Below are 144,179 nucleotides of genomic sequence, written 5' to 3'. Positions count from 1 at the left end.
TAATTAAAAGCAGACAGTGAAACATATACCATTTTTGTGATTGTAGATATTTTATTCTATTGTCTGCACATTACTTTGGGGGCTACTATCTTGCCTAACCTTGCAGTTAACAGTATTTAGAAATATGCTTTGCAGCAGATTTTATGGTCCATTCACACAATGGACAGGAGGGGACCCATTGACTTCTATGGGAAGTGTTCTAGGCATGTTCTGTGACCTGCGTAGAGGTCATTGTGCAGGGAAAGGGAGGAGGTGAGCTGTGACCATCACCTATTGTGAATAGTGGATGTCGTATTATTTGTAAATAAGTGTCACCTTTCATTATAAATAATCTTATTGTTATATTTGTGCAGGGAACAAGTAGGATGCCCCTCACAGATGTCCCCAACGCATTAGACCAGATGTAATTTATGCCCACGGTGGACCAATATATTCATGTGTTATATTACAGAAATACAGGAAACACAAAACAGGACAAAGACTGTAGCAAAAATACAGGTGTAGGATCGCTATCTCTAACCAACTTTGGAATGACGGACCCTGCCTGCAAGTGGGGTGATCATCCCGATAGGGATGGCCCCACGTCTCGAACCTAGGGGACCTAGTTTATGCCTTGATGGAGGATTGGGAAGACATTTAAAGATAAAGAGCAGTACACAGAATCTACACCCACAGGAAATTAGCTGACAAGAGTATGCTCCTCACTCAAATAACACAGACAGGACATAACACGAACAAGAGTCAAGATTCAAGCGTCCAACAACCCATCAGACGGATAGAACAGACAGAAGAGGACTGCCACCTGACAACCCATCGGACTGAGGGAAAAGACAGGACAGCACTCAGACATTCGAGAGCCCTTCAGATGAAGGTAGTAGACCCAAACACGGATAAAACCGGATCCACAGAGGAGACCAACAGACAGAGATACAAACAGCATGAAGTCAGGAGAATAACCAGCATTGGCGTAAGGGTGGGACCAGCACAAATACACATCCATAATGGCTGGTTGGTTGGCTAGGGGAAACAACACCCTGTCCACCAATCAGTCTATACACTACAGGAGATGTTGAGGCAGGGTAGAGAAGAAGGGAACATTAAACACTGAGGGATTTCTGATAAACAACACTCGAGGGCCTTCTGCAATGACCACTAAACCCTGAGATATTTGTGACAAATGACACCAGAGGGACTTCTACGGTAACAGGAAAGAGACACTTACCATCGCCAAATAACAGTGCGCATGTCCCGAAGACAAGATCACATGGACGGGGGTTAAAATCAAGACGCCACCTCAACTCCACTTCCTAATTGTGGCCCTCACGCCAAAACACTTATCTGTTAATAATGAAATGACTGGTGAAAAGTTTTCTGTAGAAAAACAGACTATTATAAGGCTTTGTAGTCAGTGTGAAAACTGCAGGATTTTAGGATCTTTTTAAAATAAAATTTTTCATGACTTTGAAAATGTAAATAAAAACACCAAAAATCCTTAAAAATAAGTTTAACGTAAAAACCTGATTTATAGAACAGGTCATTTTCTGATGACACATTCGGTTTATGTCTTCCACCATAATCTCACTGGTATGATTAAGACCCAAGCACAACAAAGTAAATCAGTGGCTTTTTACAGCAACAATAACTATTAGTGCCAGGAACTATGAAAAACATTCCCTCCCATGCCGGACCCATTCTCATGGAGCACAATCGGGTCTCACAGTAAGCTCCTACATTTGGAGGTGTCAGACGAGATAGCAGAGATATGCTGGTGTTATGGAGAGAAAGTGACCCTGGGCATACAAAGAAGCTGACACAGTAAAGCTTATGAAAACTATTCCTCATTTTCACACGGTCCGGCTTTGTTTCCCCTAAACCTTGTGGACTTTTCGCTCTACAATAAAAGCAAAAAATTTCTGGTTATCAACCCACGTTATCCATTTCACTCTCTCGTTATATTAATTCCGAGTCTCTGGCACTAAGAAGCTCATGTTTAGTCATCGGTCCTTCTCAAACACTTTTGAGAAAGCCATAAATAAACATAAAAGATGACTTTAACATATGTATACCAGGTTAGACTCCTTAAAGGGAATCTGATACCAACTTTTTGCAGTCCTCTCTGACGGCATCGAAGCAGGGTGATGGTGTGCGATGGCGCGGCGGTGACAGACAAGGACGCAAACGGCACAATTTTTTCAAAACTGATTGAACGACTTATTTTAACCCTTTCCAATCCAATTTGTTTCCTGGTTTTCCTAGGGGGCTTACCCTTCTTCTGCCGTTATACAACGGCACTATATGCTAGCTAAAGCCAATACTGCATGAGGTGACATGTTGGATAGGCTTCGACAGCAGAGAGGCTGGCAATATACAGTAAGAGAACCCTGACGGACGTCTTCCAACATCAAGGCTGTACAGCCTTAAATCATAATGTCTTCAGAGGTCAGACAGTGGATTGGAAAGGGTTAAAGGATTTTGTTCCATAGGAGGGCTCCATATAGTTAAACATTACCTTATAACATTAGACAGCTTTATAATACATTATGCATAATGTATGTACATCACCTTTACAATCCCTCTTGAATTTGGCAGCAGCTAGACATCTGACAGTAAATCAGACCTTCCATAAGTGCGCCCGATACCTGACTCACTACCTGTGACTCAACCTCTTAATGCCCCATAGGAGCAATATCCTTACGCACAGGACGACATGATGTAGTAGACGGTAATACTACTAAGGCCTAATATGCTGTCTCTCTCTGCTTCAGGGGTCTTGCTACCCCGTTGCTTCAGACATATATCATTAACAGCAATTTCTATACTCCCTCTATACATATACTACGGACTACTATGGGTTAAATATTGTAAATTGAGAATAACAGTGGGCTCGTAACCTAGGGATTCATCAGCCTTTTCCTAATCGAGCCATCACTAAGTCCAAAATGGCAGGAGAGCTCCTTAAATAGCACAGTCCCATGCCTCCTACTATAAACCTACAGGAGACCTGCGGGAGACTAAAAACAGTCTGTAATGGTGTGTACACCTTACATTGGGGGACTCTCCTACATGTCTATTGGCGGGTGGTACAACCTCAACTGACTATAGCTTTCCCAAGTCAAGGAACGCGATCCTCAACCACTGATCCATCCTGATCCACTGCCCTGGGGCCATAATGTAGCTGCATGGATCCTCATGGCTCCGGACATCGGTGACCGCTGATATCTCAGTCTTTCTCTAGTCATGAATGTAGCTCTCAATGAGTTCCTGACCACAAGACCAGACTCTGGTCCTGCCCTCTCTCTGTCCCTGACACAGCAGTCGGGCTGCAGTCTCTTAATGCAGTGCCCACCATCCTACAGGCACTCTGCTCAACATAACATACGGGCACAGCTGGACAATAACCTCCGCCATTTTCAGATGGCTCCTCTCTTGCTGACGCCCTGCGTCACACCTTTGGCACAGCTATCTCCTCTAATATTGGGTGCCCAGGCAGCACCAAGAAACGTATGGGCCCGTTCCAGGAGATGGAGCTCCTCATCAGCACTTGCCAGTGCTGCAACTTTTTGGCACTTTGTGCGCCTAAATCTGGTGCACACTACTGCTTACGTGTGCTTAATTGTAACTTGCATTTTATTAGTAGCAGTCAGACCTAGAGGACTACAGGAAGTAGTCCTTGATATTCAGGAGCTGCAGTTAGCCTTGCCCTCTCCACTCTCCAGCCACTGATTGACAGCTGTCCCTTTATGCACAGTAATAGGTGGACTGCTGTCAATCAGTGGCTGGGGAGCGGGGTAGGTGAAGGTAGCTGCAGCTCATGAATGTCAAGGACTACTTTCTATCGTGCCCCATGTGTGGCTGCTACTAATAAAATGAAAGTTTTCCCCAAAATACTGAACAGATACATACAGCAGACATATCACGGTCATTAGCTGGTCTGTCATTACCTCATGCTGCTTTCAGATAGAGCTACAAAAAGATGGTGACAAATGCCCTTTAAAGAGGTTATATAGGGCTATAAAAACATGTCTGCCCTATTACAAAAACAGCACCATAATGTTCATAAGCCGAGTTTGAAAGCCATTGAATTGGATAGAGACAAGCTACAATGTCGCTCACAACCCAATAAACTAGGTTGGCATGGTTTTTGAAAGAAAGCAGCCATTTTTTCTAATCCTTTACAACCTGCTAATGGCTGGCCAAAGCGACAACCAAGAAGAAATTCAATAGAACAAGTTATTTTTCCATAAGTGCCAGAATACACGGATTTACCCTTTGGACCTCTGATAGTGTTGTGGGACAATTCTTTGTACATAAAACTTTCTGTCTACCAACTTTTTTAAAACTTTTTATCTTCTTCTTGGATCAGTCCATTAGGACTTTCTTATTGGACACATAAACCTGGTTTCCTGCTAACACAATGAACTCTTCAGAGCTCCTATGGTATAATTTTCCATAGGTATATGATGGTAGTCTATAGCTGGGTTTTTCTTTTGCAGCGACTGAGACACGAGGCACACCATTGAGGATATGGCAGGGGTAGTTGTTAGGGATGTCACGGTGGCTCTACCAACTGCTCCCCTGAGGGACGCGTGCGACCCCAGCCAAGTCACCGCTAGGCCTCTTCCAGGCAATACTGTGACAGTGGTTACCTGAATAAATGGTGTCATGGATTTGAAGAGATGTCACGGGTGACGCCACCATTTTTTTACTCCGTCGGATATCCGATGGGAAAATAAGAAAGTCCATACACAGCTGACTTGATAACTTCAGTCACTGGGAACAGTCAGTGACTGGAACTTTACTTTCATAGTAGACAAATTAACACCTCAGTGCAGGAAGACCAAATTACGGAGGTCAGGGAGGAGAACACAGGATGACACCGGGGCTACAGTCTAGTTATCTGTATGACTCTGCCCCTAGACACATACACTCCAGGACACAGGCTGACACCGGGCCTACAGCCCTAGTTATCTGTATGACTCCGCTCCTGGACACACACACTCTGGGACACAGAATGACATCGGGCCTACAGTCCTAGTTATCTGTATGACTCTGCTCCTGGACACACACGCCAGAGGAGGACAGAACACTCCACAGATACTCACTTTCAGACGACTTCAGGACACTGCACGGTGGACTCCTTCTCTTTCTCTCCTAGGTTAGGGGTCCTGGAATTAGGGCATCAGGAAACCTTTCTTCCTCTTCCATTCTTCACCACATGAGGGTTGAAGGTACCCCCAAGTGGCCGCACTCATTCTCCACACCCAACTGTGGAAGCAATGGAACTCTCTCTTTCTCACCTTACACCAATATTTATGTCTTACACACCCACGTGACATGACAATTGGTTACAATTTCCAGACATTCACAGACATTAACTTCTTGCATGCTGCAGCTGTGCAATACACATAACTAATGACAAGATATTTTGCACAGAGTATCCACATTGAAGACATGACATATATGACAGTTATGGAGGGGCCAGATATATGTACTTCGGGCCACTATTGTTTAATGTACTCTGGCTTTGAAATATATACACCTGGACAGAAGGTGGGGTGATGGGAGTGGTGGAGCACATACATTTTTACTTTCTTTTGTGTATTACATGCCCTTTTGTGTGCTTACAGGATGTTATCTATACAACTAGTAATTTGTAACCTCTAATAAGCCTTAGACAAAATAATGTATTGCTAAGGTCCCCATCACATCTGCACTGGAGGTATGATTTATGAGCTGGTGAGAAAAACAGGTCCCGTTTTTCTTGATAGGCAGGGATTCCAGTGTAACGTGGGATGCGTAAAGCTGTCTATCAAAAGATAGGAAATGTAATTAGCTTGGCAGCTCATGAAGAAGAGTGACTCTTCTCAGCCTGATTTCTTATTTTCTCATTTGCATGGGATAACTTTGGAAAGTAATTACAAAGGGACATGGGCTCATTAGGAAAAGAGGGGACATCAATTTTTGATTAATGCTTTATCCCCTGCTGACCAGTGAAGCTAGTTTTGTGAAATTGTTGACAGGTTCCCTTTAAGCAACAAATGTTACCTTGTAGACCTATCAATAGGCCAAGGTTATATTGGGAAAGGCCAATGTGCCGCTTCCACAGTAAGTAGCGCCGCCATGTACAAGGACAGCCTTCACTATGGATTCATGATACTCCAAAGCCTTACAGGGCAAACCTCACGTATACAAGATAAGGAACATTCTGCAAGATAACATTAGTTGGCACAGTGTACAATGTATAATATCGATCTTGTGCTAATTATTTCCCAATATGAGAAATCATCACAATACACCACCATTGTAAATGGATCCCAATAGATACACATTGTTACATAAGCTCAGCTAATGGATATCATCAGCACAGTAAGGCTGTCTTCACACACAGAGTTAATGCTGCAGAATTTACACAGCGGGTTTTGCTGAAGAGGAAATTTTATGGGGCGGAAAATTTCATCAGAGGTGATTAGTGCGGCCCCCTTTGTCACTCGACACACATTGTGCCTTTAGTCAAGTTCCTGCCATACACATTATATGGTATCACGACTGACTGATGCAATGACTTCCGTGATCTGTACTTGCAGATCATCCATGGTGGGCGGTAAGGGGGCATATAGACTATCTGTAACACTTTCCAGAGAAAATAAATCACAAGACGTAAGGTGCATGGTACATGGCGGCCAGGGGCGTAACTATAGAGGGTGCAGGGGATGCGGTTGCACCCGGGCCCAGGAGCCTTAGGGGGCCCATAAGGCCTGTCTTCTCCATATAGGGAGCCCAAAACTATGAGTAAAGCATTATAGTTGGGGGCCCTGTTACAAGTTTTGCATTGGGGCCCGGGAGCTTCAAGTTACGCCTCTGATGAAGGCTGAGGAAGTTCACTATCGTCATGACTTGCAAGGCCAGTCCATCTGTTTCATAGTCATTATTGAGCTCGCTTCTGATTTCAAAAACACATTCATCTTGGTGGAGTCACACATACGCTCCATGTAGACATTTGGGTTTTCCTCCCCCAGATTTTGACATTATGTTTGTTAACCTCCCAAATGGTGGAAGGTGACTTCATCACGGGGATGTGGAGGAGACCGCTGCTTGCCAGCGCTGATCTAAGGAGCACTAACAGGCTCTGTTTGTTCCCCTCCGCCAGCCAGAGACACAGCCGGGAAGGGGAAATAGTGGAAGAACGCCCTTCTTAGGAATAGAGAATAGGGCTAAGCCCTGCTCACCGATGATGTGTCCCGTAGTGGCCATCTTGCCCATTTAAAGGGATTATCAGCTGCACCACAACAGTGCATTAGGCGCAGCTAGGTGAAGGTGCCAGCAGCAGTGTGTGACTTCTGGCTTATCTAACATTTAAAGTACCCGTACCCTCCTATAGAGAGAAAGCACCTAATTACCAGTTCATTTGGTAAAGTTCATTTTTTATTTAAAAAAACCCAAACAAATACATGCCACCTCCGTCTGTCATCGTCACTTCATCCTGAACCTTGGCACGTACCACCTTACAGCTCCACTGTTTCCACGCTTACTGGTGGACAGCCGGATGATCTTCATTTACAGATACAACCTTTGTCTTTATAATTGGAGCACCACTCACGAATTGTGCGCCCGCTGGGTGGATTGTCACCAAACTTTGTTCGAGAATGACATTCACACTAAAAACAGACATGAAAATCAAGGGCAGAAAACGTACTTTGCAGCATTTTTTGCACACCTGCCTAAAACCTTTTGCACAGTATTGTATATATGTATACTGTATATACCATATATTCTGGTCCTGACTACATAAACAGGACGAGCCTTATTCTTGAAAACTTAAATCTATTTATTTACATGGTTATTACCACTTTCAACAAGGTTAATATAATTGCTTGTCCTTATTTGTCCTCAAAGTTGTATAACTAACAAAAAGTCTCTTGAGGGGAAACTGTGAAGTACGGTTATGTGTTCAGCTTCTTAAAATGCTCCCAAGGAATCTTGAAACAAGATCAAAGTGATACAAAAAATCCAATGGCATCGAGATATAAATGATCATATACCAGAACTGTGCACGTTTTTACAATTTATAGCAGTTTGTTACCGATATAAACCATCTCTATGCCCGGGTTCACCCATAAGTAATAATGGTAGCTTGAGCCATGGGGAAAATCTACACCTGGATATACCACGATTCATACAGTGGTTCGATCTGGGTGTATATAGCAAGGTACAATGGGCCACATTTATCAAAACTGTCAAACAGTAAGACTGCCCTTGATGCCCATAATGACCAATCAGAGATCAGCTTTTATTTCTCCTGAGCAGGATGAGAAATGAAAGCTGAGCTCTGATTGGTTACAATGGACAACAAGGACAGTCTTACTGTTAGACAGCTTTGATAAATGCGGCCCATTACTTAATACCACCCCCTCCCAGACTGGCACTTCGGAAGACATAATGGGGGAGATTTAGGAAACTCTTTAAAAGAAAAAAACTATCTTCATTGCCCATAGCAAGCAATCACAGCACAGCTTTCATTTTGTATTCTGCTCTTGGAAAAATTGTTTTACTTTCAAGGTGTATTCATCATTACACTCCGAGCATCCTCAGAGTGCAGGACACATGCTCTGACTGCTCACCATTGCCAGAAATATTTCTGGAGCACATGCTCTGGTTGTTTATCACTACTGCAGCACACTCCACAGAGCATACTCAGAGGAGGCACCATTTCTATGCTACACAACCGTACATCCAGGATAACTTGGATAAGAGCTTTTCCATTTTGATGCTCTGCTTTTTACCCTGCTTTTGGATGGAGCACAGTCAGCCCACTCTGAGTATGGTCTGTGGAGTATACTCTAGCAATGGTGAACAGACACAGCATGTGCTCCAGAAATGTTCCTGCCAATGATGGATGTACTAGTCAAGTAAGTATAAAGCCAGTTCCACGATTATTTAGAATTATTTCTTCAAAATTCTTAGGAATTAGAGATGAGCGACCACGCTCGTTTAAACCTACTGCTCGATCGAGTTGTAGTCTTATCGAGTAACTGTGTACTCGCCCGAGCAGCATGCATGGGGGCGGCGGGGGGGAGCGGCGGGAGAGTGAGAGAGATTTCTCTCTCTCCCCACCCCGCTGGCCCCCGCCGCCCTCCCGCATGCTGCTCGGGCGAGTACACAGTTACTCGATAAGACTGCTACTCGATCGAGTAGCAGCCTTAAAAGAGCGAGCGTGCTCGCTTATCTCTATTAGGAATGCATACACACTTTTTTTTTTAGTCCAAAAATAATTCAGTGCCAATCAGGTCATCATCAGCACTCTTGTCACTGCTCATTAGCTCATCCAGATTGTTACCATTAATGGATAAAATGATTGCAATAAGTACTTTTTGTCTAAGATCCATTTTCTTCACACTTCTGGTCACATGATGTGTGATCTGGATGCTGCTCAGGCAGTTCATCATTGCATTTGCTCAATCATGAGCGCTCTGTACCCCAGCAGTTTACCTGTTTCACTCTGTGATGTCATGGGTTACACTGTGAGTAATCCAAGAGTGTAATGATGAATATGTCTTTAGAAGATTTTAAAAAATCTACCCCTTTCTGCTCTTAATTTTGCTATTTTGTTCAGTGACATGAGGTATTCTGTAGTATAAAGTATTTGTCATTGGAAGTGGTTCTACAAAATCGTCCTTCAACAACATTTCCCGTATTTACAGACATAATTATATAATCTGTACAGATTCAGACAAAACAATTATATTAGATTTTACAGGAAAGAAAACAGTAAAAGAAAACAGCTGTAGATTATATGTTCCTGAGAGTTGTAAAACAGCAACGGGAAGTGCATGATCCGTATAGAGGTGTGAATGCATTGAATATTGTTTAAAGAGGGCCTATCATGTCTTTGGGCCAGCAGGGTCGGTGTGCAAAGCATTGCAGCCACGCCCTCGCTTTCTCAATCGCAGTTTGGTTTTCTTTCTAGTCTCCACCGTTTCCCAGTACTGAATCCTGTTAGATCAGAATTCCAATGCTTTGAATCTGTCAAGTGGGCAGTCTTCAACACTGACTGTCAATCAAACCCATAGAGAGGGAGAGAAGGGGTGGAGCAAAGCCAGTGAAGCTAAGAGTCTAGGATCCAGACAGATGTCCAGGGTTAAGAAACCTCAAAAGGAGTTGAAGAAAAATTGAATATGTGTGAACCAAATTACACTAAGGAGGAGCTGCCAACCAGTTGGATCCACCAATGGTGGTCAAGTGGAAGGAGTGAAGGAAAAAACCTGTTGCTGCTCTCCAATAAATGTCAAAAGACAGTGCGATAAATTATCCAACTTATTTTTCTTTTAAATCAATTTAAAACCAGCAGATACGTGTTTCAGGATTAGCCCCTTCATCAGTCAAGCTGGGTAGAACATCCCTCTTGGGGCTGGAGAATATGAACCCAAAAGCACTGGTGGTACCAGAAGGCGTGAGATGCCAGGACTAGGAGCACCGGGACTACCACTTTTCCTGGTGCTCCTAGTCCTGGCACAGGACTATAGGGCCATACTAGGATCCAGAGGCATAGCTAAAGGCTCAGGGGCTCATGTGTAAAAGTTCAGCTCGCCCCTGCCCTCATCCATTACCTGTACACCTGTACGTGTACCCATACCTAAACCGTGCTGCATACAGCTGCAAAACAAATTTACATACATGATGTAGCCCTTTGGAATGAGCTTTCCAAACATGATTCATTTTCTGGACTACGTGAAAATTGGTTTAAAATAAATTTACACCAGATATACATATATGATTATATTTAGTACATACTGTCAGCATGGTCTACTGAGTCTGCTCTCCTCAACGATTCCCCGACACTTTTAGTACACCATCGACTGGACCGATCTCACAGTCGGCAGTGCACTAACAGACTGCAGTTGTGACCAATCACAACTACAGTTTCTCAGTGGAAGGGAGGACTGTGTGCCGGGAGGAGTCTGTAATTGGCTGCCGACTCCTTGGGTAACGGTCCCTCCCCTCCCTGAGTGCCACCCACAGCCGGCCCACAGGCTGCGATGGTGATACAGTTTGCTAAGGGTCCGGGTCGCTATTGTGACCCCTGTGACCACTAGCGATATACCGGTGCTAGGATCCTCTGTAGAGCTGAACCTCTAAAACAATAATGGGTCCAGAAGACAATATCATTTGTAATCGACTTTTAGGACAATCACCTGGGTAGTTCAAAAACAACCTATTTGATCTTATTGATAATATGTCCACTATGTGCAATGATAACAACAAAAACTTGGGTGCAATTAAAACCGTATGTGCCCAGGTTCTGTATAGATAGAGGAGTGCCACTCTGACCCTTGGAATCACTTTTTTATATTTGAAAGAAGGTACTCAACATTGTCTTCCAATCCATCATTAGTCTGCAGCACAGTATAGAGTGTGATTGGGCATGGGCTATTGGTAGTTAAAGGGGTTTTCTAGGACTGAACTATTAATGACATATCTTCAGAATAAAAAGTTGACTGGTGGGGATCTGCTGCTTGGGATCCCCGCCAACTAGCTGACTGAAGTGACAGCAGCATTCAGAGAAGCACCGCAGCCCATTCAATCTATACCAGGCACAGCGCCGTACATTGTATTGCAGCTGTGCCTGGTATAGCAGCTCAGTCCCATTCTTTTGAATGGGACTGAGTTGCTCTGGGGCCATGCGTCCTGTGAATGTGACTGAGAAGGGACCTCAGTTCTCACCCATGTGCCATCAGCTGATTGATGTGGGTCCCAAGAGGCACACCCCCTCCCATCAACTATTGATGACCCATCCTAAGGATAGGTTATCAATACTTTAGCCCCCGAAAATCCCTTTAATTTAGAGCTTATGTCTGGTAGTGAGCTGATGGAACCACCCTAGCAAATGCTATGCTATTATGTTGCTTTGCTGCTGTATTATCCAAATGAGTCCATTCTTAAATTTCCCAAATATGTTTTTGTAGATTCCCCAAAAATTGTAATATCGCATGCAAGATAACATTTTTCTAAGTAGAGCGACAGTTCAGTTAAGCCACATTTAACTTTCCTGCTGCTTCAAGTTCAGCTGGGTGATCTCAGATAAGATAGAGTTACACTTTGGGAAAATATCAACATAACAATCAGAGAAGCCAATGGCTGACACGTAGACAGGCTAAAATAACACTGACATTGCCGGAGGAGTAGAAAGATAGAAAGAGATATGTGCTTGCTAAGAAAATTGAGATTTGAGCTGTTTATGAAAAAGATTATTATTGAACCATGAAAAAGAAGAAGAAGAGTCTCTTTGATATCTAAGAACACATTTCTGGAGGGGGCTCCAATCAAACAAAATGGAGCAGCACTGTTAAAACAAACTTCTGATTAGGGTACAAGACATCAGTAGGTCAAACTCCAAATCTCCGAAGAAACCAAAAATTTAACTAAAGTTCAAAATTATTCACGCAATGCTATAAAGGCAACATTTCAGTTGCATCTGCAAGCCATTTTTGGTCTTTCTCAGGATGCCGATGTGGTTAATGAGATAAAACAAAAATGAACTTTTACAAGCTAGACACCATAAAGTAATTTTTTCATGTTCTGAAGGTCTAATTTGAGAAAAACTATTGAGCTACATCATAAGGAGGTCAGGAGGCATGAAATTACCTGACACTTATCATAGGAAAAGACTTGACCAGCCTATTGTGCATAACCTGCACCAGATTATGGCCGATTGTCTGCTATTACAGTATAGATGTTAACTTTAAAAGGACATTCCATATTAAAATTCCCCTGGCATGTCCTACCTTCATACCTTGGTTGGTTTATGTAATTCAGAATCTTGCCATAGAGCTGGATAAGAAAAAAAGTTGAAATTCGTGAGTGATATGGTGAGCACAGCAGTGCCATTTTTCTTTAAGTTGTCCTATAACATGGTTTCACCTTTGGAGCTAATTTGAAGATATTACAGAATTACAAACATTAATTAGCCAATGTATAGTTATAGGAAAAACGCTCAGTAACCATGGGGCCCATACATTATGACAAATCGAACAGCGCCAAATGAACCCCATTCACTATAGTGCATGTTGCACTACCTCATCCTATTTTTTTTTTTTTGCATAAATCAGCCATGGAGCTTCTGGATGGAACCTCCAACAGTAATGTGAACGAGATCCGGGAAAACAATTTATACTCTATTAGATATGTCTGAGTTATTAAAGGAGGTCATCTTTATTCGGGACTCTCCTCTATCGCTCATAGCAAAGAGTGGCTATGAAGAGTGTCACTTGCTCTGGAGGTCCCAGCATATCCGTGCATTACCCAGCAGCCTATTCATTTCAATGAGAAATGTGTAATGCTTCATTTCACCTTTGGGGGCGCTGCAGGAAAACTGATGAATTGTTTCCCACAGGTTTCAGCTGAAGTGGAACACCCTGTGTTTAACTACTTATTAGGAACTCTGTTGACAAAAATGGATGGTCCAAAGTGGACTTGAATTTGACTTTCTGCCATCTTTATTAGTTATAGTAGAAGCTTAGGTACAAGATTGTTGAAGACTCTGTTCAAATCTGTGTCATGGTTTATCCATTGAATAATGGACTCCAACGGCAACTGGTGACATCATAGTGTCCGTTGATCGAACTGGAACAATAGCACTGCATCTTGATGTATTCTGTGAGGAAGACTCCTATCAGAGCCGCCAACACAGATGTGAAAAGAGCTTCAGAAAAAGGACGAAAATGAATCATTATGAAAAAGTTTGATATTTGATATAGTAAATAATAGTGACATTTACAATCACGTCACAGTTATTAATTAAACACATCCTGCTCTTTGATTTGGTTTTGGCCTGTTTGCTTTGTGAAGTCAGACATGGATGTTTAGAGGATTATTCATTGTGGAGAGAGACACAATTCTCAGTTATGTCTCCCATTACCGCTTCTCAAGGTGTTGATATTTAGTCCATTCCCCGCGGTAGTTGGATAGGATGTGCTATAACAGACAGTGTTCATAGATGCTATTGTAAGAATGCATTGGTCTGCTGAACTTCTTCTGTTTATTGAGCATTATGAAAAAATGTCATAACTTCACCCAAGTCACCCAATCCTAAGGATTTACAAACAATACTACCGGTCATATTTCATTCAACAGTGATTATATCAATTTTTCCTTCAGGCTCTGATGTCAATTGTATTATTTTCACCTTTTACTATTAACTTTCAGAATTTGTTGGATCACATCTTATTTGTTAGTCCTGTTCATATTAGTATTATAGGATCCACTCATAATGGCCTTGATAACCATGCTGGATCCATGTTCAAATGGATCTTAATAAATTTTGGACAGTCCTCAGACTCACGTATTTTGGCTATGTAATGTGAGCAGAGTCGCTAGAAAAATCTACAATGCTTGGACAGATCAGTGGCAAAAGACGACCTGGCCGCCACAGGACACAATGGCTGATAGTGTCAGAGCTGATAGTGGCATGGATATCAGACAACTGAAAGAAACAGTGCAAAACTGAAAAACATGGAGGGAGCCTTTATGGTTGCCGAGGGTTGTGAACGACTTAACGGCTAACAACAATAACCCATTGACTATACAACGATGTCAGCTGTAGCCCTATCAGTAGTATCACAGTTGTACTGGTGAGTAATTAGCCCTCTAGCCACACTGGAACCAACTCCCAAGCATGATGTACTACTGTGTTAACATGTAGAACCAAGAAGTCAATAGAACCTTTGGTATTCAGTCCCTGGGGGTCTTTACATCCACCAACTGCTGGTCAATTAAACTTTGTATTGGTTCCTGTTGGACACTGATACATTCATCCCACATTATTTAGTGGTCAGTGGTACAGTAATTATCATTTGGTACCGTATGGTAAATGGAACATCTAGGGGCCTGATCTATAATTCAACTACCTATGTAATATTTGATGCCTATTAGATAATGTGCCAGTGCCTTAAAGGGTTGCATTTTGTACCCACCCTGCCCCTAACTATGCTTGATGAATATACTTGCCTTGGCCTGGTGACATCCTGTAACATGTCATGTGGGTTTCTAATGTAGAAGCCCTGACCTGTTTATGAGATATCACTGATGACGTCCGGTGTCGGATCTACTATTGGCTGCAGTGGTCACGTGGGTCGACAACCATGTGACAGCTGCAAACAAAATGTAAACAAACTGCTAGAGGCTCTAAAGCATCAGTGGGGGAGCAGTGTGGCAGCAGAGAGGTTTGGGGGATTTTTAAAAAATATTTCATACCCGCATTGCCACCAATGTATGCAATACCAAAAAAAACCCTTTAAGGTGGCCATACACCTTAGATGACTTTGGCAGCAGCTAATTGCCCACGGAAACACAGGATTAGGCATGTTTAAATGCAACTCTCTTCCTGACATCTGTCATCAAGGGAGAGTTGGAAGACTCCCATACACATTAGATGGCCACTTGGCCAGTGCCACTGAAATAAGGCAGCCTGGGCACCTATAAGCTCTTTTGAGCTCAGGTTTTCTAATACATCAATAAAACATATATACATAAATATTAGAGAATTTTTAGCTGCACGAAGAAAGAGTGATATCAGTTGCCCTGATGTCTTTACTATGAAGTGCAAAGCAAGACAATAAGAATAAATAGACAAATACAATATACTTCGAAAAAAAATTCTATCACTTGATTACAAAAATAAATGCCTTGCACCGGTCTTTTAAAAACTATGTTCAGAAATTGTTTGCTGTCTGTTACCACATCCATACTAATAATAGAAGTGTGAAAGAAACTCTGTCTGTCTGTTACCTTTTCACGGCTAAACCGCTGAAGCGATATTGGTGACATTTGGAAGGGAAATGGCTTGAAGAAGGACATAGGCTACTCTAGGGAGCGTGACAAGACAGATTTATTTGGTGATGCGCAGGTGAGGCGGAGGGGAAGGAGGTGCACATCATAAGCTGAGCCTCCCCAAATGGGCGGATACGTGAGAACAGACATTGTTGAGGCACATATGCAATTATTAAGCTAGCAGGGATACCTGGTGTTGCCTGGGATTAAAACTTGAACGAAAGACACATTGACATGGATTGAGATTTTAAAGCAACCAATCACAGCACAGCTTTTATTTTACCCCAGCAGTATAACAAATAGCAACCAATCACAGCACAGCTACCGACGGATTTGCCTTTTCAATTCAAAAGGCCACAATTCCCTCTAAAAATGGCATTTGCGATGATGATCAATAAGGCTCAAGGGCAAACACTTAAGGCAGCAGGTGTACACTTTTTTCTCATGGATAACTGTATGTGACGGCTCACATGTATACAGCCCACAAAACCTTCATATCCTAGCAAAAGAGGACAAGACCAAAAACTGTAGAGTACAGAACTGTGGTGACATAACATATCGCAGTTACACTCCTTTCACCATTTCAACTTTTTACATTTCAATATACAGCAAAACACATTAGATAAAAAACTACAAATTCCATGTGGACGAAGTCTCGGGAAACAAGCTAGTAGATATACAGGGTAATTTATAAAAGTAAAATTGGGGGAAACAATGCAAATTTTGGTGCATTTGCTAAAAAATTAGCACCTTTTTCACTTTTACAACACACACAGCACTTTTTAAGAAAGTGTTTATGGCTAAACAGGAGGGGCATGGCTGCTCAACAGAATCACTATAATTTATGCCAGAAATTAACATACATTATACTTCAAATCCACTCTAGCTTATAGTTTGTGTAGACTTCAGATTCTGCTGCACGGACAATCCAAGACGCGGCAAATGTATTAAGAGGCTTGTGCCTCTTTAAGGGGTTTTCCAGGATTGAACTATTGATGACCTATCCTCAGAACAGATTGTAAATAGTTGTTTGGTGGAGATTTGGCACTCTGGACCCCTGCTGATCAGATGCCTGTTGAAGTCGTGGCGCTCTTCATAATAATGTGATAAAATCACAGAGGTGAGGAAAAAACAAAGACATTATTCACAGAAAAAGCCAAAAATACAATACCTGAAGGTCTGCAAAGCAGACACGGTCGCCATAGGCACGATCGCCATAAGGCAGGCACAATCGCCATAGGGCAGGCGCAATGGCCGTAGGCCCTGGAGATATGCAGTCAGCCAGACAATCATAATAATGTGACGTCCCGTTCATCAGTTACCTAGTCTAAGGGCAGCTCAGTCCCATTCAAGTGAATGGCACTGAGCTGCAATACCAGACACAGCCACTATACAATGTACAGTGCTGTGTTCGGCATGGACTGTAGTGACAGCATCTCTCACCCAAGTGCTACTGTCACTTCAATCAACTGATTAGAAAGCATTTTGAGTGGCGGACCCCAGCTAATCAACTATTGATGACTAAGGATGAGCGAGTATACTCGCTAAGGCACTACTCGCTCGAGTAATGTGCCTTAGCCAAGTATCTCCCTGCTCGTCCATAAAGATTCGGGGACCGCCGCGGCTGACAGGTGAGTCGCGGCGGGGAGCAGGGGAGAGCGGGCGGGAGAGAGGGAGAGAGAGATCTCCCCTCTCCCCTCCGTTCCTCCCCGCTCTCCCCCGCAGCTCCCCGCCCTGCGGCGGCCCCCGAATCTTTAAGGACGAGCAGGGAGATACTCGTTTAAGGCACATTACTCGAGCGAGTAGTGCCTTAGCGAGTATACTCGCTCATCCTTATTGATGACCCATCCTGAGATAGGTCATCAATAGTTTAGGGGCGGAAGCCCCTTTAATACATTTATCTGCATAGGAGCTGTAAACACAAAATTATAGGAAAATTTTAATTAAAACTTATTGCAAAGTTTCTTCATTTTTCATTTTAGATGTATTAGGGCAATAAAAAAAATTGTATTAAGGCACACACAGGGAATTTGACTGATTTTTATGAATGTACAAACTAAAACAAGTCTAAATCCAGTCCGCCTGTCTCAGTAGCACATTTTGGCATATGAAGTTTGCCTAATTGTGTGTATTGTATGTAACACAAGTGTTGTTAAACTACCTATGCTTTATATAGCCCATGCCATAGAAGAGCATCCACCAAGAATCACAAGACAGCTGACAGACGCAAAATGTGGTCTATGATATGTTCCCCGCAGACCATCTGCTTAATAGGACTGACCTATATATTCTTCATAAATACAGATATAATAAATATTAATGTCTCTCCAGTACACCATAGCATTGATATAAAAAGAACCAGACTAGTGTATATAACGACTATTCAGCGGTCACATTGCTGCCTAATTACAGGTCTGTCACATGGGCTTTAATGGGACAATTAGCAGAACATTTGTTGCACCAGATGAGCAGATTGCTTAGTGGTCTACAAACTTGCAATGGATCTGATGTGAAATTCATGTTGAATCCAGGCTGACTCCGCATCAAATAGGCGTCCAATTAGTTTGAATGGGAATCTATGCTATAAATTTCCCAACGTTAAGGTTTTAACCCCTTAGTTGACCTCCTTACGCCTTTTTATGGCAGATGCTAATGGCCTTATTCTGATGCATGCACCTTTCTATGGCATAGCATCGGAATAGCGACACAGACCTCACATGCACGTAAGGAGTAGGAGCTTGGCTGTCTGATGGCAACCAGGCTCTAGCTCTAAAAGCAAGGACCCAAAGAAACATCCAATCCCAGCTGTTTAATCCTTTACATGCCACAATCAATGTTACCGCAGCATGTGGAAGGTTGACATATGTGACCATGGGGTCCTGATAGGTTGCTATGGCATCTGGAGGCTTGAAGATGGACTCCAGGTTTGCCACCTATGGTGGCCTATGATGCTCAGCCTCTGACTGAGCGTGATAGACCAATATATACTGAGGTATTGCAGTATATTATAAAACAATCAAAAGTGATGACTGTCAAGAAAGAATTTTGCTCGCGTGAGGTTTGAGGGCGATGGTGCGGTAATTAGAACATTCTTGGGCATCACCTGTTTTTGAAAGTGTGATGAAGACTGATTTTGCCCAGTCTTTGGACCACGATTTGGAGCTCCAGATCTTTTGACATAGGTCGGTTGGACCTTGACTGACACTGGTTTGAGTAGTTTGGCTGGTATGTGATCAATGCCAGGAGCTTTCCTGTTTGGTAGTTGTTTCAGGGCCCATGTGACTTCTTTCCAGTTCTTGTTCTACTTGACGTACGTAATGCAATGGGTTGTCTGTCTGATTGCCTGCATACATCTCTGCTGTATATTCTTATAATTTGCCATCCCAGTCTTTGATAGTTGTTGCCTTGCGTGGTATGAACGGTGCCGGAGTCTGCTTCACAGGGGCGAAGAGAGCTCAGGTGTGGCCTTGCTGATTTGCTTCTTCCAGTTTCGAGCATTGGTCGTTCCAGTGGTGCTCCTTGTCTCGCCTGACTTTTCTTTGAAATTCCGCATTTAGCTCTCTGAATTCAACGATGGTGCCCGCTGCCTTAGCCGCTCAGTGCTTGTTGGTGATTCTGATGGATTCATCCGATAGCCATTGGGGTCGTTTTGCAGATTTTTTGAAGGGGTTTATTTATTCAGCTGTATTCAGTGTGATGGATTTCTCCCATAATTCGTCAGGGTGTTTTCCGATGGTGCTGAGTACTTTAAATCGATTATTCACTTTGACTGTGTATCGTGAAGGGATGTTGTCTACATTAAAGCAGCGTATTGCTGGTGGCGTTTTGATGTTGTTGAATCTGAGCTTGATTTCTGCGAGTAGTATCTGATGATCGGAGCCGCAGTCTGCACCCGGAAGTGTTCTCACAGCCAGCATTGAGCTTTTCCAACGCAGTTGACATAGGAAGTAGTTGATTTGGTTTCCGTGAACGCCATTTGGGGCCGTCTTTGTGTACAAAAGCCGTTTCGCCTGCTTAAACCATGTGTTAATGATCAATAGGCAGTTCTCTGTGCAACATTGGACTGCACACCTGCATTATTCTGCTCACCGAATCCGAATTTGCCAATGACTGGTAGGTGTTCTCCAAAGCCGATTTTTGCATTGATATCTTTGGCAGGAGTCTGATTGATTGCTTGCTGGGGATCGGCATAGAATTTTTCAATGTCCTTATCTGTTGCATCAGTTGTGAGCGCATAAACTTGCAGAATTGTGATCGAGAGAGGATTTCCATTGATGTGTATGGATATGGGGAAGACCCGGTGTAGTAGACATGATGATTAGTTAGTGTAAAATGTCTATTGATTTGTATAAACTAGATGTATTACACAGCTGTAGTGATTGAACTCTGTAGAGGCTAATGGCTGCATAATCCCATTATGGTAATTGCTGGACAATGGCATGGTGAAAGATGTGTTCTATGATATTACCCTAATGTAAAGCTCTGCTGCAAGCCTCTTAAAGGGTTAAAGTCACATTCTTATACTGAAGAAGTGTATCCATTTTGGGCGTCTTCCCAGCCCTTCCCCCACTCTCAACTTCTGAAACAAAGGAACTACTTTTGCTTGACCACATGCTGGGAGGACAAAGATTGGCACATACACTGGACTTGAGAGAGAGGACTTGGGGAGGGGGCGGGGAATTCCATATAACCCAACGTATGAGAATCCTATATGTTACTGATGTAATCTGTTAAACGCCCATAAAGGGCAGGTATTATGTGTTTCAATAAATTGAGGATCTCAAGCATTGTGTAGCTCAGACCCAGCTTAGACCTGACACTTACCTCTTGTGTCTGGCCTGGTTGATGGTGTGCACACTACACAATTAGGAAGCTACAGAATACTATGAAACCTGCTGGAGAAAAACATAATCCAGTTCACCGGAAGTATCAGAAGGATGTGTACATGTGTTTGATTGACTACAGCAAAGCTTTTGATTGTGTCGAACATGACAAGCTTTGAAAATGTCTGAAGCAAATGGGCGTCCCAGAACATATGGAACAACTTATAAGGTCGTTTTCCAACAACCAAGAAGCAACAGTCAGGTCAGTTTATGGCAACATGGATTGGCTCAGAATCGAAAAAGTCGTACAGCAAGGCAGCATTCAATCACCAGTCCTGTTCAATCTGTACACAAAAACGGTCATAAGGTGATGCAATCTGGACGAATCGGAGAAATCGGAGTCAAAATCGGTGGCAGAAATGTCAACAGCCGATATTCAGATATGCAGATGACACCACCCTGCTTGCAGAAAGTGAAAGGGACCTGGAATACCTTATCCAATGTGTGCAAAAGGAAAGCCAATGCATGGGTCTGTATCTCAACAGCAAGAAAACAAAAGTCATGACCGTGGTAGGCAATGGTACAGTGAACATAAAAATGAACAACAAAGAAGTCAAGATGGTCCAAGATTTCATCTTCCTTGGATCCAAAATCGATTGCAAAGAGCAATCTGGACCTAAGATCAAGAGACGGATTACACTTGGTAGGAATGCAATGCAAGGAGTGGAAAAGATCCGGAAATGCAAGGATATTAGCATTGCAAAAAAAAACCAATGCAATCGTCTTTCCCATAACGACGTATGGTTGCGTAAATTGGACGCTCTGAAGGAAAATTGATGCGTTTAAACTATGGTAGTGGAAGAGAATGCTACGGATACCTTGGACTGCCAAGTGTTAGATTGCATCAAACCGGAAATATCACTAGAGGGCAAAACCATCAAACAGCGGCTCTCTTGTTTTGGACACGTGATGCGCGATAACTCACTGGAAACAGTACTGATGCTTGGCAAGGTCAGTAGAAAGAGAAGATGAGGACGACAGACAACAAGATGGCTAGATACAATCAAGGCCACCACTAACATGTCAATCGTGGAACTGAAAGAAGCCGTGAAAGACAGGAATGAGTGGAGAACATTGATGCATAAAGTGACTGAAGGTCGGATGTGACTGAACGGATCATCATCATCAGGTGGAGCAAAATAAAAAGTTAAAGAAAGTGTAAAAAAACATAACAATAAAAATGACAAAACCCCACATTTCCATCCAAATTTGGTATTACTGCATTCATAATGATCCATGTAAAAAAGTTTGTACATTTTTAACCTACACTGTGCATACTGTGAAAAAAAATATGGTGAAAATAGTTAATTCTGCATCTTGCCTCTCAAAAATCAGAATAGAAAGCAATCAATCACTAAATGATACCAAAAAAATACATAGAACCTTACATAGCACCATTAATGGAAAACGCATCTTAGGGATCTTTGAATGCAAAGATACAGAAAATATATATTTTTGAAAGTGTTTTAAAAAAACAGCAAAATACTAAAAAAAATATATACATATAAATGTGGTATAGACATAATCATACTGACTCACAGACTTAGGGCTTATTCACATGTCCATATATCGGCCGGATTTTCACACTCGGCTGATATACAGTGTCCCTCTCTGTAGGGGGAGGAGGCGGGCAGCAGTGCACTGAGCAAATGATGCATTCAAAAATACTACTTGTCCCACAAAAAACAAGCCCTCATTTTAAAGTTATGGCTCTAGAAATGTGACAATGAAAAAACTGAAAAGTTGGTTATCATTAAGGACGAAAATGAAGCCATCATTAAAGGGGTTGTCTCGTGGCAGCAAGTGGGGTTATGCACTTCTGTATGGCCATATTAATGCACTTTGTAATGTACATCGTGCATTAAATATGAGCCATACAGAAGTTATTCACTTACCTGCTCCGTTGCTAGCGTCCCCGTCGCCATGGATCCGTCTAATTTCGCTGGCTTCTTGCTTTTTTAGACGCGCTTGCGCTGTGCGGTCTTCTGCCTGGGGCCGCTCGTGCCGGAGAGCTGGTCACCGCGTCGTCATCGTAGCTCCACCCCGTCACGTGTGCCGATTCCAGCCAATCAGGAAGCTGGAATCGGCAATGGAACGCACAGAGCCCATGGTGCACCATGGGAGAAGACCCGCGGTGCACCATGGGAGAAAACCGCAGTGCATCCCTGGGAAAGGAGCGGCGGCCATCTTAGTGAGAAGATTTTTTAAACTCCTTATTTCGTCGGATCGGTGAGTAGCAAGCGGTTTAAAAACCGCTTTCATTTGCTATTTTATGCCAGGGGGGTGACATGGGGAATGGGGTAATGTTAAATTTTGATGCTTGCCGCGAGACAACCCCTTTAAGAGGTTAAATCTGCGTTGCAGAAAAAAAGTCACGTGTAACACCGTGATGCAGATTCAGTACCAGGTTTACTCTATGCAGATTAGCCTCATTGTTTGAGGCTAAAATCTGCGTGCAAATCCTTGGCAGAAACCCGCATTGAAAGCAGGCAGAATTCTGCCACAGTGGCTTTCATTGAATTTTGCAACAGAAGTATCTGTGGATGCCAGTATGATGCTTGTAGTTCATGTCTGGATACCTGAAGTCAGGCCAGGACACTCCCCTGAATTACGTATGCACAAATGCGTCCATAATACGCTCATGTCCTAGTGGCCATAGGAGCATCATACAAGGCATTGGCCCAAACACATATAATTTGGAGAAAAAAAAATCAGACCCCAGACCAGCCTACTATAAACTGCTCGAGTCTTCCTGGCACTGGCACATACCTGCTGGATGCTGTTGCTGTTGGTAATGCCTCTAGCTGACAATGGCATCTGCCATCACTGCTGGTTCATCATAGCATGGATGGCAGCTCCAGCTGACATGGCCACAGTTGGGAGTGCTTGCTTGCTTTCAACTGCACACTGCCCAATTGTTTGGGACAGTTAGCCCACAACGAAGAGGCAGCAGAAGTAGCTGCACCGGCACAGTGCAGATGGGGGCCCTGGCCAATAGCCCAATTTGCCCCCACTAACGGCAGCCCTGGGTCTAAGAGCAGCTCAGACCCATTCAAGTGAATGGAATTGAGCTGCTATACCAGGCACAGTGCTATACAATGCACGGGGCTGAGTCTGGTATGCAGTGAATCGTCCGCAGCCCTCATCCAAAAGCTGCAGCCACTTCAGACAGATGGTGGGCAGATGTCCAGAGCAGTGGTCCTCCACCAATCTGATACTGATCACCTATCCTGATGATAGATCATCAGGCTCTCAGTAATGAAAGGTTACTTAATGCTCCAGGCTGTCTGGCATATGGGCTCATGCCCATGAGCATTGCAGATTTCCGCTGCGGGAGTACCGCGTTAAGATTGCAAGTGATCGCGGATTTCCACGGTCTCCATTAATACTATATTAATGGAGACCTCCCGTTGCAGAAATCCGTGGTGAAATAGAACATGCCTCGTTTTTTTTCCAGCGGCAGAATTCCGCATATGAGCATTGGCAGCAGGAAAGCTATTAGGCTCAAAAGAACCTAATAGCTGCGGAAAACGCAGCCGAAATCCGTCCGTGGGCATTAGCCCTATCCCAGATGAACACATAAACCTCACACACTGAGGTGTAACTTGAAGATGGAACTTTGCTGGGCAAAATCTGTAAAAGTGTCCCCCCAGTTATAATGCCATAGGTATACAACCCCAATTCCAAAACGTTGGGACACTGTGTAAAATGTAAAGAAAAAGAGAATGCAATTATTTGGAAATCTCATATAAGCATATTTTATTCACAGCAGAACATACAACACAGATCAGAAAGTGACAGGGAGACATTTTTCCATTTCATTTAAAAAAGTGAACTCATTTAGAAATTGATGGCAGCAACACATCTCACAAAAGTTGGCCAAGGCCAGGTCTACCATTGTGTAGCATCTCAACTTCTTTTTACAACAGTCTGTAAACATCAGGGAAGTGAGAAGACCAGTTGCTGGAGTTTTGGGAGAATTTGTCCAGATTCTCTAAATAATTTGATCATATTATATACTGTAGATAGTTCCATATTCAAAGTCTTTACAATTGGACATTGAGGGACATTTTTCTGAAATTGTTACACAATTACACAAATATTTAGACACAGTTTTCACAGATTGGTGAACCTCTCACCTTCTTAGCTTCTGAGAGACTCTCCTTCTTTAACATGTTTTAGCCATGTGACTTAGAAAATTGACCCTCCAGCTGTTTTTCAGTAGTACAGCTTACTTTTCCAGCCTTTTGTTAATCCTGTCCAAAGTTTTGTGGGATGTGTTGCTGCCATCAATTTCTAAAGGAGTTAAAGGAGATGTCTCGAGGAAGCAGTGAATTTTTTTTTTGCCCAGTCCCCCTAATTAAACATACATTACTAATTACCCCTGTAAATTACTTTCCTAGCTGGTTTCTACTTACCGTTCCAGCGTTTCAGCAACTTATAAAACTTTTTCCCAAGATGGCCGCCAGCTCTTTTCGCATCGCTTGCTGTAGCCCGACGTGCGCGCTCCCGAGACGCTACCAGCTGTGTCTCCATGGCAACCAGACGCCCCGCAGCCGCCGACCGGACTCCTGGAGTGAACACGGCCGACCTGTCACCCACCGCCAGGCAGAAGGTAAGCGGCGCAGCCCCCCCCCCATCACAGCGGCAGCCCCCCCGGCCCAGCGACAGCCCCCCCCCCGGCCCAGCGCTAGTTCCCCCATCACAGCGGCAGCCCCCCCGGCCCAGCGACAGCCCCCCCCGGCCCAGCGCTAGTTCCCCCGGCGCAGCGACAGCCCCCCCCCATCACAGCGGCAGCCCCCCCGGCCTAGCGCTAGTTTCCCCATCACAGCGGCAGCCCCCCCGGCGCAGCGACAGCCCCCCCCATCACAGCGGCAGCCCCCCGGCCCAGCGCTCGTTCCCCCGGCGCAGGGGCAGCCCCCCCGGCCCAGCGCTAGTTCCCCAGGCGCAGCGACAGCCCCCCCCCCGGCGCAGCGGCAGCCCCCCCGGCCCATCACTTACCAGGACAGCTGGACGGCGGGACAGCTGGGCGGCTTCTCCGGACAGCTCGGCAGCTCTGCACCTTCCTCTAACAGAGGAAGGCACAGAATGGCGGCTCCAGCGCGCTCCCGAGCAGTGACAGCTCGTCTGCGCATGCGCAGAAGAGCTGTAGCGGGGAGCACACTGAAGCGGCTCGTGCTGAATGGAGAAGACCGGACTGCGCAAGCGCGTCTAAAAAAGCAAGCTGCCGGCGAATTTAGACGGAACCATGGAGACGAGGACGCCAGCAACGGAGCAGGTAAGTGAATAACTTCTGTATGGCTCATATTTAATGCACGATGTATATTACAAAGTGCTTTAATATGGCCATACGGAAGTGTATAACCCCACTTTGTTTCGCGAGACCACCCCTTTAATTTTTTTAAAATTAAATTTAAAAATGTCTCCCTTTCACCTCCTGATATGTGTTCTATTGTCAATAAAACATGGTTAGATGAGATTTCAAAATCATTGCATTCTTTTTTTATCTACATTTCCTTACATTTTACACAACATCCCCAACTTTTTTGGAATTGGGGTTGTACTACTGATGGCCCTAAAAGGGAGAAAAACCTCATGGGCCTCCTAAGGCTAAAGGGCTGAGGTGCAACTGCATACTTTGCACCCACTATAGCTATGCCCCTGAATACAAAAAGCAAGTACTGTATCTGCACAGTATGAAGGATAGGTAGGGGGATCACATCACATTTTTGCATCCTATTGAAAGGTACTGTTTTACCCTTTGGTTAGATTTCTCATTGAACGAGATGCAACAGGACACGAAACTGACGCAGCATCCTTTTTTCTGTCCTGTTAAAGGATCCTGCAGATCCGGTTTTTTGAACAACAGAAGTCAAAAGTAACGGCATGGAACAGGAAACACATCCTGTTTTAAATGTAGCATTTTTCTAAATCTTGAAAAACAGCATCTTTCAACTGGATGCCAAAAAGTGTTATGAGTAGGCGCTAAGTGCTAGTAGGCTGAATTCACACATAGCGGTTGGCTGAGATAAAAAAACAAATTAAAAAATATAATTGCCGTGTGGAATTGTGATAAGGTACAGGAGTTCTGGGCTCCAAATAGATCTGTTTGTATATTAAAAAGTTCTGCAGCATAACTAGACTGCTGTCATGTGGTCACGGCCTATACACCCCATTACTTCACCGCTCCACGTACCTTATGTCGAAAGGACTTGAGAGTGGATGTTTTCCAGGGAGTGTCCTATGGGTTGACACGCATTCTATCAAGCCCACTTGGCTGACCCATTCCCCTCTTATATTTGATTGGTGCTTTGGTTGACCTACCTTAACTCAAGGGGGCAGAGCCTGATCAAAGGGACTGCGACTATAATTAAAATCGGCTTGGGAGAGGAGATGTTCTTTACAACCCTGTTTTGGTGGTGCAAGGCGGTCACACCTCTTCAGTGCCTCCTCACTGAAATTGCTATATAGTTGTATTTATGTTTACTAATGTTTAAAAATATGTACCTAATGGTCTGGTCAACCATACTAAAGATGGGGGTGTGTAACGGGGTGCTCTAGCTCCTCACTACATGGTGGTATTGAGTGCCATAACTGTATTTTATTTTTGCTCTATTTCTTTGAGAAATTGAGGTGGGGTCAGAGCTGGGGAGCATCCCCCTCGCAGGATTGTAGAGAGGAGGGAATTCTGGTGAGGGCCTATGGCCAGAAGAAGAGATGTTAATAGAGAAAGAACTAGTCTGTCTGTAGAAAAGTGATATATGTAGAGATTTGTTTGGAGAAGGCCCTTTCCTGGCTGTACCCATGTGCCAAAAGCAAGGTTCATAAAAACAAGGTTAGTGTGGACAAACTCAAGTGGCCCACACAAAGCACTGACCTAAACGCTATCAAACACTTTTGAGGTCACATAAAATACCAATTGTGAGCCAGACCTTCTCATCCAACATCCTGACCTCACAAATTCTCTTTTGACTGAATGGGAACAAATTCCCACAGACAGACTCCAACATTTTCTAGAAGAGCCATAAAAGGCACCCAACTCCATAACAACACCCATGGTTTTGAAAATGGGATTTCCAACAAACTCATATATTTCTGATCAGATGTCCACATACATTTGGCCATAGGATGTATAATAGTGGGGTCTGACTTCAGATCACTAAACGGAGGGTGATCCTACAGCCATGCTTTTGAGTTTTAATCGACCTTAGGCCAGTTTCACATCTGGAATGGAACCTTCGGACCAGAAGTTCTGTCGCCGATCCGGCTGAAAATACCGGAAGAAAAAGTGTTGCATGCAGCGTTTTTTCTTCCTCCCAAAAGCCAAGCAGCTGGGCGTAAAAAAGGCGGACCCCATTATAGTCAATGGGGTCCACCCGATATTGTTCGGCTCCACAGGAAAGCGGAATCCCTACCGCAGATGTGAAACCAACTTTACACAGTTTTTTTCAGGAGATGCATAATCAGCTAAGAAAACCCCTACAGAAGCTCCAATGAATATGTATGTATGCTGCATAGATAAACTGCAAGTAAATATTAGTGACTGGTGAGACAATAACAGTGAACATCCCGCACTACGCCCTTTCTGTGGACTGAAGAATACATTTGAAACAGTGAAAAATAATAAGCAGTCTCCAATCAACCCATCCACTTCCTCATTGTTTATGTGCCTGAGAGGTATGGGCGGTGATCACTACACAACATGTCTATTGTCTACCGACATATCACACATTCTCCATAGAAGCAAACTGGCTGGCTCGCTCGCTCTCTCTCTGTGAAACCAGCGTGCCCGGAGGCAAACGTTGTGCTTTTCTTTGCTCCAAGCAAGTTGTGGCCTAAACATGTCTTAACTTGTTTCTTTCAGTGCCCAGTAAAAGCAGCATTGTATTCAACCTCCAATGTCTTTTCCTATGAAATATTGACATTGGCCACAGCCATAACAATTCAAAGTGAAGCTCAACTAAAGGGTAGTTTCACCTAAGAGAACAGAAACATTCAAGAGAAAACTTTAAATGTCTTCCAAAATGTTTGATATTAGGGATTTATTCTAGGGGGAGCTAGAAGCTGCCGATCTGAGGCAGACCCCAGGCACACCAGCGTATTTGGGTCCGTGTGTGCTAATTTACAGACAGCACACGGACCCGTTATACCTATGGGGCGATGAACATTTATTGCATGTTCTATTCTTACTGCATCACGGACAAGAATTAGGATATTCAAATGCACGTTAATGTGCTTGATGTGGTGTCCGATTTTTCATTGTGCCCGAGCCTCTCACCCGGATGGTGGCCGTGTTTACACAAAACAAATGTCACTTACATACTATTCAGTATGTAGCTGTCCCGCATAATTCCACCCTAAGGGCTCTTTCCCACGATCACATAAACGGCGCGTTTTTATGGCCAACCAGTATGTGACCATCTGAGGCATTGGTTTTCAATGCATGTGTTCACATGGGCGAATATACGGCGCGTATATATGTCAGACCATGAAAAATGGAACATATGCGACGACACATAAACGGCAGGCAAAAAGATAGTGGCGGCTCCCATTGACTCCTATGAAAGCTGGAAAAACATGGGAGGGAGAGGCATTTTAGTAGCATTGAATGCTGCAAAAAGCTTACAGGTGCCTCTATATAGGCATCCTGAGGATTTTGGCAGAACGAGGGTTTTCTGGGGTGCGACCTATTTTTTCATTAAAAAACATTGCTCCTGATCATGTGAATGGGCGAAAAAATGCTGTCCGTGAGTGTGGAAAAACAGCCGTTCATGCAATTTTACGGCTCGGCCGAGAAAACGTGTAAACGAATGCAGCCGTGTAAAAGAGCCCTTAAAGTAGTTCTCCGAGATTATGACACCAATGAACAATCTTAAAGATAGGCTATCAATCTTATCATTGTGGACAATCCCCTTTAAGGCAACCCTCTGGTTTGGGGGCAAAATTTTGTCCTTGAACCAGAGATGGGCAGTTAGATTACTTGCTGTTGATCTTTTGTGCCGATACCCCTCTGATCCGCTGGTCCAAGTCCCATTTTCAGTTGACCAAGATAACTTGCAAATCAATGGGGGAAGGGGGAGGGGGGTCTCACTACTGAGATCCCTTCCAATGTCAAGGACAGGGGACCCATGTATCCTGTCCTCCTCAATCCAGGGTTACTGCCCCTCCTACACTGAGTAGGAGACTGAAGTTAGTGCTGTGGAGATACCTGAGCAACAAGCGCAGTTTGCGTATGCTTGGCCAATGCTACATTCCTTCTGATGTAACTGCAGAAGGGGGGGGGGGGGGAGACTCCCACAATAACGACATGCAAAGAGGGACACATGACCTCAATTCTTAATATCAGCAGGGGTCTCAGTGGTAAGACCCCTACCAATCAGCAAATTATCCGCTATTCACAGGACAAGGGATAACTTGTAATCTTGGTACTATCCCTTTAAGAGTGCAATGTTACTCTATACATAATTTGTAAGTATTTTCCTGTCTCTACATCTGATGTGTGCTGCTATTAGTGGGTAATGTGTTATTACTGGAAGCACTTTCAGCAAGCGTTTACATTCAGCTGACCAACAGTCATTAAAATAGATATTGCTCCCCTAATACCCTTTAATTTCGACAGAAAGGGAACATCAAGTGCTTCATTTTGAGAACTAATAAAGTATTATGTTCTAACACACACTGGGCTTTTTTTGTTTTTATATTGCTTTAAGTTAAATATAGTGTACAATATGTATTCTTCACTACAGAGGCGTAACTAAAAGCACTTGGGCCCGTTGCAAAATCTGTAACAGAGCCCCAGAACTACCATGTGCTGTTTATAATACTGCTGTCCTCTGCTACTCCTGCACCCCCTATAGGTACACCCCTGCTTCTCTATAAATGAGATAGTTAAGCAATCAGTTCTAGAAATGAAAATGGATGTTTACAGCTATTCCATAGCAGCACAGGGACTTATGTATGAAACCAAAGGCAGACAAAACATACATTAGATATGCATCAGTGTCTAGCCTCTGTTAGAAGAATGACAGCTGATTGTTTGTGTTGGAAATATCTCTACTCGATATCTGCACATGCTATGGTATGCACAACAGATTTATTCATGTCGGAATGTGTATACTGCAAGCGATAACCATTAATTGGTTCATATTAACAATTATGGAATTAAAGTGGTTTTCTATGTTTAATATATTCAACTTATAAAATATACAGTTAACCACCTCATAGTTATGCCCAAACAGCGCTTAGAGAAAAGGAGCTTACAGTTTAGTCCAAACACTATGGGTGCTATTCTAATGGGCTTATCTTGTGGCCTTGAATCAAGACCAAAACCGCAGCTTTAGCCCCGTTGTAGCTAGAGATAATGCAGATGGAAGTGGGAGCTGTATGTACTAAACATGCAGATCTCATTTTAGCCCATGCAGAGGACAGGCGTGCCAGTGGAGGGACAAGCAGTGAGAAGAGAATGAGTTGTCAGTATCCGGTCTCCTCTGTAAGAATACATGCATGCAGCCTTTTTTCCCCGTCTGAAAATCAGATGACTTTTAAATGGGTGTATTCACATCAACTTTTTTTTTACTCTAATGAATAGTTAGTGTGAGAAAGATTGCAGTATGCTCGATTCTTGTCCAAATTTCAGCTGAAAATAGTACATGTCAATGTGCAGCGCCCCACACATTGGACTGCACATGGACGGGATGTCTGTGTGCTGTGCACTTAGAGCTGTACCTGAGAATCTTGGGTGCAACTTTTCCAATGCCTGTGTGCATGTAGCCTATGGCTGTGGATCAGTCCAAGGGAGGTTGTATCATGGACTTTTCGCAATGTGTTCATCCCCATAGGTACACAGTTCACACAGGTAGATGTATCAGCAGTGTGCATTTCACTAAACCTGAACGGTCAGTCGACAAACGGGCATTCGCTCCTTCATTGGCTGAGCACTGGTCCCCTTACACAGCCTCATTGTCAGGTGAATAAGCATTTGAGGCTGATAATTGGCTTAAAAGGATTTTTAGGTTTGAAAAAAATCTATATAAAACTTATTTTATTAGTAGCATTAAAGGGGTATTCTCATCTCAACATTTGTGGCATGTTCACATGATACTAGCTGGTACAAAACTCAACTAAGGACCACGCAACGTCCCTAAAATTCAAATCCAAGTATCCACTAATCAGCATGACCAATTAATGCACTCACTTTTTATTTACCCGACTTGTAATCTCTTGGATAGGTTTACACTGCTTGACCAAGGATAGCCTTGATGATGGACTACTATGCATATGTGGTTTGTAGCTAAGATGCATATACAGTATAAACTACTTCAGAAACTGTGGCTGCTGATATGCAGGGTGATTCAAAAAGCACAGTGCAAAAGTAAAGCTGGTTTTATTCAGATATGAATTGACAAACAGTCAGAGCGAGATGAAAAGATAGAAGAACCTCAAGTTTTTATTGCACCTTACAGATGATCAATATGGGTGTTGTTGGTGACACTAGACGACCTAAAAGAACACATCGTAGCTGCAGTGGAAGCAATAAAGATCTGCTGGGACATGTCTAGGCAGAATTGGACTACTAACTTGACATCTGCCATGTCACAAACAGCATCCACATTGAACATCTGTAAGGTGCAATACAAACTTGAAGAGTTCTTCTATCTTTTCATGTCATTCTGTATATAGAAATCCACTTTACTTTTGCACCGTTCCTTTTAGAATCACACTGTATATCGGATATAGTGTGAGCAAGCATGTTTCCTACAGTTTAAATTGAAGATTGGCACAGTTTGTCTCTTTTCTTTTCTCTGTAAACAGATGGTAATGGGCTACTGGAAAATGACAAGGGAACAAAGTCATTAGAACACTAATGTGACTATGACACAGACATCCTGTCTGGTCTAGGCTAGTAGCATAGGCTCATGATAGATCTGAACATGGTTTATAATTCTCAAGTGTTCTTGATAAAGAAATATCCCGAGACAGAAAGACGCAAGCGCCAATTACCGTATATAAAATCATTATATTAAGCAAAGGTTTCCAATGATTGCCCAATGCAAACACGTACAGCGGCTGCACGTCCAGTGAGAATTTGCTTGTTTGTTGCTGTTCGAATCTTTTATGATGATCCAACATTCTCATTTGTTAGTGTTAAATCCCCTCGTGTAAACAGGCATCTGTCATTAGCAGAGGAGACAGGAGGAAAGACAAGTGATTTCAAAAGTAATCAAAATTACAAATAAACATACAATTATTGATACATATCAATGCATATTAATGTTACAACTTGCTACATTGTTGATTAGTGCTCATATGTCACATATACCCATTTTTTTTATTGTTTTCATATTTGCATAAAGTCATTATACTGTACTCCTCGGTTAATACTTCAAATAAAATTGGCCCTGAGGAATGTTAGATTGTGCACCTCAGTAGGGATAAAGATCCATGCTCAGCAGAATATGTTGGTCCTTTGCAAATGCCAAATATTTGAATGCCTGGTCCTTTAAGTAACTCATTGCAATTGCTTTGGCCTTCCAGACAGTAGCAGTTCATTGTGGCTTAGATTCCACTAGGTGTTGAGATCGTTCTGCAGGAATATTGGCTCATGCAAAGGGGAACCTTCTTGTAGTTGCTGAAAATTAGATGGAGGTGCAGACATGCTCTGAACAGCTGACAGGATGGTTCATCAATTCATGCTGCTTGCACTAAATTCTGACCCTCTCATCAGCATGCTGCAGCAGAAAGTTGGATTCTTCTGACCAGGCAATGTTTTTACACTGCTGAGTGATACAATTCTTTTGCTGTTTTGTCCACTGGACTCCTGCCTTTTTGTTTCTCTTAAAGAGCAATGGCTTCTGAAATTGGTCATCTGCTGTTATGGGCCCTCCATGCTAAGGAACAACGTATTGCACATTTGGACACAGTAATTGGAACACCAACATTGTATTTGGCTGAAATTTGCTTGACTGTGCACCGCCTGTTCATTTGTTGAGGAGTTGTTTCCATCCATGGGATCATCCCCCTACCACTGGATGTTTTTCCTGGAACACATCATTCTTGGTCCACTCTCCACACCACTGTATGAGAAAACACCACAAGGTTGGCAATGTGTCCCATCCAGTTGTGTTAACTAGTCAGACCAGGTACAATGTCGGAGTAAAACCTGTGACTGGTAATAAGGGTCTTTTTAGACTCAATAGAAATAACAGGAATAAATATAGCGAGGTACAGAATATTACATTGATAAAGATAATCAGAACTGCCTGAACTGGACCGGTTCCTCAGGCAGAGCACCTGCCCTGAAAAGGGCAACTATACTACAGAAGAGAGAACAGAAACCAGTCCGACACCAACATTTAGATAATAAGTAGAGATGAGCGAACGTACTCGTCCGAGCTTGATGCTCGGGCGAATATTAGGGTGTTCGGGATGTTCGTTATTCGTAACGAACACCACACGATGTTCGGATGTTCGGGTTACTTTAACTTTCTTCCCGAAGAAATCATTTCTATATGCGCTCAATGGGGCCGGCGGCAGCAGCGCCAACCCTATTGAGAACATATAGAAGACAAATCCTTCTTCTCTGCCACAGCTGTAACAGCTGTGACAGAGAAGAACGATGTTTGCCCATTGAATTCAATGGAACCGGCAATACAGCCGACTCCACTGAATGCAATGGGCTGCCGGCTATCGCGGGATGAATTGTCGGAAAGGGGTTAAATATATAAGCCCTTTCCTGCAATTCATCCAGAAATGTGTAAAAATAAAAAATATATATATACTCACCTGGTGCCGACAGACGGAGTTCAGCGCGGCAGGCTGCAGTTCTCCTGAACTGCTCTGAACAGCTGTGAGTACTATTCAGCAGCCGGGGATTTAAAATCCCCGCCTGCTGAATAAGATGCCTCTGAATGGCCACAGCCTGACCAATCAGAGGCCAGCCCTCACTCACACCCATTCATGAATTCATGAATGGGTGAGTGAGGGCTGCCTCTGATTGGCTCAGGGGCAGCTCTCCTGCCCCTGAGCCAATCAGAGGCAGCCCTCACTCACCCATTCATGAATTCATGAATGGGTGTGAGTGAGGGCTGGCCTCTGATTGGTCAGGCTGTGACCATTCAGAGGCATCTTATTCAGCAGGCGGGGATTTTAAATCCCCGGCTGCTGAATAGTACTCACAGCTGTTCAGAGCAGTTCAGGAGAACTGCAGCCTGCCGCGCTGAACTCCGTCTGTCGGCACCAGGTGAGTATATATATATTTTTTATTTTTACACATTTCTGGATGAATTGCAGGAAAGGGCTTATATATTTAACCCCTTTCCGACAATTCATCCCGCGATCGCCGGCAGCCCATTGCATTCAGTGGAGTCGGCTGTATTGACGGCTCCATTGAATTCAATGGGCAAACATCGTTCTTCTCTGCCACAGCTGTTACAGCTGTGGCAGAGGAGAACTTGCTGTGTCGTTCCCATCATTTTCTTGAATTGCCAAGATTTTCACACATGAAAACCTTAGCGAGCATCGGCGAAATACAAAAATGTTCCGGTCGCCCATTGACTTCAATGGGGTTCGTTATTCGAAACGAACACCCGAACATCGCGGGAAGTTCGTTTCGAATAACGCGAACCCGAACATTTTGGTGTTCGCTCATCTTTAATAATAAGTAAACCTACAATACTGAGCTAACTAAATCACTAATTCATTAAATATACTCCATTGTAAAGACATGTTCAACCTAAATGTTGTGGCAAGATTAGCTGGGGATCACCTTTGCTGGGGTCCCAGTCCAAACTAAATATCACTATATAGCCTGAAGTGCATTGTCGGTGTGGTCATAAAATTTACCAAAACCTTTAGCACATCTTCAATTATAAATGCTTTAATTTGTTGCCCACATTCTGCACCATATGTGGCAGGATTAGCTGGAGATTGCCTTTGCTAGGGTCAAAGGACTCATTTTTTTCTCCAGTTTGCAGCCAAGAGTAAAGGCCCATTTACATGCAAAGATAATCTTTCTAACGATTGAAAGTTTTAGTGATCATTGTGCATAAAGTGTTAATGGACACTAATGTCCATTAACACTTTATAATCTTCATTTGCATGCAAATGGGCCCCCCACATGCTGGGCTCTGCAAACAGCTGCATTGTTCTCATCAGGGCTGCTGGCAGAATACAAATGTAATCTTCTGGCTCCAAAAGAGAACACAGCATGCAGTCTGTTGAGATACACTTTATCTCTCTGTGACTGAATGAAAGATTTTAAGTTCTTTTGTGGTCGTTTGAATGAATTTTGATCGATAATCGTTGCATGTAAATGGGCCTAAATTTTAAGCTGATAAATGGTCAGTTTTATTGTGCATGGTTGAAAATAAAATAAAAAAAAAAAAAAAAAAACAGCCTTGCCTCTCCAGCACTAACTAATACATAAAGACACTTGTCAGCTTATGCAACAAACGGGTTGGAGCAACTGAACTTACAGTCCACAAATTAAGCTCACACAGTCCAGCTTTTCTATGTTCCCCAGCTAAAGCCAATCCTTGTTCTCTGAGCTGCTCTTAAATATCCACCCATTGGATTAATTACCCAGCAGGTCATCTTTCCCTATTAACTCACATAAGTGAGAAATCCAGGGGAAATATACCATTGAACACTACAATAGTTTTATCACAATTTTCATAGTGAAATTTCAAATGTAGTCAAGTATGTACCCCCAACAAAAGATAGAGGGTTAACCCTCTGTTAGTGTTGATCCCACCCTTTCCCAGAAGGGATATCCATCAACTGAACCTTGTACTCTTCTGCCAAAACTCAATGACCTACTTCTATTATTTGCTTCTTTCATCTTGGGATTATCAAACAATGCAATTTTCTAATGCTGCGGTTGTGATGACTTTCTATAAAATAAAAGCCCTTTCAATATTGCTCCTCTCCGTAGATCCTCTGGGCTGCATCTTGGAATGCTGGCACTGTGAGTTACCTCTCCCTCCATCCTCTGCTGTCTGAAATGGGAGCTAGGATCAGGCCTGATCCAGAGAGATGTCATGTGCACTTATACTGATGTAACGAGCGAGGAGGCAGCTTACATAACCTTGGACATGTAAAAGAAGCAAAAACTGCAGAGACTATATACTGTTGAATAGTATGCATTAGCAGCGAAAGGCCAATCACCATAGACATCCATCCTCATGCCAGCAAGCAGAACAGTTTTTGGTGACATGCCAGGGACACTGGCAGTCGGAGGGACACAAGAATAGTGTTTTAAAGCCATACTATGACAGTAGACTAAAAGCACGCTGGGGCTATTATCACCTCTTCCAGAATCTTACCTTCTTAGATCCATGGTGTAATGTTCTATTGTATCGATGAATGTGAAATCTCAGAAAATACAAGAGGGTTTAGTACAGGACCAGATTCAGCCTATTATTCCACTATATAAGGCACTTGTCAGGCCTCACATGGAATACTGTGTACAGTTCTGGACAGCGGTGCTCAGGAAAGATGTTGCTTGAGGGGGTTCAAAGAAAGGCAACTAAACATACATGGAATGAGAGGACTGGAATGCCCAGTAACAAGAGGGCATCCTCTACGTAGAGGAAAGAAGGTTCCATCACCAACACAGAAGGGGGTTCTTTACTGTAAGAGCAGTGAGACTGTGGAACTCTCTGTCTGAGGACGTGGTGATGGTAAAATATATAGAGGAGTTTGAGAGGGGACTAGATACCTTTCTAGAGCGCTATCATATTACAGGATATAGACATTAGGTGACCAGCAGGGTTGGAGTCAGGTAGGAACTATCAAACGTTGATCCAGGGATTATTCTGACTGCCATTATGGAGTCGGGAAGGAATTATTTCCCCCCAAATGGGCTAAATTGGCTTCTGCCTCATTGGGGTTTCTTTTGCCTTTCTCTGGATCAACAAGGGAGGTAGAAACAGGCTGAACTAGATGAACATTGTCTTTTAGACCAAGCATGAACAGTGTCTTGTATAGTGAAGGTATGGTGCATAAAAAATGTGCCATAATGCAATGGGAAAAGAAGCACTCACCTGGTGCCAGGCGGGGGACCCCCAACAGGGTAGAACCCGCCAGCACCTGTGTGTCCCAGTTCGCTAGTCACAAATTTCCGTCCTAATCCAGGACAACTGGAGAGATGTCTAGGAGAGGAATGCCTCTCGTCCTTGAATCAAGTAAAGGATAAAAAGGACTCTGCGCTCCAAGGATCGGGGTTGATTGGAATAAAAAATCCCAGTAGCTGAACAAACCATATTTATTTGATAAAAAGTAACTGAATTACGAAATTACGGCGCTGGCATGCGTGTTTTTCAAGCTCACGTCAGTTTCAAAAGCACATAATTGCGACAGCTCCGGAGTACGAGTAACACCGCTGGAACATATTTATTCAAAATCCTCTAATAATCTGAGAAAAAAAAAAAAAAAATGTTTTAGATTTGTAGATCAGACACACTTGTTCCGAATGGCCTAAATGAGATATTAGAAAAAATATAAAGTGAAGTTGTCTCTATAATCTATATTTTCATTATCTTTTAAAAATTCAGCATTTATGGTTTAAGTTTTCAAAATCCCGACAATAATATTGATATTAATATTTTATTACGGCAATTGGTGCATTTTTTACAAAAACCCATCTTTTTATACATCCACACCCATTATCTATGAATTTATTGAGGATTACTATTAGAGATGAGCGAACGTGCTCGTTTAGGGCAATTACTAGAATGAGTATCGCTTTTTTCGAGTAACTGCCTACTCGGGCGAAAAGATTCGGGGGCGCTGGGGGGCGGGAGGGGTGAGAGAGAGAGCTCCCACCTGCTATCGCCCCGCTCCACCCCGCCGCCCCCCGAATCTTTTCGCCCGAGAAGGCCGTTACTCGAAAAAGGCGATACTTGTTTGAGTAATTGCCCTAAACGAGCACGTTCGCTCATCTCTAATTACTATCTATCATTAATTGATTTTATCGGAAATAAATATTTTTTAAAATAATATGATTACAATAGAATAATGATGACTTCTATACATTTAGCAGTTTTATTTATATATATAAAATTGATGCTTGATAGAGATGAGCGAGTAGTGCCTTAGCCGAGTATCCTCCCACTTGTCTGTAAAGATTCGGGGGCCGGCGCGGGTGACAGGTGAGTTGCGGCGGTGAGCAGGGGGAGCGAGGGGGGGGGGGAGAGAGAGATCTCCCCTCCGTTCCTCCCCGCTCTCCCCCGCCGCTCCCCGAATCTTTAGAGACGAGCGGGAGGATACTCGGCTAAGGCACTACTCGCTCGAGTGATGTGCCTTAGCGAGTATACTCGCTCATCTCTAATGCTTGATAATTTTAATCTCATTTTATAATCTCATCTAGTTTTAAACTGTTGTTCTGTTAATATCCAATATGATATTGGATGCCTCTTACAAATAGTCCCGAAGAAAGATATTTTCACGTATAGAATATGTAATTCTAATTTATTGAAAGATGAAATATAGTAGAATAGAGTTTTCTCTAGATCTATAAGTAATGTCAATTTTTAATTATATGTTGTAATTTCAAAATAATGAATTCTCTGCAGTCACTCCGGCTCAAACTTTGCATTGACGTCACCTCGCACCATTGTAACGCACATTGACCTCCACTGAGATCTGAAGCTTTATTGATTTGGAACGCACGATACGTTCCAACTGGATTATCACATGACCTACGTCTAAACCCGCCAATAGCACCTCCCCAGAAATGACGTCACGGCAACTGACCCGGTGTCTGACGCGCAACAATTTGAGTGAGTCCATATGTATTTATATGTGTATAGTATGTATGTTTTTTAACTGCCATGCTTGAAAAAGGTTCTTGCTAAAGCCGAAACACGTTGCAATATATATTTCCTATTCCAGTAACTTTTTAGCGATTAAATATGGTTTATTAACCATTCAGCTACTGCGATTTTTTTTTTTAATTCCATTTCACCCCGATCCTTGGATTGCGGAGTCCTTTTTATCCTTTACTTGGTTCTATTGTCTTCTTTTAGCCTACCATACTATGTTACTATGTTGCAACTACTGAAAAGTTCAGTCTAGAAGTATTCTACATAAGAAGTTGAGTAAATGTGTGAATAACCTGGATTATTCATCATGCTCTGATCCGGACAGTCTGTATTATAGTACTGCAGCTCCAATTTTCATAATTGGAAACAGTTAACAAGAGTTTTGTCTCTCCCCCGAACATTTAGCTTAGCTCCTATAATGCAGTGTGACAGTTCTTCCTACATCAGATGACTGTACAGTATTTGTAACACTTCTCAGAAAGCAAATCACTAGAGAAAGTTCTATCTAGGTCTTGATTAAGCAAAGAATGCAGTGAGATTTCAGCACCATTCTGAATGCAGCTCTGGACTATAATGCAGGTTATAACTGCGGATACAAGATAAGTAATGTCATATATGAGCAAGATATGTTTTAATGTAGATTTATTTTATATGTGGACTCTAAAGTGTTGTCTTAGGGTGCTATTAAACGTGCACTAGTGGCTGCCGCTAGCGCATCTGTTTGACTGGTAATTGCCGGGCTGCACTTGTTAGTGTAATAGCTGCAGTGCAAAAATTAGCACTATTGTATGAGCATTAATGGGAAAGTTGAACATATACTTAAAACCTAATACCTTAAATTGGTAATTTAAAAGCATCATTCTGACAATGTCCAATAATAATATAATAAACTATTCTGTACTCACTAGTTCCGAGTCTCTGCAGCTCCAGTGCCAAATCTCCATTCTCCATGGCAGCACTGTTTATAAACTGCAGTCAGCTTGTTTACAGAACATCACAGGCTGCAGCAGCCAATCACAAGAGCTTGGTGGTGGACCGTTGAGCTGAACATGCCAATCACAGACTGACTGGGCAGCTTGTAAAAAGATAAGCGGGTGAATTGAGATCCTGGTGCTGTGAGAACTCAGGATGGTTGAGAAGAAGCTAGTTTATTATTTTTGGGCATGGCCACATGATTAAAGAAGTTTGAGAAGAAAACTTGTTTTGGGAATTGCATACAGTATAACCTTTGACCCTGCTCTGGTGGGCTTTTGCTGCTATAATCACAATGTGCTTCAGGCAATATAACCCAGATTATGGTATCCCTTTACTAAAAAGGTATAATCTTTATGGGTATGCATTAAAATGGTTATTTAAAAACCCAGCATCCTTCACATGCTGCTCTAACATATATTAGCTATATTCCATATTTCCTAGACAGCTAGATATATAAAGGAGAAATCCAATCTATCTATTGCCATTCAGCCTCAAACTCCTGATGATGTGACTCTGGTGGTGAAATATGATAGGGCAGGGCTGTTTGTTGCTTCTTAAATTTCTGTAAGCCCAACAAGGCCTGCTAGTACACAATAATAGATATACAAATTAGGGAGCGCGCAATAACCATGGAGAGGGATAGTAGAAACTGTCAATAATTCTACTTACCGGGTGCCAGGTGGAGCAACAAAAGCTTTTGTGTCCCGCCTGCACCTGGAATCCAAGTTCGCCTTTCAGAGGTTTCTTTAATAGAGGGCCTTCCGTATTATCCAGAAAAACATATAATATATGCATCTGATATTACTTTTCCATGTTATCCTGGAGAGCAGCAGCACAAAAAGTGCCCCAAAGTTCTTACGAACAAATGGGGAAAATAGAATAAGCTAGAAATCACCGATGACTGTTATCAGTGCCGCACGCCGATTTTTGTAGCAGGAGGCGCTGATAGCATTCTTTCAGCTGGTATCCCGCTGGGTCTTCTCAGCGGGATACCAGGTAAAAGCTCCGAGAACAAAGCAGCTGTCAGCGCTCCTGCTGTTTCTCGGAGCTATCAGCTCAGTGGGACACTGCTGATAATTCCGAGAACAAAGTAGCTGCTTGCATATACAAAACAGCTACTTTTCTCAGCGTTAGCAGCAGTGTCCAGCTCTGCCTACATTTAACTCTTTAAGTAGCTAATTAGCTACTTAAGAGTTATGCAAAGATGATCCCTCAAAACTGTCACTCAAACTGTCGTTTGAGCGATTTGTGAGCGATCATCTTTCAGTGTAAATGCACAATGTTGTCCAAAAGATTTTTTAGATTATATAATTTTAAAGTGTTTTGTGAGAATCCAATATTGATCAATTCTGAATATCCAATCCTCAGGAGTGAGCACTGCGGACTTTTCACTGTATACCAGGCACAGCACCATACATTTCGTAGCGGTGGTACTTGGTATAGCAGATCAATCTCATTCACTTGAAATGGGACCAGGCGGCTCACCCGAGCATCACAACCTCTAAATAGCTCATCAGTGAGCTTTCCAAGCATCAGACCCCCACCGACTGAATATGGATTCCCTATCCTACGAATAAGGCCGGGCTCACACCGGTGGCTTTGGATTGCAGATTCTGCAATCGCCATTTGCGGTAAAACGTGGACATTAAAAGACATGCATTTTCACTGTGTTGTTCACACTCGCAGATACGAATTGCGCATTCCGCGAGTGAAAGAAAAATAGCTGCATACTCTACTTTGCCACGGAATCCACACAGATAGCCTCCATTAATGTCAGTAGAGGCCGTCCAACCCGCATCCACTACACAATTAGCATTGTGTAAGGGGTGCGAGTACACGTGTTATCACTAAGCGATGGCGCGGGAAATACAAATAAACAAAAGAAAAAAAACTGTACTGTGCATGACCGCAGGCGAGCTGCCGCAGTCATTCGCAATACACTAATAGCAGGTATGCAGGGTCACCAACCAGGCTCACAGCCGGAATCCGCTGTGGGCCTCCCACGTGTGGAATCTGGTCCACCTGCGTGAGCCTGGCTTACGTCACCAATATTGGATTCCCAGAAAACCCCTTTAAGCATGAGGTTTCAAGTTTTGCTTTAATTTGTCTTGAAACACATTATTTCGTCACCTTCTCACTACGGTCTAGGTTTTACACCTGGGATCTTCCTGATACTTCTGTCCGCCTAGCTGGTATTACCTGTCCTGCTTTTCTGTATCCTCACAATATTCCTGAGTGATATCTTCAGCAAAGCAGCTAACACCAAACTATGACTAGTCCCGGGGCTGCAAACTGTGGATCAGATTGAGAAAATCCAAACTTCTGTGAGCGAGGTGAAGAATAGGTCGCCACATTGTGCCAATGCACAATACTCAAATACCGTGGTTGCAGCTTCTAATAATATGCACTGTGATCAGACACAAAGCTTTGTATGTATTATATAATAGTAACCTATAAAAAAGGTCACATATTTCACGATCTCAGCTGTGATGTGAACAAATCTTACACCCATCATTACAAATGCACACTCATTTTATTCCACTTTGCTGCTCTTCCATTGCCTGGGCGGACACCTGGTCCTCGCTGCATTGGAAGTGGAATGCTGTTTTTCTATGAAATGCTGTATAAAAGCAAAAAGAGCCGCCAGGACTCCAAAGCCAAATCCCAGAAGGCTAAAAAAGAGAAAGGTCAACTAAGTCTGCATAAAATCAATAACCAACTATGATCACAGAATAAACATTTATTTGCTTCATACAATAAATACAAGTATTTACAATAACATAATAGTGCTGATACCAGGACAAAGAAGGGGAATGTACTGTGGAAATTGCATAGCACTTAAGGCCTCATGTCCACGGGCGGGATGGATTCTGCTTGCGAGAGCCCGCAGCGCAATCCGACTCTGCCCGCGGCCAGAAACCCTGCGTACCTGTGCCTGTCTTCTTTTTTCCTGTACTGTGGATGTGTGCGGAAGTGCCAGCCGGCGCACATGCACAGTACAGTTTTTTTTAAACTCCTGCTTCCCGTGGAATCCGTGGCCCATCCGCAATGTCAATTGAAGATGGGCCGTGAATCGGATGGCTTCCATTGACTTCAAGGGAAGCCGTCGGCGCAGAATCTGCACTAAAACGAAGCATGCTGTGATTTGTTTTCCGCATGCGGAATCCAGAAAACATATCTGCATGTGTAAATTGAAGTGCAGATGCCAATGCTTCCCTATGGGCGGCATAAACTGCGGATCTTCCGCAAATTTAATCCGCCTGCGGATATTGGGCCTAAGGGTACAATCTCATGGGGCGGAAATGCTGCGGAATTTCCGCAACAGAAAATTCCGTAGTATATTCACAACTAAAACCATCTTTGCCAATTTTGACTCATGATCAGCTGCACATCCGCAGCCGATTTCGGCAGATATAGCGGTCCCCTCACCACCTAATTCTTTGTGCCATCAGAGCAGCCTTTCACCCATGTACCCCGCGGCCTCTAGTGAGCGCAGTGCCGCTGGTCAGGTGACGTGGAAATATCTTGAGATGATAGATATAGAGAGACAGACAAAGAAGTCCCCTTAGCAAACAAGCTCATAACTGATTACTATTTTATGGACTTCTACAGAAATGTCTTTACCTTACTGAGGCTTACTGTTGGTGCCATAGGGTTTGGCTGAATCTCTTGTAACAAACTGCTCACCACATAAACCGTCAAGATATTTGGCAAGCCGAGAATATAAAGTACTACAAGCGTGTAAGCGGGATGTTTTTGGCAGTGGGCCGTCAGGACTTATGGCTCATGGACAAGTGAACTGATCTCTTTTGACGTTCTTCTCTCACACAGAGACATCTTCAATGCCGGCTGTAAGTGTAATAGAAACAAGTGGTTAGTTCACGAGTACACATGGAGGAGATATATCCCTCTGCGACCTAAGTAATGGTACACTGGCGTCGCTAACAAGTAGACTGAAAGGTTGATGATTCCCCGTATCGACCCTGTGTCTCTGCAAGTGATAAACCGGCGCTGATTCTTTCCGAGATGGATTATTTAAAGACTTGACTTCTAAGCAGAGTAGAATGAAGAAATTATCCTCGTATACAAGTTTATTATTATACAACTACCCTAGAACAATATAATGAAAGCAGAAACTTGTGCATTTACTTCATATGTTATACTTGTATTACCTCACTTAAAAAGGTTGTTTTTAGAAACTAGGTCAAACGTGGAAATATAAATCTCCTGCTATGGGGGTTAGTCTATTAGGACAGATCCTGTCTATATACCCTATATAGGTATATGGATATGAAGAGAGGGGTTCTTGCTCAGCATCATCTACTAATTAGTAGAGATGAGAGAGCCTACTCGGTAAGGCAGTTACTCGAGCGAGCATCGCTCTTCTCGAGTAACTGCTTAGTGATCCGAGCAGGCTCGGGTGGGCTGCAGGGGGGAGCGGAGCGGAGCAGGGGGAAGAGAGGGAGAGAACTCTCTCACTCTTCCTCCCGCTCTGTTTCCCCCCGCCCCCCAGAGCCCACCTGAGCCTGCTCGGATCACTAAGCAGTTACTCGAGAAGAGCGATGCTCGCTCGAGTAACTGCCTTACCGAGTAGGCTCGCTCATCTCTACTAATTACCTATAGATTATCAGAATGCAACTATATAGTCTACATAACGTCCACTTAATACTACAGCACGAAAGCAATATTGCTGTTGTAAGACATAAGGGTTTATTAACATGGAAACTTTTCTGTCCTTGATACTTTTGTAAAAAAAAAGGGGGGGGGGGGGGGTTTGGTGGCGGGCATGGCCTGTAGGGGCAGATTTATGTAATTTACTGTATGCCAAAAACTGGTATAATACTAAAAATGTATGCCAGGCTGCACCTGGCGTAGATGCCTGTGCAGGTGCATGGAGGAGCAAATATGCACTTAATACATGAAGAGTCGTGCGCCTCTTCATGCATTAGGAGCACCGTGAGCTGGAGAAAATCATACTAAGACTGGCATTTAAAATACCGGTCTTCATAAATTTCCAATGAGGGTATTCATATGTGCGATTCTTTTCCACAGACCGATGATTCGTGTAAAAAAGAAGAATCGTGGCATGTCCTATTCTGGTGTGATTCTCGGATCACAATCACCCACTCAATGGGTGCAATAAAATATAAAAGAATGCACTCTCATGGCACACACGTGAGGTGCATAAAAAAAAAAAAAAAGACCAATTTTCAATGGGAGTTTTAAATGACATCCATTGGTCCATCGTCTGTTTTTTTTCCACACGTGTCAAATAGACTGTACCCGGATGATACTCGCACATAAAAAGAAAATGATTTCAAATTGCACATATAATGGCAGTAAAAATCGTTCCATTTTTCCCTGACCAAAATCGCACTTCTCTGTGAGAATAAGGGATCTCTCATATAGGCATATACGAGTTATGTCCGAGATGCTCAAGGTGCAACCCGCATGAGACAGCACACCAACACCCTGTCTGTGTGCTATCCACTATCCGCTGGTAGTGGACGTTGCATGCCCGATTCTGTACCGGGATATGAACCAGAATAGGACATGCTGTGAATTTTTTCACAGGGATTATCGGTCCGTGCGGAAAAAAACCCAAAAAACCGCTTGCTATAATGCAGTTGCTCTTCTCGAGTAACTGCATTCTCATCCGAGCAGGCTTGTGGGGGTGGCGGGGGGAGCGGGAGAGATCTCTCTCTCTCTACCCCTGCCACCCCTCCGAGCCTGCTCGGACGAGAATGCAGTTACTCGAGAAGAGCGATGCTCGCTCGAGTAACTGCCTTATCCAAGCGTGCTCGCTCATCTCTAGCTATAATGTTTCTGTGTGCTACCTGTGAAATACATGGATACGATATGGATGGGAAACAGGTCTTAATGAATGGGCACTAAGGCCTAACAGTCAAAGGGGATGCACCCATTTCATAATATTGGTAATTAATAGTAATTACTGACAAGACTGAGGCAAGATGGTCTCTGTGCCTCATACCTCGGTCTGTATAAACCGAATACGGCTTCTATCTTTAAATTCCTTTCTGTACTGAAATACGACCAAGTGAGAAAAAAATGATTTAGCGGTTGATAATTAACCGTGGAAATATGCCAATAAAATCGGATGAAATACAGAAGATTTGGCAGGGCCAGCTAAGGGAACACAACCCTGTTTACACGTTACCTTTGGACATATGTTAAATCAGCATGGCTTGTGAGAATCAATGCACCTTTCAACACTCAAGCAGGGAATATAAATCACAGCGAGAGAGGTCCTTGTTTAAAGAGCCGGGTACAGATCTCTCAGACTCGAATACCCAAAGGTATACGCTTCTACCAGAGGCGAGAGCTCAAATATCTGAAATGTCAGTGTAAAAGCCCTCCATTCTTCACATAGTTTTTGACATCCTCACTTGGACTGTTGCCAGCCATTCTATTCGCGGCCGTCGTCTTACTTACTCAGAGAATGGCAGCGGATTATGATTACAGTTTTTCAGGAAGAAGCCATATATAATGGTTTTCAGGGCTTATTGCAATCATCGTCACTGACAGGAAGCTTGGCATAGCTCGGATGTCCCTGCAGGACCCAGCTCATGCATACTGATACCAGCTTAAACACTTGTGGCATACTTACGTTTTACAGCTAAAAGAGTGTTGCCATGGCAACAGGCCACCGATGTCACCGTGTAAGGGTGACTCTCGTCAAGTTGGACCATTTTGGGGATCCCGATTCCCTCATCTCTGCGTCCTAATCGTCCTCTAGCGCCCTTTCCCCAAGTGAAGACTTGGCCATCTGCAAAGAAAACATCTGCTCTTGTTATTCAGGGATTATGGTGCAGTCATACAATGTATATTGATTCTGCAACTCCTAGTTTGCCCCCATGAAGAAGGCTGGGAATGTACAGGACAGTGTGATGCAACAACTATTAACCCCTTAAAGGGGTTGTCCCGAGGCAGCAAGTGGGTCTATACACTTCTGCATGGCCATAATAATGCACTTTGTAATGTACATTGTGCATTAATTATGAGCCATACAGAAGTTATAAAAAGTTTTATACTTACCTGCTCCGTTGCTGGCGTCCTCGTCTCCATGGTGCCGACTAATTTTCGCCCTCCGATGGCCAAATTAGCCGCGCTTGCGCAGTCCGGGTCTTCTTCTTTTCTGAATGGGGCTCCGTGTAGCTCCGCCCCGTCACGTGCCGATTCCAGCCAATCAGGAGGCTGGAATCGGCAATGGACCGCACAGAAGCCCTGCGGTCCATGAAGACAGAGGATCCCGGCGGCCATCTTCAGCAGGTGAGTATGAAGACGCCGGACCGCCGGGATTCAGGTAAGCGCTGTGCGGGTGGTTTTTTTAACCCCTGCATCGGGGTTGTCTCGCGCCGAACGGGGGGGGGGTTTAAAAAAAAAAAAACCATTTTCGGCGCGGGACATCTCCTTTAAGGACTTATTTTTTCCATTTTTTATATTTTTTCCTCCCCATTTCAAAAAAAAACAAAAAACAAAATCATAACTTTTCTTTATCCATCAACGTAGATGTCTGATGGCTTTTTTTTTTTTTTTTTAGGGACGAGTCGTATTTCTCAATGGTACTATTTAATGTAACATAAAATGTACTGATAAACTTTTAAAAAATGTCTAAAAAAAAACAAAAAAAAAAAAAGATACTCTGCCATCTTTCGTTGGGTCTGTTTTTTACGGTGTACATACGGCGTCAAAAATAATGTGAACATTTAATCTGTGGGTCAGTATGATTACTAGGATAGCAAATTTATAAACATTTTCTTTTTGCTGTAATACTATTAAAAACAAGAATAAAAACAGAACATTTTCAGGGTGAAAAAAAATTATTATTGGCCGCCATCCTCTGCCCACTATAATTGTTATTACTTTTCTGTTGACCTAGTTGTGTGTGGGCTTGTTTTCTGTCGGAGCTTCTATTGGTACTGCTTTGGAATACATGCAACTTTTTGATTGCTTCCTATAAAAAAAAATTTTGGAGAAAAATACCAAAATAAGAGCGACTCTGGCATTGTATAATCTTTTTGTTTTGACGATGATCACTGTGTGGGGCAAACACTTTTGTTACTTTAATAGATCGAACTTTTACAAATGCAGCGACACCAAATATGTTTTTGTTTTGATTTTTTTTATTATAAATATGGGAGAAGGAGGGGGGGGGGTAAAAATACTTCCTTTTATTTTTTTTTTTAATGATTCATAAAGTTTAGGTTTTTTTTTAACTTGCGATGGTTTGATCGCACGTACAGTATAATGTAGTAACCTAGTATTACATTATAATGCGGTCTGACAGGCATTCTACCAAGCCACAGGCGCAAGCATTCTACCAAGCTACAGGTTGGCATGGCAACCTAACGGCACGTCGCAATCACATTGCGGGGGGACCTCAAAACTACAATCAGGGAATATAACTTTTAAAGGGTCAACAGCCTCTACCAGTGCTCACGTTGACTGCAGCTGTCCCCAGTGTGCGCACACAGTGTGACTGTTTTCAGAAGGCTCTGTCCTTGCTCTCCCATAGAGATGAATGGAAGAGCACACACACAGAGCTAGCTGGAAAAAGTTACATGCTGTGTGCGCATCACAGGGACACAGCAGGAACAGGGCACCCAGTAAATACGAAACACATAGTTTATGGGGCTCAAAGGAGATGACAGGTTCTCTTTAAAGGTCAATCAATGACAGTGAGAAACACAATGAACAACTATTTTGGATACTCTATGTGGTTTCATAATTATTCATACCATCATAAAAACACAGAACAGAGAACACAACAGCAGAAAGGGTGTTCTTTAAATGGTCACTATCTTTTCAATTAGGATGTGCTTTATGTGATAGCCAATGTAATGACTACCGTAGCAAAGGTGCAAATCGCTTTATGTAAAATGACAGTTTTGTGCTGAAAAATCACTCTAAATTGCTTGCTGGCCACTGGGGGGTCTCGTTTGCTTCAGTCATACTACTTACTGTATTAGTGAGTGATTTACTGTTGGACAACTACTAAAATCACACCTGTACTTTTTGTACACTGCCCTCTATATTGATGTTATTTCTCTGTGGGTGCCACACAGTTAGGCAACAGAATCTCCTGTCTTCAACACGCACAGTGTATAGAAGATATCACAGCAGCAGTCTCCTCCCACCAGTTCAGAGAAGACTGAAAATAAGAGATGCAGCCTACATAAGGAAAAACTAGTGAAACATGCAGGATACAAGTCCTACAATGGCTAGAACTCATGAAAACGCACATGGTAGTTTATTCTGATAAGTAACCTGAAAAGTTAGGTATGCTTTAAATTAGGGCATGTGTACAATTAATTACCTATTAATCCTAAACTTGCAATTACAATGTTGTAATGGAACAGGCTCCTAAAAAGCTAATTAGTAGTCTGCAAAATAGCTTGCGACATTCACATTCAGTAGTTAGTTTTTATGCTGGCTTCTCGTTCCATGCAAACGCTCGCTGCTCAGCGCTTCACATAAAAGATGAAGCATTGAGTAAGAAGCCAAAGAGAAGCCCATGATCCAGCAGCCTATGTAAACGCTCTGCACAAGCGCAAACAACCTTGGCAGTGACGTCAGCCCCCATGCAGTCGTTTACCCAACTGTCGTCCCATGGAAAAGGGCCATAAGGAATTGCATTTCACGCTTCAAGGAGAAGACACATTTGTGTTTTCTTTGTGCATCTGCATTGTCCTCATGGCACCAGCAATCTCTGCATATTCCAGGCCCCATCCTAAGTGGCCCCAGTCGCTTCATCTGATTTCAGTGAAAACAAGAGAACATGTAGTACAAAGCTGCTTGTACTCAGATATGATATATTAGATAAAGGGGTTGTGTGTGCAATTAAATATAATTCACTCTATTAAAAAACACAAAACATACGTTTAATTGAAAACAAAAATGTTTAAATGCTCCTGGGAGTAGATATTACTGTTATATAAAACGGTTATGGCACCCCCTGGTGTTCTTTTGATTACCTCTAAGGATATCCACCTAATATGTCCAGTGCTGGAGGTCACACATGCTCAGTAGGTTGGTCCCGCCACATGGATCATCTTGTACATAGGTGGCAGAGTGATTGCTGCTATTGTACAGGCCAGACAAAGTGCGCTAAAAGCAGCTTCTTTTCACCAGCACTAGACACAAGGACGATGTTTTTAGAGAATATTAAAGTAACACAAGGGGGCGCTAAAACAAGTATGTAACAGAAACACACCTACACGAGGAGCGGTTTTTATACGATTCCATTTAAAACAATAATTATATTTTGTGTGAACTAACTGAGAAGTGTAATATTTAATTACAGGACAACCCCTTTAATAACCTAAATAATTAAAGGAGCTTTCCAGGGAAATATTATTTGTGACCTAGCCTCAGGATAGGCCACCAATAGTTAATTGACTAAGGTTTGCCGATCAGGACCCCAGCTGATCAGGTGTTGCTTTCAGTGCCACAATACACAGGGGTCGGAGTCGAAGTGGTTAGCTCTGACCCCTGTGTTGTGGCTGGCGCTTGTAATTGCAGGCGCAACTCTCATTTAAAACAATGAGAGTTGCACCAGCAGTAACAAGCAATGGCCACTACACAGGGGTCAGAGCTAACAGCTTCCACTCCAACCCCTGTGTATTGTGGCGCTAACAGCAGGCACCTGATCAGCTGATCGGCCAGGGTACCGAGCAGCAGACCCCAGCCGATCAACTATTGATGGCTATCCTGAGGATAGGTTATCAGTAGTATTTTCCTGGAAACCCTTTTAATTAAGGCTGCAATCAGACGAACGTATAGTGGCTCGGTTTTCACGCTGAGCCGATATACGTTGACCTCGTGTGCAGGGGGGGGGGTGGAGGATGGAAGAGCCAGGAGCAGGAACTGAGCTCCCGTCCCCTCTCTGCTTCCTCTCCGCCCCTCTGCACTATTTGCAATGGGGACAGGTGGGCCAGGGGCGGGGCTAAGTTCCGAGAATTAGCCCCGCCCCGGCCCGCCTCTCCCCATTGCAAATAGTGCACAGGGGCGGAGAGGAGGCAGAGAGGGGGCGGGAGCTCAGTTTCTGCTCCTGGCTCTTCCATCCCCCCCCCCCTGCACACGAGGACAACGTATATCGGCTTGGCGTGAAAACCGAGCCGATATACGTTCGTCTGAATGCAGCCTAAAAGAGAGAATGGACACAAAGAAATCTTATACAAAGATGGTTAGAGCCTGCAAGAGAGGAAGCTGCTCTTACAGGACAGCTCTATATACTAGCTTAATGAGGGGAGGTCCCAGGGGAAGGACACCCCTTTGTAATGTCCATATGCACCAACAGGACATAAGAAGACAATCCCTTTAAACCCTTATAATCAGTATGTATCTTGAATTACCAGCAAGTACAAATCAGTGCATTGCTGTATAGTAATGAACATTACCAGAGGGAGGCGATAAGAACTTACAGAAGCAATCTACTCTACATATTAAATGACTACAGTAGCTATGGCATTGTTGACCTTGAAGAGTCTGACAGATCCAAGAATATTCCAATGACATAATAAGATTATGTAACTGCTTGTGATGATAATGTGTTTGGTCTAATGTTTTCAGGTATGCATTATAATAAATACAAGATGCAGCTTGTAAAAGTACATTCATGGTCTCCCCTTCCAGCTTGATTAAATCTCATTATAGCAACGATCTAGTCAGGAATTTCAGCAGATTGTCATTCACAGCGTCAAGGAGGAACCTTTAATTCTGCTATGAGGATAAATTAGCATTAACGATTCCTGGTTTCTTTTTAGGCTCTTTTCCTCTGGATAAACACAATTAGATTGGTAACAGTGTGGACTTTCTGGAAAGAATATATAAAGTAGGGCCGTCCATGCACATTAGATGTATATCGGTCGAACCCTCCAATTTCAGCGGGGCCAGGGAATCATCTAATGTGTATGGGACCTCCTGACTCTCCCTTCATAGGAGATGTTAGAGGTAAAAAAAAAAAAAGGCAGTGGATTTTAACTGCCTGATCCTATTGTTATTGACAATGTAATGCCGGTTTCACATCTGTGCTGGAACCTCCGGTCGAAGGTTCAGTCGCCGATCCAGCTCAAAATACGGTCCAAAAGCTGGGCATCGAATAGATCCCATTATAGATAATAGGGTTTCTTCTGTGGTGTTCAGTTCTGTCCTGACACACAGCCATTCGACCACGGGAATTCCCCTTTCCAGCTCCCCGAACGCAGCAGGAAATTGGAACCCCAAGTGCAGATGTGAAACCACCCTTAGGCTGGGTTCTCACAGGGCGGATTCTCGGCAGAAATCCCGCGGTTTGGCCGCAGCGAAAAACCGCGAGATTTCCGCCGGGAAAACCCCCGCTGCAAAACCTGCAGAGGCTTTGAAGTGGCCCGGCCGCTAGCTCTTCCGCTGCGGCCGGCGCTACCATAGAGGAGTGCACGGCCGCAGCGGAAAAAAAATGAACATGCTGCGGCTGGCAAATCTCGTCCACATGGCTGGCTCATACCGGGATTAGCGACCGCATGCGGATTTGCCGCGGCGAAATTCCGCACGGAATGTCTGCGGCAAATCCGCCCCATGTCAACCCAGCCTAACCGTTGCCAGAGGGGTCTTGACAGTGGCTTTTTTTTACCTCTTTACGTTCAGAACACATGCTCACTCCATGTACAGAACTGTGCAAAGGTTTTAGGCAGGTGGGGAAAAAATGCTGCGAAGTAAGAACACTTTAAAAAATAGAAATGTTTGATTATTTTTGCCAATTAACAAAATGTAAATTGAATGAACAAAAGAGAAATCTAAATCAAATTAATATTTGGGGTGAGCACCCTTTGTCTTCAGAGCAGCATCAATTCTATATCAATATCAATCAAAATCTATAGGATAGGTGATAAAAGTCTGATCGTTGGGGGTCACCGCTGAGTCCCCCACTGAACTCAAGAACGTGGGTCCCGTTTCCCCACTCTTCTCACTGATAGCCTGCTGTACCCCCGCAGTGATGTGGAGATTCAATGTAAAGGTGGTCGAGCATGTAGTGTGCCGCTCCATTCACCTTCAATAGGACTGCTGAAGGTAGCATAGTGGTTGTACTCGGCTATATCCATCAGCCCCATTGAAATGAATGGAGCGGCACTAAGCATGTTCGACCACCGCCCCATTCATGAGCCTGCAGTGAGAAGAGTGTGAAAACAGGACCCACTTCTTGGGTTCAGTGGGGGTCTCAGTGGTGGGATCCTCACAGATCAGACTTTTATCACCTATCCATTGGATAAGTGATATATGGATTTTCTCAAGATTGACTTTTAAGTGGTTAAAAGCATACTAAATAAACAGCCATATAGAGAACCCTATAAAGGCTGTAATGTAACACGGAGATCTCTTCGCTTGCATACTGTGACTTTGTTCTCTCCTCTACTACAATGGTTGACATGGGAGATTTATTATATAAATTAAGCTCTGCCTTTGGGAAGAATGAAACAGTACCTGCCGGTCCTAAAAATGGTCCCTCTGTGAGAGGACTATATATAACAAGCTAAACCATGTCATGTACTCTGCTCCGGGGTGCAGCTTGACCGAGTATACCAGGAGAAGAGCTGTAGGAATAATTGTCACGGACCCGATAGACAGAGATCTCTAAGACCCTGTTAGCATCTCCTACCAATGACAAATGAAGATAACTGGAATAATGAGAAGAGGTTAGGTATGGGCAGGCATTGTATAATTGGGCTTCCTGATAATTAACATTTATGGCATATATTACTGGCCATAAAGTTGTGACTAATGGAGGGCTGACCACTGGGACTACTGTGTATGCTTGGGTACTCTCCAGTGAACTCATTGCGGAAATAACCCAGTATCCTTGTTTTTATATCTCCCATAATGTGTTCACAGCCGAACTGTTCCTGATCAGACATTTATGGGGTATTAAATTGATATGCAATAAATCTTAATTGTTGGAATACCCGATTAAGAAAGACAAAGTTCAGAAAGTACATCACAAGCACGTGCTGACTCATTAACAAGAAATGTCTGATAATAGAATTTTACAATTTTGCTTTTCACGCATCTGGTTTCCCAATAAAAGACAATATATTCTTGAGGAGGACTGCAGTAAATGTAATGGACATGGCATAGAAACTAATGGGCTCACCTGTACAAACCGCCACAGTGAAGGCATCACCACATGCCACCAGTGTGACCTTTAATCCCTGTGGCGTGCTCACAAGATAGGGCACTCTGCTATGTTGGTAGGTGTTTGTGCCCAACTGGCCATGCTGATTGCTACCAAAGGTGTAACACTGACCCAATGCTGAAAGGCAAAAAAAAAAAGAGATATTCATGAAATTCCTCCATACATCTCACATGTCTCAGTGTAATTGCACATAAGTCAATCAACACACATTAGCATTAGGAAGTCACACTGAAGAAACTTTCCTTCGAGTTTACAAAAGAAGACCAATGTTGGGCATTCAAGTCAATACAAACACTAAATTCCACTGTAAACATGGGTCACTCATTTTTTCTTGACACTCCTTATCCCATATTCAGACAGTCCTACGCAAGTTGCGTCTGTGAAATTCCGGCACAACTCGCATCTGACAACACATAGACACTAGAGATGAGCGAGTATACTCGCTAAGGCGCATTACTCGAGCGAGTAGTGCCTTAGCAGAGTATCTCCCCACTTGTCTCTAAAGATTCGGGGGCCGGCGTGGGTGACAGGTGAGTTGCGGCGGGGAGCGGGCGGGAGAGAGGGAGAGAGAGATCTTCCCTCCGTTCCTCCCCGCTCTCCCCTGCCACTCCCCGCCCCCCGCCGGCTCCCGAATCTTTAGAGACGAGCGGGAAGATACTCCGCTAAGGCACTACTCGCTCGAGTAATGTGTCTTAGCGAGTATATTTGCTCATCTCTAATAGACACACATCCATTTGCTATATTGAATGTCCTATTCTCGTCTATGGAAACAAGCCACACTAGAACATACATTTTTTTCACAGGAACCATATGCATAGCCTCATAGGCTATTATCCAAGCGTCTGCTACCCGTTGAACGCACAGACAGTACATGACCTGACTATTCAGCCGTGTGAATGGGCCCTTAGCGTCTTACTCACCCGTCACAACGGCAGAGTGGGAAGTGCCCACATCAGCATACAGGATGGCTTCTTGGTTCAGAGGTGCCGACTGTACAGGAATGAAGGTGTAAGCCTCTTCCGCTTGATCCTCTTGAGGAGGCTCAGTAACAGATGAGATCTGATCTAAGCCCAGCTTGTTAAATCTGCCAAAACCAAGTATTTCATGTCAATGTCTTGTAACAACCCACAAGTTGCAGAGTCCAATTTGTAAGCAGCCTTTCTGTATCTGCTCTGTGTCCTTCTCTATGTGCCGATCTCCATCCGGCAACAGGTCTCCACTAGAGCATGTTCACATGTCGTGGAAATGCTGTAGACTTTCCACAGTTGCAAACTCCACATTATTTCCGCATCCAATACAGAGTCAAAATGTGAACCACCATTAGTGCAGACTTTGATTTGAAACTTGCTGCGCGTGCACAGAGGATTTCAGGAGATACGGCGCTCCCCCTCACCTCTGAAGTCTCACGCTGTAAGCGCTCCCCAGCACCAGGTGGCCTGTACAAGCGCAGTACCACTGGTCACATGATGCAGAAGTGGCATCACCTGACTAGTGGCGCTGTGCTCACTAAAGGCTGCCGGGTACCAGGTGCCGGGGAGCACTGACAGCGCAAAGACTTTGGACATGAGGGGAGTGCCGTAGTTTCTGAAGTGAGATAATGAGCAGATTTTGACTGTTTTGGATGGGGTAATGTTTTCCACTATGGGGTAAACATGCCCTTGCTCGGCACAGACAAGCATGTCCAGCAGATCTAAACGGCCAACAAACAAGAAATCATGATGCAACTGTTTCTGTGCCTCACCCTTTGTGCACGTCACAACTTTGATCCTTGAGTAATAGGTTTGCTGATTCATATATCATTTGTGAAGGAGTGTATAACCTAACCTTGCTATCCTCTCCCCAATGCCCATCACTAAACAAACATCATCTGTCCAGCATTTGTGAGCAATCGCTGTCCACCTCAATATTCTGCTTCATCCACTTACCTAATCTAGATATACGTCTGATATTCTAACTTGTCCTCCAGTCAGCTGTTGCTATTTAGGACTATTTAGCAAAGAGAAACTTGTTGATCGCCTCCAGCGCACTCCATACCTTCTAGTCACAGCTAGATGTGAACATTAATGGTGGGAATGGCCAGTTGGCGGCACAACAGTTCTTATCGGTCTACGGCAACTTAAAGGGGTTGTCCCGAGGCAGCAAGTGGGTCTATACACTTCTGCATGGCCATAATAATGCACTTTGTAATGTACATTGTGCATTAATTATGAGCCATACAGAAGTTATAAAAAGTTTTATACTTACCTGCTCCGTTGCTGGCGTCCTCGTCTCCATGGTGCCGACTAATTTTCGCCCTCCGATGGCCAAATTAGCCGCGCTTGCGCAGTCCGGGTCTTCTCCTCTTCTCTATGGGGCTCCGTGTAGCTCCGCCCCGTCACGTGCCGATTCCAGCCAATCAGGAGGCTGGAATCGGCAATGGACCGCACAGAAGCCCTGCGGTCCATGAAGACAGAGGATCCCGGCGGCCATCTTCAGCAGGTGAGTATGAAGACGCCGGACCGCCGGGATTCAGGTAAGCGCTGTGCGGGTGGGTTTTTTAACCCCTGCATCGGGGTTGTCTCGCGCCGAACGGGGGGGGGGTGTTTAAAAAAAAAAAAAACCCGTTTCGGCGCGGGACATCTCCTTTAAGTTTGTGTGAACCCAATGATAAGACTAATATTCTTAAATTATGAGAGGGTACTGAAAACAGCAAGCTAAAAAGACCAACTAGCGCTCCAGTGGTATTGATATAAGGGGAGAGGAACTTACTTCGTAGGGGTGTCTAGTCCACGGCACCCCCAAATCCCAATCCCAAAGGCGCGTCAGGAATCCGCGCGGAGACACAACCTGGGAGGCTGGACATGAATGGGGAGGTAGCTAATTAAGCATGGGCGCACACACATATATATATATATATATATATATATATATATATATATATATATAAAAATAATGTGTGTATTTGGATACGTTTTTTATGCTTCACAAAGGCTTAATCTAAAGCCGAAATGCGTTCCAATTGAATAAATACCTGTTTTTGGAAAATTGGAACATCTCCAACCTTGGGTATCATTATACGCCTTCTGGGATTGGGGGGTGCTGTGGACCAGGCACCCCTACGAAGTTCCTCTCCACTTAGATCAATACCACTGGAGCGCTAGGGGGTCTTTTTAGCTGGCTGTTTTCAGTACCCTCTCTCCTTGTACTCTGGTATGCACATACCTAGAGCCACCCCATGACGCTCTCCTGAGGGGATGTCGATTTGACCAGTGCTATTGAAATGTGGACACCTCGCTGGATATCACTATAGGAATACCTAATTGAGCTGACCTGCCAACTGGGACCATTCTTGGCGTACCAGGACCCAGTTGCCTCCGGGTGAGTCTATACCTTATACATTTTTAACACATTCATGAATTTATTTTCTACCATTGGAGCGCTATTGTTCTGAACTTCGTTATTCTTAAATTATGTGACTTTTGGCCTAGGGTTTACTGACCTGTTACTGCCACAGGCCAGGATCTGATTGCCCACTGTGAGAACCATGGAACTGTCAATGCCACATACGACTTTTTGTGGTTCATATTCTTGGGGGATGACTACCTGCTGAGGAGAGTTGTGAGATTCTTGGTTCCCAAGGCCCAGTCGTCCTGTGGTGAGAAGAGGAAGAGCTCTACTGCATCAAATGGTTCTTTTAATTAGGAATCTTTTACATGCATCAAAATCAATCTTCCCTCTGAAACCCAATAGCCTTCCTATATTCATATGTCTAAGGATGCAAATACAAGCTGAGTCTGATGTGCAGCAACTTCATATGCATTAGCAATGCGGCTGCTACTCGCGCACAGATGGCCCCGGCCATGCGGCTGTTAATGCTGCACTGGACCAAGGCGCAGCACCTGAAGGTCTGAACAGAAGCGTTGTAGAAAACAGGCTGTAGTCAGGGTTGAATGCACAGTAACAGCTGCAGTAATGAAGACCAAGCTGAAGGTTATGGCAGGCGGCTGGCAATAATGAAGTCCAGAAGACAGAGGTCAGGGAGCACAGAAGTCAGAATAGTCAAAGTCAGGCAAGGGTCCAAATCAGAACAAACGCAACCAATGACTTTGACAGAAATGGCTGTTGAAGACCAGATACTTAGGCCTCCTCCTTAGGGTGCGGATGCCAAAGATAGCAAGTGCAGAAACAGGATTGGAGGGGAATGAGTAATGGAAGCATACAGTGGCCCCTTAAGAGACTGGGCAGGAGCGCGCACAAGCCCTACAGGCAGAGTTCAAGGAGCAAACAGAGGAGAAGGAAGGAGTAGAAGCATGGCTGCAACCTCCCATGGCTGCAGGAGCAGGTGAGCTGGGATGGATCTGCGCCGTGACACTTTCTATGTTTTGAAGCAATCAATAACTTGTAGGTAAATCAGATGATTGAAATATTAAAAGCTACTTGAAGGATTTGAGGGGTTGATCTTGTGGGATGCAGTTATGAGTTATGATCTTCAATGGCCATGTAAGTGAAGGGTTGAATGCAGCAAGGAAATGTTCAACATTGGGGAGGCCAATGTAGGAAAGCAAGAAGCCACAGGCTCTGAATTAATGTCATATGCAAATTATCCAGTACCAATCAGTAGTAAAATATCATTAAATAAACTATATTTAATAAATTAATGAACTCAAATAGTGAGCAAATGCATAATTAAATACCGTGGGCCGCCACAGGCTACTGCGAAATGTTAATCATGTTTATTTGATGCATGGTAGTATGCGATCCTTAATGTACAATATATTTACCATGACGTCATGCCACTTGAGGGGGCAAGGTTTTGAGACAAAATCAGGTTGCCTTTTTAGGCTCTGTTCAGACCTTGCTATGGCCTCCGTCCAGGGGTCCCATCAGGGTTTCCGTTTAAAATCATGAAGATGGCATTGCTGGATGGAACTTATTGGCCATTATTGAAAACTGCTGAAATGGAGGCCAATAGGTCTCCATTTCAGCAGGTTTCCATCCATTGTTGGCATTTTGTGCTAGAAAGAATAGCATGGTGGTCTGCGCTACTCTTTGTGGTACAAAATGCTGGAAATGAGCTGAAACCTGCTGAAACGGAGACCTATTGGTCAAGAAGTCGGCCCACAAATCAAGTGATAGTCGTAGGTCTGACTTCTTTCACAAAGAAGGGGCTTCCAAATGAGAGACCACCGTCTATGATGTCCATATGTCCAAAGATGATGTATGGACAGTGGTTGTATTTAGAAGAATACCCTTTAATCCAGATAGATACTTGTGCAAACGAAATTTTGAAAACGGAGTCAATTGTGGAAAAACATACTAAAGTACATACTAGTGGTACACTGGGGCACATAGCAATAAAACACCACCCTACAGTGATTTTTGCATGTATTTTTGCAGCTCCGAATAATTTTTCCAGTCGAATCTTCAAGTCTAAGTGTGGGAAAAAGCCCTACTTGTAATGTATATGACAGCAGTAAGAATCGATTCGCATCATTAGACCCCATTACAAAAACTTTTGGTTTCCTGCATGAACCAAACCAAGAGGTTCTTGTTCTATCTGTATAACGGTTACAGTTTTAGCACCGAGTATGGTGGTGGACTGTAGAGCCAAGTACAAGACCCGGATGTAATAACAGTGTCAGATAGTCAATAAGCTATTTACACAGATTTATGTAGACAGAGGTCAGAACAAGCATTACCATTATCCCCGCGGCCCCAGGAAAAAACTTCCTTCTCATTTGAAACAGCAAGAACATGTGAAGCCCCGCAGGAGACGTGAACTATCTCATAACCCAGGAGAGCTTCTACTATCTTGGGCTGTAGAAGAAAGCAGAGGAAGTTGAACATAAGGATCTTATTAAAAAGCCAAAAAAGGCCATTTTACATGGAATGATTAGCGGTCAAAAACATTGTTGTGAATTTGAACAATAGTCCAGTGTAAACACGGCCAGCGATTGAACGATGAGCGAGAATTCATTTGCTTCTCATTCGGCATTCATTTTATGCAAATATAAAAATAACGGTTCGCTCGTCATTGTATGTGAACATCGATTGTTTAGTCGTTCACATTCATTAATACACTGAGTGTGAACGACTAAATGATAACAGAATGATAAGCCATGGAAACCTCGTGATCAGATCGTAGTAGCTTTTGACTGCGGCATCTAAGGCGTTAAGTGGCCAGAACTCCGATCCCAGCCATTATAGTTGGAGTCTAGTTATCAGTCAGAGTTGGCTCCGTAGTTATCGTGTGGGCACAACAGTGGTGTCCTTACAATAATTAGAACATACTAGTACGTCCTACTGTGGTTAGAGCAGGGTTCCCCGACTCCAGTCCTCAGGGACCACCAACAGGTCATGTTTTCAGGATTTCCTCAGTGTTGCACTGGTGATGTAATTATAGTCAGTGCCTCAGACATTGCCACAGGTGTTCTTACCATAGGATATCCTGAAAACATGACCTGTTGGTGGTCCCTGAGGACTGGAGTTGGGGACCCCTGGCTTAGAGGACACCTGTCCTTTCCTAGGAGTCCCATAAACTAAAGTTATGGACTCACAGGGGTCGCGGAGTCCAGAGGTGTGATTTTATACTCCTGTTCCTTCGCTATCCGACTGTGAAGCAAGTGCTCGGTGCATTGAGCAGACTCATTTCTTCACCCCATGTGCACACATCCACTGTTGTTAACGAGAGGACAGTGTGTGCATGTGCACAGAATCAAGAGAGGAGTCCACTCAATGCACCGAGCACTGGCTTTACAAGTGGACAGCGAGGGTATGGGGAAGCAGGGAGGTAAAAAAAAAAAAAAAAGAATCACACCACCGCTATCAGCGGCCCCAGTCCTATGAGCCCATAGCTTTACTTTTAGGGCTCATATGACAAGTCCCCTTTAAAAAACTGCAATTAGGGTATAATATATTCAAATGTGGGATAAGGTTAGGGATCATTATATTGGATGATTAATGATTTCCTTTAGATCTGGGGCCGCCTTCAGACATGTTTCGATCCGTGATACCAAATCCTTCGATTTTTTATACTCTGGCCACTGTTCCCTGTAACGCCTACCGAGGGTTGAGTGAGATAAAAAAGAATAAATAAAAGTAGCACACAGTTAGACAAAGTTTGCATAGTAGTACAAAAACTGCACCTTAAGGTACCTTTACACGGAGCAACTATCATTCAGTCACGCAGAAAGCCCTTGACACGTATGTACGACAGCCATGTCTGTTTTTACACAGAGTGATGATTCTTCATTACTTGTTTGCCGAGAGATCGCTAAAGGGATCTCCATGCAAATTCATTTTTTGCTGAAACCAAACAACTAGCGGCTTACTGCTCCTCACCCTGTTGGTGGCCGTGTTTACACTGATCGACTATCGTCCAAATTTACTCTTTCAATGGATTATTTGATTGATAGTTGTCCTGTATAAAGACACTTTTATGGGTAACAGAAAATGACAACTGTAACATAAGTGGTTGCAGCAAACACTTCAACGCTTCCTTTGCAATATTGTTCACATGCAGAAAACAGTAATACAACGGTCCACATATTGTCAACATACAAGGACAAGAAACAGGCTTACCAGGAGACACCCAGAAGGTTACATTGTGAAGCTTTGGGGGGGGAAACAAGAGAGAGAAGACAAGTGAAGTATTTAGGCCCATGAAGAATGCCAACTAGATCAGAGAGAGCAGTAGGAAGGTTCAGGTGTGCCGATAAGAATAAATGCAACAGGTAATATTTTCTATTTCTTTTGCTTATATGGCAACAACATACTCTGCAGTGCTGTTCAGAGATTGGGGAGAGGGGCTGATGACAATCGGGTTCACAGTCACAAGTAATCACGAAACATACATTGTCCTAAACTTCCTGATAGTAGTTAGGGTGGTTTCCCATCTACGTTGGACCCTCCGGCCGAAGGTTCCGCTGCAAATCCGTCTGGAAATACCGGAAGAAAAAAAGCTGCATGCAGCGCTTTATCTTCCTTCCAAAAGCCAGGCAGCTGGGTGGAAAGCGGGCGGACCCCATTATAGCCAATGGGGTCTGCCTGGCGCGGTTTGGTTCTGTCCAGAGACTGAACCATTTGGCCGTGGGGATTCCCCTTTCCTGCTTCCCTAACGGAGCAGGAGAGCAGAATCCCCAGTGCAGATGTGAAATCAGCCTTGTAGTCACAACCTTTGCCCAGCCGAAAATGGGTAACCTGGAAGAAGAGATTCATCTGTACAGCAAAAGCATGCAAGGTTAACAACATATTTAGTCTGGTGTCACACAGGCCTAAGCGCACTTATGCGTGTATCTGTGCCACATATTTGTGCAATGAGAGTTGTCTATGGGAGCAAAAAAAAAAAAAAGAAAAAAAAGCAACCATGCTCCCATTCATTAGAATGGGCAATCACAATCGCCTGTGTGAATACACCCTTATAGGGAATGTATCACCCATATTTTTCTTAGCAATTAAAACCAGATACAGAAATATATATATTTTTTCTAATCTGTTTTTACTTTCTCCTTGTATATTGATGTATTATATCGTCTGTTCATGACTAAAGTGGCGGCCATTTTGCCTGAGCTGCTAATAGCATTCTGAGAAATGCTTAATAGAAGCCACGTTAATGACAGTAAGTAATAAACAGGACGAAGGGCTTATTGACTTCTATTAGCAACTATAATCTGTGCAGAGGAATTCTGCAGGGAGGGGGAGGAGGTGAGCTGTGACCATCAGCTATTGTGAAGGGTGGATTCTCTTTTATCTATATATAGGTGTCATCTTTCATTGTCATCTTGCCTGTAATAATAAGACGACTGCTGAGAACAGATCTCTGCAGAACAGAAAGTGTCAGTCTATTATGAGGCTCAGTGGTCAGAGTGGAATATAAAGATCATTGAATAGGCTGTGGTTGCTAGGCCTTGTATCCTTAGCAACCATACTGTCAGACAGGTATCAGTTGTCGAGATCAAAAATGAGCCCGTATTGTGCTGCTCCTAAAGATTAACATAGGCGGAAAACCACAAGAGTCCAACCCTTCACCAATAACAATACCCCACCAGGTAGCTGGCCCGGGTACAGGGCACACTACAGGCCAGTTTACAAGTCGTGCTGACTTGTCAGTGAGCCACCGGAGGACTCGGGAGATACACCTCTGTATTGCTGAGTACATGATGCAGGATGCATTGAACTGTAAAGTAAATACCTGCTGATAAATGAAGTGGTGACAGCTCTATTTGCTGTAGATTACCGTGCATTTTAATGGTCTTCTGTTGACTACAAAATGATATGTTGGCATAAAAACTCCATTTCCGTGATGCAACTGTTCACATTTCACTTGCTGATTAACACTCATTCTGTGGCTTTCTGCTCCTCTCCATTCCAGACGTTAAAGGGAACCTGTCATCAGCTCTGCCATCTAAGCTATGCAAGTAATAGTGCTGATATGACCATCTCACTATATACTATTGTTACACGCGTCCCGGTACCTTTACATTTTTTTTTTTAAAGGGGTTGTCCCGCGAAACAAAGTGGGGGTATACACTTCTGTATGGCCATATTAATGCACTTTGTAATATACATCGTGCATTAAATATGAGCCATACAGAAGTTATTCACTTACCTGCTCCGTTGCTAGCGTCCCCGTCTCCATGGTGCCGTCTAATCTTCAGCGTCTAATCGCCCGATTAGACGCGCTTGCGCAGTCCGGTCTTCTCCCTTCTGAATGGGGCCGCTCGTGCCAGAGAGCGGCTCCTCGTAGCTCCGCCCCGTCACGTGTGCCGATTCCAGCCAATCAGGAGGCTGGAATCGGCAATGGACCGCACAGAAGACCTGCGGTCCACCGAGGGTGAAGATCCCGGTGGCCATCTTCACAAGGTAAGTAAGAAGTCACCGGAGTGCGGGGATTCGGGTAAGTACTACCCGGCTATTGAAAAAAAAAAAAAACCCGTTTCGGCGCGGGACAACCCCTTTAAGTTTCCCATGCTCTATTAAAATTAGGCGAAAAGAGGTAAAAGTCAGATTTCCTTGGCACAGCCTCGCACCCCAGTCTTCATGGACAGGCAAATTAATTTTCTCTCCTCAGATGAAATCCTGCGCAGGCGCTACGTCAAAGGATGATTGTGCTTGCGTACTGGCACTCCGTGAATGTGCTGAATGCGCATACGCTTTCTCGGCTATTACTCGCAGGGTCACCTTACATCAGATGCTGTCCGGCCGCTTAAGCATGCGTATTTGGCACATAAAGTGAGCGCAAGTAAATGTAGATGATTGTATGCAAACGCAAGCATGCTTTGATGTAGCCTTGCGCAGGAATAATCAGAGTGATTTGGCAAGCTTATTACAGCGTTTCCCCGAAAATAAGACCCTGTCATATACGTTTTTGCCCCAAAACAGGCACAGAGTCTTATTTTTGGGAAAGGTCTTAATATACTTGCCTAGCAGGCTCAGTCCAGGTCCCTCCTGTTGCTCTACTTAGCTCCCACGCGCTTCCCACAGTCCTCAGCCACTCATACAACATCACTTCCTGGTTACGGCAGTCATAAATCCTGCCTCCAGGAAGCGATGGCTGTGATTGGTTCTTCGACCGGTGCTAAGTGAATCAATGCAGCGTGGGATAAACCAAAACACAGACACTGCATTGGTTCATCCAGCGCTACATTGATTGGCTGAGCAGCAGTGGAAGAACTAATCACAGCCATTGCTTCCTAGAAGTGGGATTTATGAATCCCGTAACCAGGAAGTGATGTTGTACGAGCGGCTGAGGACTGCGGGAACCGTATTGAACCTCTAAAGAGCAGTGAAAGGGACCTTAAATGTAGGCTTATTTTTGGGGTAGGGCTTATATTTCAAGCCTCCCAAAAAATTAGTCTAGGGCTTATTTTCAGGGTAGGTCTTATTCTTGGGGAACCAGGGTATCAACACTATTACATGCATAGTTTAGATTGCAGAGGAAAAACCTGATGGCAAGTTCCCTTTAACTGCCTCAAATCAATTAAAGCAAATATGTTTTCAGAATTAGTCCAAAATTCTGATTTGCCTCATCCTATCCCTACTCACGTCAAGGATAACGACATATTCGCAAGACAGGTTTTAGAGGAAATATGAAGTGAGAATGTGCAACCCAGGAATCCTTCACATCTCAGAATGCCCTACCAGGGATTTCTGAGAATCGCCACTAGCTGGTTAGTCCAGGTAATATTCCTGTCTGGTAATTACAGGAAGTTAATGTAATGCTAATTACTTCTGCTTACTGGCAGCCTGCTTGGGTCTCTTTCACTCGACTCTTCTGCTTGGCCCCTATCCCTAATAAATCCCAGGTTATGGCTTGTAGAGGAGAAAAAGACACGTTACAACTCTACATATCCTCACACTATGTTGGTTCCTCCTGATGAAGCCTCCATTGCAGATTCCATTAACAGAAATAGCTTTATGCTATCGGAACATCAGACACCGCGGTGGAACCTGACGGACAGCAATAGAGGTCAAAGGCGTCTGTAAATGCTTCCATTGTGCAATGGTTTTGGCGCCGTACTGCAGTTTCTGTTCATATGTATGTAAAACAATGTGGTCACGAGTCAAGGTCATCCATGAGATATATTACAACTAGTGGTCCACCGGCATAAGAGGGGTCTAGATCTCATGACTGCAGAGAATGCCGTCAGATGGCTCAGTCATATCCTTTGGCTAATATTTTTTACATATTGGCCACAGAATGAATAACCACTATTCATAAGCAGCTTCCTTTAGCTTTTTTTTGCTTATTACTGATTTTTTGAAGGACCACTTTAACCCCTTAAAGGCCATTATACACGGAACGATTCAAAAAACTGTAGGATGGTTCAAAGCTCGACGGTAATCGCTCAGTGTAAACACGGACAGCGATTGAACGCCGAATGATAATTCGTTTGTTGATCATGTTATGCAGATTTTTATAAAAATCACCGTTCAGTCCTTCGTAAGTCGTTACGTGTAAAGAGTAATCGTTCATTCGTTCACATTCGCCGGTACAGTGCCCTGAATGACCAATGACTGAGTGAACGGGCGAATGGTGAAAAGTGTAAACCGTTATCTGCATCTGTAAACGGACGGCATTTTAAAGGGGTTGTCCCGCGCCGAAACGGGTTGTTTTTTTTTCAAACCCCCCCCCCCGTTCGGCACGAGACAACCCCGATGCAGGGACTTAAAAAAAAAACCGCACAGCGCTTACCTGAATCCCCGCTCTCCGGTGACTTCTTACTTACCAATTGAAGATGGCCGCCGGGATCTTCTCCCTCGGTGGACTGCAGGGCTTCTGTGCGGTCCATTGCCGATTCCAGCCTCCTGATTGGCTGGAATCGGCACGTGACCGGGCGGAGCTACACGGAGCTGACATCCTGCACGAGCGGCCCCATTGAGAAAAGAAGAAGACCCGGACTGCGCAAGCGCGGCTAATTTGGCCATTAGACGCCGAAAATTAGTCGGCTCCATGGAAACGAGGACGCTAGCAACGGAGCAGGTAAGTAAAAAACTTCTGTATGGCTCATAATTAATGCACAATGTACATTACAAAGTGCATTAATATGGCCATACAGAAGTGTATAGACCCACTTGCTGCCGCGGGACAACCCCTTTAAGGCAAACAACTCAGTCGTCGTTCACTCGTTCCAACGATTTCTCGCTTCATGTAAATGTCCTCTAAGTCCATTTTTAACTCCTTAGTGACGTAACTAATTTTAGCCTTAAGAACCAGTAAATCATTTCCTCTCGTGTTCCCAAGGTTGTCATTTTTCTTCCCGTCGACGTAGCTGTGGGAGACCTTGTATTTTCCCGGATGAGTTCTAATTTTTATAGGAACAGATAGGGTACATGTAATGTACTGAGTCACTTATTAGTTTATTTCCAGGGAGGGGAAAAAAAAGGAAAAAAACAAGCAATTTCACTAATGTTCTTTGGAATTTATTTTTACGGTGTTGACCATCTGGTATAAATATTATGGTAACTTTATTCTTTGGGTCATATTTTTTTTATACATTTTTTTTTCTGTAAAACCATTTAGGATGCTGTGGTCAGCAATGACCGTGACATGTAAGGGGTTAAACAGCATAGGGGAACAATTAGATGAGCAAGTGCTCATATGTAATAATCACACATCAAATATGTTCTCTGATTAATAATGGGGGATGATAAATGTGAACAAAAGTCCATTTCATTCTCCTGCCTGTCCCAGGGGAAGGGTACGACGGTTTGCTGCTGCCTGCTCCCTCCCCTGCTCTGCACACAGACTGAAGTGACAGCTGTCAGTATTCCCTACCCTACTTCAAATGGCTATAAGTCTGTTTCGTAGATCAAAAGTACGTCTAAAGAAATGATAGAAAGGGAACTATAGACGTTTGAGGTAGAACGAGTTCTGTTCATTAAAAATTGTAATGTCCTTTTCTTGTTGATATCGAGCTTGCCTGTATGAAGTTAGCCTTACTAGATTGAGCAAACTCATGACGAACGTACAACTCAGTACAACTCACTGGTATCCTCTCCAATACTGGACCAACCCTTTTCAGAATCTTGAACTGGATATTATCCCATTCCCACCCACATTTGTCTAGATTTACTAGACTCCATAAGCTAATGCAACATCCCCCACCACCCCCTTCTACCTTCCCTCTCTGAATACCCTTCTTTTATTCCTTGTCTTCTTCCTTTCGTTTTCTCTTCTTTCTCTCCATTCTCTATATTTATATGCCGCTCTTTTCAGCATACAATTGTAGGAAAGTTTAACTTGACACTGTAAAGAGTTATGATAACTTTCTGGGGACCATTAGTTTACCCTTTCTGTTGCTTCATAATGGGTTTCACTGGGATAAGAGAACAATAGCTTTTGAATGGCTTAAGATAAACTTGTCACAGAAAGTTATCTTATCACAGCCGGGGCTCATTTTACATAAACGTATTTTGCTGCGTACTGTATGCGTATATTTTGTGAGCCTAATACACAATGCTAAAAGCCCATTCATTTACATTTGTCCAGTCAGACCTGCATTTTTCATGCCCCCCCCCCCCCCCAAAAAAACACAGCATGTCCTATTTCGGCGCGTATTAAGCACAATTATAGTCTGTAGGCAATAAATACGCATGTTACTGCGTACTGTGTATTACACATGTAAATAATACATGCATACTACACATACAACATACACCTGTATGAGCAAGCTGTCAAGTTAAACTTTGCTACAACTGTATACAATGTTAGTTGTACTTCTGTGATACTTGTAGTAGAATGCACTGCACTTTTGCCCTATAGGTTTATATTCTACATTTGTGATACTGTTAATAGAACCCACTGTACTTTTATACCATTCGGATATTGACATTTACTCAAGGTTGTTTACTTTGCAATTAGTATGACGGAGCGATTGTTCTGGCTTCCTATATCCCCAATTTGCTGAAAGCATTCAATGAAATGATGTGAAAATTTAAAAAAAGGCCAACAATATAATCTTTGTATTTTTTAACTGATGTATGATTTTTGGCTTCAGCTGATCTCCACCCTATCCTCATGCTCAGTGAACAAAGTCAGAAAAGTTCTCGGACTTTCCCCCAGTTTCATAGCTACTGAGCCTATGTGATTTAGGACTTCTGATGAACATCACAGGCATGTGCTGTAGGTAGGATTCTCTACCAAAGTAATGAAAAATAGAAATCTCCTTCAAGCATGCTGGAAGAAGAACCGGAGCTTCAGTAATGAATGCTAAAAGATTTCACTTCACAGTCATCCAAAGCGTTCCAAAAAGAAAATCCATTGGCAAGCTTTGTGAAGTAGTACATGTAAATGCAGCAATATGTGACTGTGCCATTATCTATCACTTGCCTCAACAAGCTGGCATGGAGAATCCGCTCCAAGAGAAGCATTTTTTATTAATTAGACGTTACTGCTTTGCAAACATTCTCCTACTTGTTTAGTAATCTGTGGCATATGCTGTTCTTTTAGCAATATGGTGCCTGGTATGCACATAGACAGAAACACGGTTTTCAGTCCTTGACTAAATATATAAGGAATGCGTACTGTTATACGGTTAGGCCTCCTGCGCACAATTGTATTTCTGATCAGTACAACCGATCTGTACAGAGTGCATACATTACTATACGGCCATACTGTACTTCCGTATGTCTCTGATATCATATGTAAGGCCGGTTTCACATGGCCGACAAAACTGCGCAATTTTCCCGCGATGCGACAGTGCTACAAATCACATGTATGTGAAGTCTATGCTTTCCTATTGGTTCCTTCACATTAGCGATGTTTTGTAGGCTGCAACATTGCGAGGAAAAAAAATCGTGGATTGCTAAATATTACCGTGATTTGCAATGTTTTGTAGCCCATGTTTCCCTATGGAGCCTTCCTAGATCCCTTCTTATACTGCGTTATCATGCGGTGCAATGCAACTTTTACAGACGGGACTCCTACTGTAAAAGCCCTAAACTAAGCCTTAGCGGCATTAAAAAAAAAAAAAAAAGAGAATACATCACCTCTCAGTTCCCCGTTCATCTTCCCTAAAGCTCCGGTAGACTTGCTTGAAGTCTTCTGTCATCACTTCCTGGTCAGGGGTTCAAATTCCCCGCCTCCAGGAAGCGCTGGCTGTGATTGGTTCTCGAGTTCCGCGGCTCAGCCAGTCAGAGCCAGCGCTCAATGAACCAATCATAGGCATCCACTGATTGGCTGTGATTGGTTCATAGAGCACTGGCTCTGAGCCGCCGCGCTCGAGAACCAATCAAAGCCAGTGCTTCCTGGAGGTGGGGAATATGAACCCCTGACAAGGAAGTGCTGAGAAGTTCCGGGAAACTGCAGAGAAGACACGGCGGAGTGAACAGCGGCTGTTAGGTGATGTTTTGGGGTTTTTCATGCAGCTAGAGCCCGTAATTCAAGTCAACACCAACCCCCCCGCCCCCACGAATATCCCGGCAAGAACTTTTTATTCCCTATTGGATTTCCTACAAATCTACCCAAATAAAAATTGCGGCATGCTTTATCAGATGCAACATATCCAGCAGCACTTCAGAGGGTACATGTATGAACAAAACTAACCATTACATTGTAAACTAATTAACCCCTTATGTTGCTGTCTCCGAGCAGCGGTAGGCATGTCGATTTCAGAGGTCTGTCACTTTTGTGTTTTTGTGCTGTAGTTTGGGAGAACGTATATCTTATCTTCTTATATATTAGTTCCTGCAGAGAGATGCAAATGCTGCCAGCAAGAAGACCAAAGTATTCAGGCTCCGCCCACCTTACCGCTGCTGAGTGACAGAGTTCTCGCTATAAACTGTAATAAAGCTGCAAATCGGTGGCAGAGAGGCAGATGGAGCCTGCATCTCATAAATACATTGGATTCTGTGCTGGCAGCACTTGCATCCCGCTTCAAGGACCAAGATGGAAGTGTTAAGGCAGCAGTATACAGTCCTAAGCGCTCTCTCTCTCGGTCTGTCTGTCTGTCTCTCTTTTCCTAAACTACAGTACAATAACACATGTGACAGAACTCTGAAATTAGTCTGCCAATACTTTATGCTACCCTCTTTGACATGTTCCATTTAAAGGGGTTGTCTCTTTACTGGACAACTTACCTGCTATAGCTCCAAGTGACTTAAAATAACTAACAGAGTAGTACTTGTCCTCCGCTATTGGAATCCAGCGCTGTTGCCCCACCATCCTCCTTGTGACTGTGATGACGACATCACAGGAAGTCACTAGCCTACTTCAGCCAATCAGAGACTGAAGCAACACCTCTTGTTCTCCTGGAATCAGCACTTACATCCTGGGCATCATGATGCCAGGACCACAGAATGGTGACCCTGCAGCCTCTGACCAGTTTCAGCGTTCAGGTGACTTCCCGTCATTTTCACAACAATCACCGGGAGGATGGTGGGGCAATGGCACTGGATCCCTATGGCAGAAGACAGGTAAGTACTGCTCTGTTTGTTATTTTAAGACACTTTTGAGTTATAGCAGGAAAGTGGTTCGGTAACTAGACAACACCTTCAAACAATTCCAGCAAGAGGAAAGAGGGCCATGATAACAAGAGCTTAAAATCTATCAGAAAACAAAGGTGACACAAAAGGGAAAAGTGCTTGTACAGAGCAGTAATGTGAAGGAGTGTGGGGGATATGAAGGGGTGAGGTTCTGAGGAATAATGGTGATAAAAGGACAGGAGTTCATTTATAAAATATGACAGATCTGCCTATAAAGATGTGTTTTTAAAGGCATGCTTAAAAAAGTGCATGTTGGCATTCAATCCGATTGTCCAGGATAGCAAATTCGAGAGAACTGATGCAGCACGAGAAAAATCTTGGAGATGGGAGTGGGAATTTGGGATCATGGAAGATGGTTGTCTGAATGCAAAGCATGGGAAGGGTGGTAGAAAGAAATGAGGAAGGAGATGTAAGGTGCAGCCATGTGGACAACTAAGGAGTATAGAAGAAGTGTAACTTGAAGCTCCTGGGGCCCAATGCAAAAACTGTAACAGGGCCCCCAACTATAATGCTTTATTCATAGTACTGGGCTCTCTATATGGAGAAGAGAAGCCTTATGGGCCCCCTAAGGCTCCTGGGCCCGGGTGCAACCGCATCCCCTGCATCCTCTATAGTTACGCCCTTGGAGTATAGGGACTATTCCATAAGAGGAATCCTAGAGCGGTAAACGGCTCTGCTGTTACTCAGGTTACCAAAAAAAACTTAGGTAGTACTATCTATAACTCAAACGTCTATCCAAAAACCTATGGTCAACAGCATCAGTTAAGTCACAGAATTACAGTTGCTCCTTATACATAACTGCCAAGGAGAAGTTGGTAGACAAGGCTGAAATGAATAGAAGCAAGCTGGGGCAAAGGCTGGCGGAGGACATGGCGAAAAATGTTATCAAATTGGTTCCCAAGGAAAAATAGATTAATGGCTCATTGGGTAGCGGCCTTCATTCTCCAAAGGTGTCTGAACAATGAGAAGGGTGGAATCTGTTAGGTTGCTCTGAGCATCGGCTCCAGCTTTTCCTTGCACCAGTTCCGATAAGTTTCTGTCACTGCGTTTTCCCGAAAGAGCTTTTTTTTTTTTTGCAAAAAAAATGTTTCCACAAACCGCTGTCCTTTCCAGGGAAGATAATGGGAAGGGCGCAGCGGATGCACCAGTAAGTGACCTTTCGTGTATTTAGCTAAATCAACATTATAATAAAGTTCAGGCACCACAGTTAATAAATCTTACCTGAGTGACATCGTTAAAATTGGCATGTCCTAAGCAACCGTTGCTCCCGCTGCCAAATGTCATGATGATACCCCTGTCTGGAGAGAGAGATGAAAGCCTGAAAACAATCACTTACATTTCATTTTCTTATTTCTAGTTTCCCAAGTGAATGACAACCACAATATTATGTCCATGAAGCCCGCTAGAAAGTCATATAGATTGCATCTAAATGATTTTCCAGTTTTTCCATCCGCACCTGTCAAACAGGCAGTAAACAGGTCACCGCAGGACACATGCTTGATGGTAACTCCAGACTGGCCCTCCAAAAAGCGTGAAATGAACTGAGGCTGTGCATGCTCCATAGAGCCAGGAAGAGAAGGAGTTCCCGTGCCAATCGGAGGTGCCTAAAAGAACAATGAAAAAAATATTACAAGGACATGTTAAAAGAGCGGTATAGAACCAGAATCCACTTAAAGGGGTTGTCAAAGTATACTAAGTTTTTTTTTTGTTTTTTTTTTTAAATGACGGGGCATGCTATTAAATATAAAAAAGGAACTTTTTTATACTTTGACAACCCCTTTAATTAAATTGCACTGACTTTTTCTAGTACAAAGACAAGTGCAATTCAATAAGCTGGATCATAAATGCATTTAGAGAAAAAAAGATGCTCTTCTATTAATGCTGCAGAAAAGCATCAAGGTCTCTGATGAATCACACAGCAGTCATACAATAGCATTAGTTCTATATATGTGTATTAATACAATAAATCTCCACGGAATCAATCACTGCAGAATCATTCATTACTAAAATCAAACTACAATATTATATATACAGTCATGAGAAAAACTAAAAACACACCCAAAAAATCATCTGGTCCTTATAAGGTCTTAAAATTACATAAATACAACCTCAGATGGACACCACCACCTGACAAATTATATGTGTTATTATTTATTTTACAAAAACTAGGCCAAAATGCAGAAGCAGTGTGTGAAAAAAATTAAGTACACCCTTACTGCTTCCATAGGAATTAAGAGGGTAAGTAGTAACTAGGTGCTGCAAATCAAATGCCGGTCTGGAGCATTCAGAAACATTTTAACACAATGCCAAAGAGCAAAGACATCAGCAATGATCTTAAAGAAGCAATTGTTGCTGTCCATCAATCTGGGAAGGGTTATAAGGCCAAATAATTTGGAGACCATCATTCAACACAGAGAAGGATTATTCACAAGTAAAAACGTTCAAGACAGCTTCCCACCAAATGTACCCCAAGATCGCACCGTGCAAGGCTCAGGCAAATTGCAAAAAAAACCAAGAGCTATATCTCAGATTCTAAAGGCCTCATTAGCATGGTAAATGTTTAAGTTTATGACAGTACGATTAGAAAAAGAATGACCAAGTTTGGCTTGTTTGGAAAAGTTGCCAGGGGAAGGCCTCCTCTTTCTAAAAAGAACATGGCAGCACGGCTTTGCAAAGTGGACGTTATGGCCAAAAACCAGACACAACATATTAACACAAATACCTCATATACCAGCTGTCAAGCACAGTGGTGGAGGGTGATGATTTGGGCTTGCTTTGCAGCAGCAGGACCCAGGGACCTTGCAGTCATTGAGTCAACCATGAACTTCTCTGCATACTATAGTATTCTAGAGCCAAATGTAAAACCACCTATCCAAAAGCTAAAGCTTGGCCAAAACTGGGTCCTGCAATGGGGACAGTGATCCCACCCCAGTAAATCTACAATAGAATGGCTGAAAAAAAAAAAAGAAAATAATTGAGGTCTTGCAATGGCCTAGTCAAAGTCGAAACCTCAACCCAACTGAAATGCTGTGGTGGGACCTTAAAGAGGTTTTCCAAGTTATTTCTTTTACATACTTTTGGGTTCCCCATGCCTAAAACGTTATGAAATAAGTATACTCACCGTCGTGCCAGACCACCTTTTTGTAAACAACTCACGTGACCACTGCAGAACTAGTAAGCAGAGAACCGGAAGAGTGTGGCGGGGGAGCATCGCGGCAGCTGGAGGGGGAGTATTGTCTTTCTTTTTTTTCTGTAGACTGCATTCCCCACTACCCCCAACAACCTTGGAAAACCCCTTTTAAGACAGCTGCACATAAATGAATGGCCACAAACCTCAATGACCTAAAGCAACCTTGTAAGGAAGAGTGGGACAAGATTCCTCCAGAACGATGTGAGATCGGAAAAATCCTACAGAAAACTTAATGGTTGCTCAATGTGGTTCTACAGGTTATTGACTAATGGGGTGTACTTAGTTTTTCACGCACTGTTTCTGCATTTTGGCCTAGTTTTTGTAAAATAAATAATGACACGGTGTACTCTGTCATCTGTTGTTCACCTGAGGTTGTAATTACCTAATTTTAAAACCTTCTAAAGACCAGATGACTTTTTTATGTCCCGATATATAAAATCATACAATTCAAAGACGGTGGACTTATTGTTGCTCATGACTGTATATACATATATATGGCAAGACATATCAGTGGCAACCCACTTTTCGCCTAGCTTCCTTCTGTGCTGTACTATTATGGCGCTTCACAGGAACCAGCTTACAAAATAGAAGGTTGAAAGGAGACTTAAGAGCAGTCTACAAATATCTGAAGGGCTGTCACAGTGCAGAGGGATCAGCCCTATTCTCATTTACACAAGGAAAGACTAGAAGCAATGGGGTGAAATTGAAAGGGTGGAGACACAGACTAGATATTAGACAGTGAGGGTGATCAATGAGTGGAACAGGTTACCACAGGAGGTGGCGAGTTCTCCTTCAAAGGAAGTTTTCAAACAGAGACTGGACAGACATCTGTTTGGGATGATTTAGTGAATCCTGCACTGAGAAGAGATTGGACCTAAGGACGTAATAGTATGGTGCAGGCCAAGGAGAGGTTGAAGAGGCTGTCCCATCAGAAAGAACACTTTTCAGTAAGTAGTCCGCTCAAGTCATCCTCATCCAGCAGCGTAATTTGCTGTAGGGAAAGCTGCGGCCAGCCAGGCACTTCCAATGTAGCATTACAGAACAGCCATCGACATCATAAAGCTGGGTCCTCCACTCAAGATGTCGATAGGGCATATGTGCAGGGGTTGTCTTTTTGGAACAACCCTTTTAATAGTTGCCAAAACTATGCTAAGTTTACCACCTAGAGGATAATGAAATAAATCATATCCTACTGTAGATCCAGGTAGTGAGTGACCTCCTCAACCATCGTCTTCTGCCTGGCTAGCTGACAATCCTCTCATCTAAACTTCCCTTTCCACTTTACTATGTATTCTTTATTTGCTTGGTTTTTACCATAAAACAGATACAAGTTTCTTGTCTGTCAAGAGTCAAAGACTCTCACCTCCCACATGATAATCCTCCCAGACTTGGTGACTCCTGCTTTCTGTGTTCGTCCCGCTGACACCTGGACCACCTCTGTATTCAGCATTGGGAGCCGGAGAGGAGTGCTGATCCCACTTCCCCAAGTGTACACAGAGGATAGAGGAGGAGGGATACCTGGCTTAGCGGTAGAATACCCGGCACGTCCACCTAATCGTAACAAATCAACACAAACATGACAATTAACTGAACATCCGAGCGGTGTGCTCCAGCACAACATGTCCTGGCAAACCCGGTGAGAATCGGAAATAATGGAATGTGCTGCACGGAGCTGCCGTTGGCTCCATAATAGGCACCTGTCATGTTAAATTAATGAATGGCCAATCTGTAGCAGCATTTCATTAGCGCACTGATAGCATCTTCACATTAATGACAATTGATATATATGTAGCTTCCACGAAACAGCACATAAATTCAGAGTGTTTGCATCAGAAGAACACAAAGAAACAAGCATAGGCTGGAATACGACTGAATTATGGCCAACCAGAAAGTTATATTCCAGTGCTGAGACTATGTATAAGATGATCCGGGGGTTGGTAAGAGAATAGGTTCTCCTTAAAGGGGTTTTGTCATTAAAAAAAAAAATATATATATATATATCTAAACTTACCTATTGCTTCCCTGTCAGTCTCCTTATCACATCTTCTCCTGGTTGAGCTTCTCCAGTGCCCCAGATCAGCTCACTGCAGACTGGGACCAGCTTGTTATGAGGGCTGCATATCTCAAATTCCTTCCGGCTGGGTCAGTGAAGGTCACATCCCTGTGCTGTAGCTTCACTGCCTAGGAAGGAATTATAATCTATTTCAGAGATAGCTCTCTTGAACAATCACTGAAGAAGATAGGCAGTCCCCCTGCTGACCTGTGAGCTGTGACGTAACGTTCATTGGTTGGCAGGCAGAAGACTGCCAACCAAATGTACATAACCTCACAGGAAGGAGAAGAATCAGGCAGCTGGAGGTGAAATGACCCCCTGGACTGCAGGAGACAGGAGAAGATAAGGGAGGTGAAGATCTGGTAAGTAGACTGATGGGGGAGGAATAGAGAAGTATAGAATTTTTCTTGTTTAGTGACAGAATCCCTTTAAGGAAATCACCTAGAAGATTTGTGAGGAGACTTATAAGCCCATCCATGCTCCTCTGGGAAACATGCAAATAAGATAGAACATGCTCTCCTTAAGGAGAAACAATTTTCTTTCCTGATCTATGTCAAAGAGCTCTCCCTAGCCAAGTCAGAAATCTATTGCATACCGGTGAGAAGGAAAACCCCCCGAAATAGCTGTCTGTGTATGGATTCTGGCTTGGTTTCCCCTAATCATTGTTATAAGGCTTGTATAAAGAGTCTAACATTGACTTGCAGGAAAGATGCCATCCAATAGGTGGCGCTGCAGAGAAGTTGCTCTAAAATGAACTAATCACACTCAGGAAGCAGCATCGACTTTGGTAACCTCACATAACTAGAGTGGCGTCAGTTTTCTTTACAAATGTGTAGACAAACATGTAGACGGTATTATATCTCGATACACTTACTACATAATTTTGAAAGACTTTTGGGAAAACTTTTTAGACTGTATTCACAGGACACCGACTTTACAGAAAATCTTTTTTGCAGCGGACCTGCACGCAGATAGTTCATCAAATTACAATAGAGGCTAACATTTGAAACTTTGCTGTGCATCATCCACAATAATGAACATGCTATGGATTATAAAGCCTGCAGCGATTCAGTATTCCTCCAAGCTTATGAATGAGGGTACAAAATACCCCATTAACATACACAGAGGATCCTGTGAGGATTTTGGCACATAGAGTAATCTGCACATAAACCCTGACAGTGTCACCATGGCTCTAGTACGGGCTTGTTCACATCAGCACTCAGGGTAGTGGGAAAACAGCAACCCCCTGCCCAAACAGATCCTTCTTATAAAGGATCCGAACGGCATCAAATGGACCCCATTAAGTATAATGGAGTCAGCTTGGTTTCTGTCCGGGCTTATGGCTTTTTACAGGGTAAAATAGCACAGCATGCTGCACCATTTCATCCGCAACGGAGGTAGTGAACTGAACCGCTGATGTGAACGAGTCCTAACTTGCTGGTTAATGTCGCTGGCAGATGACAAATAGTGGTCTGCACTTATATGGTCTTTCAAGCTCAGGTAATGTTGCGTATGGCAAAATCCAATGTGCTATTTCACGTGGCGCCAATTTGTGACTTTTCCATGCAGAAACTCTTAAATGGGGAAAATTAATTGGCTTCTACTAGAGATGAGCGAGCATACTCGCTAAGGACAATTGCTCGATCGAGCATTGTCCTTAGCGAGTATCTCCCCGCTCGGAAGAAAAGGTTCGGCTGCCGGCACGGGTGACAGGTGAGTTGCGGCCATGAGCAGGGGGGAGAGAGAGATCTCCCCTCCGTTCCTCCCCGCCAGCCGCCGGCAGCCAAATCTTTGCTCCCGAGCGGGCAGGTACTCACTAAGGGCAATGCTCGATCGAGCAATTACCCTTAGCGAGTATGCTCGCTCATCTCTAGCTTCTACCTCATTGGGGTTGTTTTGCCTTCCTCTGGATCAACATTGGAGGGTAATAGGCTGAATTGGATGGACAAGTGTCATGACGTATGTTACTATGTAATCTACATGAAGAATGAATATGCTTGTTGTCCTTGTGGATTATTTTTCACAGCAACGTGGACAAAAATCCACCAGGACTTTTTCTGGAGTAACAAAACCACATTCAAATGCATGTTAGCAGATAGGTGAAATGTTAGCGGAGCGGAGGAGGATTTTAGTATGAAATCCACTGTAAAATCCTCCCCAAATCCTGAACATGTGAAGAAGCTCTAATTACACTACACTGTACCAAAAAACAGATGCCATCTCCTTGATGACCTTTTCGGAAGAACGGTATTCTCTCTAACAAGAGTTTGTAGTACAGCAAAGAGTTGATTCTTTTTTTTAAACCAGATATAAAACCGATCTACGTATAATTACTCCAAGATAACACTTGTAAGCAATGTAATATAACGAACACCCAGCTCGGAAATCCTCACCGCGGGATCTGGCGCTGGGGATCCGGCCAGCTGGCCGTCCACGACTTACTGCAGGCATCGCTGCCAGAGGCTTCTCCACCCTACAGAGAAGAGAAAAGATTGTTCATTAAGATTGCAAGACTTTATAAAGGGAAACGCTTTTGGACTCCCTAATGAATAACTATTTGGTCCTGCAGAACCTGAATGTTCGAGCTGTTGTCTGAGAACACAGGCCGCTGAGACAAGTGACACATCCAGATTTTTGCACTGTTCAGATGTCTCACCCACATTTGGATGAAACCTAGCAGCATGTAGTAGTGCACAATACCAAGATTTATGATCCATTACTAGAGAAGGAGCAAGTCAGGGGATGCTCTACATATCTGGAACACGATTAGATCAATAAACCCAATTAAACATAGCAATTATTTCAGAGCAGCAATTAATGATGGCGGATATTGAAAATGTTTAGTCTGTAAGGCCGGGAGTACACGACTGTATATTGGCCGCATCCATGGAAGTGCATCCCAACCTGACTGTGAGCCTCCTGATCAGAACTCCGAGCATCATAGAAATTTATGGTGTTCAGAGTTTGGGGTCAGGAGGCTTGGGGAAAGGCCGGGACGCACTTCAGTATTACAGACGCAAAACCTTTGCCAATATACAGTAGTGTGCTCCCGACCTAAGTGGGACATTTACCATTCTCATAAATATCTTACATATGATAGAAGCAGTACATTGACTCTGATGGGATCTGTAGGATATCTGTCATGCCGCCCAGCCTCTTTTCGGATAAAATAGGGCAACATGCAGTGCCACTTTGCCCAGGGTTTTGTACTTGATCTGAGCTGAAGTCTCCATTTGGCAAATGTGAACAGGAACTTAGTTTGTTTATATGAAAGTAAGGGTAATAATGTACAGTGATAATATATAGGAGGATATGGTACTCAGTAATACAGCAGAAATCAGTTTTATGTACGTCAGGCTTTATTCCCATGAGCGCATATACACCGCGTATGTAAAGCATTGATGTCTAATGCAGCCGCGTATGTAAAGCATTGATGTCTAATGCAGCCGTTCACATGGGCAAATACACAAAGCGTAAATACGCCGGCAGTGCAAAAAAATGAATATATGCGTGGCCGGCGCATATAAGCTCAGTCAAAACATAGTTCTGGAACTATGTTTTGGCCAATATATGCAGGCAGGGCCTAAAGACTCCTATGGGAGCAGGGAAAGAGAAGGGAGAGGGAGGCATTTATGCAGCGTCCAACACTGCAAAAAGCTTACAGGTGCCTCTATATAGGCATTGAAAGGCATCCCGAGGATTTTGGCAGAGCGAGGGTTTTTAGGGGTGCGGCGTATTTTTTTGCTAAAAACAACGCTCGCGGTTTTGTGAATGCGTGAGAGAACGCTGGCCATGATCGCGGGGAAAAAAAGCCCATTCAGGCGCTTATATGGAGCAGGCGTAAAAACATAAATGCTGTCGCCGTATATACGCTCGTGGGAAAGAGCCCTCAGATTAATTTTCAGTAAGGAAAACTAATTATTAATGGTTAATTGTTGTTCCAGTTACACTGCGCAATCATCGTCATGAATGCTCATACTCATTCGGATCTTACGATGATCCCCCGATCCTGGATAAGCCAAGATAGCTGCACTGTTTCTCTATTTGATGCGCAGTGTGGATCAGTAGTCTAAGACACTACATGCTGCTCTGATTGGCCAGTGCTACTCATGTTAGCAGCACCGGCCAATCAGAGTAACGTGTAGTATCAGGCAGTGATGTATGTAGTGGTAGATTTATCAAAGGAGGCAAATGTAGTCATAAATCTGTCCCAACATAAATAATAAAATACGATTACCTGTAACTTACACAATGACACCATTCTTGATAAGTGTGGGCCTTAGGCCTCATCTCCAGGAGCATGCACGGATTCCACATGGGGAATCCCGCATGGAATCTGCCCGTGCCCGGCGACCCCGCATACCTGTCCGTGTCTTGAAGTTCTGTACTGCGGATGTGTGCAGAAGTGCCGACTGGCGTACATGCAGAGCACGTTTTTTTTTCTTTCAAATTCCTGCCTTTCCTGCGGAATCTGCGGCACGTCCGGAGATTAGACCGCAGATTAGACGGCTTCCATTGACTTCAATGGAAGCCGTCTGTGCGGGAACCGCAGTAAAATGGAGCATGCTGCAATTTTTCATCCGCGAGCGGAAATCATTTTCCATGGCATGCTATGGAGAGTTATCGCTGCGGAATTTCGGAGCCGGACGCCAACTCCGGACTCCGCTGCAAAAATCCGCCTGTGGATATGAGTTTACTGTTTATTGCAGAGGGGAGCCTGGTGTGGAAGGCAAGCATTAGATAGTTATCTTATAAAATCAGTAGCTTAGAGAATCTGACAACTCTGAGAAGGCTGTGTCATGTAATAAGTGTGATGTGTTTAAGTCAAAGTCATTTCACATTAATTATAGAAATGTAAGGTTATGTAACCGGGCGAAGGAGTACTTAATAGTAATTCCCATCACAGCTGTCCTTATATACATGGCATATGAAGAGGAGAACAACCACCTACACAACCCACTCCCCACACCAGCACAACCACTAAGTGGTGGGAGGAGGTAAGCAGATTCATAAGCAGATCTGGAGTTTAGAAAACTTGTTTCATTTCTATAGACTGTTCTGGATTACATAGAATACAGTGATTAAGGCCACTCTCACACACAGCGTGGGCAAAATGCCGCGATTATGATCACAGCGTTTTGCCGCGATTATACCGCCATTTTCGGCCGCAGGTTACTGAGTCTGACAGCGGTTTTTAATGGACCCCATCATGGTCATGGGTAATTGGGGGAGTTGAAAAGCTCAAAAACGCAGCAAAATAGAGCAGACAGCACTTGAAAATTGCGGCGTTAGACTAGGCTGCATTTAAGCACATATCTGCGATGCCCCGTTTTGGGTGGTGGGGGTGGTGGGGCTATGGAAAAAAAGCTGAAAATCTGCCAATTTTTTTTTTCATGTTTTAAATTTATGTTAAGCTTTTTCTTTTGCGACTTTTGCCCATCTCATGGAATAAAAGATATGTGGCCACCTTCCAGCAGTGAAACCGCTTCTATTCTTCTGTCAATGTAGCAGTGTTCTTTCTAAGTAGAGTCGTATATTTTAATAGACCCATTTTGGGACACATGTAAATTATTGATTAATTGACTTCACAATACAATTGCTTCTATAATGCTTTGGTATACTCATCAGTTTATACTGAGCTGAATAGGAGATGAGCCTGCAATACCATGCTGGGCCACTGCACAATTCATTGAGCTGTCTGCTTCCTGCTCTGCACACTGATGAACAGCTGATTAACCCCGACTTCAGACCACCACTGATTGTTGATAACCTATCCTGTGGACAATCCCTTTAAGTATAAAGACAGCAGAAATCACATCTACTTATTTGTTCAGTATTATGTTGTATCTTCAGATAATGAACTAATTTTTGCTGTATCTTAGTTTTAAGACCTTTTTACATGCAATGGTTATTGTTTGAACGGCCGAATAAAATAATGACTTTTTTGCATAAAATGCTGAATATTAAAATGTACAGATAATCGCTTGAAATCCTCTCTATTTCGCTCATTAGCTAAAAGTAAACTCTGTTTATGTTGTTTGCTCAGGTGGACGTGTGTTTATACGAGGCAAACTCTGGCCAGCAGGTTTTAATCAGTGCGAAGAAAAGGCATTCTCTTCTGCTGGCATGAGTAAACAAGTAATCATTGTGCAAACAATCACCCCTCCCCTCAAGTCCTTCAAAGACTGAACGAATGCCATTTAAACAGAACGAAAAGCAGACTACCTAAGGACTACTTTTATGCAGGCTGAAACTAAACAATAAACTCACTTTTGCCCATTTGAACGAATTTCGAGATATTGTTGCGTGTAAATAGGCCGTAAGTAGTGCCGGTCATAACTGGAGTACACTCTACTAACCTCATTTTAACACTGCCAACGTCACTGTATAGGTTGAGAAGTGCAGGTATACAGATAGGATGAGCCATGATCTCATTGAGCTGTGGTCTTTTGGAAGGGTCCAAGTTGAGCATGCTAAGAATGAGCTGTCGCAGTTCAGGGCTATACCGGTCTGATATTGGGGCAAACGTCCCGCTCATGATCTTCAGCACCAAGGCAGGTAAATTCTGTATACACAAAGTAGTTTTTATTACACCCAGGAGAACATTTACAAAGAGAAAAAGATGGCGATATCTACAGCAACCACTTCAAGCCCAATACATTACACAGTCACTTCAAGAATCCAGTACGTTAAAAGCTGAAAATGTGAATCACCAGATAGGAACACCTCAAGAAGTTAGAATGAAGCCAACCTGAATAAGCATTGTTTTGCAGACACTTCTTTCAGAACTTTCTACTACTGACTGACTGACTACTAATTCTCTAACTTCCCTGTGTCATACAAATGTGAAATTTGGCACAACCATTCCTTAGGTCCTAAATAGGAAAAGTAAAGGCGTCGCAACTCGATTATTCAATGCTAAGTGCAAAAGTAAGTGCACCCCTATTCTAAGTGGGAAAAACATCTGCGATACATGAGATAGTTCTTTTCTCAGAAACCTTAAATCCTAGAAAAATGATTTGCATAATGAGAAGAATCTACCTCCCCTATGTGTTTATACTAACAAGAATCTAAGTTACCGCTGAGCAGAAGACAGCGGCCATGAACGGCAGGCATGGAGCACGCCTTTAAGGCTAAGAAGGGGCTGCAACCTCCAATCTGGGGTTAAATTTGATTAAAAAGTAAGTCACCTTTAAGGGTAAAAAGTGAAGAAAGTGAGTGGTGCGGCACATTCTGCAGAGGAACATCGGTACATGCAGTCTATAAAGTAACCATGACTATCCCCCTGCGAGGGGTAATATGTAGCACAACAGTTGGTTATAAAAATAAATTTGCAAAATAATTAAGAAAATCCTTTTGAAACTTAAGTAATAGAAATGAGCCAGTATACATTACTCGAGCGAGTAGTGCCTTAGCCGAGTATCTCCCCGCTCGTCTCTACAGATTCGGGGGCCGGCGACAGGTGAGTTGCGGCGTGGAGTGGGGGGGGGGGGAGAGGGAGAGAGATCTCCCCTCCGTTCCTCCCCGCTCTCCCCCGCCGCTCCCTGCCCCCCGCCGGCCCCGAGACGAGCGGGGAGATACTCGGCTAAGGCACTACTCGCTCGAGTAATGTGCCTTAGCGAGTATACTCGCTCATCTCTGTTAAGTAACCATGACTTCATAAAATTTTTCATACGAACAACGGGTAAGCACATGTACCAAATAAAATCGGGTGAAGCCGGGTATATCAGCTAGTTCACTATATAGATTTGATTTGTCTGGATGTTTTTGGAGGGGAAAGGAGCAGAAAACTGAAAATTTACTGATGTACTCTGGGGAGGCCCTTTGTGTTATGGAGGTTTGGGTGAATGGAAGTGACTCGGACACAATGTTTGGCATATGTTTTTTTTTAATTGCATATTCCTTTGGCCAACTGTGCATTCCATCTGCGCAATTGTTATTGTCTGATAACGCGTTCTCCTCTTCAGAGGCAGATGAGTTTTTTGCAGCCATGCTATGACAGTATTTTCTTTGTTCTTTTTATCATTTTTCTTTTATTCTTCAATAAAACAAGCTTTAAAAAAAAATTCTAGGCTCCCATGCAAAATCTGTAATAGTGCTGCATGAACGATTCAGAATACTGGGCTCTTCTTCTATAGGAGATTTTGGTCCCCCTCAGGCAGCAGGTCCTGGGTGTGACTTCTACCTCTGCAGCTCCTATAACTAATGTTTATGTTACCTAGCAAGTTATTCTTAATTTACGGTTTGAAGTTTGAAAGTTATATTGCACCATTTGCAAATCAGCAGAGAAGAGTCATCTGGCCAAGAAGAGTCACTCTGCTTTATGAGCTGCTGAGCTAACCACATCCTACTTCTCCTGATAGACAGTAAGTTGTCTATCAAGAAAAAGGGGCTGGGGTTAGCTCAGCAACTCATAAAGCAGAGTGACTCTTCTTGGCCAGATGACTCTTCTCTGCTCATTTGTATACAGCTCAAGATAACTGTCGAATCCAATTGAGGAAGTAAATGGGCTTGTCAGGAAAAAAGGAAACATTAGAAGTGACTGATTTTTCATCCCCTGCTGGCCAGTGAAGTTAGTTTTGTGGGTGTGATGGTAATGACCGGTTCCCTTTAAAGATCCTGCATTGATGGCTGCTTAGTAACCCAAGGCATAGAAAAACTGTAATGTTCACATGTAGCCAACACAGTACAGTGTGTGAACTAGCCATGGGTAAAGAAGATTTACCAGAAACAGTGGCTAGAGATGTCAACATCCTGCACCCTTTTTGAATGGATTTAATCATTTATTTATCAAGTAGACTATAGTATGTACGCAGAGGTCTGTATCCCAACAAAAAGAGGATAAATGGGCTTTCCCATCTCATCAAGTAACAGCATATGGCCAGAATATGCCATCACTTTATGACTGGTGGGGATCCAACTGCAGCTTTTTAATATGAGCACTTACCAACTTTGTATTTCATCAATTGGAACTCATCATGGGTCTCGAATTAGCGCATGTAAAAAGAGTTAAAGAAGACATAAATATATGCCATCCCTCTATGATTGTGGGTGTCCAACCTCCGAGACCCCTACCAATCCTAAAAATTAAAAGGGACAAAGCGCTAATGGGTTTTTCCTGCACAGTGACAATGCTGGATACCCGGCTGAACTGCAAAGGCCTAGATTCACTTGAGTGGAGCTATGCTTCAGTTCCCCTGCATAGATGGGTATCTGCAGGCGCTGTGCAAGGAAAAAACTGTGAAAGGGGCCCAGCACTATATATTCTTCATTCACAAGATCGGTGGGGGCCACAGATGTTGGGCCCCACGATCATAGAGTATATTTATGCCTTCTTTAACTCTTTTTACATGAGCTAATTCGAGACCCATGACGAGTGCCAACTGGCAAAATACAAAGTTGATAAGTGTTCATACTAAAAGTCGATGCAAAGTGCTTCAAGGACATTAGCGACCTTGACTGCTTGCAGTACATCTGTTAAGTCATAATGCAGGGAAATGTCCTGCTGACATCAATGATTTCTCCAGCCACATAAAAGATGTGATCAGCTGGCAAAGAAGCGCTTATAATTGGGAATGATCATTCGGGCGACTGTAAGAGGGCTTTAACATGTATCACAGGTGTTTCTCCTAATCCTAGAAGGTTAAAGAGGTTTTCCAGGGAGAATACTATTATAGAGCTATCCTAAGGATAGGTCATCAATAGTTGATTGGCTGGGGTTCATCGCTCGGGACCCTGATCGATCAGCTGAGTGGGCGCATGCAGTCAGGGCCGCAAACACACAGAGGTCAGAGTGGAAGCAGCAGAAGTCTCCGCACCGACCTCTGTGTAGTGGCCGGCGTTTGTAACTGCAGGCACAGATCGTGCGGATTTCAATGAGAGCTGTACCTGCAGTTACAAGCAACAGCCACTAAATGGAGGTCGGCATGGAGACTTCCGCTCCGACCTCTGTTTTTTTGTGGCGCTGACAGCATGCACTCACTCAGTTGATTAGTCAGGGTTCCAAGCGATGGACCCTGGCCGATCAACTATTGATGATCTATCCTAAGCATATGTCATCGATAGTATTCTCCCTAGAAAACCCCTTTATATGGCTGATAACATCTCTCTGGGAAGAAAACACAAATTTGTTAAGGCGAAAAGAGGTCAGACATCAGGTATATCCTGTGTTTAACATCTATGTACGTGCAAAAAAAAAATGTACAAAATTAGTGCAAGAAAGGTCAAACAGATGAGGAACTGTAAGAAAGTCGCAAAGGCTGCAGTGTGGTGTCAGGCGTCTTCTGGTGTTTTATACATCCCTTGAGCTTTGGACATAGTGACCTGAAGGATAAATTCAAGGGTTCTGCATTATTAGTGAAGGTAATTCATACCGCAGCTTCAAATGCCCTCTTAAGGCTTGCCAGTTCATAGAGGCCACAGCCAAGCGCCCAGATGTCACTCTTCTGGTTATAGGGTTTTCCCTCGCACAGTTCTGGAGAGATGTAACAGGGGGTTCCCACAACCTGGAAAAAACAGGATAAACGGGATAAGTTTCCTTCACAAAAAACAGGTACAGGTAACTTCCCAGCATTACCGCAGGACACGTATCAATGGACCCTATGTGTGATCCTCAAATAATAGACAATTGGCAGTTATATACTTCAGAACATATTTTAATTGGAACACAAATGAAATAATTACATAAGCTTTTATGTTGATGTAATAACACAGACTAGACTGTTAAAACGCAAGTAGGATTAAATGGGTATTACGGCCTTTTGTTTCATCAGCGGATCGTCCAGCGAGCTGTCAGTGCAGCATGTCCATTCGTTGTCATCAGTGACAGGAAGTGAAAGCGCCATCTATAGGCCGCCTGCACATGGGCAGGTCGGATCCCGCAGCGGAATCTGACACTGTGCCTAGCCGATGATCCCCGCGTACCTGTCCGCAGTCTTCTTAGCTGTACTGCGCATGTGCCAGCCGGTGCACATGCGCAGTACAGATAATGCCGCGCAGTCACTAGACAATGCCGCTGATCCCGCCACCTTTCCGCAATGATGATTGCGGAAGGGCCGTGGGTCGGACGGCTTCCACGGACTTCAACGGAAGCCATCTGCGTGGAATCCGCATGCTGTGATTTTTTTTCTCTGCGAGTGGGGGGAAGCAAATAAATAAAAAAATTTAAATAAATAAATAAATAAATTAAAAATCGCAATTGATTTGCAATTGTAGGCAGAAAAAAAGAATAAAATAAAAAAAGTATGCTATGGTCGGATGCCCACTCCAGATTCACAACGCAAATCCGCCTGTGTGGCGGTCTTACTCCCATCAAAATCAATAGGAGTAAATTTATAGAGGTTTGATTATGTTTTACAATACAAGCATTGTGTTTGTTCGCTTTTTTTTAACACAAACGATGGCTTTTTTTGGCGCCACATTCAGAGACGATAGCTTTTTAATTTTTTTATGGACAGAGCTGTATGAGGCTTGCATAGCTCAGTCATGCTGTACACTGTCCTACATGATGATGTTATGCCTCTGTGTTAAAGGGGTGGTCTCGCGAAATCAAGTGGGGTTATACACTTCTGTATGGCCATATTAATGCACTTTGTAATATACATCGTGCATTAAATATGAGCCATACAGAAGTTATTCACTTACCTGCTCCGTTGCTAGCGTCCCCGTCGCCATGGTTCCGTCTAATTTCGGTGTCTTCTTGCCTTTTTAGACGCGCTTGCGCAGATCCGTCTTCTCCCTTCTTCTCCCTTCGGCTCCGCTCGGCAGCATCGGCATTTTGGCTCCGCCCCCTTGTACGCATCATCGCGTAGCTCCGCCCCCGTCACGTGCCGATTCCAGCCAATCAGGAGGCTGGAACCGGCACACATCATGGGGCGGAGCTACGCGATGATGCGTACAAGGGGGCGGAGCCAAAATGCCGATGCTGCCGAGCGGAGCCGAAGGGAGAAGAAGGGAGAAGACGGATCTGCGCAAGCGCGTCTAAAAAGGCAAGAAGACACCGAAATTAGACGGAACCATGGCGACGGGGACGCTAGCAATGGAGCAGGTAAGTGAATAACTTCTGTATGGCTCATATTTAATGCACGATGTATATTACAAAGTGCATTAATATGGCCATACAGAAGTGCTGAACCCCACTTGCTGCCGCGAGACCACCCCTTTAAAGACAGGGAGCAGAACCTGCAATTCTCTGGGTATAGGAAACCGCATAATCACAGACTCCATCCACCAGGTCTTAGAGGATTGAGAATCAGATATACAGAGGGGGAAACAGGGAAGAATGCAGGATACAAGTCATACAATGACCAGAAATAGTGCTATTGCCTATGTACGTACACACGGCAGCTTGTTCATCGGGCTTGTGTGCTACTGACTAGCGCCGATTTCTCCAGGAAAGGGACAGCAGCAGTGACCCGGCTGGGAAGAAAACTTCCCACTGAAGTGAACTTCATCAAGACTGAATCTGAAAACCGTATGAGGCGTCACCGTTATTTGCAATGTGGTAACTGGCTGCACCGTTTGTACAGGTGAAACATGTAAAATACAGGTCTCACCTGTAAAAACCTTGCGGCTAATTACCGTACCGCACAACCATGGTAAAACCGCAGGTGATTTTTCAGATGCGCGTTTGATGCAATTTTAACCCCCCCTTTACTGCTATATGTGAATATAATATAAGTCACAAAATTATTTTAATGTGCAGTGAAATAGTTCCTGGCCGCAGCTGTTTGCAGTTTGTGATTCCGTTCTGCGCCGTGTGTGGTCCACTTGTATGGCACTAAAAGAGGCGACTCAGCAAACTTTAGTGGAAAAATGAAACTCTATATTTAGAGCGTAAGCCGAAATTAACAACAGAATGGAATTTAAAGCAATGGTTTTACCTTCCCATCCGATATTTTTTCTACGACGGGCTTCACACATACAGTGTTTTTGTAAATTCCGCCAAGTCTTCTTCAACACTATTTTTTATTTTTGCAGCCAGGTGTTACTTTAAAGACTATAGTACAATATAGAATGTACTACAGACAATGGGCCTCATTCATCAAAACTGTCTAATGGTAAAGCTTTATTCATATGGGCAGATTTCATGTCCCATGCAAGTTGTGCCCGAGATTCTTGGGTGCAACTTGCAAAATGGCGGAAGCCTGTCCTTGTTGACCAAAGTGACCAATCAGAGCTCAGCTTTCATTTCTCAAACTGCTCTGGTAAAATGAAAGCTGAGCTATGTAGTCCTCTCATTCTACGTGCACAAGTAGTCCGCCGGGTGCGTTCAGTGGGGACTTTGACCGATGACAGCGTGGGAAGAGGATAAGACTCACATTGCTGGATTCAGCCTGTCGGCTCCTATGAGCCCATAGGTTTGGCTTACAGAAGCTGATAGATATCTATGGCTAACACAGTACTGCATTATGTTTGCTCTACATTGCCAATATGTACATTGATGGCTGTTTTGTCTACTCACAGTGTAGGCTTTACTCTTACTACTGAGAATTTTGGAGATCCCAAAGTCGCCAATCTTTACGATCATATGGTGTTTGTCCAGCAGGATGTTCTGGGTTTTCAGGTCTCGGTGAAGGATGAGTTTGTTGTGCACATGATGCATCGCAAGGAGAATTTGGACAAAAAAGTGTAGAATAGTATCTTCATCCATCAGTGAATTACAGCGCTTCTGGATGTATTCAGCTAATGTGCCCCCTGCAGGGAAGACGGAAAGTCAGAAATGGTAAATATTCCAAAATATACCATGAAAGCCATGAGAATAAAACCGTACAAAACTAATTAGATCTTAATTTACAAGAAGCCCAGCTTTAAGCACACCTGTGATTTTCTTCATTTGTTTTAATTTGCACCATTTATAGTGCGCAAAGTGCATTTTTACATTCTTATAGCGGTCACCATTTTGATAGTTGAAAGAATGCCGTCAGTGCCGCCCGCTGAGAAAATCAGAGTCCGGCACTGATAAGAGTTATGGGTGATTTCTAGAAATCAACGATGAACAAATAGCGCACGGCGGCCGCGCATTCAGACAGAACAATTATTGCTCAAAAGACACTTTTGAGCGATAATCGTTGTGTCTAAATGGGCCTTAACACTCCCCAGAGAAAAAAAATGAAAATCGGAGGCCGAGCAAGAAGTTGACTATCATCACCACCTGCACGGCCTATCCATCTGTTTGGTAGTCGCCTATTGAATTCACTTCTAATTTCAATGGGGAAAGCAGGAGGGGGCGCCCTGCTGGAAGATGAAACCTGGGATTTCCTGTTCCAGCTGTGGCAGAAGCCAGATCTGTAGCGTCCCGGTACAAAATCCCCGAGATTCTTTTCCCAAAAGAAGGGGCCGTACACTTTCCTACAGGTTATAGTGCAAAACACATTCACCTTGGGGGGGTGGTGGGGGTCGGGAGGGGGTGCCAGGTCGCACATTCACTCCACGTAGACAAGTGGGTTTTCCCTCCCCCAGATTCTGACATTACATTTGTTAACTGCCAGAAGGTGGAAGGCGGCTTCATCACTGAGCACTAAAGACTCCATGAAACCATCGCTTTCCATTACAGTTTGCATATTCTCGCAGAAAGAACGTCGCCGCGCTCTGTCGTCCGGTTTCAGGACCGGTAACAATTGCAGTTGGCAGGGATAACATCGCAAAGGTTTGCACAGAATCTTCCACAGTCGGCGGGACGTCCAATTCTCTACTTGCTCTGATGGTGGATTTCTGAAGACTTTGTGTGAAACTCGCACGGACGCGCTCGGTTATTGCCGCGCTTCCTGGTGGACGGACGGATGATTTTCACTTACAGATACAACGTTTGTCCCTAAAATTGAAATACCACTTACGATTTGTGTGCCCACGCGGGAAAATCTTCAACAAACTTTATTCGAAAATGACATGGCACACGAACACTGCGTGAAGATCTGAAAATCAAGGACACTAAATGCTCTTCTGTCCTTGCTGCAGGGCTGTGGAGTCGGTAAGCAGAGCAGACTCCTCAGTTTTCTTAAGACTTCGACTCCACAGTCCTGGAGGGAACATAAACTGGACTACTGATTTATGCAAAGTTTATTGAAAGTTTAGGCCTGCTTTTACTTGCTGGCAATAACTATAAGATACAGATATAACTTAAAGCAACCCTCCAGTTTCAAAACAAATTTCTCTCCTGCGGCTGGATGGGGAAGGGGTATATCCCCTGCAGTTGTTTTTATCTGCTGTCCCTCTGATCCACTGGATCGGGGTCCTGTTTTTGGCCGTCCAAGATGGCCAACACAACCTTCAGACTACCTAATTACACATAGTACATTGGTAGGGTTGGACTGCTAATGCACTATACCTGCTCTCTGATTGGCCAAAGCTGCTCATGTGATCAGCACTGGCGAATTGGAGAGCAGTGCACAGTGTGCATTAGCTAGTTAGAAAATTTCTGCAACCATCTTGGAGGATCTATAACAGCGTCTTGTGGATCGGAGGGGCAATAAAGAAGAAAACACTCTCTTGTCCGGTGACAGAATTTTGTCCCAAAACTGGAGGGTCACTTTAACCCTGTGCAATCCAATATTGGATTCAGGGTTTCCTAGGGGGCTTTCTCTTTCTGCCATTATACAATGGCACTATCTGCTGGCTAGAGCCAGTACTGCGGTATGGGAAATGCTGGAGAGGCCCCTGACAACAGAGCAGCCAGGAATATACAGTAAGGATACCCTGCCGGACGTCTTCCGACATCGGAGATGTACAGCCTTCAATCAGAATGTCTTCAGATATCAGGCAGTGGATTGGAAAGGGTTAAATATATTATTAGGGCTCATTAAATATACTATTTTCATGGGCAAACTACTAGCAATTATAATCCAGTGTATAGGCTTGAATTGGCTACAGGAACAAGTGCGTAAATGTAAGAGTATAATCTCTCCAGATCTGTCACTACGAGACACCACGAAGCCACATTCCAGTACTTATTGTCATCTGTCTTCCAGAACAATGACCTTCCTTCTGCCTACAATCTGAGTCATTCTGGTTTCTGACCTGGAGTTACACAAGCAACTGGTTTCGGTGCTTTTATCAGATTACAAAGCAATAACCACACAAAACAGAGAGACGCACAATACTGTCTGCGCTCAGAAAAGCTCCAACCCATGACAAGTTTAAAGTCATGTCCTCCAACCTGGAGTGCTCCAGCTGAGGTAAAACTACAACTCCCAGCATGCCCCGACGGCCCCAGCAGGCTGGGAGTAGAGCTTTCACAACAGCCACAGGTTGGAGGCCACTGGATTACGCGTACAAATAAAACGGCCTCTAAGTGGAACCTCAAGGGGTCACGGTGTCAAAGTCAAGTTCTCCCAACCTTTACTTGCCATTTATGGTGCAATCACTATTATGAAGTAACCAGTAAAGAACAGAACACGACTGGAAACACAGGATAAATTATTACGGGTCTTGGTCTTAAGCAAAGCATCAAGTCTCAGAGGACGTATCCTACCATTCCGTTACACTCGGAACTTGGGAGGATTTCCAATAACGGGCGATGACTAACTAGGCAGCTTGCAAGAAGAAGCTTAACAACCCCTCCCAGACCAGCTCAACAAACTTTGTTGTAAAGGGCGTTTATTACAGACCAAAAGGGTGCAATTTTCCCACACTCCCACTAGATGTAAGCATGAGTACCCCACAATGCCAACGAAGGGGGGAGCATTTGGGGAAGAGATCATGGAGCAAAGCCAGCATTCTATACCATCTGGAGAGGATTTTATTCTTCTTCTCCTCAGGTTTATGAGAAAAAGATTTATGTGTGAGAGCAAACGCCTTGGTCCATTCCTCCGCACAGAAAACTCAAACTAAGTTCAGCCTCTCAGGCAGACATAAAAATAGTCTTCCCAGTCTCCTGAAGAAGCCTGCAGAGCAACTACACCAAGTAGGGAGGCTGGGGAGGGTTGTAGGCATAGGTGTTCCAAAGGGGTTAAGATCTCGTAGTAAAGAATAGTGAGGGACAAACTAGATATAAAGTTTGATAATTGGGCACATAGAAACCAAGCCCCACTAGGTAAGCCACCCAGAAAAGAGGTTAAAGGGTGAAGAACCTCCAATGACATATAATGTCTCACCTGAGGTGCATCCTCCTTAGAGTATCTCAAGATATGGGATCGCTGCATGGCTTGCGGGAAGGCTGGGTTAATGGAAAATCAGGGTAAGTGGGCTTAGGTTGGAGAAAGACATAAAGACCTCAAATGCTAATCCCAAAAACGTTATACAGTAGAGGTGGTTGCAATGGCCAATAAATATAAATAAAAGGGCCAGTGAGTAGGAGTTAGCCATAGGAGTAAAATGGGGTTAGTGTAGAGAACTTTGGCCTTCAGCGACACCCATTGTTTATCCTGTCTATGTGAAACCACTTCAAAATATATGCTAGCACAGGGGCTTTGTAAGGTTTAATGAGGTGCTTGGACCCCACAAACATGTCCTTAGGTCCAACATTATACACCAATTTTATTTTAGTTGGAGCTCAAAATCTCTTACATAGACAGCGTGAAATTATAAAATTCATGCTACCAGGAGCCACCACTAGAGGGAGTTTATGAGCATCCTGCAGACTGCTCATATATATGCAGTAACTGGCAAGATTCCCAGTGGTGTCAAGATGCAGCATTTTACTCTATAGGCCTGCATACACATCAAATTAATGTTGGACGAACAACTTTCCCCTAACAGACGATGTCAAGGATCAGAAAGATCGGGCATGTTAAATTTCAACGCACACTTGTTCTGGCAGCAGATAAACCCCTGCCCGAGGTGTCTGCCAGCAGCTCACTCGCCAGCTGAGCAAACATGTGTATGGGTGTTAAGAATTATTGTCGTCCGAATGAGCGTTTGGTCAACAGCTATTGGAAATGTATGGACACCTTATGTCTATTCAGGGTGTCTGGAGCTCAGTGTAAGACATAAAGAGGTGATACAGTAATAAGACATTACTCATCCCAGAATTGGGGATTACAAATACAAATGAATATTCACTTTATAGGGAGTCTGTCAGGAGGTTTAACCACACAAATAATAATAATCTTTATTTGTATAGCGCCAACATATTCCACAGCGCTTACGTAGACAGGGGGAATACAGAAAAACAAAAAGAAATACAAAAATTACAAAAAGCTGAAATCTACTGGCAGGGCTACGCAGGGCCATGAAGAGGGGATCCAGCTGAGCACTCCGAGCGGGGTATGCAGAACACAGCTGTAGCGCTGTCTTCTGCATACTCCTGCTGTGTTCACGGAGCGCTCAGCTGATATACAGCTATGCGCTCCGAGCCGGGTATATAGAACACAGCTGGAGCGCTGTCTTCTGCATACTCCTGCTGTGTTTACGGAGTGCTCAGCTGGTATACAGCTATGCGCTCCGAGCGGGGTATGCAGAACACAGCTGGAGCGCTGCCTTCTTCATACTTTGGCTGTGTTCTCCGGTCGGGATCTGCAAACAGTCATGTCATCACATCACTAGGCTTATATTCGAGTCAATAAGTTTTCCCATTTTTTTGTGGTAAAATTAGGTGCCTCGGCTTATATTCGGGTTGGCTTATACTTGAGTATATACCATATGTTTAAACTGCTCTACACATCCTCTAACAAAGCCTGTCAGGAGTTCTGCATAGTCAAAACTGCTGACAGACAACATTTAAAGAATTACAAGACAGGAAAAAGAACTCCAAAGTACATTCTACAGAGCATCCTCCATACCACAACTAGAGATGAGTGAGCCTACTCGGTAAGGCAGTTACTCGAGCGAGCATCGCTTTTCTCGAGTAACTGCTTAGTGATCCGAGCAGGCTCGGGTGGGCTGCGGGGGTGAGTGGGGGGAGCGGAGCGGGGGGTGAGTGGGAAGAGAGAGAGAGATCTCTCTTACTCTTTCTCCCGCTCCGATCTCCCCCGCAGCCCACCCGAGCCTGCTCGGATCACTAAGCAGTTACTCGAGATCAGCAAGCCTACTCTGTAAGGCAGTTATTCGAGCGAGCATCGCTCTTCTCGAGTAACTGCTTAGTGATCTGAGCAGGCTCGGGTGGGCTGCGGGGGGTGGTGGGGGTGGGAAGAGAGAGAGATCTCTCTCACTCTTTCTCCCGCTCCACTCTCCCCCGCAGCCCACCTGAGCCTGCTCGGATTACTAAGCAGTTACTCGAGATCAGCGAGCCTCCTCTGTAAGGCAGTTATTCGAGCGAACATCGCTCTTCTTGAGTAACTGCTTAGTGATCCGAGCAGGCTCGGGTGGGCTGCAGGGGTGAGCGGAGCAGAGCAGAAGAGAGAGAGAGATCTCTCTCCCTCCCGCTCCGCTCTCCCCCGCCACCCCTGAGCCTGCTCGGATCACTAAGCAGTTACTCAAGAAGAGCGATGCTCGCTCGAGTAACTGCTTTACCGAGTAGGCTTGCTCATCTCTACTATTAACCCCTTCAGTGGCAGGTTTATTACCATGTCATGACTCACAAGGCAGGTTTTTTTTAAAAAGAGTCAACAATGCAATTTAATCTCGCAAGTATTTATTAAGGAATGCAACAATCATTGCAACATTTTTTTTGTAATGAAAGAATACATTATAACAATTTTGGAAAACAATTTCCAAATTTTGGTGGAAGGAGATTTTCCAGGCGTGCCACGAAAGGGGTTAAAGGGTATAACTTGTGATTCTAGGAATATCTATTTAATTCTATAAATTACTGAATCTTTTGATGGTGGACACCATGTTTACAGTAACTATAGACTTGTGCAACTTTATGCTAAAGGATTGTACTGCGGTCTGAACATAGCCTTATTTATACGTATCTCACGTCTACATTTCTGATTTTAGAACTTTTTTACATGGTAGAAGTACATCTGCAGCCCCTAACTAATTTCTAAATGACAATTCTACCAAGGAACTTGCACCACCATGATGAGCTGAAGCTGGGGATAAAAAGGAAATCTATCTTCTTTAACCCCTTAAGGACCAAACACAATAAATTTACAACTCTTGGTCCTGTCCTGAGCTTTAATCCCAGCCGATACTAAAAAAAACTAATAATAATACAGTGCAGGATTAAAGCTCCTGCAATGTATCAAGAGCAAGTCGGGTCTGCAGCTGTTAGTCACAGCTGAGGACCCTGAGGAGAAGGCAGAAGCAGTTTTTAACTGCTTCTGCCTTCTCTCTTGCAGGCTTCATAGAACTCAATGAGCACTATATAGTGAAGAGATAGAGCAGAAGTGTTACTTTCGCTATTTGATCCGGTGATCACGTGACTACCGGGTGCCCCCTGCCTCGGCAGAGCCTCAGGGTCCTAGCAGACCCAGATCAGTTCTGTGAGGCTAACTTCCAACTGGCAAGTGCGATATGAGGCCGAGAATCCCGCCCCCACATCGCGCTCTCCACCATGTGTATTGCCCGAAGATGCAAGGCGTCTCAGCCGTGGCAGGAGGATCGCAGAGTTTCTACCACTGCTTTTATTACTGACACCAGTCCCATTGGAAACAATGGGCGCTGCGAGAACACGCAGAAGGATAGAACATGCTTGATTTGTTTTTTTTATGCGTATCATCATATTTTATTTACAGAACAAAATAAAAATATATATAAAAAAAGAAAAAATTACCCACCGCTAAAATAAGGTGCAGGACATTATCAAAATGTCCTGCACCTTATTTTAGCATAATGTATTTCATTTAAAAACTAAACTATAAATTAACCCCTTAAGGACACAGCCCTTTTTTTCAATTTTGGTTTTTCCTCCCCCTTTTAAAAAACCATAACTCCTTTATTTATCCATCGACGTAGCTTTATGAGGGCGTGTTTTTTTGCGGGACGAGTTGCATTTTTCAATGGTGCTACTTAATGTACCATATAATGTACTGAAAAACTTAAAGAAAATTCTAAGTGGAGTAAAATGAAAAAAAAAACGACATTCCGCCATCTATATACACAAATGGGGTACTGCTACGGAAAAGTGATATGGAAAAAGACCTGGGGGTACTAGTGGATTGTAGATTTAACTGGAGCAACCAATGCCAATCAGCTGCTGCATTAAAAGAGGCACAGGGGTGAGGGACGAGAGCATTATTCTTCCACTATATAAGGCACTTGTCAGGCCCCACGTGGAATACTGCATACAGTTCTGGTGACCGGAGCGCAGGAAAGATATTACAGTACTGGAGGGGGTTCAAAGAAGGGCAACTAAACTAATACATGGAATGACGGGACTGGAATACCCAGAGAGGCATCAAAATTGGGATTATTTACCATGGAAAAACGACGGCTATGGGGCGACCAAATATCTATGTATAAATACATGAGGGGACAATACAAGGATCTCTCCCAGGATCTGTTTATACCCAGGACTGCGACGGTAACAAGAGGGCATTCGCTACGTTTAGAAGAAAGCAGGTTTCATCGCCAACACAGAAAAGGGTTCTTTACTGTAAGAGCAGTGAGACCTGTGGAACTCTCTGTCTGAGGATGTGGTGATGGCAAAATCCATAGAGGAGTTTAAGAGGGGACTAGATGTCTTTCTTGAACACTATGATATTACAGGATATAGACATTAGGTGATCAGTAGGTTTGTAGTTCTGGGTCTTACATTCAAGTAGTAACTATCAAAGGTTGATCCAGGGATTATTCTGACTGCCATTTTAGGGCCAGAATTTTTCCCCGAATGGGTTAATTGGCTTCTGCCTCTTGGGGTTTTTGCCTTCCCTGGATCAACAAGGCCGACGTTCACTGTGCAGGCTTTTACTGACGCGGGGATACCAAATATGTATTTTTGTTTTAGGATTTAATTTTTTTTTTTATAGATAGACAAAAGGGGATTTTTTGTTTGTTTTTTTTACAATTAGTAAAACTTTATTGAGCTTATCTTTACTTTTTTTTACATTTTTTTAGCCCCCCTAGGGGACCACAACAAGCAATGCTTTGATTGCTCCTGCAGCTTGATAGGCAGTCTGCTAAGGCAGCGCCGGGGCCTTTCAGAAGGCCCCCGACTGCAATGACACCCGCATGGCTCCTGCGATCTCATCGCGGGGAGGCCGTATGGGAACCCCGAATATCATTTGGGGGATTTAAATGCCGCTGTCAAAATTGACAGCGGCATTAAAGGGTTAATAGCGCTGATCAGCCGCGTGGCTGATTGCAGCTATTTACCGAGGGTGTCAGCTGTAATAAACAGCTGACGCCTGCGCTGTATGGAGAGAGGTCGCCCCGTGATCTCTCTTCATACATACCCTGACACTGCAGGACGTAATTGTACGTCCTGAAGCATTAGGGATTAAAAAATATATATTTTTTAGCTTTTTACCCATAATAAAACTAAAAAAAAATTTTTAAAAAGTCAGTGAAAAAAAGATATTAAGAAATAGCCCTATGCGTCACGGAAAAATGCAGCAAAAATAATTTTGGTAGCTGAAGGAAAATAAAAATTGGGCAGTAAAACCACCCCAAGGGTAAAATCGCGAAAAAGTGTCTGGTCCTTTAGGACTAAGACACCCTGATCCTTAAGGGGTTAAAATATGTTTTGAATGTTTATCCAGACATGGTTCTCCTGCTGTGGCATGCATAGCCCAAAGACTACAAACATGGGAAACTAGAACATATACAGAACACCATCTCTGCCTCAATACCTCTAACTTTTAGCCTCCATCTTTGGGAGTTGGTCTACAACACGTACGGCACATTATTACTAAGGCCAGTAGTGCCTTATGCGAGTACCTGCCCGCTTGTCTCTAAAGAATCGGGTGCCGGCGGGGGAGAGTGGTGAGTTGCGGGAGTGAGAGAGTGAGAGAGAGATCTCCCCTCGTTCCTCCCCGCTCTCCCCCGCCGCTCCCCGCCAGCACCTGAATCTTTTGAGACGAGCGGGCAGGTACTCGCATAAGGCACTACTCACTCGAGTAGTTTGCCTTAGCGAGTATGCTCGCTCATCTCTAATTATTACCATCAGATACCATCAGAGGGTAAGACTTGTGATGCTCACCTGGGGCGTACTCCATTGCAATCATAAGGGCCTTGTCTTCCAAAAAATTCTCGTAGTATTCAATGATGTTTGGGTGATTCAACAGTTTTAGTACTTGACATTCATTCTGTGCTGCGAGCCGCTCATCTTTAGTCATCTGCTCCACGGGGATTTGCTTGATGATCACTAATTTTTGATCGGCTCTTCTCAGACACAAGTGCACGATCCTGCAGACAAACAAGAGCAAGTCACATTCTGATCATTCATATACATATGTACCAGCAACAAATCAGATCTGACGTCACCTTTCTCCTAATGTAGAGTGGTTGCCTTTATTGGAGACTAATTCAGTGTCTATACTGTATACAGACCATAAATAGTGCCAAAAACTTACTTTAGGAAGTTTATCGAATGTAATGAGAGGAAAAAGTGGAGCTCAGGTGAGCGCCGCAGCCTCTTCCCGTGCCAGTGACATCACGAATATTTCTTGAGAAGAATAGATTTATCAGTAACCAGGCTTTGTGTGTCTTTATATGATGGTCAAAGCACCTGTGAAACTCACATTCCCAAGCTCATCTCCTCAAAGTATTTGAAGGTCTTCAGCATAACTAGGTTCCACTGGGGATTTCTTCCGCTGTAAGGTTTGTTAAGCCAAAGTTCCACAACAATTCCGCTCGCTTTTAATGTAACATCTGGCCTACATATATCGGCCAAAAAAAATGCAAAAAAAAACCTCTAGAAAAACGTCACAGTGCTGCGTGTAAATTGAGCTTAGGGGCCCTTTTACTGGAAAAATTAAAAATAAAATCATTGGATCGTGCAAAGTTGAACACTAATTGTTCAGTGAAAGGACAGCGAACGAATGAACGACAAACAAGAATCTGTTCGCTTCTCATTCGCGGTTCATTTTATGCAGGCATTAAAGTCATTGTTCGCTCATTTACTCATTGTTGCTGCTGCAGTGAATGTAAAAAAAATGAGCGATTGGCTAACGAACAATTTATCTGCCTGTATAAACAGACTGTATCAGGAACTCTGCGTAAAAGGAGCCTAAGGCCGCTCTCACACATCCGCTTTTTAACGCGATTACTGCGGCGCTTTGAACCTCATCACCCATCACAATGATGGGGAGCGCTAAAAACCGCTGTCTGGGGCAGTAACCTGCATCTGAAAAAAGCGGTAAAATTGTGGCAAACCACTGCGATCAAAATTGCGGCATTTCGCTGACGGCACGTGAGAGTGGCCTAAAGGGTATGTTTACAGGGCGGAAATGCTGCGGAATGTCCAAAATAGAGTCAAAATTCACACCAATGGTGCAGATTTTGACTCAAAACCAGCCATGTACCCGCAATGTCCTCTAAAAACCACGGCAGAAATCCACGCCTGAGCTGCGGATTTCTGCTGCCACTGCGCAAATGTATGGGGACGATCCCTTTTTATTTGATGATTCTGCATTAAGAAGACATCACTTCTTTTTAGGGCTCATTTTCACGGCGTATTATGCTCACGTATGTCGCGGTGAGTCAATGACGGTAAATGTTTTTTCATTGATCCATTCACACGTGCGTACGGTCATGGCGCACGTTACGCGAGTAAGAAAAATTGCAGAATGCTCTTTTTTATTGCATATTACGTGCGCAAGAGGCCTATTGTTCTCTATGGGTGTGTATAATACGCACGGTATACTACTAGCGTAGCGGTTAGGTTTTTCACGCATATTGCTAGGAAACACGCTAATGAAGTTAAACAAAACCAGAAGAGACATCATTCTAGGCCGTTTTCCCTGCTTCTGTTTTTTGCGCACGTAATATACGCAGGTGTATGTGCGCCAAAAACTCGTATACACGGTCATAAAAAGGGAAACTTGAACAATACGCAGTTCAAACACTGGAGTGTTACGCAGCATTTTACACACACACTCCTGTATGAATAAGCCCTAAATTGGAGGCTTCGCTGCCGATCCGACTCCAAATGCCGGGGAAAAAAGCGTTGCTTGCAGCGCTTTTTCTTCTTTCTAAAAGCCGGGCGGCGGAGTGAAAACCAAACGCACCCCATCATTATAGTCAGTGGGGTCCGTTCAATGCCGTTCCGTTGCGCCCCGAGACGGATTCGTTCGGCGTGAGTTTTGAAGCGGCTTCGCCACTAGTAGTCTGCTGCGGCGCTAAAATTGACATGCCGCTGCTTTGGATTCCGTGCCATGGCAGTTTCCGCACGGCTTGGCCACAACGGCTCCGCCGCAGCGTGTGGATGAAATTTTTGCAAATCTCGGCCGCTTTGCTGCTTTATCCCGGGGTACAAATTGCCGGCGGAATTTCCGTGAGAAAGTCTGCCCCATGTGAACCCGGCCTTAGTCTGTCTGTCCGCGGGCGATTTTTCACTGCATTTCCCGTGGCGATACTCCCCGTCCACAAGCAGAGAATTATAGCTGGCTCCTACTCCCCGCGGCGGAGATCTGCCGCGGGATATCGCTACACCTGCGGACGTTAAATATACGCGCGTAATACACAGAGAATAGATCCCTTTGATGTCAATAGCTTCATCCTCATCAACGTGTTTTGCACACGCCAAAGAAAATAGGTGCCACCTTATTTTTTCGGCATATGTGCACTGCAATGGCGCCATAGAAGTCTGTGGGAGGAGCGCAAATACGCACTCAATATACACGCAAAAGACGCTGCGCAATTTTGTGAAAAAAATGAGCACATCTGGACTGCATTAGATTAGATTGCCTTTTAATCCACGGAAGGCGTGCGCTGCGGATGTGTGAACAAGTCCAAAAAGTACAGTACTAAGCGCCGGCAAGCGAACAAAGATGCTGCGCTGAGGCGAACGTATTTGCACATGCGAACGTGCGCAGCCGCCATTAGAAGTCCATTTTCTGCAGGGGTCTCAGTGACAGCTGGCCTGTGGAGGGGATGGGGGGCCATACCACGTGATGTGCGGGGAGGGGGCAGTTCTGATAACTTTCATGACAAACTCCTGCTTACAAAATAACATGGAGAAACTAACGGTCCCGCACGTCACAAAACAGCAGGCAATGCCTATCCCGCCATAGGGGGGCAGCACTGTCCCGGTATTACTAGGACGGATACAGTAGCTCAGTAATCTCACCCGAAGGCTCCTCTGCCGACCACCCGGATTTTCTGGTATTTCTCCATCTTGAAGCCCCTCGGCACAAACTTCCCACCATTTCCATGGTTACACTTCCGGGAAGCCGTACGGTGGCTCGTGGGGGACAAATTAAAAAAAGCAAAACAACCGTTCCGTGGAGATGGATAGAACGTGGAGTCTGATTTCTTGTGCGCCTGCGCAGTACTAAGCGTCGCACGCGTCGCTGCCTATTGTCCTAAACATGGCTGACATATCTCTCCTCTGTTTGGAAAGCAGTGTCATAAATAATATAGCCTCTGTAATAATTCCTTAGGAAGTGTCACCCAGTTTGTGTAAAGATTGGCCCAGCAAACGCAACTGTACGTTTAGCGCGTATTTCATGGTCTCTGTACGCCAGTGGGATATGTGGTAATTCGCAGGCAATAGCTACATTGACTTACGAGTGGCGCCAGGCGGATCCATATTGTGAATATGAACAAAAAACGAAAGGCATTGAAAGGCGTACATTTTTGTACACACTTGTGGATACAAACTGCGAATGCGAGCATTAAAGTTAAAGTTAGTGGATGCGAGTGTTCCGTCGCCCATACACAATTTAAATTGCGTATGAGCGGCAGAAAGACTCGCAGCTTCAAATAGATCTTTCTTCTACGCAGGCGATACGCTGTGCTTAGCGTACATTCACAATTACTTTCCGCGAACGATCACAGGTCTTCCGCTGTGGATATCTTCATGCGGTATCCCACCCACTAGCGTGAGCGCGGTCTTACGCAGTTCCGCTCACATTAGTATGTCAAAATTGCGTAATATCTGAATGCAAAATAGACTGCAGCGTGTTCTACTTTGCCGTATATATATGCAAATTAGAGCTCGTTGTTCTCTGTTGTCACGTATATACACGTGCCCATATGCAATTACTTTGCGATAGCGTGGGACACAAAGAGAACAAGTGTACTGGGCAGGCTGTGTGTGAGTTCACGGTCATGTGCAATAACATTTTGCCACCATATGCGGCCTTACGCAGGGTCACGGCCGGCTCCGCAGCTGTAAAGCGCGGCCGGGCACCCACAGCGGTTTTCGCTTACGGCTGTGTGAGGACTTGATTGCACAATCTATATCACTATAGAAGGTGTATCGTTGTATATGATTATAACGTCAGTGCCCCCTCGCTGCTTTGTTGCCCCCCTTTCTAGTTGTGTTCCACATTATCTAAGGCCACATTTACATCTGCTTATGGCCGCCTGCACACGGGCGGAAATCCCGCGGCGGTATTTCCCGCAGGATTTCCGCCGCTGAAAGTCTGCATAGGAGTGCATTACAATACACACTCCTATGCAGACAGCCGCGGTTTGGCCGCGCGAAATCTCGCGCGGCAAACAAACCGCGGCATGTCCTATTTTTGTGCGGGGCTCGCACTCACCCGGCCGCCGGCTACGGGCTGCGCGGCAGCCGACACATAAAAGAGCCGGGGCCGCCAGGCGCGGGTGAGTACGCGCTCGTCACTGCAGGCTCTCGGGTCGGGTCCCGCGGCGAGAATTCTCGCCGCCGGATCCGACCCGCTCGTCTGCAGGCGGCCTATAGATCTGGCGTAAAATTCTGGATGATGAAATAGTGCAGCATGCTGCGCCATTTCGTCTGGGTGAATGATGGAGGGCAGAACAGAAGCCTGGATGGACCCAGTATAGTCAATGGGTTTTAGTCTTCGCTATTTCATTCTGTCATAGGACAGACCTCACCCAACATCTCCATTCCAGTGTCTGGCACCATCATAACCGCCAGACAGCATGCCCACTGCCTTGGGGGCACACTGGACTCTGACCTCTCCACCCCACCCCCCACCCCCCCCACCACCCATATCCAATCCCTGGCCTGAACATGCTACATGCACCTCAGAAATATTGCTAAAATACGGCTGCTCTTCACCAGGGACATGCTAAAGATACTCATGGTCGCCCTCATCCACTCCCAACTCGACTACTGCAACTCCCTACTCATCGTCCATCCCCGCACCAGGCTCGCTCCACTCCAATCCATACTAAATGCAGCAGCTCGGCTCATTTTTCGATCCAGCCGTTTCTCAGACGCCCCTGCACTATGCCAATCGCTCCATTGGCTGCCCATCCACTGCAGAAATAAATTTAAACTCCTCAACCACAAAGTTTTCCATGGCGCCGCGTGACCATACATCGCTGGTCTCTATCTCACATATTAAACCCTATGGTTCCTGTCTGAGTTCTCTTCCCATGTAGTTTTCTGCACAGGAGATGGGACACTGGGGCGGAGTCAGTGCTGGACTGCAAAAAATGTAATGTGAAAAGAGTCTAATTTCCACCCCTTCTCTATCCAGTCTTCCACCCCTTCTACTGCCCATTTCTGTTTATCCTATTGTAACAGCATTTACCAGTTTTTTGTGCGTTTTTCATGTCTTTGTGCTGCAGCAGACGTATATAGTAAAATATTGAAAAGTCTTATATTCACAGCATCTTGGTCACCAAGTAGGACTTAGAAAGTAAAAAAAAAATAGTTTAGAAGATTTAAAAAAATAAATAAATCCAAGTAAAAAAAAAAAGAAAAAAACCCCAACATAATTGGTATTGCTGCACCTGTAACAACCCTTAGGCCGGCTGTCCACAGGCGTTGCGAAGTCCCACTGTAGATCTCCACTGCGAGAACTGCCGCCTGAGAGCAGGAGCCGCACACAAATCTCTGCCGGTCAGCCTAATCTAATAGATAGGCTAACCGTGGAGAATTGGGGCAATTCACAGCATGCTTCGAATTGCCCGCCGCGAGCTGAGATTTGCAATGATTCTCCGCTCATGGACACGGAGGCAGCGCTTTCCATAGAAACGCTATGGAAAGCGTCAGCCTGCATGATTCGCCAGCGATTTACCGCCGGCAAATTCATGGTCGTGGACAGGGGGCCTTATGATAAAATGAACGTTATTTATCCTGCATGGAGAATGCTGTAAAAAAAAAAAACTGCAGATTTTGCTGCACATTCTGCTGGGGATTTGCAGAAGATTTCACGCTTTCAATTGAATTTAAAACAAAGGGGTGAGATCTGCAGCAAAATCCACTCCAAAAGCTGCAACTTGTGAACACAACCTAATAAAACAAAACAACAATTCTGCCATTGTGTGTCAATAAGGTGTATGTACCCCCAGAATAGTACGGTACTGGTGCATCTTGTCTCCACCAGAAGAATGGGTGGAGACATGGATTGGGAGTCCTCAGTTACAGGGTACGCCTAGGTGATGGCCAGAGCTGGGGATTGGCTGGCGCACACACACCTCCCTACATGCACTGCCAGTTCCGCTGGACCAGATCACACATCTGGCAGCTGAACTCCCCGCACTCAACATTCATGTCCCACCCCCCTCACCCCCCTCCCCGGCAACACAGCAGCAGCAGGCGGCTCCGCTGTAATGCTGATCACTGGGGTCTCTGCTGCTGTGTGGCAGAGACACTGACAGGGGAGGACGGAGTTTTCAGCCGCTGCCGAGAGCTGCAAACACACACAAGGGAGCAGACTCCCCCTCAGCTGCCGCATCCCCCTGTGACATGGCCCTGACAGCTGACACATGTTGCCTCTCTCCCAGCCTGCGGGGACAAGCTGCAGAGCCGGTGGAGACAAGGTGCGCTGAACAGCACTACAGCGGGGAGAAGAGTGTTTCGCCGGCAGGGGGAAACATGGAGGGACAAACCGCGAAGGCATGCAGGATGACAATGGGAAGCAAAGTGTCAGCAGTAAGCGAGCAGAGCTGTAAGCGTGGCACTGGAGCAGGGAGGACAGTGACCGGCTGGGAGCAGAGCTGTAAGCGCGGCACCGGAGTGGGAAGGACACTAATGGGCTAAGAGCAGAGCTGTAAGTGCGGCACTGGAGGACAGTAGCAGGCTGGGAGCAGAGCTGTAAGCGCGGCATCGAAGCAGGGAGGACAGTGACAGGCCGGGAGCAGAGCTGTAAGCGCAGCATTGGGACTGGGAGGGCAGTGACAGGCTGGGAGCAGAGCTGTAAGCAAGGCACTGGAGTGGGGAGGACAGTGACAGGTTGGGAGCAGAGCTGTAAGCGCGGCACCAGAGTGAGGTGGACAGTGACAGGCTGGGACCAGAGCTGTAAGCGCAACATCGAAGCAGGGAGGACAGTGACAGGCTGAGAGCACAGCTGCTAGAGCGGCACCGGAGCAGGGAGGACAGTGACAGGCTGGGAGCAGAGCTGTAAGCGCGGCATCAAAGCAGGGATGACAGTAACAGGTTGGGAGCAGAGCTATAAGCGCTGCCCCGGAGCGGGGCGGACAGTGTCAGCCTGGGCGGCTGCAACGGGCACAGGGAGAACGATAGCGAAGAAGAAGTTGGAAGCTGAGGGGGGCGTTATCAGGGAGGTAACAAGGCGTTACCTCTCACTCGGCAGGTGTCCACCCATATTTGTGGTGGAGACAAGATGCACCAATACTGAATAGTACTATATGAAAATTAAAACTCATCTAAAATAAACAAGCCTTCACACAGCTTTGGCAAAAATATTTTGCAATCAGCGACACAAAAAGAAATTCTTTTGTACAATAATATATTTATTGTAGAGAAATAGAAACAATATATACAGAAATTGTGGTATGTCTGTAATGGTAGCAAACCGCAGAATAAAGTTATCAGGCCGTTTATACCGTACAGTGAACGCTGTGAAAACAAAACCCAAATAACTGTGGTGAAATTATTGCTCCCCTCAAAAAAAAAGTAAAATTTAACACCCACCCCCCCCCCCCTCGCCCCCTTAGACTGGCTTCACACTGGCGATCACCATTTTGCCGTGAGAAAATCGAGGCAAAATCGCATCTTTATTCAATGCGATTTGTGAGGGGTTTTTTAGATTAATCTCGTATCGCTGCCGCCCGCAATAAAATCGCATGACAAGCCAATGGGACTTTGTAACGTTAAAATCGCAACACAACATGCGTTTGTAGCGTTGCGACGCGATAAAAAGAAGCCTCCATAAGATTACATGGGAGATTAAAAAAAACAAATCGCACATCATAGAAAGATAGAAGAGCAAGCCATGCTTATTTATCCCCTCAACATCGCATCAGTGAAAACATGGCAGATGGGAATGAAACCATTGTAAGTCATTGCTTTCATATTCTGCCTTTTTACTGACTGCCGCATCAGGTGACAGTCACACGATTTTCTCGCCCGTGTGGAGCCGGCCTCATACAGCTATGTCAACAGGAAAAAAGTTATGGCTTTCAAAATGTGGAAACGAAACAAGGAAAAAGTGTCATATTGGTATCAAATTAGGCTGCGTCCTTACAGGGGTATTCTGCGCTTTTACAAGCGATAACCTGTCCTCCGGATAGATCATCACTAGTTGATCTTCAGAGATCCACCACTCGGAATCCCAACTAATCAGCTAATCATCCAGCCTGCTTTCCGCCGTCATCAGTGGTCAGGGGAGGAAGTATAAGCGCCGATTTCACTCACCACTGAAATGGGAGCATTGTGCTTCTTTTAGGCTGGGTTCACACGGGGCGGATTTTCGTCGGAAATCTCGCGGTTTGGCTTTGGCTTTGAAGTGGTCCGGCCGCATGCTTTTCCGTTGCGGCCGGCTCTCCCATAGAGGAGAGCGCGGCCGTAACATAAATAAACAAAAATCCGAATGTAAACAGACATGCTGCTTCTTTTGAAACCGCGGCTGCGGCGGCCGCAGCCGCGGTTTCATCTGGATTTACCGCAGCGGATTAGCCGTCCCGTGTGGACGAGGTTTCGGGGAAACCTCATCCACATGGCTGGCTAATCCCGAGATTAGCGGCCGCGGGCGGTTTTGCCGCGGGCGGATCTGCTGCGGCAGAACCGCGGCAAATCCGCCCTGTGTGACCCCTGCCTTATACTTCCTGCTCTTCATAATAGTCAGGACCGAACTTGCAGTCCTGACCATAATCAGAAGCAGTAAGTGCAATAAGGGGATCTGATATCATTGATTGTTCCCATTCAATAGGAGTGAAAATGGCGCTTACACTTCTTCCCTTGACCACTAATAACAACATCCGGCCCACTGCACTGACAGTGGCCCGGATGATCAGCTAATTGGCAGAGATCCTAAGTGGCAGACCCCTGCTTGGGATAGGTCATCACTTGCAAAAGCCTAGAATACCCCTGTTATAGTATATCTGCAGGATATGCCATAAAAGTGTAATTAAGTGCAAGCTCCAACTCTTGCCCCGCACCTATCTTTAGTTAGGGCCCCCACCGCACCTGGATACCCTGAATGCAGCTGAGTGCCCTGCCCTATGCTGTTTCCATAACTCCAATAGAAGTCAATGGGAGTTACGCAAACAGTGTAGCACAGTGAGCTACAATGTATCCATAACTCAGGAGCTGCAGAAACAGCATTATTTGCTGTTGTTTGCATAACTCCCATTTACTTCTATTGAATTTAAGTAAACAGTGTCGCTCAGATGAGCTCGGCTGTTTCCGCTAGCCTGGGTACCCAGCCATCTTGTAATCACTGCTGGTCGAGATGGGAACACGCCTTTCTTTAAAGTAGACCTGGCTGTTTTCCTGACCTGTTTGTTTGAGGCCTTATTTACACAGGCGTCACAAATTTTGGCCGCCCGCATTACCCGAGAGAAAGCTGTGACTTGGTCTCACGTTTTCTCGCCCATTCAGACAGCCAGCAGCAGCGCATGTACGTCGCAGCCCAGAATTCCGTCGGACGGAGGGAGAGGGTTTAGCATTGCTAAACTCTGTGAACCGCCCTACTCCTCCCTTTCCCAGCTGATCGCAGCAATAGAAGCTCCCATAGAAGCCTATGGGAGCTGCAGGCAAGGGGAAAGGGAGGTGGAAGGGAGTTCAGCAGTGCTAGACACCTCCCTCTCCCTTTACCAGCAGCTCCCATAGGCTTCTATGGGAGCTGCAGGTTCATCGCGCCCAAAAAAGGACAAGACCTATATTTTCCGGTCATGCGTAAAAGCTATTATGTACTATCTTTTCTGTCCGGCCGACAGAATCACCCATCTGAACAAATGCATTGGAATCCATTGCTTTAGATGGCCGCGATTTTCCGCCAACGCTTTATCGCTGCAAAACAGCGACTATAAAACGTTCGCGTGAATAAGGCCTTAGTAAATACTTACATTCCTCATGAAATTGCAATTCCACATTCCATACCAGACATTATGAAATAATCCTTGTGAAAGGTAGGACTTCCCTGTGAATTGCCATGTAGGGGGTAGGTTCAGCAAGACAGAACACAATGCTGAATCCTTATCTATTCATTCCAAAACGAGTTAATTACCAATTTTAGTGAAGGCAGCACAATATGACTACATGTGGCTACATTTGAATTGCCTTGACTAATTTTTAGTAATTAGCTCGTGCTACAAGGGTGTATAGAGACATTTACAATATATGTGCGTGCCCTTGTGGGTGAAGGGCAGCACTAAGTCTTACAGACCATACAAAAAGTATCCCTTTGTACTTTTAACAGGCGCAGCTTCACGCCTGATCTCATGCATAGAGGCAGTTAGCCTGCTGAAGACCTCCATACTTCAAACGGAGACATTGGCCCTAGCCGGTGGGCAGAAGCCAATTAGTCAGCCTTCATTCCAGCACATCATCAAAGGAGTAACAAAGTAATCTTCATCACTCTGACCTGACCTCCCAAATGATATATGAAGGAGAATGTTAGGGTGGTTTTACATTGGCAGGTAATGGCCCTTTTACATGGGACGAGAATCTCACGATTCTCGTTTGCCCGATGGAATGAGTTGGTGATGTCTCATTTAGTGATTGTTTAGCGTTTCACTTTCCTGTATGAAACAATAAACAATTAAGCCTCCTTCACATGGGCTACAAAATCATGCAGAAGCTAGTTGCGCCAAAAAAATCGCACCTAGCATTGCAGAGGGAATTAACGATTTCCCACTATCGAGTCCTAAGCTTAATTAGCAGTGAAATTGCCCATTCATACAATTGGGAGCTGTGTGTTTTAGCAAAAAAGTGCTGCAGCTTCGGGAGAAGAGAGACATGAAGGAAAGCCCTGGGGGAACCCCCTTCTCCGTGAGGCTTCCCTTCATCTCAGCAGCACACATGATGGGGTCCCCAACAGGGGAGAAGAAGGAATTCTCTCTTTTCCCTCTGCTGAGGAATTCCGTTTTCTTCCCTGCAAGGGAACCCCTCTCTCCCCACTACGGGGGAATTCCTCCTCTCCCCTGGCTGCCTCGCATACTCTCCCATAGAAGTATTTGGAGACTTCTGCGATTTTCTGCAACAAGATAGGTCAAGACCTATGTTTTCACACAGTACAGAATTTTGGCGCTGAATTCTGCCGATAATGTCCTACCTTTTTTGGTGCGATTTTTTTTTTTTTGCCGCAGCTACAAATCATTCACCTGGTTTTACCATGTTTCCCCCAAAAATAAGACAGTCTTATATTAATTTTTACCAAAAAGAGGCACAGTGTCTTTTGGGGGGGGGTCATATACTTACTAAGCCGGTGGCGTCTGGTTTCCTCGCGCTGGACTCTGGCGCTGCAGCAAGCTGCAGTGTAATCCTCAGCGTTGACAGAGCACTCTCTTCCTGGTAACGGGGCTTTGAAATACCCCACCTCCAGCAAGCGAGTGCTGTGATTGGGTCACAAGTGCCACTGCTCAGCCAGTCAGAGTAACATCACTGAATGGCTGTGATTGGTTCATCGAGTGCCGGCTCTGATTGGCTGAGCCACGGCGCTTGTGATCCCGCCCTCCTCTGAAAATCAGGGTAGGGCTTATTATCGGGAGAACCCGGTAGATAGATAAATATGAGAGAGAGAAATAGGTATGAGATAGATATGAGAGATAGACACTTAGATAGATATGAAAAAAATAGATGATAGATAGACATACAGACAGACAAGCAGATAGATAGATACATACCCTGGGGCCCGGACCACTTTTCTGTGTGAGGTAAGCAGCTGTACACAGTGTCAGCAGGAGGGGAGCAGCAGGGAGATAACATAATCATCCCTGATCCACACACACCATGGCTTGCCGTGCGTCTGTGTCCCCTCCTCTCCCTCCCTCCTCCCTTTTCCTCCTCTCTGGCTTGTGCTGTCGACTGGACCTCACTAATCACGCAGCCGCCGAGAGTGCGATCTGAATGTCATGTATATGTGTATATGGCAGAGGGCGGCCTCTGGGCCCCCTTAAGCACAGGAGCTGGGTCGCCATTGCGACCCCTGATGGTACGCCTATGGTTCAGATCCCTTCATCTGAATGTTCCCATTGAAAACCTTTGGTTCTAATAGCCGCATGTTTTTTTAGCGGATGATTTTTGCATGCCTAGCTCCCTGTGTGAAAGAGGACTAAGTCTACCCTTTTTAACGAGTGCCACCAAGAAGGAGCATGTTGATCAGCGCTAGTTAATGATTACACGGGCAGATAGATCACTAGTATCAGGATAAATGATCTTATGTTCCCATACAGAATACATTAGACTCAGGGGTATACATTGAAATCATGGGGCCCCATAGCAAGAATTAAAATAACACCACTCCCGCCATGCGATGGCTGTGATTGATTTATCGAGCTGCATTAAATGGCTGAGAAGCAGTCAAAGAACCAATCACAGCTATCCCGTTGTAGAGGCGGGATTTATTAATTGGCCAATAAATTGCCGCAGGTCAGCCAATTCATAAATCCCACAACACGATGGCTGTGATTGGTTCTCCGACCACTGCTCAGCCAATCAATGCAGCGCTTGATGAACCAATCACAGCCATCGCATTGGTTCATCAAGTGCTGCATTGGTTGGCTGAGCAGCACTTGAGAACCAATCAGAGCCATCGCTTCCTGGAGGTGGGATTTATGATCCCCTAACCAGTAAATGATCTTCTTTGGGCACCCAAGGACTACAAGAAGCTTGTCGGAGCTCCGGAGAGCAGCGGGAGGGACCTGGACCGAGCCTGCTATGTAAGTATAATAAGACATCCCCCGAAAATAAAACCTAGTGGCTCTTTTGGGTCAAAAATGAATATAAGACTGGGTTTTATTTTCAGGGAAACACGGTATAATGTCTGATGAGAAAAAAAATAGTAGATTGAGTGGATATTTTTGTTTGAAATTTTTTTATTTTGTTTTTCTCCTCCCTTATTCTATATATTAGAGTGAGATTGATCGATTCTTGACGAGTCTGAGAGGGTGCAACCGGTCGACGAAACGTCACACCTGCCAATGGGGAAGTGCAAATACATGAGACGTGCTTTTGATCTCGACTCCTCTGTTTTTATTAAAAATTAATCCGGCATATAATGATAGATGTGTTTCGGGGCCGTTGCGCCCCTTCCTCAGTATTTTAGCTGGGAACACACACAGCATTGGTGTGTTCTCTGCAGAGGAGTGCCTGTTGATGGCGTTTATTAGATAGTTTTTACATGGTTAGGTGATTACAAGTATACGGACTGATGATTGCGTCTGCGATCATTTTCCCCTTTACGGTCTATGTTCGCCGGCAGCAAATGTCCCTCTTTACACGTGTAGATGTGCTGCTGAGGAGCGAGCAGTTTTATTCTGCATGGCAGACCCAGTCAGCTAAAAAAATAAGCATTTATTAGTTAGTCAGCTGATCAGGTGCACCTAATGATCGGGCAAACAAATAATCTTACGAACGTTTGTGCCTGATCATTTGCCTGTGTAGAAGAGACTTAAAGTGCCTAGAAGGATAGGGCCGAATGACAATGCTTATTATGGGATAATGGTATTTATATTCATGCGACCTATGAATCATTGTACTGTATCCTTAGGTAACCTTACCAAGATCACAATACTCCATGCAGCCCTGTATATGTGATATCACACATGAATAGCTTAAAAATATTTGGCTTGGCACATCACACGTCTATTATTATAAAAACACCACCCAGATTGAAGAGACTGCAGCCTCTTCATACATGTAATGCTCTAACGTGGTCGCATGAGAAGAAGTTAATTAATTAGTGGCATACTATAATTTTATAGAACATGTTGCTTGTCAATTAAAAATAAAAGAGCAGTTTTAGAGGTCTTCCAGGTAGGGCTAGATGAGGGGTAGGCCAAAGTAGGCAATCGCCTAGGGAACCACCTTGCACTTAACATTCTATATAATGAGCACTTCTATCAGGCATAGAAGTGCTCATTGTTACAGGAGTACCAGGGAGTGGTGAGTCGTGCCTAGGTCCGGGCTGGTCTTCCTCTGTTCAGAGCACCAGCGCTATACTGAGTTCCAAAGCCGCCCAAGTCAGGATGTAGTGTGTGTTGGCGTCGGACGTGGTGCAATGCCTGCAGCAAAAGAGGACCTATAGGACTGGCGCACTGTCAGTGTTCTGTCAGTGTTCTGTGAATTAGCCCCGCCCCCACCCTGCCTCCCCCCATTGCAAATAGTGCAGAAGGGCAGAGAGGGGGCGGGAGCTCAGTTCCTGCTCCTGGCTCTTCCAGGCTCCCCCCCCCCCCCTGCACACAAGGACAACATATATCGGCTCGGCGTGAAAACCGAGCCGATATACGTTCGTGTGAATTCACCCTTAAAATGTCTTTAAACCTCTTTCACTAGAGAGAAGGTGGTATTTAATTTACTGTGTGGGTGGATGGGGGCCCAATTTGCCTAATCTGCTTAAGGTGCCAAATCACTTTTTCCTGGCCCTGCCTCCAGGGACAATTAATTGCAACTTTTTTTTTTAAGTTGAGTGACGCTGGATGACAACAACGGATTTCCATAATCAAACAAGTATACATGGAAGCGTATATCAGCCGGCCGTGAAAACGGTAAATAAGCCCTCAGGAGCAGAGAAACAGAATTAAACATTTCCAGTTTGTTTCCCATTGACTTCAATGGGTTTTCATTAAAACGGAAATATTTCCTTTTAATTCCGTTCTGTTTTTCAAATGGAATAGTTGGCACGGCCAGTGAAAACAAGCGCTTTTTTTTTTTTTGCTGCTCATTTTTCAGGTTTGCTATATAGACAAAGTCAGGGTCAGCAGAGTCATCTTATTATTACAAACTGGGATTTAACACTTTCCAATCCACTGTCTGACATCTTCAGACATTATAATTTAAGGCTGTACAGCTCCGATGTTGGAAGACGTCCGTCGGGGTTCTCTTACTGTATATTGCCAGCCTCTTTTCTGTCGGGGCCTATTCATCGTGTCACCTCATGCAGTACTGGCTTTAGCCAGCAGATAGCGCTGTTGTATATCGGCGGAAAAAGGGTAAGCCCCCTAGGAAAACCAGGAAACAAATTGAATTGGAAAGGGTTAATGGGAACTTATCACACAATTTTTTTACTAGTTGAAACCAGATAGTGAAATATATTCCATTTTCTTATTAGTATTTAATTTCTAATTCGAGATCTTTTAAATTCTTCTTTTTATACATGACTATGGGGGTGACCATTCTGCTACATATGGAAATATGCTTTACAGCAGTTACATCGACTGTAGATGCAATAAACAGGAGGGAACCTATTGACTTCTGTGGGAGAGTGTTGCGAGCATGCTTTGTGACCTGTGCAGAGGTCATTGTGCAGGATGGGGGGTGGTGGGGGACAGGTAAGCTACGACCATGACTTATTGCGAATGGTGGCTTATGTGTTATCTAGCCTCTCAAGACTCCCACTGATCAGCCGTTTAAAAAGGGCTACATTGCCCGGAATAGTGCTGTAGCCTCTTCACTGCATACCAGACACAGCACCATATATTTTATAGCAGTGGTGCCTGGTATAGCAGCTCAGCCTCATTCACTTGAGTGGGACCGAGATGCTCTAGTGGGACCGACCATGTGGCGAATTACCTTGATGTCACTGGTCTGAGAAGAAACTGCGGTGAAGCTTATCATTCAGATACCAAAAGAGTTTTCCAGGCAGCGCAGGCTGTCAGTGTCAGGATACACTGGGTTCGAAGTAGAAGCCGCTTCTCTGACCCCTGTGTAGTGGCCAGTGCTTGTAATCGCAGACATAGCTCTCATTGAAATCAGAGCTGATCCGGCAATTACGAGCACAGCTGAGATTGAGAGTATGAGTTTGAGGGTGCATTCACACGAGCGTAGGCGTATTTACGTTCGCACGAGCGCAGCGTATAATCGCCGGAAAGAACGTTTTTCGCCGATCACGACCAGAGCTAGAAAGCGTATTTTCGTTTGTTCCTACTTTTCAAACGGTCTTTTCGGCCATCGAATATGCATTGGCGCGTATTTCGGTCGCATATGTTCCGGTTTTTTTTCGGGTTGCCGTTTTTACGCGCCGTAAAATCGCCCGTGCGAACGAATACATTGGAAACCAATGCCTCAGATGGTCACGTTTATACGATTAGGCGCAAAAACGCGCCGTTTATGCGCTCGTGTGAACGCACCCTTACAGGTGCTTTGCTCATTAAATAAAGGCACACAAAGGCTGGTTACTGAATATCTATTCTGAGGAAATATTGATTAGCGTGAAGCATGCCTTGATGCAAACAATAATCAGAAGACCTCGAAGACATGTTATAGAGAAGCGTGCAGCTGAAAAAGGTTACAAAAGCATAGACAAATACCTAAATGAATATTTTCGTTTCAACAGGTTTTATTAGGAATTTCCAGAGATATAGCAGGGATGTATAACATTCTGAAGTCCCCGCGCAGGGGGCTAAATGTTGCTTATTTAGAGCACTATAAATTTTATTATAACATTGTACTCATAAATGGAGTACCGGGAAGGGATAACAAAGGAAACACAACAGTGGGGTCGTCAAGGATCTATATCATTTCCCTAGTAACTGCATATTAAATAACCTTAGTCCTGAGACTTCTAGGTAGTCAATCCAAGCTTGCCATGTATTTAGGAAATTGGTTAAGGAATTCGTTCTGACTGCGTGAATTCTTTCGTATAACATAATTTTTTAATTGCAACTTTGTATTTCTTTTAGCAAACTCTGAATGGGACTCAGCATTTGCTCAGAATATATACTGTTAGGCCGCTCTCACACAGGTCGCGTTTTAGCGGGCGTTTGAAACACCCACAAAAAAATGCTGTACTGAGCCTCCATTGATTTCTCAGACGAGTGTTTTAGCGTGGCTTTTCTAACACTGCACTAAGTGAATGCTGCATGTTCCATTTTAGTGTGTTTCAGCGCTTTTTAATGCACCACAATGATGGGTTGCGTTGAAAATGCCTTTGAATGCATTTGAAAATGCCTTTCCAGAACGCTGTAAAACGCTGCTTTCTACAAACGCCTGTGTGAGAGTGACCTTAGAGTACATGCAGACATAATTAAATTAATACATTAGATATTTGTATAACAAAGGCTCCTTGTCCACATAAAACCTCCTTATCGTCCTCGATAATGAGTCATACTTGAGGTGTGTATCTTTTTACCTTGCTGTGTCCATGGCTCCAGTACCTATGAAACTAGCAAACATTCCACACATAGCTGTGCAATCCCGATCAGCTGATCCTCAAAGATTGAAAGGAGTATTTATGTAACAATAACAGTTAACCGAGAGTCCACATCAAGATTACTCTGCTGCCACCTAGTGGCTGGCTAAGTGTAAAATGAAGTTTGATTTACTTCGGTGTCTTGGTAATCAGATATGGGTACAGAAACTTAGCATAGGGGTATTATGGAGCAACTGATTTGATTAGGAACTTACATAATTAGATATTCCTTAATTTAATGGTATTACTAGAATTATTAATTTTCAAGATCAAGTGATGAAAAAACAACCCTGGAATGTTTCATTCAGCAGCATTGTCCTCCACGGCTTGTTAGCTGAACAAGTTTTTTGGAGCAGTTCGATAGGGTTGTTTCATACACAGCATTTTTGCAAAAAAAAAAAAAGTTGCCATTTTTAATGCGCAGTTTCTTGAGCCAAAGCAAGAAAAGAATTCAAAAGGAATGGAAAATACAAAGGAAAGACTTAAAGGTGCATTTACACACACAGATGATCGCTCACAATTCTTCAAAAACTGACAGTTTTGAGTGATCATTTTGCATAGGTACTAATGGACTAAATCAGCCCTTTAGTACTTCATTTCATGTATTTAGAGAACAGCGCGTGGTCTTTCCTCTAAATACATCACTATTGTTCTTCAGGGGCACAGTGTTTGTTAACAGCTGTTAAAGAATGTTATCAGCTGTTATCAGCGCTGCCCGCGGAGAACACAGTGGGTAATGGTGTATCTTGTCTCCATCAGAAGGATGGGCAGAGACCTAGTGACACACAGTTTATGCCCAGTTAATGCCCTGTAGCTCCTGATTGGCTAGGGGGCCGGCTTGCCATGGCTTCACTGTTAGGCTTAGGGCTGGAGGTTTACGGTTAAGATGAAGGTTAGAATTAGGCTGGAGTTTTAGGGTTAGGGTTAGCATTAGGGTTAGGACCACTGCAGTGCCAAGCATGAAAGCACAGGAGCAAGGAAGGGACATGGGAGAGCCCCGCGGTGAGTGACAGGAGGCGCCCCTGTGAAGCGCCGCAGGAAACTCAGCCGGGGCAAGGGGCAGCACAGGAGCGGCGTAGGGACAAGCCAGGGAGGCGGGGTGAGTCACAGGAGCTGGCCCTGTGAAGCGGCGCAGAATGACAGGAGCACTGACGCGGGGAAAGTGCCAGCACTGGAGCGCTGACAGGACAAGGAAGAGCGGAGGGGTAACTTACAGGATATGGGAGGTGTCTGTGCTCAGCTGCTCCCCCGGGATACTGCCATGGATGGATGAATGGTTTGTGGTGGCCGCCAGACGCATACTCCCTGCCCACAGTCCCCAGTGCCCTGGCATGTCCACTCCCAGGCCATTGTGGTCCTCAACCTCCGCAATGTTACCCTACCTCTCCCCGCTGGGAGGCTCTGCTGCACAGAGAGCGACTGCCCTTCTTCTCCCTGGTGGCACTCCTTAGCCCAGGTTACAGCGGCCTCCATACACCGCCCTCAAGCAGCCAATTACATGTGGGAGTGTGAGCAGGGCTTTCCCTGTCACTGATGCATGTCTCCACTCATCCCTTCTGGAGGAGACAAGATGCACCAGTACCAATGGACAAAAAGTGCATGGTAAGTGCACGATGGGCGCACATTTACACACAACGATTGTCACTCAAAAGATGGCTTTTGAGCGATAATTGTTGTGGGTAAAAGGGCCTTTATACTTCTCCTTCCTGATAGATCGACTCAGGCACGTAGCTGAAGACTCATGAGTTGTGCTGAAAAAGTGCAGCTTGTCTCCTCACACCAGCTTCTTTTTATGGTTGCTGGCTGTGGTCCGCCAGGAACCTTCCGCTGAATTCCTGGGTATCATACTTGTTGAAGAACCTTTCCTGATGTGGCAGACTTAAATAGAGTCGTGCAGCTCTAGAATACCTCTAAATAACGCAGTTACCCTATAATGGTCAGATACCAATTCTACACAATGATAGTGAATATAGTCCATTTTCGTTTTTCTTCTCTATCTGGGCCCAGATCACCATGAGGACATTTTTCTAGCCATAAATCATCTATGCACACAAATGCTCCCTCCTGCCAATATTCCCTATTCTCAGTGTTCCCTATACACTAATATTACCTGACTTGGCAACCCCCCACATGGTATAGCGCCTCCGCTTGCAACCACCCATATCATTATTATGTCTTCCTATCTGACCCCCACATGGTTATAGTGCACCATTTGTGACCTCCACACTGCTATGGTGCACCCCTCTATGTTCACTACGCAGTTATAGTGTGCTTCTCCATGTGTTCCCGTTTTCTTACAGTAAGGGCCCTTTCCCACGAGCATATATCAGACGGCATTTTCACGGCCGGCCGATATACGCTATCATCTGGGGTGTAGAAGCTTGTGAACGGGCGCATAAATCTACCGTTTGTGCGCCTGTAAACAGAGGGTTGGCCCCGGCGCATATATGCTGAGGTCAACATGCCGCCACCCCTTTCCCCTCCCTCCCCATCGCAGGCCCCCTTTGCTCTCCTCCCCGCTCATTCTTTGCAATGGGAGGGGGCGGGATGGGGCGGAGCTAAGCATTGTCCCATCCCACCTCCTCCTATTGATGGCTATGGACAAGGGGCGGGGAGAGGGCGGGAGCTTAGCTCTGCCCCCATCCCATTGCAAACAACGAATGGGGAGGAGAGCAGGGTTGAGCCTGCATGGGGGAAGGAGAGCAGAAGGAGGGAGTTTAGCAGCCACACTGCTAAACTTCCTCTCATCTACGGCCGCTGCCATGGGCTCCCATAGGAGCCCATGCAGCGGCCAACATATTCCTGCCCAAAACATAGTTCCAGGACTATCTTTTGGGCCCGACGTAAAAATGCCCGACGCTACATTGGCCGGCCGGGTGCTTTTACGTCTCAGAAATACGGCCATGTGATCTGATGCATTGGAATCCAATGCATCACATCAAAGTGTATATAAGCCGGCCGGCTGATATACACTCATGGGAAAGAGCCCTTATACTGCACAGTTTTGTGACCCCCGCCAGTCATATGGCAGGACTCTGTGAACAACTCCCACTACCTACACTGCAACTCTGCTATCTTAACTGAGATCTTCACTCAGCTGCTGCTGCCTGCGCACCCAATTTTCTCCCTAGCCATCCTGCACTGAGTGCAGAAGATTGGGGGGAGGAGCAGGGTGCTTGGGCAGCGGCAGATGAGTGAAGATGTCAGTAAAGATAGCAGAGTTGCGATGCAAGAACAGGATCACATGCAGATTGGTGACAACGCTGGCTGCTACAGCAACAAGAGGCGCCGTAGGGCCCCGTCACAGTTGCAACCCCTGCAAACCCTATAGCTATCCCACTGGATCCACTAACGAGCTTGGCTCAAAAGCTATATCACAAACTGCAATTGTGTTTTTCCAAAAACCTGTGTGATGCCACCCTTTGTTGAGCCTGTATGGTCATGGATGAATAGGAGGGCATTAGTTTCAGATTAGTTTTTATAATGTTATTTTAATGTGTAATTCTGGACTGATGTTTGGACTCTTCTAATCTTTCTACAGATAGATTCTTCACTTTTGCTACTACAAAACCCATTGTAATAGCAGCATTACATTGTAGCATGACATGTAACCCAACAGGCAATCGATCCTGTGGGGCCATCTATCGCTCAGCAGTAGAATTGACTGTACAGTTTTGTGAAAACATAAAGCACAAACTCTGACACTATTATTTAGGGCCAAAACAGACGGACGTGATTTCCTCATATTTTGCAGCCATGAAAATTGCGCCCGCGAAACCTAGTGAAACGAAACCATTCATTTCCTTGGTTTTGTTTTGACTGGCGGGATTCTCGCGTGTTAATACTATATTTCTGCTCATAGTTGACCTACATTAGATTTTGACACAAGTCCTAAAAGCAGAAAAGAACCAAATCAAACAAATGAGTAAAAAAATACATTAGACTTGGTAATATATTTATTGAGAAAAATGATCCAATATCACATTTGTATGAGTGGTAAAAGTATGTGAACCTTTGCTTTCAGTATCCGGTGTGATCCGCTTGTGCAGCTAGTCCGGTAATTGTTGATTAGTCCTGCACATCAGCTTAGAGGAATTTTAGCCCATTTGTCCGTACAAAACAGCTTCAAATCGTTATGTTGGTGGGTTTCCACCCATGAACTGCTCGCTTCAGGTCCTTCCACAATATTTCTGTAGGTTTAACCCCTTCAAGACCATGCTTTTAATGCTTTAAAGGGGTTGTGTCACCACAAAAAAAAAAATGTAACGGTTGGACATAAGAAAAAACAGCAAAAGAGAGCATACTCACCTGTCCCCTGGGACACAGCTGAGCAGCTCTCGCAACCGGAATGTACGTCTGCGGGAAGTCAGGTGACCGCTGCAGCCAATCAAAGACCATAGTGTCACAATCCAGAGTTCCTGGCATCAGTGGCCATATCCTGGGCACCGTGATGCAAGTAGTTCTGGATGGCGATGCTGCGGCCTCTTTTACATGCCGTAAAATGAGGCCCCCTTTACATGCCGGGAAAGGAGCTCCCAGAGCCATTTAGCTTTGTGCTGAAGACAAGTACGCTCCCTTATCCCATGCCTAACCATTACATTTTTATTGCACTGACACAACCCCTTTAATGACCACAAGAGATTTTGGAAATCTGCTATGAGTCACGTTAAGGGCTTATTCACACAAACGATAGTCCTACGTGCGTTTGGTGCGATGTGATGCGCACAAAAGTCGCACGAATATGAAATCCATGCCACAAATCTATTGTGAAAATCAGATTTTGATGAATGCCTGTTTTTTAAATAAAACCAGCCACCCAGTCACACCTGATTGTCATCGCATTCACTGAAAACGGCAGACTCTAATTTCACCTTCGAATTATCCGCTAATCCTAAAGGTTCACATACTTGTGCTGCTCACAAAAATGGGATTTTGGATCATTTTCCTCAATAAATAAATGACTGAACGTGCTTTTAGATGGAGAGAATGAGCAAACGGTGTCAGGCTTCTTTCACACCAGCGTTATGTCGTGGCTATTTTGTCACATCTGAAGCAATGGATTCCAATGCATCCGTTCAGATGAGCGATTTTCCGGCACGTTAGAACGGCAGTTCAGAAAAGATAGTGCCTGCGCATGGCCGGAAAATATAGAGCTTGTCCTTTCTTTTGCCGGAATACGTAGCCGGTTCCCATAAACTCCTATAGGAGCCAATGAGAGCCGTTGAAAAGAGGAGGGGGAGGAAGGTGGGAGGAGTTTAGCAATGGGTTGCATTGCTGATGTCCCTTCCACTCTCTTTGCTGGCAGCTCCCATAGGCTGGGGAGAAAAGGGAGGGAAACTAGTAAGGCAAGCACTGCTAAAGTCCCTCCCCCTCTCTTTGCCGACAGCTCTGTGGGAGCTTCTATTGCCACAATCAGCCAGCAAAGCGAGGGAGAGACTTTAGCAGCACTAAGGTCTTTCCCCCAGGCCGACGGAATTTCATGTTGCGGTGTATATACGCCGCAGTCTGGCTGTCTGAATGGGTAAGAAAACGTGAAATTTAGCCATAACCTGTTTGCGTCTTTCTCTCCTTAATGCGATTTTCGGCCGTGATGCGGGCGACCGAAAATAACAATGCCCGTGTGAAAGGGTCCTCACAGTTTGCTCAGTCCTTCGGTTTAAACATTTAAACCGGCGCGGGTGACAGGTGAGTTGCGGCGGGGAGCGGGGGGGGGGGGGGGGGGAGAGATACTCGGCTAAGGCACTACTCGCTCGAGTAATGTGCCTTAGCGAGTTTACTCGCTCATCTCTAGTCAGTTGTTCAGTTTGCTGTAACAGTGAATGAGAACAACTGAATAAATAGTGCTCAAACCAAATGACTAGTGGACGAGTTAACGCTGATTTTTATGTGTGCATAAAATGAACAATGAATGAATAGTCAACAAATTGTCGTTCATCGTTGGCCGTGTTTATACTGAATAGTTACTTTCAAACATGCCATTTTAATGCAGTTTTTGAAGAAAGTTGTGACGTGATTAGATGAACAGTCTTGCCACCTGAGGCCCTAAAAGTGGTTCCACCCTTGGCCTATAAAAAGGCTCTCGGAGGCTCCCTGTGTGTAATGACCTCCTCTTTCTCTTGTGTAGAGCTTGTTGACCACTGGATGCCTCTACGACGTAATCGAAGAGGTTTCGCCCAGTTAACAGTGTTTTGCGAGGGGCGCATTATTGGAATCCGAGAAGCTGGATGGTCATATCGACAAATTGGTCGCCACCTGGGCCGTTCTGACCAGACTATTAGGAGGTGTTGGGACCAGTGGATGCATGAGGGCACACAAGGTAACATGACTCAGGATGCCCTCAAAAGACCTCCAGGAGAGAGGATCGTCTGATCATCTGACAAGCATGAGCAGCTCCAAGTGTCCGCCATCTAGAGACAAGTGGTACCATCTTTACAAGCCCCTGTGTCTGTCAGAACCATTTTCAGACATTTGGCAGAAGAATATTTGGTCTCACGGCACCCATTACATGTACTGCCTTTGACACCCCAACCTACCATTGCCTCCGTTTGGAGTCGTGTCATAAATTATGAAACTGCTACGGAGTGGAATTGGGTCGTCTTCAGTGACAAATCCAAGTCTAGTCTGGGCACTGACGACGGCCGTGTTCGTGTCTGGACACCTAGAGGGGAGCGCCTCAATCCTGCCTTTGCTGTGGAGCAGCACACTGCCCCCCACTGCTGGTGTGATGGCCTGGGGGTCATCACATACAACAGTTGGTCATCCCTAGTGGTGGTCCTTTCAAAGGGTCAGTTTTCTGCAATAAATTATCTATTTTCTCTGATATTGTGATCATTTATATCAGCGTTACAATCACACAGAGAAAGTATCATTCAATTCCAACGCCTTCTAGGGGCTTGATTTTATTTTTTTTTACAATGAATGTGTATCATCCAATGGAATACTTTGCAAGTTTGTTTTCTGTTAAATCCATATGAAATATGGCAGAAAAGCAGCATACAAAGATATAGTATGGCCCCCTAGACTGCTGTGGGGTCTATTGTGCGACTCAAAGGTTGTATAGTATATTTAACACATTAAGTTAATGTTTGCTACATCTTTACATAACCTTTATATATCTGGGTGGTATTATTGTATCTTGACGCCACCGGAAGTACAGGTGGAGCCAAGATACAAGGTGTTTGACAGGGGGTTGACGCCCCCTGTTGGTGATTGGCTGCACGCCACTGTCCCCTTTCTCGGGCTCACAGGTCCTGCTTCCGTGTCTCGGAAGTGGCGACCGCTGGCTCTCAGCAGCACAGCACCACTGTAAACTCCAGACCGCCACTGCTCAGCGCTGAGGCCCACAAGAGCGCCGTTAACTGAACACCGACGCTCAAGCGCTCCAGCCCACAGCAGCGCTGTCAACTTCGGTGCTCCACCGGTGAGAGACGCCCGTCACTGCTCCCTCGCACAGCAGCGCTCTGAACTGCAGAAGGGCCGCTCTCACCTTCCTCCACGGCGTCGTCCACTGCCCAGCAGGGCTCATAAGTCCCCCCGTCTATCACCTTACTCAACGGTGGCCAGCGGTGGCTACAGGACCTGCTCTTTTTTTTTCTATTTATTGTATAACGAGAAATGGAAGCAATAATAAGTGTTGCTGGAATTTGATTTTTGTTTTAACATTAAGTGGTTGTTTAGCTGTGAACTACTGATGGCCTATCTTCCGGAAAGGTCATCAATAGTAAATCCATGGGAATTCATTCCCAGGGACCCCTGATGATCAGCTATTTGGCAATCCACTGCACTTGTGCACTGAGCTGATTTCTACAGGAAGTAGGCAGCCCTATTCCCAGTGCAGTGGCCCAGATTGGTATTGCAGGCGAAGTTCCTATTCACTTCATTGGCAACCTGGCCTGCAATACCAACCAAGCTGAGACACTGCAGTAGGAACCGAGCTGTCTGCTTCCTATAGAAAGCAGCTCATTGCATAAGCACTCTGGCCCAGAGAAGAGCTGATCGGCAGGGGTGCTTGGGGACGGATCCTTGCTGATCTTCTATTGTGCCCTATCCCAAGCCCCTCAATAATTTACAATGGCACAACACCTTTAACTTTATAGGTGAGAGATGATAACCAATTAACCAAAGAATAACTGTGCTTTGACCTTTGGAGCGCTTCTGCTCCTTTGGCCATTTTTGGCTCCTTCCGGTAGGTAGCTGAAGATCGCCCCATATAGCTCTATATGGGGTCGTCTTCAGCTGCAGGAAGGAGAAGAAAATGGCAAATGGAGTGGAAGCACTCCATAGGTAAAAGCACAGGTACTCTTTAACTTTGTATCATACAGCATCCATGCATTCCTCTCCATGAATACTTCAAACAGGGTTACACAGAAACATAAGAAATACCGTAGGTACTTAGCACCAAAGAATTGTTAGACCACACCAACTGTGCAACCAATTTATTGGCCTCAGAAATGTCTTACATCTCATGCTGACATGTTTATTCCTCAGTAACAAGGGACAGATTCTGGTCTAGCTGGAAGTCGAAAATGGTGAACTAAAAACTTTATCAATGTCCTTGAGAAGCCATACGTAGCAGGACACTACTTACTAAAAGCTGCCCAGAATCAGATGACGAGTGCGTCTGCTTACGGAATGCGTTTATCTTTCCTAATCCAAGATGAAGCTGAGGAAGAATGGATTCCACAATTGCAGGCAGGTTTGTGAAAGTGCACATGGTGACTTTGTGAAGAAGAGTCCTTGCACATTGTGCCATCACTTCTACACATCCATGTAGAGTCGTCTTCATCTAAGTCTTCTTTTGAAGGCCTTGCAGGTTTGTTGTGAGGGCACCCCAAAGTTGATTGTACTACCGAGACTGCTTTTTTCCTTGCATAAGGGCACTCTATGATCTTGGAACGTCTACTTTCTTGATAAATACTGCTGGGATTAGTTAATTGACAAGTGTGGGAATGAGATGGAGAACAGTCTTCTTTTGAAGGCCTTGCTGGTTTGCTATGAGGATACCCTAAAGTTGATTCCAGTAGCGGGACTGCTTTTTTACTTGCATAAGGGCACTCTACGATCTTGGAGCGTCTACTTTCTTGATAAACACTGCTGGGATTCGTTAATTGACAAGTGTGGGAATGAGATGGATTGTGGGAATGTGATGGAGAACAGTCTTCGTTTGAAGGTCTTGCGGGTTTTCTTTGAGAGCAACCCAAAGTTGATTCCAGTACCGAGACTGCTTTTTTACTTACATAAGGGCACTCTAAGATCTCGGAGCGCTTACTTTCTTGATAGATACTGCTGGGATTAGTTAGATGACAATTGTGGGAATGAGATGGATTGTGGGAGTTGGACGGATTGTGTGAACGAGATGGAGAACAGGCGATTGTCACTGTTTGAATGGTCTCTTGAATATGTATTCCGGGTGCATGACATGTATGTGTGCCGTGGCAGCCTGGGCATTTGGGTTTACAAGTGATCTGTAAATGGAAGCTCTTGTTCGGATTCTGCTCGGTGTCTTTGCTGGTGCCAAGCTCTTGGCATTTCCCTGGGTTAGGCATTTTGTAAGAGGTTTTGTACTGGAATGGAGATGCAGCACAGAAGATTCCTTGGTGTTATTGATCAAGATGGTCACAGAGATGTTGATCACAGAATGTTACAAGTTGGAACGGTCATCTCTGTAAAAAAACAGAAGTATAAAATAGCTAATTGTTTTCTGTAATCAGATTTATCACAGAGGCTCTGCTGAATGATAAATCTGTGCAATTGTAAGACTGACTAGTGTGACTTTATACCACCTATAGTTTGGCATAGTTTATGCCAAATATTGCGCCAAAACTTTGGTCATGCACCCTTTTCCACAAAGCCACACTCCTTTGTCAAAAAAAGTGTCTAAAACCTATTAGAAATGTGATGCAAAATATTATAGATATTTACAATTTGCAACACAAAACTATCAATTTCTCAATATTAATTCTGCTCTAATGCTCATAAAGACTGCGGAGCTTTTTACATGACTCGATTTGAGCCTGATGTTGAGTGCCAATATCACTGTTCGTATACAGGGTCTTCTCAGAGGCTAATGCAGACTATATGGGGAAGATCGTTCATCCCCCATACCCATACACTTTAATCATTGTTAGTAGTATATCCAATTTACAGAATGGGATGCGCTGCATTAACAATGCAATCACAAAACAAATGAGTATTTGCGTGTTTGTCGGCTAATTGCAAACACTTTCTCATGAGGCAAGGATTGGGTAGCAACATAGCATAAAGGGCTGAAAAAAGACATGTCCATCCAGTACCCCCCCCCCCCCCTACAAGTCCCATAGACCCCTAAATAAACGCTGCGAATTTCACAGTGAAAAAAACTGCAGTGGGTAGTCACCCTTAAAGGAAAACAATTTCTTCCTTACTCCAATCTGGCACTCGGAATAGTCCCCAGTTCAACAATCCCTTTGAAGTTATTAATGATTATAACATATAATATTGTATCACTCAAGAATGGCACCCAGGCCCCTCTTTTATCGAATTTGCCATTACCACGTCCTCAGGCAGAGTTCCATAGTCTCACTACTCTTACAGTAAAGAACCCCCTTCTATGTTGGTGTAGAAACCTTCTTTCCTTTAGATGTAGAGGGCGCCCCCTTGTTACCATCACAGTCCTGGGTATAAACAGATCATGGGAGAGATCTCTGAAATGTCTCCTGCTATATTGATACACAATTCATAGGTCGTCCCTCAGCTGTCTTTTTTTCTAAACAAAATAATCCCAATTTTAATGCCCTCTCTGGATATTGTAGTCCGCCCATTCCATTTATTACTTTAGTTACCCGTCTTTGCACCCACTCAAGCTCTGATATGTCCTTCTTGAGTACCGGTGTCCAAAACTGTCCACAATATTCCCTGTGTGGTCAGACCAGTGCCTTGTAAAGAGGAAGAACAAATGTTCTTGTCATGCGCCCCTAGACCTCTTTTCATGCACCCTATGATCGTATTTGCCTTGGCAGCAGCTGCCTGACACTGGTTGCTCCAGTTAAGCTTACATTTAACTAAAATCCCCAAGTCCTTTTCCATATCAGGGTTTCACAGGAGGAACATTCATTTCCAATCATCAACCAGAGTAAAAGGCCTTAAGTGTATGTTCAGGCATATAGAATATGTTGTAGAACCCACTATGAAAATCCACAATTTACAGTATGATATACTCAGATTGTATTTTTTTTTTTAAATTTTATCTACGTGTAGCTGAAAAAAATCTGCATAAACTTAAAGGGGTTGTCCCGCGCCGAAACGGGTTTTTTTTTTTCAACCCCCCCCCCCCCCCCCGTTCGGCGCGAGACAACCCCGATGCAGGGACTTAAAAAAAAAACCGCTCAGCGCTTACCTGAATCCCCGCGCTCCGGTGACTTCTATACTTACCGGTGAAGATGGCCGCCGGGATCTTCTTCCTCCGTGGACCGCAGCTCTTCTGTGCGGTCCATTGCCGATTCCAGCCTCCTGATTGGCTGGAATCGGCACGTGACGGGGCGGAGCTACACGGAGCCCCATTCAGAAAAGCAGAAGACCCGGACTGCGCAAGCGCGTCTAATTTGGCCATTCGACCATTTTAGATGGCGAAAATTAGACGGCAACCATGGAGACGAGGACGCCAGCAGCGGAGCAGGTAAGTGAAAAACTTTTTATAACTTCTGTATGGCTCATAATTAATGCACAATGTACATTACAAAGTGCATTAATATGGCCATACAGAAGTGTATAGACCCACTTGCTGCCGCGGGACAACCCCTTTAAGGCAACAGTCTGCTTTATGTAACTTCCTGTCTTGTTCTAGTAAATCGTTTTAAGTTTTGATAAAGGCAATTGCACAAGGGAGCTCTAACCTGCAGAAAACTGTTGATTCAGGGTAGTAAGAGTATAGAAGTATAGATCTGCAGCAATGAAAAGTAATCTGGTAAAAGTCATTTGACACATGGAGTCGCCCATTCCCTTCATCAGAGGCCGATTACGTGTCATCACTCTCCATGTGATATTACTCATCAGGTATGCTTATCTCTGTTAACAAATAAAACCCCTCATGCCAATAGTACTAAAACTCTACTATACTGTATACTTGTTTCCTGTTATTACCTCCAGCCCACGTCGTCCAGCTTCTACTTTCCATCCATCTCCGCACAACCTGAGGTGTTACTCAGTGTAGCACTCTGCCTGTGCATTCCAGTGGCAGCAACCTGTCTGTTGCATCACAGTGACACTATTATTACAGCTCATCAGCATTCTAGAATCCGGGTCTCAAGGAAAATCTCATACTATACTTATTCTACATGAAGATCTCCATCAGCTCACCTGTGGTGATATGGAAACATCTAATGGCTTGGTTGTAAAGAGCATCCAAGAATGGCACCATTTTTGTTAAATGTTAATGTGTTTCTAGATTTTTTGTAAACATGAATAAAATTAGTTATAAAATAAATTTATGCTTTACTCTCTTAACCCCTTAACGACCAGCCCATAGTGTTTTTACGTCCTCCCGAAGTGGGCTTTATTCTCTGAGGACGTAAAAACATGTGTCCTGAAGAGAATAAAGCCCTCGGGCTCTGGACGTGACAGCTCCATGCTGCTGGTGTCCGCAGGTAGCCGACAGCATGGAGCTGTCATCCCGGGCTGCGGGGACCCCCTGGCAATGCGATGGGCGCTATCCAATGGATAGCGCCGATCGCAAAAAAGTAAACAAAAGTGCAAAAAAAGTTAAAGATTCAGCTGCCCTGATGGATCCGATCCATCAGGGCAGCTGAAATTACTCACCGAGGTCCACCACACTGCTCCCCGCTCTCCTAGTCCTCCGGTCCCCGAAGCCGTCTTTCTGCGCATGCGCGCCAGGCGGCATTACGTTAGCCGCATGCGCAGAAGGACTGGCGGCGCGGGAAATGTAAAATCTCCTGGCTCCCGGCTCCTGTAGGTAGCCGGGAGGCAGGAGATGTCAGCGGGGACCGCGTTGAGCGGTCTCCGATACCGCGATCGCCGGTATCCAATGGATAACGGCGATCGCGGAAAAGTGAATAAAAGTGTTAAAAAAAGAAAAGCTTCACCTCCCCTCATGGATCGGATCCATGAGGGGAGGTGAAAATACTCACCCCGCTTCCTCCATGTCCTCCGGCTGGTCTCGGGACCCCCCGCTGGCTTCTGCGCATGCGCCGATGTGGTGCGCATGCGCAGAAGGCCGGCGAGCCCGGCAAAATCAAAATCTCCCTGCACCCAGCTGTCACAGTTAGCCGAGTGCAGGGAGATATGACTGGGGACCGCTGTATGCGGTTTCCAGTCATATGATCACCGTTATCCATCGGATAACGGTGATCATATAAAGTTAAAAAGTTAAAAAAAAAAAAAAGTTAAAGGTTAAAAAAAGTTTAAAAAGTTAAAGTTTCATCTTCCCTTACGGATCATTTCCGTAAGGGGGGATGAAATTAAGTACCCAAGGTCCCCGGATTTGTTCCCTGGTGGGATGTTGATCCGTGGACCTTACCCCAGCTTCGGCGCATGCGCCCTTCAACATGATGGCGGACGCATGCGCAAAAGTGAAAGATTGCCCAGGAAAATTTAAAATCTCCCTGCTGCTGGCTACCGAAGGTAGCCAAGAGTCTGGAGATGTCACGGGGAGCCGCGGTATGCGGTTACTGGTCACGTGATCGCCGTTATCCAATGCATAATGGCGATCACGTAAAAGTTCTTTAAAAAGTGATGCGATCGGTGGGGGGATATGAAACATCTTCTCGGAGGCTTTCGCATTTGAATCCAGATGCGATTATCCTCCATGGACCCTTCCGGCTGCTGCGCATGCGCCCGCCGGCAAAATGCCAGACACATTTGCAGGAGCCGGGGAGCCCAGGAAATTTTAAATCACCTTGCTCCCAGCGAGCAACGGTCGCTGAGTGCTTGGAGCAGTGACCGGTGACCTCGCTGAGCGGTCCCCGGTCACGTGATAAAGTAGCTATATAACATTAGGCCGGTCACGCATGACCGGAGAGGAATTACGGGTTCTGCATGTGCTTGATCAGCGGTAATCCACGTATCAATCGCATGCATTGGATTACACAATTTGCCCCAATTAGTGGATGGGAATTACGGAATCCACTCGCCGAAACAGAACACGGCATGCTATATTTTACCGCGGATATCCGCGACCTAGAGCCCATTGTGCTCTATGACCGCGGATATACTCGCAGCCCATGTGCAAATATGTTGTATACGGGCTGCGGGTACCCGGGTTATCTCTAAGCGACGGCGCGGGAAATGCAAACAAAAAAAAGTACTGCGCATGACCGCCTGTGTGAATAGGCAGTTATGCGCAGTACATTACGCGGCCGTACGCAGGGTCACAGCTGGAATCAGCTGCGGGCCTCCGCAAGCAGATTTCACATACGGCCGTGTGAGCCTGGCGTTATTCAGACCGCTACCTGTAATACGTAATTTACAAGAAGCCCCGGGAACGCTCGCCTTCATGCAGTTTCAGGAGCAGCTTGTTGAGCGCCTTCTGTGAGACCGCCACACCTCATCAAGCTTACAAAGACTCACGAAACGCTACTTTTTACACCCCATAACCGCCGTTGAAGTTACGAAATACCCCCCAAAACGCATGAGAGGAGGGGGAATACCCGGTTTTCTTGCCCCATGTGCCCAACCCAACCAGCCTCCGTAATTACCCCTGTCTTCAGACATAAAACGCAGTTTATATTATTACCTTTATCTAATATTTCGGGAATGCCAAAAAATGGGGATGGCGGGGGGGGGGTTATTTTTAGGAAGTCAATTTTTTTTCCGTATAAGTGGGCAATGGGGCCTGGAATTTATTCAGTTCTGCCCTGAAATCCAGCGGGCATTCCCTCCATTATGGGCCTAGCCATGTGTCCTATAATTAGATTAGGGCCACAATGGGTATGTTTCTGAACACGGAACAAACGGGGGTATCCATTTTGGGGTGAACGTCTTCATTCCTATGTACACTGTACAAAAAAAACTGTTTTTAAATTGACAAAATTGCCAAAAAAAAATGAAAATGGTAATTTTTTCCTTCTGCTTTGCTTAGATTCATTCAAATACTGTGGGGTCAAAATACGCAGTACAGCCCTAGATGAATTTGTTAAGGGGTCTCGTTTTCAAAATGGGGTCATTTGTGGGGGTTCTCTATTGTTTTGGCCGCTCAATGACTCTACAAGTGGGCAATGGGGCCTGGAATTTATTCCGTTGTACCCTGAAATCCAACGGGTGCTCCTTCCATTATAGGCCTAGCCATGTTTCCTTTAAGTAGATTAGGGCCACAATGGGTATGTTTCTGAACACGGGACAAACGGGGGTATCCCTTTTGGGGTGAACGTCTTCATTCCTATGTACACTGTACAAACAAAACTGTTTTTAAATTGACACAATTGCCAAAAAAATGAAAATCGTAATTTTTTCCTTCTGCTTGGCTTAGATTCATTCAAAAACTGTGAAGTAAAAAAAGTAGTCGTGCCCCTAGATAAATTCGCTAAGGGGTCTACTTTTCAAAATGCGGTCACTTGTGGGGGTTCTCCATCGTTTTGGTCACTCAATGGCTCTACAAGTGGGCAATGGGGCCTAAATCTCCTTCAAGCAAAATTTCTGTTCCGAAAGCCACCGGTTGCTCCTTTCATTTTGGGCCCCATTGTGCATGCAGACGTAATACTAGGGCCACAATGGGCATGTTTCTGAGCACAGGACAAACAGGGGTATCCATTCTGGGGTGCAAATCCTCATTTTCATGTGTACTATAGAAAAAAGTCCTCTCTTTAACCCCTTAACGACCAATGACGTACCTGGTACGTCATGGAGCGTCGGGGTATGTATGAAGAGAGGTTGCGTGGCAACCTCTCTTCATACAGTGCGGGCATCAGCTGTTTATAACAGCTGACACCCGCGGGCAATAGCCGTGCGGCCGATCGCGGCTATTAACCATTTAAACGCCGCTGTCAATTCTGACAGCGGCATTTAAATCCCCCGAACGATGTTCGGGGGTCCCGCGCGGCCCCCCCGCGGTGAGATCGGGGGAGCCATGCACGTATCATGGCAGCCGGGGGCCTAATGAAAGGCCCCAGGGCTGCCTTAGCAGACTGCCTATCAAGCCGTCCCCGTGGGGTGGCTTCATAGGCTGCCTGTCAAAAAGCAGTATGACGTAATGCTATAGCATTACGTCATACTGCAGGAGCGATCAAAGCATCGCATCTTAAAGTCCCACAGGGGGACTTCAAAGTAAAGTAAAAAAAAGAATCAATAAAGTTTTTTTTTAATTGAAAAAAAAAAAAAGTTGTAAAAGTTTAAATCACCCCCCTTTTGCCATATCTATTATTAAAAAATCTAAATAATAAATTAAAAATATGTATTTGATATCGCCGCGTCCGTAAAAGTCCGATCTATCAAACTAGCACATAATTTTTCCCGCACGGTGAACGTCGTCCGAAACAAAAAATGAAGAACGCCAGAAATGCACTTTTTTAGTTACCCTGTCTCCAAGAAAAAACGCAATAAAAAGCGATCAAAAAGTCATATGTATTCCAAAATGGTACTATCAGAAACTACAGGACATCCCGCAAAAAATGAGACCTTGCTCAACTACGTCGACGGAAAAATAAAAAAGTTATCGCGCGCACAAAATGACGACAGAAAATAATTGAAAAAATTTTTATGTCTTTTAAAAAAAAAAAGAGGAGTATAGTAAAAAAAAAACCTAAACGAGTTTGGCATCGTAGTAATCGTACCGACCCATAGAATAAAGTTATCATGTAGTTTTTGTTGCTATTTGTGCGCCGTAGAAGCAAGACGTACTAAAAGATGGCAAAATGTCGTTTTTTTTCCATTTTACTCCACTTAGAATTTTTTAAAAGTTTTTCAGTACATTATATGGTACTTTAAATAGCACCATTGAAAAATACAACTCATCCCGCAAAAAACAAGCCCTCATACAGTGACGTGGATGGATAAATAAAGGAGTTATGATTTTTTTAAAGGGGGGAGGAAAAAACGAAAATGGAAAAAGAAAAATGGCCGCGTCATTAAGGGGTTAAAAATATGAAATTTTAGTTTTTCTCCTCTAAATTGCATTGACTCCTAAAAAAAAAAACTGTGGGGTTAAAATACTCATGACACCCCTCAGTGAATACGTTAAGGGGTGTAGTTTTTAAAATGGGGTCACTTGTGGGAGTATCTATCATTTTGACTCCTATGAGCCTTTCCAATCTTGGCTTGGTGTAGGAAAACAAAGTGTTCCTCAAAATGCTGAAAAGTAATGTTACATTTGTATGTCTCCTAAATGGTTAAAAAAAAACACTAAAGTTTTTACAATGTGCGCCCAAAATAAAGTAAACGGATGGAAATATAAATCTTAGCAAAAATTTCTATAATATGTTTGCACATATTTGAGATATTGCAGTTGGAAATGTGAAAAAAATGACAATTTTTTCAAAATTTTCCTAATTTTGGCACTTTTAATAAATAAACACAAATTCTATCGTCTTTTTCCACCTAAATGAAGTACAATATGTGGCGAAAAAACTATGTCAGAATCGCTTGGATATGCAAAACCTTTCTGGTGTTTTTCCATGTTAAAGTGACACGTCAGATTTGCAAAATTTGGCCTGGTCATTATGGTTCAAAAGTATTTTATTATTATTATTATTATTAGCTGCATCAGGAAGTACGGTACAGGCATAGAAATAAACATTTTGCAGTCATAGTCATCATCTTATCTTTCAGCACATTCTACAGCTGACCGGCCCCGTGCAGGTTTTTAAACAAACAAAACATAACATAGCAAATCGTAAATCATAAATCACCTTCCCCTGAAGCTTGATCATCAAACATCCCGTTGTTTGGGTGATTTATGGATGAACTTGAAAGTATCTGGACTTTTAGAAGGTGAAAGAGTCCAGAAGCGAAGAAGAAGTAGAGGAAAGAAAACAAGAGTGGGTGAAGGGGAAGGGTAAATGGTAAGGTTAGGGAAGTCTGTCCGGTCTGAGCACACCCCGCGGTCCAGTTCCTCCGTTAGGTGGGGCAAGTTGGCCTTATTGGTAGGAGAGTCCACGCCGGCTAAGTAGCGGTAGTGCCGTCACGTAGCCATGCCTCCAAACCGGGTGAGACCCGAAACTGCAACCACACCGCCCAGGTATTATAGAATTTAGAATAACGTAACTCGTCTTTAGCGCACAGTTCCTCCATTTGTTTTAAGTTGTCCATAGCTTCCAACCACATTACTCGTGTTGGAGGCGTTGTGGATTTCCACTTTCTAGGGATGATCTGCCTAACTGCTAATATGAAAAAACGCAATAGGGAGCTTTTTGTGCCGGACAGTGACCCCGGGAACATAGAGAGCAATGCCAGCTCGGGAGTAAACCTGGTCGAGCCTCTACAAGTAGCCAAGTATAAAGCCTCCACCTCGCGCCATAGTGGTTGAATGTGTGTGCAAGACCACCATATGTGGACAAAGGTCCCTGGTTCGCGGAGACACCTCCAGCAAAGATCCGAGTGTTGGGGGTATATTTTGGCCAATCCCGCCGGGGTCCTGTACCATCGGGTCAGGATCTTATAGTTCAGTTCCTGTAGTCTGCTAGAGATATTCGATTTATGGGTCAGGGCGTAGGCCTTCTCCCAGTCTTGCACTGATAAATCTGTCCCCAGTTCTTTTTCCCATGTCATTTCTAGCTTCCTATTCCCACCTGACGTGTCCTTCTCTAGTAGTAGTTTATAAATAGAGGAAATGGTTATTGGGGGGTCTGGATTTGACAGACAGATCTTCTCAAAGGTTGTAATTGTCTTCCCTAGTTGTTGTAAGCTACCCAACGACCTCACATAGTGACATAACTGTAGATATTGGTACCATGCTCCGGCCCGGGCGCCCCCCCTGTCTAGGATCTCCTGGAGGGTCTTTAGTCTCGTGCCTGCCATAATGTCTCGAATTCTGGGGACCGAGTCTGCCGTTCCCACTATCAATGGGGAGCCCCCTGAGAACGTTGGTGCACCTGGGTTACCCACCAGGGGGGTGAGCGGGCCCGGGGAGGTGATCAGTCCTGATTTACCAGCAGGGCCGATCCAGGTGCTAAGCAGGTTTTCTATGAAAGGCGACATACCCAGGTCTCTGTGTCCGCCCTTTCCCGGAATCCAAATGCACCCTTGTACCCCGGTCAGCGTTGCGTCGTGTTCAGCTTCTGCCCATCTTTTGCGCCCTCTGCTATGAAGCAGGTCGAGTACGCATTTGGTTAGGGCTGCTCTATGGTACAGGGAGAAATTAGGAATTCCCATCCCGCCGCTTGTCTTGGGGCTGGAGAGGGCTCTCCAGTTCCTCCTGGGTCTATGGTTACCCCATATAAATCTCATGACTAACCGTCGAATCCGAGTGAGAAATGCTCCTGTTAATTTTATGGGTACTGTTTGAAAGATGTATAGGAACCTGGGGAGGGAATTCATTTTAACTGTATTTATTCTCCCAAACCAGGACAATGGAAGCGACTTCCATTTGTCTAGGTCCTTCTCGAGGGCCGCGATCAGTGGTATGTAGTTTTTTTCAAAAAGCTTGTCGGGGTTCGCCGTGATAACCGTCCCCAGGTACCTAATTCCATCCTCTCTCCATGCAAAGGGAAATGCTAGCCGCAGTGACTCCGTCTCTTTCTCAGCCAGTGTTACATTCAATATCTCTGACTTACTGAGGTTGACTTTAAAGTTAGACAACCTACCAAATAATTCAAATTCCTTCAGTATGCATGGGAGAGCTACTCTAGGGTTGGTAATATACACCAGGAGGTCATCTGCATATAGCGCGACTTTGTGTTCTGTTCTGCCCACCTCAACCCCCTGTATGTCGTGGTTGGCTCTCAGCGCCCCTGCCAATGTCTCCATCACTAATATGTAGAGGAAGGGAGACAGGGGACACCCCTGTCTGGTGCCATTGTTAATCTTGATTGGTTGGGACAGCTGCCCGTTGACCCGTACCCTAGCCACAGGGTCCCTGTATAGTGCCAAAACCCTGTCCAAGAAGCGTGGGCCTATGCCTACCATCCGCAGAGCCGCTTCTAGAAACCTCCAATTCACCCTGTCAAATGCTTTCTCAGCATCTACGGATAGCAGGCACAGTGGGTCCCCAGAGCGGCGTGCCCCGGACACCATTGCCAGAGTTCTGATTGTGTTGTCCCCTGCCTCCCTCCCGGGGACAAATCCCACCTGGTCTCTGTCTATCAGCATGGGGATGAGAGGTCTCAGACGGGCCGCTAACATACTAGAGTAGATCTTGGTATCGATGTTTAGCAATGAAATAGGCCTGTAGCTGCCACAGGCCAGGGGGTCTTTTCCAGGTTTAGGGATGACTGTTATGGTAGCTTGTAGGGCCTGTGGGGGGAATGGGCACTCGCGCGAAACGGTGTTAAAGGCATCTAGCATTATCGGGGCTATTGCTTCTCCACACATTTTAAAGAAGCGCGGCGTAAAGCCGTCAGGCCCGGGGCTCTTGCCTATTTTGAGGGTCTTGACTGTGTCAGTTAATTCCCCTAGGGAGAAGTCTTCTTCTAGTGAATACCGATCCGCCTCAGGGATGCGTTTAGGGCTATGCTGTGTTAAGTAAGTGTCTTGTAATGTTGCTGCCTCGTCAGTTGCTCTCATGTTGTCATTCTGTAGATTATATAGGTTATGGTAGTAGGAGTGGAAGCTGTCTAAGATTTCTGTGTTGGTGTGTACTTGTACCCCATTACGTGATTGGATGGAAAAGATGTATGTCTGTGGGGATTTTGGGTTGAGGGCCCTGGCTAGTCCCCTGCTGCATTTATTTCCGTACTCATAGAAACTCCCCTTTGCTCTGTCTCTTTGACAGAGCGAGGCTTGGTCCAGTATTTGTAGAATCTGGCCGCGGACATCAGAGATCTCCGCTGTTCTCACGTCCGATGGGGCTGTTTTGTTGGTTGACTCCAAGAGACCCAATTCAGCAACTAGTTTCTCCAGTGTTCTGCTTCTGTTTTTTTTTAGGCGTGCCCCATGGGAAATAAAAATACCCCGTAACACGCACTTGAGTGCTTCCCATTTGATTGGGGCTGATGTGTCGTCTGCTGCGTGATCTATTTTAAATTGTTCTATTGCCTGTTGGATCTCTTGTAGGCAAGCTCCGTCGTTTAGGAGGTTGTCGTTTAGCCTCCAACTATTGTTTGTTCTATCTCTGTGACCCCAGTCTAAGGATCCCCAGACCGGAGCATGGTCCGACCACAAGAATGCCCCTATGGAGCACTTAGGATTCCTATCTAAAAGTTTGTGTGAAATGAACAAGTAGTCCAGGCGGTGGTAACTGTTATGTACTGGTGAGTGATAACTGTAGTCCCTAACTTTTGGGTGTAGTAAGCGCCACATGTCTACTAACCGTAGGTTCGTCAGTTCTCTCACTAGTCTACGTGTCGCTGTGGGTGAAATACTGGACTTACCCCCTGTCGAGTCGAGGCTGGGGTTCATGGCCACATTGAAGTCGCCTCCTAGAATTATAGCAGAGCCATCCGCGAAGGACGCCAAGGCCCCCAACACTCGGATCCCGAAGCGGACCTGTGACTGGTTGGGAAAATAAACGTTAGCGATGGTAAAGGTCTCCTCGCCCAGCTGAATTTTTACAAATAGATAGCGCCCCTCAGGGTCGGCCTCCAATGACAGAAGCCTGTGTGGCAGCTGTTTGTGGAAGGCTATAGAAGTGCCTCCCGCTTTTTTCTGTGGGTGAGGGCAATAATACCACGCCGTATAGTGGCGATGTCTGCAGCTGGGTATGCGTCCTTCTTCGAAATGGGTCTCTTGGATTAGTGCAATCATTATGCCTTCTTTGTGTAGGTGATCTAAAATCTGCCCCCTTTTGGCTGGCTTGTTTAGGCCCCTCACGTTGAAGGAGCCAACCGTGAGGTTAGCCATCAGGTGGTTTCCATGGGGCGTACTTCAGTGGTTGGACAGACTTAGGGTAGGGAGAGGGGAGAACTAGGGGGGTGGAAGAAGAGAACAAAGAAGAGAAAGATAGAATTAGAAGTGGACTGCCTATAGCAGCCATAACGTGGTGAAACCTAGACTCCAGCGAATCGCCAGATGTCGCACTCCTTTGAGCGACTTGTCACCCGGTAGAGAGAGTGGAAGCGCAACAAGGGAGTGGAGGCCCCCTTCGGGCCGCACCCACCCAACAAATATATAACGATGTGACCTCAATGAGGTCTCTGATAATTAAAACATTGAACCCCAAACACCGACACCCCACAAACTTTGAACTTCTTGCCCTCTAAGGGCCAAACCCTCCAAGTCTGGCAGAGAATTACGCCTCCGGACGGATTGGCCTGAGACCAAGCCCGTCCGGTCGTGCACGTGGACGTCCTACAAGTGTTCCGTATCGCGGAACCCTTTTAAAATCTTTTTTCAAGTCGTGCGGTCTCCTCCTTTGCGACTCTCTCTCCGCCTCTGAGATTGTGTTGTCTGCCACTGCTCCTGTGTGGTTTGTGTGAGCAAGTTGGGAGCCGTAGGCCAATCAGGCAGAGCAATTAATGGTAACTCAAATGTTCCTAGAAATTTGGGCAGGTCGCCTAGTGAACGGAACACTGCTGATCTACCATCTTTTTTGGCCGATAAAGAAAACGGGAATCCCCAGCGATATTGTATCCCCTTTTCTTTGAGTGCCGCCAGGAGGGGGCCCAGAGCTTTTCTTAGCTGTAAGGTGTGGCGAGCAAGATCCTGTAAAATGATGATAGTTTTGCCTTTGTATGATAAGAGTTCTGTTTGTTCCCTCGCTTTGCGGATTATTATATCTTTATCGCGGAAAAAGTGTATCCTGCATATAATGTCCCGTGGGCGGTTGGGGTCGGTCGATCTAGGGCCCAGTGCTCTATGGATCCTGTCTATCTCGACAGGGCGTTCAGGTGATCTGTCTAGCAAACGCATAAAAAGGTTTTGCGCCCACGGTTCTAGTTGGTTCCCTTCCACTTCCTCCGGGAGGCCTCTAATGCGTATGTTATTCCTCCGATTTCTATTCTCTAAGTCGTCTAAGTGCATGGTGAGAGTGGCGATCTGGTCTGCCTGGGTTTGTATTGCTCGTCTGTGAGACTCCAAGATGGCTGCCGTCTCTTCCTGCACCCCCTCCACTTGATGCAGCCTGTGACCTATTTGGTGTACTTCTGTGTGGATGGCCTCTAAGGTTTGCTTGTTAGAGGCTTCAAATCTAGAGAATAGGGCACTCAGTTCGTCTCTAGTAGGGATTTCCATAATGTGAGTTTTCCATGCATCTTCCCCTGTGTCGCAGGGGGACATGGCTGGCAGTACCCTTCTGCCTTTTTTTTAAAGTCATTTTTGGATGGTCTGGGGGAGATTGATGCATGTCACAGGGAGGACTACAACTCCCATCTGATGCAAGTCCCTGCTGGTCGTGTGGAGGGGGGGGGTGAGGCTGTGGTGTAGCAGAGCTGCTGCTGTTACTCACATGAGCCCTTCCCTGGGCGCTGGCAGAAGTCTTGGGGCTGCTGCTGGCGCCGTTTCTGGAGGTTTGGAGACTCTGTGAGGGGGGTCCCTCTGCCTCCGCTGAGCTGCTGGCTGCCGCTGGGGTGATCGCCGCTCCTGTCTGAGCCGCCGGCGTCTCCTGCACGTGGCGCTCCGGCGCCGTCTTGGATCTGGCTGGGACCGGGCGCGGGGTGCTTAGGAAGCGCTCCAGCGTTCCACCGCTGTTGTCCTCTGCCGCTGCCTCTGTCCTGCGTCTGCCCATCGCTTTTTCTGCGGGTTTCTGGCGGTTTTGCCGGTGTCTGGGGTCTGGATTCAGGTGGGTGCCGCGGGAGCCCTCAGGAAAGCGTCCTCACTCCGCCATGCGCTGGCCACGCCCCTGGCCTGGTCATTAAGGCGCAAACAGGCTTGGTCACTAAGGGGTTAAGGCCCCCTGTCCACGGCTGTGACAGAATATCACTAGTGATATTTTGCCACGGGGGAGGAGCACTGACAGGTCTCTGCGATCTAATAGGCTCATCGTGGAGAATCATAGCAAATCGCTGCATGCCACAATTTAAATCCCGCGAGCAGAGAAGCGCTATGATTCTCCACTTGTGGATGTCGGGCTGCGCTTTTTATAGTTTGCCTATGGAAAGTGTTGACTACATTACCTGCGGCCGGATTGTCACCACGGATAACGCAGTGACATATCGCCCGTGGACAGGCAGCCTAAAAGGTAATCTGTCACCACCTTAAGGGCATGTTCACACAGGCCAGATTTGCTGTGGGATGGCAGCAGTGGACGAGGAAGGGAGGTGGTAACAAAACAAAAAAAAAAAATTTACCTGAAAGCGCTGCAGAAGAGGTTGGCGTTATACAAATAAGATTTATTTATTTTTCTATTATCTGAATATTGCGTGCGGAAATACACCCGTGTGAAGGAGCCCTGTGGCTGTATTTACATGGGCGAGTGCGACGTAGGCCAATGAAAATCTAACCTACATCGCATTTGTTTTCCAGTGATTTTTTTTGTAATTTTCATTTGTGCACGATGCGTTTTGGCATTAAAAGCATGCGATTCACACTGATGTGCATGTGTTTTTCACGCTTCTGAAAAGAAATTGCATGTGGTTTCTATAGTTAAAATGGTTAAAAACCAAAGTAGTAGAGCTTCTTACACAACCGTATTTGTGTGCGCAAAAGCCATTGATTTCAATGGGTTCGTTCTCATGAGATTAGGCATCACGCATGCAAAACACTGCTACTGATATCCTATACTGAGAGGAGGCTAGCAATAGCTCAAGACTGAACAACCCCCATAATAAAAAGTCAACCATAAGCAGGGTGAGTTGTTTTGGGGTTTTTTTCCCCAAGGAGGGGAGGGTTGCTACTGTTGAGCCCTTCCAGAAATTCTCCCCAGTGTTCCTAAATGTATCTTATCTTGTTTAAAAAGTACACCTGCACAACATGAAGCCCCAAAGGATTCCTTTTGTGGCCCACGAACTGTGCCATGACTATTAGTGATGTCATGCTAGCGGCACCGCTGCAGTAAAGTTAAGGGCAGCAGTAGTAGTGCCGCAAGCATGACATGACTGACTGCAGGCAGTCCTTTACTAAAAGGACCTTCAGTAAATGAGTCATGTGACTCATGTTCAGGGAAGCCCCCAGGAGCAGCAGCGCAGAGAACCTTATAGTAAGGCTATCTTTATACTATTAGGCTACTATTTACTATATAGAAACAATAAACTTTCTAGCAAGCAGCTTCCTACACTACAGCATTCAGAAGAGGCTGTGAGGGCTGCTGCACAGATTCGTTACATACAAGGATAATGATTCTGCACACCACTGCACCCAGGCCCTTCTCTGAATTGAATGCTCCCAATAAAAGTTGCTCTGAAGGCCTAACCTAAGGACTCTTTCATATGAATGTATATCAGCTGCTGTTTTCACAGCCGAGGCCGAGCCCACCAGGCCATTGCCCCTTCCCGACTCACCTCAGCCAAGCTCCACCGTCTCCCATTGCAATCAGCTGGAGGAGAGAAGGGAGAGGGAGTTTAGCAGTCACACTGCTAAACTCCCTCCTCCAGCTGCTGTCATTGACTCCCATAGGAGCTCATGCAGCGGCCGACGTATTCCAGCCCGAAAGATGGTTCCAGGACTATCTTTTGGGCCTGATGTAAAAGAACCCAGCGCTATACTGGCTGGCCGGGCACTTTTACGCCGGGGAAATACGGCCATGCGATCTAATGCATTGGAATCCAATGCATCAGAACATAGCGTATATCGGGCGGCCGTGAAAATGGAGGGCCAATATACGCTCGTGTGAAAGCCCTTACTGCTGTAGTAAACTTAAGTTTTAGCACCTAACTTATAAAGTAAGCTGCTAAAAACATCTATCTACGGCCCCCAAAGTTGACAATTTTTAATTTTGGCCCCTACCTACTGCCAAGTTGTGAAGGTTTGTTTAAAAGTTAACTATAGGTGTAGGTCTTGTGCTCCGTTTTAGCCACTTTAGGTTGTCTTCTCTCCACAGTACAGGAACTCCTCTCAGTTTCAAATCAAACCAATGGCCCAAATTTTTCAGTAGTTACAGAACAAATTAAAGTCATCCAACAAGAATAAGCTATTCTGTTGATAGGTGATCAGTGTGTTTAGTAAGGGTTCAACACCTAAATGCAAGGGTCAAGCTGCAACACACATATTTGGAAGTAAGCAGCCATGTTTTTCTAACCCAGTACAATCCCCTTCACACGATGCGTTATTTTTACATGCGAGTTCCATCCATATCACTATTGGATGGAACTCATGCATGAAAATCACCAGTGTGAAAGAATTGTTGCATTTAGTATCCATATAGAACAAATGCAGCCCATGGTGAAAACTGGACCATCATAAGCTGCGATGTCTGAGCAGAGCTAGAACTCCTATTCTCTGTATTATTGTATCTGGAGACTGATACTACTGCATGTGAATGTAACCTAAAGAACAACTATAATGTAAATGTTGCGGGGTCCATCATGCTCAGAAATGCATACGATGCCTGATAAGTCGTCCCAATGACTCATGGCTTCTGTGCTTTCACAGAGGGGCGACACTGGTTGAGTGAATGCAGAGATCTTACAGCTGCCTGCCTCCATTCACTGAGCAAGATCCCGCTCACTAGACACTTTGTTTCAAGTGTTTTCTTCAATACTAGTCCTATGTATTTACATACAAGTATTGGCTGAAAATTCACTCAAAAAGGAGCATTTTCCCCCAAAATTTGTCCCTCTAAAGCCACTGTTAGCACTAGTCTTCATACATCTTCCCCCTGGTTTCACTAGCCATTCAAGGCTGTGCTGGCCATAATCTACCAACTGTACCCATGCAAG

General features: G+C 44.6%; 2 protein-coding genes across 3 annotated transcripts; both read right to left on the bottom strand.

Moving 5' to 3' along the window:
• Window positions 1-43,104: 43,104 nt before the first annotated feature.
• NEK8 (NIMA related kinase 8) lies at window positions 43,105-103,036 on the bottom strand. 2 transcript variants are annotated; one of them, XR_010792544.1, is made up of 16 exons: window positions 102,945-103,036; window positions 99,855-100,060; window positions 90,357-90,589; window positions 87,268-87,399; window positions 83,254-83,459; window positions 79,288-79,367; window positions 76,205-76,392; window positions 73,108-73,255; window positions 72,873-72,949; window positions 60,368-60,485; window positions 58,168-58,318; window positions 55,610-55,773; window positions 54,648-54,806; window positions 47,130-47,288; window positions 44,126-44,350; window positions 43,105-43,173 (listed from the first exon to the last, which is right to left on the bottom strand). XR_010792544.1 is itself a non-coding variant. In XM_066599555.1 (15 exons), the coding sequence occupies exons 1-15, from the start codon at window positions 102,989-102,991 to the stop codon at window positions 44,325-44,327; spliced, it is 2,094 nt and encodes a 697-aa protein (XP_066455652.1). In that variant the 5' UTR covers window positions 102,992-103,036; the 3' UTR covers window positions 43,227-44,324. The 2 variants fall into 2 exon arrangements, 1 of the variants encoding a protein (XP_066455652.1); XM_066599555.1 differs by lacking the exon at window positions 43,105-43,173 and having other exon boundaries at window positions 43,227-44,350.
• Window positions 103,037-125,771: 22,735 nt separating this feature from the next.
• On the bottom strand, window positions 125,772-129,591 carry LOC136624629 (uncharacterized). The gene is made up of 2 exons (XM_066598589.1): window positions 129,469-129,591; window positions 125,772-127,013 (listed from the first exon to the last, which is right to left on the bottom strand). Exon 2 carries the CDS (start codon window positions 126,894-126,896, stop codon window positions 125,976-125,978), a length of 921 nt encoding a protein of 306 aa, XP_066454686.1. The 5' UTR covers window positions 126,897-127,013; window positions 129,469-129,591; the 3' UTR covers window positions 125,772-125,975.
• Between the last annotated feature and the right edge of the window lie 14,588 nt (window positions 129,592-144,179).

Source organism: Eleutherodactylus coqui, chromosome 4, assembly GCF_035609145.1.
Source record: "Eleutherodactylus coqui strain aEleCoq1 chromosome 4, aEleCoq1.hap1, whole genome shotgun sequence".
NCBI classification, from domain to species: domain Eukaryota; kingdom Metazoa; phylum Chordata; class Amphibia; order Anura; family Eleutherodactylidae; genus Eleutherodactylus; species Eleutherodactylus coqui.
The sequence above is the reverse complement of the archived record's forward strand: the minus strand, read 5'-3'. Positions and strand labels throughout refer to the sequence as shown.

Bases quoted from the DNA above. Each gene is read 5' to 3' on its own strand.
- NEK8 (XM_066599555.1), bottom strand. From the start codon at position 102,991: ATGGAGAAATACCAGAAAATCCGGGTGGTCGGCAGAGGAGCCTTCGG. The intron at 55,774-58,167 runs GTCAGTAAACCC...TGGTTTTGGCAG, and splicing joins CTGGCCTGTGGCAGTAACAG to ATTTAACAAGCTGGGCTTAG. The intron at 47,289-54,647 runs GTGAGCCCATTA...TTTTCTTTGCAG, and splicing joins CACTGTGGCGGTTTGTACAG to ATGGCCAAGTCTTCACTTGG.
- LOC136624629 (XM_066598589.1), bottom strand. From the start codon at position 126,896: ATGCCTAACCCAGGGAAATGCCAAGAGCTTGGCACCAGCAAAGACACC.